At 47.2% G+C, this 144,179-nt stretch overlaps 2 protein-coding genes across 6 annotated transcripts in view; both read right to left on the bottom strand.

Annotated features, from left to right (window-relative positions):
• Positions 1–25,608: 25,608 nt before the first annotated feature.
• LOC119441445 (glutathione synthetase-like) lies at positions 25,609–112,653 on the bottom strand. 3 transcript variants are annotated; one of them, XM_037706062.2, is made up of 12 exons: positions 112,432–112,652; positions 111,697–111,877; positions 108,780–108,855; positions 89,358–89,512; positions 86,818–86,860; positions 83,249–83,322; positions 71,667–71,825; positions 62,014–62,080; positions 51,223–51,414; positions 39,336–39,417; positions 27,459–27,648; positions 25,609–25,864 (listed from the first exon to the last, which is right to left on the bottom strand). In XM_037706062.2, exons 1-12 carry the CDS (start codon positions 112,523–112,525, stop codon positions 25,741–25,743), a joined length of 1,437 nt encoding a protein of 478 aa, XP_037561990.1. In that variant the 5' UTR covers positions 112,526–112,652; the 3' UTR covers positions 25,609–25,740. The 3 variants fall into 3 exon arrangements, with proteins under 3 accessions (XP_037561990.1, XP_049517260.1, XP_049517261.1); XM_049661303.1 differs by lacking the exon at positions 39,336–39,417 and having other exon boundaries at positions 112,432–112,653; XM_049661304.1 differs by lacking the exons at positions 86,818–86,860; positions 89,358–89,512.
• Positions 112,654–143,796: 31,143 nt separating this feature from the next.
• Positions 143,797–144,179, bottom strand: part of LOC119439998 (uncharacterized) — an 82,949-nt gene continuing 82,566 nt past the window's right edge. For all 3 annotated transcript variants that reach the window (XM_049661307.1, XM_049661310.1, XM_049661308.1), the window contains one exon: positions 143,797–144,039. In XM_049661307.1, coding sequence (XP_049517264.1) covers positions 143,915–144,039 — 125 coding nt within the window. In that variant the 3' untranslated portion in view covers positions 143,797–143,914. The remainder of the gene's footprint in view (positions 144,040–144,179) is intronic.

Raw genomic sequence — 144,179 nt, 5'->3', positions numbered from 1 at the left:
AAATGGATCATTAGGAACAAATAAGCAGTTTGTACACAATTAAGGGCTCTTTGGAGCATACGCGGTGATGCATCATCACATAAAGTTTAGAAAGGCAGCCTTGTTGGCCAATTAATATACGCGCATACTTTCGCGACCAAATCAGGAGTACGTGCTGACATAGTGGCATAGATAGCATGGCGAAAGAAAAGCACTTTTTCTCTAGTTCGAATCATCGCAGCCGACGGTGCCACTTATGTTTAAAGTATGTTGCAGTAAAACGTGCTCATATTTAATCCGATGAGAGGACATAGGCGCGGCATATATAAATAGTGCCAAACAATGACCATTGCCGAATGTCATATGTCTAAACAACATTTTATTACGAGTGATTGTGTTAAGCCTCAAAAGTCTGGCTGACGGAGCGACGCAGCATGCTCTAGTACGTATGTCCACTGTGGTTGGGTTGAAAAATATCGCATTCTTGCTTCGATTTCCCGTTTGATCGTGTACAGTCGACGAAGTAAAGTGTTCTAAATCAATTCGAAAAATATTTCGTTTTCTTAATAGTGACTGTTCCGGGGGCTCGGTTAGAGGTCCGAAACGAATATGTCAATATCCTATTCGTTATTCGAAAGTTTCGAAAATTTGCACACCACTAGTTATGATGTTCGCGGGTGTCCGTCACAGGAACCGCTAAATGCCCTACTAATTTATAAATTATAAAGAAATTAAGAAATAAAATGTCACAGTTTCGCCCTAAGGGCGAAGCAATGAATGCGATAGCAACACAGCAATGTCATACGAAGTAAGGTGAGCGGCTTTGGTAGAAATATGAATTGTAGTAAACATGAGCTGATTAAGTAAGCAGGTGTGCTGCGGCGTAAGTAGACCGACATGAAGAGAGACTCGATGACCACGAGAAGGCGCGTGTGAAACGGTGGTGTTGATGAGAAGCGCTTCCCGTGGGCAGCGCGTGCGAAGGGACACACCTGTAGCGCTGCACTGCCGACCCGGGCAGCATTGCATGTGTAGCGTGCGTTGGAAAATGTGGCCCGACTATTACTAACTGATTGAACAAGCGTGGTGTGAGCGCGCACAAACAAACATGAATAGATCACACTGAATGACTGCAGACAACGACTGTCAAAACGCTGGCAGCAAGCGCATACGCCGCACCAACGGGCGAAGGTACGTGCGGTCTATCCCCCGCTCCCTCCGGCGCCGGCTTCCCGCTTCCTTGCTTGCGCGTGGGAGATTGAGTGCGTTCGCTCTCCGTGATAGCGCGCGTCCCCGCACGCTTCCGCTCGGGCATACGGCGCGCGGCGAAGATTTTATCTATAGGGAACCTCACGGCGACGGCGACGACGACGACGGCGACGGCAGAAATCCGGTTGAAGTGTCCATATAATTGCTATCGCAATAAAATATGCTCAGTGCCTCGAGTGGATTCAAGGCCTGATCCCGCAGAGCAGCATTCAGAGGTCTTATGGGTCTTACCTCTCAGATACTCCGCTGGTACAAGAGAAGAATGCTACGCCTGAAGAGCGCGGTCAAGGCACTAGTTGCTATGATGGGCTGACGCCACCTTCTGCTGCTTGCCTATATTGTCATAGTATAAGCCAACACCAATGTGAAAAAGCTTAGATGAGGCCAGAGGTAAAATGCGACAAGCCGGACAGGAAGGGGGACGGGACGAACAGATAGTCGTACCTCTCAGCTTCACCACCCCACTCACAAATAATGCAATTTTTTCCTTCTCGACTGGAAATTGTTCAATGCGCGTTAGCGAATGTTTACTCCACCCAATATCGTTTTATGAACCAACAGTTCATAAAATTTTTCTTCAGCCGATGCTACAGCGGAAAAGAATAATGCACCTGGAGAGCAATGATTGGCTGACGCCGTGCCCCCTCTGCAGCTCATCTATAAACCAGGACAGAGCTGAAAGAACATAAACGAAGACTGCTGTAATAAGTAGGGGCGTTCAATTTCCCGAAAACGAATCGAATAGCATTTGCTATTCGATTCGTTTTCGATTCGAGAATTGACTATTCGAAGTTGTCGAATAATCATTCCGTTCGAATGTAACAACTGTTACAGTGCATGCACAGGGAGAAAGAGTGCTTTAAGTGGAAAGTCTTCCGAATTATTCTGCTGCGAACGAATCGGGATTGTTGCGCTGACAGATAAGTCTTTCAGCGAACGCATGAGGGAGATCACTTATGCACAATAGTTTTCGGTCGTTCAATGAGAATATCTCCCCTTTGGAGGCCTATGAACCAGTTGTGTCAATTTAGGCAAGGCAGTTTATTATTTGGCTAATCAAATCATGCTTAGATTCCCTTAAAAATGATGTGCGGTGCCGTATAATTGCACTTAACTCTCCTACGTGCCGTGTTGTTTTTATATTTTTCAATAAGGTCACTCATGGTGGGCCAGATGCGATCCCTTTTCTTCTGTTTCACGTTTGCAAGCTTCTCGGCTGACTTCATAAGTACAGTTGTTAACGGCATCAGATGCATCAAATAACGTAAATAAGTATTTTATTACAGAATGAACTCGACAGAACTATGACAGTTCTCTTTGTTTAGAAATTGGAAATATTTTATTTCCTAAAGTAGTTTTTCTCGAACATTCGTATTCGACTGGATTCGAATATTGTGCCATTCGAACAGCGAAAGGCACCATAGGAAAGACAGAGAAGAAGCCATGTCTCTCCACTTCTCCTCCACCAGAGGGCGCCACCGTCCACAAAGCTAGACGACGTGGACCAGAGTCGATATTAAATAACATTTTCTTCTTCTCGAAAGCCGATTTCTCGCGCACGTGTTTGAACTGTTTCTACAACGAACGATAGTGCACGATTTACGGCGTATAATATTGCCCCAGCCATTGCGTCACTGCTTCGCATTGTGAGCGAAACAGTAATTTTGCCATTATCATTCATGCCGAGGCATAGCATTGCACGGGCGACGTATGCATGCAGGGAAGGATCGGTGTCATATAGTGGTAATTAATAAAGCATTCTGCGAATAGGTCCGGGTAGCTGATATCGCGGAAATGTGCAGCGTGTATTCTACCTGGTTATCCGTGCGAATGAAGAATGTGGGAGGATGAGACTGGCTGACAGTGATCTTAGGTGGCGAAAGCGTCGGTAATGCTGCAGGCTCCAGTGTGCGTATCGATATATTGATCGTCAAGGACAGCTACTGAAGTTGTCGATGACGTCGTTTCTGTCAGTGGGTCCTTATCATCTGCTGATTTGATTAGTTGTGAGCGGCTAGTTGCATGTTCATGCGGGTGAACATGTCACAGTTCAAGCCATTATGCATGTTTTTGCAGGTCTGTGCGTTGTAATGTGTTTGTCAGTTCTGTTGAAGAGGTCCCCGGAGGCCATTATGCTGGCGACAGATCGCGGTGCAGGTGTGTTTGCAGAGGACTCTAAATTTGGGTAATGTGCTTTTTAAGATAATTATATGAAAGCTCGTGCAGTTCACCGGAAGTAGGCAAGTGCTTCGATAATCATTCGTAGGTATCATGGCTAGCTTGCATTCTTTTTCTATTCAACCACTATTTTCCGTGCAAAGCATGTGGTTAACTTTATTGAGTTACTGGACATTCTGCTTATGCGTTTATCTTTCGTTCGTACTTCCGCTTCGCCATCATCCTGCAGAAGGAAACCTAGCAGTTTTGACGTGTGGGCGCCGGGGTTGCGGGTTACGATCAATGTGAAACTGGATATATTCACGATGCTCTCCTGCCCACGGCATAAGAATATGCTTGTGTATGAGCATCACGCTATCCCTCAGAAAATTCAGCTTGTTTTCAGTTAATCTCGAATTGTATTTGTATAGTTGCGCGAATCCTTTTATTTATCCAATACGGCAGCAAACAGGCATTTTAGGAAGCTCTCTTAGATGCAGGGTCATCACGTCGTCAAAAAAAAAAAAAACAAATCCCCGTCAACATGCTTCTAAGCCCTTCGTCAAAGGAACAGCGTGTATTTCCTCCTTGTTCTTTCGTTTTTCTTTTTTTTTTCATATTACCTCTCATAGCACACAGAGCCAAACGAGGATAAACCTCAAGCCAAACGGGGATAAACCTCACATATACTTTCTCTGTTATCGGGAATGCAGCCTCAATTGACGACCTAGTAGCAACCGCCAGCCCAGCGGGAACACCCCGAAAGTTGCCGGCCATTGCACCCTCACTGTGCCGATCGACTAACCGAATTTTTGTGGGCGCTCTCCCCAAGATCGCAATGTTCTCAACTTCGCCGTCTTCGGCCCTTACCGCCGTTCTTGGCTTCTTCCCGCAGGGTGTATCGCATTAACGCTTCTCCACAAACGCGGGCGGACGCCATTGTGTGCCCGGTGTGTGTCTAGATTATGCAGCCGCGTCTCTCAGCTCGATCGCAGTGTGTCCCCGAGTGGACGACGAACGATGGAACGGCGGCGAACCTCGCAGCGTGTGACCACTCGCCTAATGCACTTCCGCCGTTGGGCGCCGGAGTCTCACCGCGAGGGGGCGCCGCACGACGCCGATAAACACGCCCCGGGGCGGCGACCGCCGGCCGGGCCTTGCGCACGGCACGCCTACGATCATCAGCAACGTTGGGGCACAGTTCCGTGCAGCGCCCTGAACGAGCTGCGCACTTAGTTCAGGCTTTGCGATAGCGTACAGTACGGAGCAAAACGCTACCGTATGCACTAATATCTGTTTAAGCAACATATATATGTGTGTATATATAAAAATTTTATAGACATTTATCAGAAGAGTGTAATATGTCTATATGCTGTTTCTGAATGTCATATACACAGTCCTTAGGCCGCCTGTGTCCTTAATAAGGCCTTGGACGTTTATAATCACCTATTTGCGATTTTGAGTATTCACGAGACATAATAGGCACTATTCAGTTGTCCTATTCGCAGCTTCAACAGCGTAGTTGGAGATAAGCGTATCGAGATAATATGCATTTTTTAAACTGGCTGACTATGTCAGTCAGTTTAAAATGCTATGTCACTATGTCAATACTATGTCACTTACGATAGTATCACTGCATACTCTCTATAATCTTATAGGATGCCAACAGGTCACGTATTGACAAAATTAAGGAAGTCATCATGATAGTAGAATCAATAATGTATTTATTATGAACTTTCAGGACCCGAAGGCACTACAGAAATTAGTGGGATGGTTACAAACACGTGCCGTGAAAAACAACATATAAAGCATTACAAGCCATTTTCCAAGGCGATCTTGAATGGCTGTGCATCTGCAATGGCGGTAACGGAGGAGGGAAAGTAGTTTCATTCGGTGCTTGTTCTTGAAAAGAAAGAATCATGATATAATTTAGTGCGACGACACGATGACAAGCTTACGTTTAAAAATGATCTGTTCTATCTGATAGTAGCAAGTAGGTTGAAAAAGAGCGACTTTCAATGCTTGAGTGTAGTGTTAGATTTTATTAATCTTGAGCCTCTACAGTCACTATCGATATCTATTTTTATAATGGTGACTTGGTGATACGGGTGACTGATGATAACGCATGTGTTATCATCAATCGCCCACATTTAAATACCTGCGACGTGCGCAATAGCGAAAGTATGTGCATGCCAGCTTAAACCGGACTTAAAAGGAAACGTGAAAACGACGCCATGTTGTGCTGTTTGGAGTGGTTGAATTAAAGGCGTGGTAAACCGAAGAGACTGACTAATGCATTTTGTTTTTCTTGTTGCACAGACAGCATATTTCTAAACAATGGCATGGCGAACAGTTTTGCGATCGGATAGATATATTCCTGATTGTGATGCCATAGTCGTCAGAGTTGAGGCAACACCACCACCTCAAAGTATGCGCTTGCATTGACTTATAGCAGCTAACATTTCATCTTACAACAAACCAAAGTGACATCTCTAACATAGCTTATGCGACGCAAGAGCCTTACAGGCAACAACGCTGCGCTGCCCCTCTCACAATTTTCAAGCACATTCCAATAATGACGCCGCATTCATAAAAAAAAACAAAAAAAAACGCACAGCATGCGAGTCAGCACAACTTGGCAATACGCAAGTTTAAACATGGTAAAACTGCCGGGGCCTCTCGTTTGGTAGCAATAGTGTGTTAGCATAGTGTGGTAGCAAATACCTGCGAACGCTCTAGAGCGCAGGAAGACTACGGTCTGAGTCGCATACGCTGGTCTACAAGAAGGCAACCACAACCTTGCAAGGACACGGCGTTTTTATGCTTAATGCAGCTCGTGTTTTGTACGCCTACGTGCCAACGTAGAGTATGTTTCATGGTGACCTTTTCGCGCAACATAATGTTAAGGGCGAGGCAACCACGTAACAATCATTATAGCGCGTACGAACTTGGTGGTATACAGAGGAAGGTAGCTGATATTCAGGTGCCACACGATTCAGCAGACGGGCCCCACAGCGTGGAATTATACCTCGCTTTGTTACGTATCTGGCCGGCGGTCTCGCGCTCTTGCGCTTCGGCGATGCTGCAGCTAACTGAACCTAAGAGCCGGCGCTGAGGGGATCTGCGTTAGTGTTCTTTGCAACAAAGTTCTCTCCAGCGCTGGGCTTTTCTTCATTATGTTTTTACACGCCTATGGCGAACGCAAAACTTTGTAATCCCACTCTCCTAGACTTTATACTGGCCGGCCATCGACATAAGGCACTTGGGAAAAATATTGCCGAGACGTGACGCCTACCACAGGCAGCGCACAGGGATGCAATATGCTGGGCTCGTTGTCTCCCCGTCGCAAGCGGCTCTTGTTTGCAAACGACCGCAGGCTGAGAAAACAAGTTTAGCCTGACCAATGCATTTCTTTTTTCGTGTTTGTCACACATGTCCTAGAGCGTAAGGTGCCTTTGCAAGAACCGACGGTGTACGCTCACGAAGTCCCACAAGGCTGCATGCTACGTCAGAAAACCGAAACTCGGGAGGCTAAACAGGAACTCGGAAGGCCAAGTATGGCCAGAGTTTAATATTATGGCGTACAAGGAGAACTCTGTCAACCCAGGGCGTTTGAACTAGCGTTCCGATTGCAGTGATGTCTTGAAGCGTACGTTGGCGATGATCCAAGGTCTCTTGGAAATCGAAGCGTTGGAATCGAAGTTTTTTAATCTATAATGACTATGACGCGTTAAAGTGACCTGGATTAACTATGACTATTTGCGTTTCTTTAACATGCACCGAAAACTCGGCGCGTGAGTGTTTTTCCTCAACCATATGAAGCTATATCACAACCATATGAAGCCAACAGATAATGAAGCGAATGCAAACATAGGGAAAGTTATTTGTGTCTTTTTCAAGCGAAGCTTGTATTGCCTCACAAGTGTCGGTGCCGTTGTAGGTGTGACCGTAAAATACTCTCACCCTCTAGCCACGCTAAAATAAAAATTGCTTGTCTGGTTGCGAGACCATCACGTTAACTGATGCAGCCACTGTCAGTTTTTTTTTCTTTATTACCATCTTGGCTCAACATACAGTTGTACAAAACATGCACACTGATGCATATACACAAATTAATAAACATTTCTGATAAAAAAAGAAAGGCATCACCTGAATTTGGGTGACGTTATGCGTCTAAAAATCTTTCAGTGCGGCAAGTTCATTCAAAAGGGGAAGCCATTCTGGCTTCTCGTTTTGCAACTCATACACATTTCTAATATATGCAATACATTCAATAAAATGCTCTCATACTGTTGGTATATCAACATGTTCATGTTTAACAGCCATGTGGGTCTTCCACATAATATGTAAACTCAAGACGATAAACATATATGGCGCGCCTATATTGCTAGATAGCGTATCCTGTGCAGATTTAACGGGATATCTTTCTTTATTGTGCGCTGTAGAATGTCCCGTGAAAGATTGCACTCCAACAGTCAAGGAAGGATCGATAGCTTCAAACTTTTTCCGAATAAGGCAGTTGATTGTGCAGGCTACAAAGAATCCCTTTTTTGAAGCCATGGTTTCCTGGAAGCGTGCCGATATGTAATTGAAGAAAAATGTATTTACTGACGGTCGCACAGGCATTCTCTTGACTCTTTTGAGTACATTTCTTGCTGGCCCTAATGTATACACCGACCGGTAAATGGGAACACGTAACATTGAATCCACAAGATCCTTATATAGCCTCTTCTTGGTGACACCAAAAAGATACTCTAAAGAATATCGCACATTTAAAATGTTGAATGCAGTCACGACTTCACGTAGGTAACCACGAATGCCGCCCGTGAGCTGAAAGCCAGAGGACGATACAAGAAATTGTGGTAACGCATTGCTTACTCTCTATTGTATTACAGTGCGCAGAAAGGGATCACGTTGGTCGTGAAGAAACATAAATCTAAACACAATTTGTTTTAGGAACGAGTGCGCGAGTCCCAGCCCTCCGGCTTTCGCTGGTCGAAACAAGTTCGCGTGACTTGTTCGCTCCCAGGGCGAGCCCCACACAAAATTCGCTAGAACTCTGCATTTTCTGCACGTTCACTCTGTTCATGCACATTACTTGGAGTAAGTACCATACTTTGGCTACAAGGAATATGTTGCAAATAGTTACTCTATCAAATGTTGATCGAGTCTTTCCTTGCCATTTGGATGTTTTCTCGCGTAACTGTTCAATTTGGTTTTTCCAAAGCTCCTCTAGCTGTTGGTATTCTCCTAGTGGTACTCCGAGTTGCATAACAGGTAAAGTCAACCATCTCATTTTCTCATATACGTCTGGCATTGTTTCTCATGTGCCGGGCTAGCAGCCCGCGCACTTGTACCAGTTTATCGCACTACCGCACTACTGTCGGTTCATCATACGCTCCCTTAAAAGCGGCGATTAATATGCACAGGTGGTCGGCACGCGCTCGTTCTCGGCACGCACTCGTGCCACTGCTCCCGCATTCGTCGTCGTCGTCTGCTTCCAGACCTGGCTGCGTTGCCACTAATCATTCCAGCGTACAATTTCACTTCGCTTCTGTCGCCGTAATGGAGGGGACGGGTTTACGGAAGTATGAGCCATTCAATCTCTTATGTAACGGGGAGATTTAATATTGAAGAAATTTCATGGAAATCCATCCAGAATGAACGCGCTCGGGAAAGGTCTCTTCGTCGACGTGCCGATTTGAAGGCCTCCAAAGCCCTGGCCAAACGTCAGCGAAGAGCCGCCGACCCTGAGTTGCGGGAACGCGATGCTGAGGCCACATGTCAGCGTCGTCTAGCCCTCCAGGAACCCGACAAAGGTGTTGCACGCATCGGCAAACTAGCGCCAACTTCCCCGGTGCGACGGCCAGGTTGAAGTGAAGTGAAGTTTATTTCCTTCTTACAAAGGAGGAAGCCGGGGCTAAAGGCTGGAAGGCCTGACGAAGGCCTCGGCTCCCCTGAGCAGTTTGACATCATATAACGCATAACTGAAAATGTAACAATGTAAACACAGAATCTCAGATGAACATACAGTTATTACAAAGAAGCAAATAACAAGCAGACATCAATAAAGTGGCGTTATACAAAACACAAGTCAGAGTCAATTAAATATTTTTTGGTTTGTTTTTTAAATACGCTCAAAGAAACACCAAAATTAACATTTGTTGACACCTTATTAAGAGTTGAAATTACCTGAAAATTTAATTTTTGTTTGCCATAGTTAGTACGTGTTTAGGAACCTGGTGGATTTGTGTACGAAAATAGTATGCGTCACTAGACATAGGATAGTTTTGTATGTGTAATTTACTATTTTTGATATATTGCAGCAGACGAAAAGGGTAGACCTGATTCGCTTTAAGCAGATCATACCTGCAAAATAACGGCAACGTGGACAAATATTTTGGTCTGCCATAGTAACCATGGATGTACCGCAGGGCTCTCTTCTGAAGTATTAGTAGTTTCTGATAGTTAGTAGAAGTAGTGGTTCCCCATACTAGAACACAGTAGGTTAACTTAGAGTATACAAGTGCATAATAAATCTGCAGTCTTAGCCACACAGGTACAAGATTAGCTACTTTGTAGAGACAGCCAACACTTTTACTTATTTCAGATGTCAATTTGGATATATGTGTGTTCCAGGAAAGGTTTTGGTGGAACCACACGCCAAGAAATTTAATACAGTCAACCTCATTTATTGTTACGTTACCGAACTGAATGCTGATTTTATATAAATCAGCAGTATTAGTTTGTCTAAAAATAATGTAACATGTTTTAGATAAATTTAAGGAAAACTTATTGCGTTGTAGCCAGGATTGTAAGTTATGTAAGTACCTATTTACCATACCCTCTGCTTGCTTTAGAGATTTGGCAGTAAAACATATGTTTGTATCATCTGCATACAAACATATACAAACAACGCGAGTTTCTCAAACGGAACTTGGGAGCCAGCTGCAGTGCGTGTGACCGGTTGTGTTTCGAGCACAACGTGGTACTCATCAATGGAATTCCTTCGGAAGAACACCGAGGAAACACACGACAAGCTTCCATTTCCTGGACAGGGGAAGGGTTACTAATTTTTAAATTGACATGTATTAAGTGATAAATTAAAATGAAATGAAAGTGGACGAATTACAACCGGCGATAAGTTGATGTTTCGTCCACTTTCAGTCTTTTTTAGTTCATCACTTTATACATATCAACTAAAAGATTCAGCGGCGATTAAGCGGTAAATGCAAGAGAAACGCGTGAGCATTACGACGTTCCTCTGTGATATAAACCGCCTTCCACGCATTGCAAGATGTTGCTCAGGAGCTCACTCTACAGACGTTCTGCTTCTTCGAGGGGCGAAGAACGTATATGAGTATACTATTGACCCTTTTCGTGGAGCAGTTTGTTTTAGAGAAACGAGATGGCGCTCACGGCGGCGCGCCATGCGTCTCCTCAGCGACCGCGCACGAATACGAAACCCTTACCGCTCCTACATTGCTTCGGTGCGATCAGCTGTCGAAAATGCAACTGAGTTTTCGCTAACACACTGTGCTCCAATCATGCTAGATTGAATCATGTGGATTGAAGACGTGTGCAGTAGTTGGCTGCAAAAATAGTGACTGGCATGTTAAGGAATAGAATGAATCTGTGTGGCCGAGTTCGCGGACCACTGCTGCAACTGTCCGAACGTGTTACCGGCACTTCGTGATGTACGGCTTTCCTCGAGGATACAGAAATTTTCTCATCCGACAGCCTTGTATCGCTAACCTTCAAAGAAAGGGCTTCATCCCCAGAACGTCGGCAAGAGTGAGTACCACTCGTTCAATACCAATGACAAAGGGAGTAGCGCCGCTTTCTGTCATGGTAAGTTTCGCGCACTTTATCTATACACATCTGTCCCAAATGGCAGGAAAACTTACGCCCACTCTATCGCCGACGTATCAAGAATAAGTGAATGGGCGCACACTTGAATATATGCGCACTGTATTGCGCACAATAAATGACGGACTACACCTATGGCGCACGAATGGTCGAAGCTGAATGTTCCGTGATGGTCCACAAGAGTAAGCGAGTTACTAGCTGTAATATATACTTGCTACAAGGTACCCAATGTACAAAACAGCTACGTTTCAAGCCTTCTGCGCAGCAAGAGCAAATCTATCGGAACTGAGCACACCCGCGAGCGATTAGGCAGAAAATAATCAGATAGCTGGCCGCACCGAGGAACTCCACTGAGTCAGAAACTCACAAGCCACTGCTTCAAAATGTTTGCCGAATAAAGAACAAAGAGCAAAACACACTAATCCTGACTGAATTCATAATCGGAAAGCTTGGATAGCTTGGAATACATATTTAGCCCCGCTTTTAAAACAAGCACCATATACGCTGCTCGCGCCGTTTGGACATAGCTTAATCAGCTCCGAAATCGCTTTTGCATGTTCTCTGAAACTGCGGCCAAAGCTTCGTGTCATCCACCTAGTGACCGTCTACGATATCTCCGAAAACAGAGGTTTTCTAAGCCGCTCCGGCGTCATACACTTCCATTGTAAACAAGAAGGCAATGGAGGCACTTGAGGCAAGCAATGGACGCGTCACCACGTGATCAAACATGGCTGCGCCCACGGGATCGCCGCGAAAAGGGTCAATAGTATAGGTGACCCGTAAAAGAGCGAGGGATTCTGGGATGCGCCGTCTGCTCGTTGTTTCCGGTTCGAGGAAGCGCAGCCGCCGCCATCGCTTCGCCGCTGAAGCCTATTGATGCGCTTGCAGTCCGGCTTTGTCACGCACCAAGATTACCCGGTTGCAGGCGCCTAGCAAAACCATGATCGGCAGTTCAGGCGTTGGCTGCCCAAATTCAACCGTTAAAGGTAAACTCATGTAACTATGTACGGCCTTGCAACGTCCGTTGCTGAGTCAGCTGTGCACAAGTATCAGAGGCATGGCTGCAACCATCAGTGAACAACCAGAAAATGAACGTACAGTGGCACTTACCAGGCGGCGATGAGCTGTGTATAGGGCCGACACGGAATGCTTCCCCAAGATATTTATTTCTCTAACATTAAAAAATTTAATTATGAGGTTTTACGTGCCAAAACCACGATCTGATTCATGAGGCACGCCGTAGTAGGGGAAATTTGGCCACCTGGGGTTCTTTAACGTGCACCTAAATCTAAGTACACGGGTGTTTTCGCATTTCGTCACCATCGAAATGCGGCCGCCGTGGCAGGGATTCGATCCCAAGTTCTCTAACATTGACTCAAGCAATAATAACTATTTTAGTACACCCATGCACATATAGAGGTAGTATGAAACATGGTTTTACACAGCAAATTTATACGGGACACAGCGAGATACATACATAATACTCATAACCAACTAGCCCACCTTAGTTCCTTGAATACAGATAGAGATAATGCGCAGCCGTAATATGTCGGCGATACGGCCATTTCCCCATCTTGTTGACAAAAAAACGAGAACTTCTAACTACGTACCACTTCAAATGAACCTCGCGTTTTGACCAAGAAATGCCGGCAGTTATCAAACATTTTCAGCACTTCATTTTCTAATTACACTGGCTGCGCCGTTACTGACGATACCAGTTGCAGCCATGATCACAGGGCAGTATTTACCAGGCTGCTATAGCTATCGCTTCCGCACCCGATTTTCTAAGTAATGCTTCTATACGCTTGATAAAATGACTGACCCATAGGCAGAGCACTCAGTGACGGTGTGTCCAAACAGCGGCAAATGTCGTAGAGCTGAACCTGGCAGAAACAAAAAAAGCTGCCGAAACGAAAACCAGAGTTCGTTTATGAATAAAAACGTATCCTTGCCTTTATTGGCTCGTCATTGTCGCGCCCAGAGTGAACTGAAACCTAGAAATCAGCTGCATGAATGGTACGACATTGCTGGTCCACAAAGCGGACGGAAAGCTTCGCACGACTGACAGTTGAAACCGCGTACAAAAACACGTGCGCCGGGTATGCCGCCGATGCCGCCGCGTCGTCCGACGAACCGGAAGCTGCTAGCAGACGGCGCGCCCCACAATTCCCTGACCCGTAGAACGAGCAATCACAGGGAATTGTGGGGCGCGCCGTCTGCTAGCAGCTTCCGGTTCGTCGGACGACGCGGCGGCATCGGCGGCATGCCCGGCGCACGTGTTTTTGTACGCGGTCAACTGTCACTCGTGCGACGCTTTCTGTACGCTTTGTCGACTAGCAATGTCATACCATTCATGCAGATGATTGCTAGGTTTCAGTTCACTCTGGGCGCGACAATGACGAGCCAAGAAACGCAAGGATACGCTTTTATTCATAAACGAACTCTGGTATTCGTTTCGGCAGCCTTTTTATTGCGATAGCAATTATATGGACACTCAAAAGCAGATTTCTGCCGTCGGCGTCGCCGTCGCCGTCGCCGTGAGGTTCCGTACGGAACCTCACGGCGACGCCCCCGGCGCACGCCCCCGCGCGCCGAACGCTGTATGTGCGAATGAAAGGGCGCGAGGGGCGTGCGCTTTCACGGGGAGTGAACGCACGGCGGAGAACAAACGCGCGTTCTGCGCCGTGCTCCCTTAAGGGCTGCAGAAGTAGGCGTCTCTTTCCTCCTTTACAATCACCACATATGTAGAGCAAACGCGCCTTGTTACGATGCGCGAGAGGCTGTGGGGGAGGGGGGGAGGGCGAGGGAAGGGAGGCGACGTTTAGCTGCGGCACCAAGTGCCTATTTATATCAGAGGCTCCGGCAACAGTCACTAACGCCGCACGCATTTTGAGCGAACGCGGGCAAAACGCCGACGGCGTCGACAACAGTTCTGCGTGTTGCCGGTGCTGCTGCATGTCCAAGTTTATACATCTGATAAAGCTAAATCATTACTCCGTATAGCTCTCTACCAATTTGCTATCGCAAGTGATGCTTTGCCTTTCAGGTGAAACTGCGACAACTTTTATTTGTTTCTGCCAGGTTTAGCTCTACGACATTTGCCGCTGCTTGGACGCACCGTCACTGACTGCTCTGCCTGCGGGTCAGTCAGACAGATGGAAAACCTATCTTTATCCGATAATTTATCAACTGATATCGTCAGTAACGGCGCAGCTAGCGTAATTAAAAAATGAAGTGCTGAAAATGTATGAAAACTGCGCGCTGTCAACGGCATTTCTCGGTCGAAACTCGAGGTTCATTTGAAGTGGTACGTAGAAGTTTTCACTTTTATTGCGATAGCAATTATATGGACACTCCAAAGCAGATTTCTGCCGTCGGCGTCGTCGTCGCCGTCGCCGTGAGGTTCCGTATGACGTCAATGGAGATGAAATCGTCGCCGCGCGCCGCCGAACGCTGTATGTGTGAGTGAAAGGGCGCGAGGGACGCGCGCTTTCACGGGGAGCGAACGCACGTCGGAGAGCAAACGCGCGTTCTGCGCCGTGCTCCCTGAAGGGCTGCAGAATTAAGCGTCTCTTTCCTCATTTACAATCATCATATATGTAGAGCAAACGCGACTTCTTCAGACACGCGGAAGGCCGTGAAGGGGGGGGGGGGGGGGAGGGAAGGGAGGCGACGTTTAGCTGCGGCAGAAAATGCCTATTTATATAAAAACGTTGCGAGGCGAGAAGATGGTAAAGACTTCCGACGCTGCTCGACGAGTGTCCCGTTCTGATCTCGTCGAAAACCTCCGAGCCGCCCCCAGAGGCTCCTGCAACAGTCACCAACGCCGCGCGCGTTTTGTGCGAACGCGGGCAAAACGCTGACGTCGTCGACAACAGTTGTGCGTGTTGCCGGTGCTGCTGCATGTCCAAGTTTGTACAGCTGATAAAACTAATATCCTTATTCCGTATAGCTCTCTACAAATTTGCTATCGCAATTGATGCTTCGCCTTTCGGGTGAAACTGCAACAACTTTTATATGATATACGGCATCATAATATATGCACAAAACTTCCTAAAACTACAAAAAAAAGTTGCAGTGGCTTAGCTCGGCTATGCCAGGATATACGTAGCGTTAGCAAAGGTTCAGCTGATTATTCTTAGCTTTCCTGGTTGCCTCCTACGCTCAACCGCTAATTGCCGGGCAACTACTTGGGGATCCGATGAGTCAAGCTTCTCCGTTCTTCTGCGCTGTTGAGCAGCATTTGCGCTCTCCTTCTCCATGGCTATACCACACTGGCAAACGCCAGTCAGAAGCGCAGCGGCTCCAGCGCAGTGTCAGACGGCGACTGCACAGCGAGCGCGCGCCGGCGCGTCTACCACGGCTACGACGTCACTCCTCTGGAATGCGCAGACCGGCGGCGGTGAGTCGCGCGCGGCGGCGGCGGAGTGCGCGAGAGGTGCCGGCTCCGGTGGCTCCGGTGCGCAAGCCGTGTGACATCACTGATCCTTGCGCATGCGCAGCACGGCTCTTGATGTGCCGCGCGAAACGGGCTTGGCTAGGCCAGTGTAGCTAACGCTACAAAATATCTGGAACCAATAGGAATAGCGCACGATCTTTTTTGATGACATGCTCCCGGTACACCACGCAGAGCCTCCGTAGAGGCTCTGAGTATGCGCATATTTCAAGCTGGAAATTTCACCCAGTATTCTTCAAAACAGAAACCTAAGCATTACTGATTGCCAATGTTAATTTAAGCGCGCAAGTTTTAGCCTAACATTTGAATTACACGAAATCTAAGGATACAAGGCAGAAAGAGAGATAGAAAACTTATTTAGACCATCGAGGTCGTTGATCTTGAGGACGAGTGGGTGGTGTCCTCATTCTAGGACTCCACTGGCCATGGCTGCTCGACGCACTCGCTGGACGAGAGCTTCTTGTCCCGCCAGGGTATCGCCGGTCAGCTGTACCTCCCACCGCTCAAATGACGTGTTAGGCGTCTTTAAATGTTCAGGTTTGCCCCCGCACCCCCACGAGATGTGAAAGAGTGTAGGGCGTGTGTCGCCGCACCAGGGGCAGATGCCGCGATATGTTTGTGGGTATATTTTGCTGTATCTGTGTAGGTTTGGGAATGTGTTTGTTTGGATAAGTCTGAGCGCTATTGCGTCTTCAGTGCGGAGCTTTTTGTGAGGGGGAGGATAAATCCTGCGGTTGAGCCGTGCTTGGCGCTGAGCCGTGCTCCCTCAAGGGCTGCAGAAGATAGCGCCAACCTTTCCCTTTCCCTCAAGAACCACTTATCAGTCGCTGGATCTTGAGTCGGTCGCAGTAATTAATATAATTTGATGGCAGGGGCACGAGGGTAAAGGGTGGGGATTGATGAGACGATTGGTTTTTTCCCACTCGGTTAATTAGCGCTCGAGCTAAGGCGTTCGCCCTTTCGTTCCCCTCCAGTCCCGCGTGGCCCGACGTCCACGTGATTGGATAGGATTCTTGCAGCCTCGGGCCTAGAATTTGAGCCGCCAGCACCGGTGTTCGTCCGTTGGTAAAGTTACGGCAGGCCTGTCGTGAGTCGGTTAAAGTACATGAACTTCCCTGCCCACCCTGTCATGTTGCTTTATTACTAGCGCCGCGGCTATGGTCTCAGCAGCAGCTGGGGTCTCTGCCCTGACGGAGGCCGCGAGGGTCAAGGAGTTGTCTCTCCCGTTCACGGCGGCTACCGCGAAGAAGCCCCCTGCAGGGTACCCCGCCACGTCCACGTACGTTAGTTACGTACGGGCCACCCTTGAATTGTCGGCGCTGTCTGTCGACCCGCGCCTTGCGTGGTCCTTCGTGGAGTTCATGACTCATGTGCTTTGGTATGGGGTTCGCCTTGATATTGCTTCTGACCTCGGCCGGGAGTGATCGTTGCCCATCGAGGGCACGAAGCTCTGTTGCCGTTCCGGTCCGGTGGAGGATGGCTCTTCCCGCCGCTGTGTTCTGTAGTCTGGCTTTTTGCGAAGCCATAACCGCGTCCGACAGCTCAGCGAAGGTGTTGTGCATCCCGTGAGCCGCAAACTTCTCGTTTGAGGTGGTAACAGGGAGACCCAGGGCCGTTTTGTACGCGCCTCTAATGATGGCATTAACTTGTTCTTGGTCGCGTTTGTTTAGCGAGTCGTAGTGATACGGCATGCTATACGTTATTCTGCTGATCACCAGAGCCTGGACAAGGCGGAGCGTGTCCTCTTCTCGCGTATCCTCTTCTTCATGATCCTCTTCTTCATTGGGCTACAAGGCAAAACTTTCTCTTAAAGGGCCCCCGAAACACCTGCGAGATTCTTTACACATCTTAAATAGACATGCGCACTATCTATCGCGAACATGGCGGCGCCACGCATTGCGGAAAACTCACAAATGAAAAAAAAAAAGATTATGGTTGATATTTTGTCAACAAGATGGGGAAATTGCCGTATCGCCGACATATTACGACTGTGCATTATCTCTATCTGTGTTCAAGGAACTAAGGTGGGCTAGTTGGTTACGAGTATTATGTATGTATCAATCTCGATGTGTCCCATTAAATTTGGGCCGTAAAACCATGTTTCATAATACCTCTATATGTGCATGCGAGTACTGAAATAGTTATTGTTGCTTGAGTCAATGTTAGAGAAAGAAATATCTTGGGGAATCATTCCGTGTGGCCCTTACACAGCTAGCTCATCGCCGCCTGATAATTAAGTGCCACTGACATACGTTCATTTTCTTTTTGTTCACTGATGGTTCAGTTTTGGAAGTGGCAGCCATGCCTCTGATGCTTGTGCACAGCTGACTCAGCAAGGGACGCTGCAAAGCAGTAGTTACATGAGTCAACGCTTGAATTGAGCAGCCAACGGCTGAACAGCCGACCATGGCTTTGCTAGGCGCCTGCAACCGGGTAATCTTCGAGTGTGACAAAGCCGGACTGCAAGCGCATCAATAGGCTTCAACGGCGAAGCGGTGGCGGCGGCTGCGCTTCCTCGAACCGGAAACAGCGAGCAGACGGCGCATACCAGAAGCCCGCTCTCTTTTACGGGTCACCTTTTGGGGACGAGGACTTACGGAGTCGCCATCTGTCGGAAGTGCTTCGCTTGCGTAGAATGCGGGATAACGCGACGCGCTCCTCATAGGTTTGGCTGTCGGCGCTCAATAAAAACACCACGCGGGAGCCCTCCTGGTCATTTCTGTAAGTACTCCCTAAACGAGGGAAGTTCCTTGTTGTCAAAATAATAATATTGGGCAAACAGAAAGTGCAGAATAGTTTACAGGCGCCAGTAGCGTACCCAGGATCTCTGCCAGGGAGGGGTTGACAGTTTGCCAATACCATATCAATAGCACTAATTCCAATTTCTTCACGGGAAATTGTCAAAAACTGCGCTTTTTGTGAGTGTGCAGACGATTGCGCGACTTATATCGTAGTTGCAGTACTCAAATGCGCAAGGAAAGAAAAGGGGTTAAACAAAAGAGGGGGGTTAAGTCGGCCTCAGGGGGGGGGGGGGTTACAACCCCCGAACCCCCCCGTCGGTGCGCCACTGACAGGTGCTATCTCTTTACCGAATACGTACAGTGAACGCCCATTGCACGCGGTCGCCGCGATGGAGTCCCCTGAACCAGCTTCTTGCGTGAAAGGTAGGCAATCGCTGAGAGCAGACTATGCGACATATGTTCTTATAGTGCGCTGTCTGTATAACCAAATGGAGCTTAACAGAATGAAGCATCAATGCAGCATGGACGCTATCAGAGCTGCTCAAAATAACTTCGTTGTAACCTTCGACGCTATACGGCGACTCGTGATGTGCCATCGTGACGATTGAATCACGTTTTATTTCTTTTCTCCTTAATTCTTGGACGTTTAAGAATCCTTATTTCTCAAGTTGCGTCGCATTGTATGTTTATCGGTCATGTCAGCGAGGAATTTCCCGCTGCTTCTTTTTGTTAATCCAGTACATTCATTGTTTGATGCTAACACAAAGATGAGTATATGCCATGCCTTTTTTTTAAAGTGCTTCTTACCGTTCCCTTTTCACTCCAGTAATCTTGCCAGTATCTAGCATCAACAAGTTCATAGACCAAATCGTCATGACATTAACCAGGCAGCGCGCGCTGGGAAGATTCTTGGTGCGCGCTTTCTGCTACTCACCGAACATCGCAGCTTCAACGCCGTAGTAGAAATCTTCCTCGCGGCAGTGCTTGCTACACGCTCGAGTTATAAGTTATTATAAGTTTCGCAATCCAAGCTACACGCAGCTTCTTGGCCTGCGGGTACGTGTGAAGGCTGACACCGGGTTCCGTTACGTACGCGTCCGGCACTTCGGACGCCTTCAAAGGCAGCCACTACCTATTATAGTGATTTCAAGTGTTGTCAAGCAGACACCCGAAGCAGAAAACATCCCCACTTATTCAGAACCATAGCACCGATGGAACTAAACTTTCGTTTTCAGCTCGCTTCGGCGCTTCCGAAGCAGACGACGCGGCCGCTGTGTCCACGTGATCCCTCATACCGCGTCACGCCGACGGTGGCGCCAGCTTCATTGGTGGAGCTTGCCCCCAATACAAGTATCCCGGGTGTTCAAACAAACCCTTTCATAATTTTTCAAGGCTACCTGTGGCAGATAGCGCAATTCTAGTTCATGAGCTGCTCTACTCGAAGAGGTGTACATTACTTGCACAACAAATTGAAAATCATAATCGACAAATAACGAAAAGTCACTAATTAAGTTTTTAACTAATTACCTTATGGCCCTCATTGCAATTTACACAATCTAGCCGTAGAGTTCACATGGCGGATCCACTTGAAATGAATTCTCAGGATGACACCACTTTCGTGATAATAATTACCGAACTTTGCGGAGGCATTTCTCCGCAAAGTTTGGGAATTATTGTCTCTAAACTGGTGTCATCTCCTAACGCCTAACGCATTAAACATTAGAAATAACTTCTACGATGCTTTCCTTCGCTTCCTTATCTGTTAGCTTCATATGTATGTGATTAACGAAAATCGGGCGTTAGGCGCTTAATAAGCACTTCAACTTGACGTCACGACGCGTAAATTTGATAAATCTTTCGTAATGCAGCCAGCGGGCGGCATATATTGTGTACATCAAATCTAATATCCAAGTACAAATGTCTATGACGTCCCATATCTGATGGAAGAGGATCGAGAAACGACACTGGCAGCTGAAGAAAAGTTTCCATGGGGGGTTAAGCTGGTCACGCCAGCTGGGAAGGGAAACTTCAGTGGCGCAACGACAGAATGGTGGGGCACTGGTACATAGTTTGGAGCGCCTGCTTTTGATATCGGGCCTTTAGGAGCATGTCCTGCGTGCATTTCATCAGAAACAGAATGGAGATGATGTCAGAACAATGTTTTCCAGCGAAGCTGTTAGGCTCTCGGCGGTCGGTATTTCAACGCGATAGCGTTAAGGGCCCCGTTTCGCGGAAAATCAGGTGTCGGTGCCGGCGTCAGTGGCGCTGTCCGTTAGGGAAAAATCATCCCGAACAACGCATCCCGAGTCACGCAGGCCCTCCGCGAGGCGCATAGGCGTTACTGAACTAACTGAATTTTTCACTGTAAAATGCGTCAGAAAATTCGTAGAGTATGACTTACGCACAACCTACAGACATGGTAGCGTCGGATTGTAATTTGAATATACGTGGAGAAGGGAGGAGGAAGAACTTTATTTTCGTCAAATGTTAGAGTTCTTTGAATTACTGGGTTCTAATTTCTTCTGCCAGGCGTCGGGAGGTGGCCGTAAGCCCTTTACTTTCGGTGACCTCGAAGCTGGACCGTGGGATCCGAGCTGGACACCGCTACCTCCCAGTCCGCAGTGCCATTAAGTTGGAGTACCACCCTAGGCTTTAGCCCGGGGCAGTCGCTCAATGTATGTGTCAGGTCCGCTTTATGGGCGTCGCAGTTTTTGCATTTAGGTGAGAAGCATCCTGGATATATTAGTGAATACTTGTAAAGGTTTGCAAATGAGCCAGTCTGAAACTGTCTCCCAGGTAACTTGGTGGAAGCGTTTCTTCGAACAGCGGTTCCTACTCAGTCTCGCATTTACTGCGACTCATGTCGGCGTAATGAGAATTCGTTGAAGAGAGGTACGTATGTGCACACTGGCACATACTCAGTGACCCAAGTTGGTCCGATGGTTGGTTTCTAACCCTGTTAGGCCCAGCAGCCCGATGTGCTACCCATTCGACCACATGACTGCCCGTGACCCAGCTAGGCGATAAAATAGTTATACCCCTGTCACACGGGCACTCGAAAGTCTTTTGAGCAAAAAGACTTCTGAAAAAGAGTTTCGCCCGCAGACACACGACAGGGAGCGATCTCTTTTTCAGAAGCGGTCTTTTCTGGAAGAGGAGTTATGGCCGAAAAGGAGTAGCCTCGAAACCAGTGGGCACCAGGAATTATCATATATTAAAGAAAATAAGCGAATGCGTAATTTTCTGTCACCTAGGCTCATCATAAAAATAATTTTATGTCTCGCTGAGAAGGTGTAGAAAACCCAGTAATGCTTATTTTTTTCCGTACTCTCGTAAGCAGGTCGAACGGGCTGGGGATGCCACGTGATGACGCTCTTTAAATTACATCTTTATATTAACGTTTCTTATACGTTAAATTTATTTGAAAAAGGTGTAAACAAAAAGTTTTCACCTTATATTTCGAGATTCACATTTTTTTTTGGCCAATATTGTTTCGAATGCTAGCGCCACGCTTTCTGTAGCGTGTCCAGAAGGAAACACTAAAAGGAGATCGTCGGCGCTGTGTGTCTGCTGCACAACACCTCTTCATTCAAAAGTCTTTCAACTTGGTAAAAGACCGCTTGCGTAAAAGAGTTTTTGCATGCTCGTGTGACAAAGGTATTAGATATATATAGATATCCCCCAGAAAGTGTGCGAAGTACACTAAGAACGCTAACACGTCAATAAATCAAAGATATCCTTTTGCATAAAGTTGCTACTACGGGTCAATATTGAGCGCCCGTACGTCAGAAAACGTAGCACCCGGCGCTGCTGAAGCAGACGGAGCTTCCCTGAGACCCACGACTGAGATCCAACCTTACTGTCATGTCGTTAGCGGTAGATGGCGTCACGGTATACGTGTTCTCAGGGTGGGACAGCTGAAACAGCTTTTGGAGCAATTTTTGGAGCCGGAAGATCTTGGTTTTGGAGCAGAATGTTTGAATTTGGAGCAAGTTAACGAGGGGAAAATAAATTTTTGGAGCAGCAAATTTTAAATTTAGAGCAGGTTACTTTGTTGTAGAACACTCCAAATATGGGACACATGAATAAAGTAACAGATACCAACTTTTACTCTAATTCTTCCTTTTTGGATTAACGTAATCCTCCAGTACGTGTGAGTGCTTTTTAATTGCCTCGCATTTGCCATAGATACGACTTACGAGGACGCAAAAACTGCTGTTATGCTTTCTACTTCTCAAGTATACACTCAAGTATAGATATTTCAGAATTCCATAATTCAAACTAACGGATAACTCCAACTGCAAATTTGGGTCCTTCCACGGAGGTAGGCATTAAATGAAAAATGCCGTATTCTAGCAAATAAAGGTGCGAGAGTTATTTTCATGTGAAATTACCGTTTCCACCTACCACGTATCACGGGAGTATGTTGTTGAACGCAATGTGCGCGCCACTTTTCTCTCTCCCTCTTTTTTCCAGTGTCATGCCAAAGGTACTCCGGCGCAGGTCCGGAATATGCTAGAGGGATTTCTGCGTATCAAGTATTGGCAGGGAGAATGCGATGCCCGGATGCGGAAGTGCAGCTCTGTTTGTGTTCGGCTATATATGGCTGCTTTGCAACGCCGCAGGTGTTCTTCCAATAATTAAAACCATGATTTATCTAAAAATGCTTTGCAAACCAACGTGTTTTTATCCATCAGCAATGATCTTGCGAATTTACAAGCATACATGTATAGATGCGGCTGACGTGAAGCTCTTACGGCATTCACGCCGTAAATGAATGGGTGCGCTTGGTACTTTAGTGGATATCAGTATATCCGATGCATGCATTACTAACCGCAGCGGACATGGTCACACATGGTATGTTTCAATGCTACATTCAATCTGGCTTCCAGTGCGACTTCATTTGCGCGTGTCAGTCTTTATCTGCATAAACGTGCCTATGCAGTTTACTCCTTTCCGTTTGCGTTTTTGTTACATGTTTATTTTTCATGGCTTAATGACGAACGCCCTGGCCACAATGTGGCGAAGAAAATTTTGAGACTGCTTAAACGTTGCCTTTAAGAGAGAGTGTTTGGTTGTGAAGAGGAAGAACACGATAAAATTCAACGATCCCGGACTGCTTCTCACGTTTCCTGTTTACTGGGAAACGAAGGCGAGCTTTCTGCTAGAAACGCGGCCTCTTGCATGGGCCGATCTTATGTTATTATTTCGCACTTTAATTTTTCCGTCTGAGAAGATTTACAATAAAAGGCATGCGCTGTCGAGGATTTGTTGCATTACATTTGCTTGTGGGCTGTCATTCACGAAATTCCGAGGAATAAGTTTGTAAAGAATGCAAGGCAGGCTACGAGCAACTTTAGTGATATGAGAACTTTAGTGTTGTATGGAATATATACAGCAATTTTCGCTCAGGGGACGCCAATGCTGGCTACGAAGCACTGGATTTTCTGCGACATGGGGCAGTGATGACTACTAGTGTGCTTCAGGTGCCTTTAACAGTTTCGATGCAATAATGCGCAGATTGCAGTCATTGCCTTAAAGGATTCCCATTAGCTATAACTACGCTTTACTTCAACCACTGTATGCTTGTACCTTGATACTAGTACTAGCTAAAAAAAAAAGTATTTCACAAAAGCGGTAATTTTTATTTTTTTTAAATATGGGTGCTTCAAATGACTTTCAAACGAATGTGCTTACACTCAAATACAGCTTGTGCGCTGCAACGGTATTCCTCGCAAGCGATGTGAAACCCATTCAAAGCTTTCGTATTTACATATTAACAACGCGTACTCGCGCTGCCATCATCCACCCAGCCACTGATAAATAAGGTAATCAGATTTAATGATTTGTCATGTGAAAATAAATTTAAAGCCGCGCTGTCTCCCGACGCAGGGTGACTGAGCATGCAGGACTCGTTTGGTCTACCTGGCAAGAATGATTCTGTGCCCACTGTTGTGCGCGTGTTGGCCTCTCAACTCATAAGTTTTCAACAATCAACAAACACAGGCGGGTTCGCGGGCGTGCTATTATGGTCGCCCATTACAGTGCCCATTCGCACAGGGCTCGCATGAGTCTAGATGACTGTGCCGACTCCGGATATCCCGAGAATGAAGTACACAAAACCAAGGCTATTTATCAAGCTTCCCCTGCCCTTTAAATCTGGCCTGAACCCTTGGTGGTGGCACTTAGTGTTTTGGTGCAGTGCGGGCACAATACAAGGCATATTTACGGTTTTGTGGCAGCAACCGCAAATGTAGCGCTTCGGAGTAATCGATCTTTCCAGAAATGAACGCGCACTGCCGTCAGGGGTGGAAGCACCTCTGGTGGTTAGGCGCAAGGCATTGTGGGAGAAGGGAGCACCAGGCTGCGCATGGCTCACACCAGACGAACAGGCCGTTGCCCCGACTTCCCATACTGCCTTGTGGCCACCACTGATGGTGCATGCGTATTTCTGGAAAGGTCCACTGACGCAGCTGTACTCCCTCCCTGCCTCTCGCCCAATGTGAATGGGCTTTCATAGGTTAGCCCTTGACATTAAAAAAGTATGCAGTTCCGTTTGTTGGAATTATTGCACAACCATTCAGGATTTCAGTGCCTGTTTATGAAGTGCGAATCGCATGAAGGCGATCTATGATGCATTTACTGCTTGTCGACACCGTTTCTGCATTACAATGTGCAGTGCTCGTGGTGCAGCTGTGATTAAATGAAACTTATACATATATAATTGTGACTTATGATGGCATCTGCATGAGAGGTGTGCCTTATAGAGCTGCATTTACAGTGTCGGTATCGTGTAATGTGAAATCGGTGCATGTGTTGCTCAAAACAGTGCAGCTGCTGACATGCAATGGTGAGGCTAGTTATTTTGAAAACTATGATATGAGATTTCAGCATGAAGCAATATTACTTTACTTTATCGGAAAAACATGTATAAGGTGATGCACTAGCAAACCATAAGCGCCCTACTATTCTAAAAGTCTTCCCGTCAGATATATATGTACCTATCTGCAATTGGTCGCAAAATACTTAAGCACAAGTTCACAGTAAATGTGCAAATTAGATTCACAGAACATTTTGATAAAACAAAGCACGTAAAAATATGTTTTTATTTCTCATGAGCCTGCATGAAATCGACCAGTGATCTTCCTTTCAAAGGTACAAATATAATCAATCTGTAAAAAAATAGCATTATAGTTATCATCTAAAGATTCGCTACACTTTGTACACAGCAAATTAAATTGCGGCAACATTCTCAGCATAATGCACAATTCAGACTAGAAAAACGCTGTCCAGGGAGGCGAAGCCAGCACTGATGCCACCTTCACTCATGCCAGCTGTTTTTGAACGGACGATGTGCCCTGCCTCGTAATTCTCTATGATGTCGTCTTGGTCCCTGCATTAGAAAAGAAAAGTGAGTGACTGATTGGTTGATCGATAAATGAGGCTTAAAGGGCCACTAAAGATTAAAGTTATTTGAGCAGTGTTAGTAAATAACCCTTCCACAATACCGAAAAAGCCACTCTTAAATTAAGCAGACGCTCAATATGCCAGAAAAGGCGCAAAAGCGAAATATGGGGGACGACGCCACCTTGATGGTGTCAGCTTGGGCCTAGTGAATTGTTCATTATTAAAAATGGAATATATTGTGTTCTAAAAGAGCTAAAGACTGGACTTAGTTTCAAAAATGTTTATTGAGGCACAACGGCCCAAATATGAAAATATTTCGAAAAGGGGACGCCACACTGACTTCTGAGCGTTCGCGTTTCAGTGCGAAATACATAAAATGTAACTTTGACCTTCATTTTCTCTTCCAATAAACAAGCTATAGTCGTGAAATTAACAAACATAGAGTTTTCAAAGAATACTATTTCAGTCTATACTGATTAGCCATCTCTCTTCAAAACAAGGTGTTATAATCATAAGATTTGCCTTAGTGGAAAGTTCTGGATTAATTTTGATCACATGCCTTAGTAGAAAATTCCAGATTAGTTTTGACGACATGGGATTCTTAGTACGCCCAAATGGTGCACGTCATGAGAGTTCTTGCATTCTGTCCCCATCGTGCGTGAAAATTTGTGCGCTAACAAAATTGACCATTCAGCGATGCATAACTTACAGCGAAATACCAAATGATTGCTGTCACAAAAGCAGTACCCCCCCCCCCCCCATGCCACACTGTACCTGCCCCTTTTAAACTCTTCATTTTAGCTTCGATTGTTATATCAATCGTCATCACTGACGATGCCTTCACAAGAGGAACTGCTGCTGTCCATATAGGTGAAACTGTATTGGGAGCAATGTATACAGGCCCAGTTTAACGGGAGAATGAAGAGGGGGAAAAAAAATGAGAGCTCGGCATCAGAACGACCATGTAATGAAAAATGTGCGGGAATTATGAAGCGGATTGCATTATCATTATATATATTTAACTATATAAGTTACATTTAAGAGCAGTCGTGTACATGTTTAGGGTGGCATGGGTGTGAGAAATTGAGACAGCTCTCACAGCACAGGCATGCATTACATGGTAACTGCTGCAGCAGAAGGGGATCGATGATAAGATGCGTGCGCATTGCACCAAATAAATGCAATGCAAGCGGTCGCCTTTCCATCCAAGGACACACTGTCATATGTTCTGAACCCTCTTATTCATACAGGTGACATACCTTTATGTTTTTGTTTAACAAATGTCGCAAAACTGGTGGTGGTTTAACTGGTGCAAAATTAAATAATTAAATAAATAAACAAACAAGCAAATGCATAAATAAGTGAATGAACATGAAATATGTAGCCATGGGATGTGAAACAGCGTCACGTTGACAAGCGTTTGATGAAAGTGCGTCTATTAAGGCACCACTATGAAAAGTGAAACGAGAATTTTGAGTCAGTAAAGCTTAATTCCTGGGCAAGCAAAGGTACAAGAAAAACCTGAGGATGGCTCAAAAGCAAGAGACCATGCCCCTGCTGTGAATGTGGATTGTACTTACCCGAGGATGACACCGAAGATGCCAAGTTCGCTGTTGACGTTGCACACGCTGACCTCACCACCTGGCCGCACAATGTAGTTTTTGGTGATGGGTGGCTGGATAAGGTCCATGAGAATGTAGCCCTCACGCTCCTTTGTGCGGCCCATTGCTTGCAGTTTGTGCCGCACATCATCACCGTACACGTTGTTACCTGCAAACACACATACACATGGACTATGGCTGTAGTCACTTGGTCACCGGATGAGGTACACTGTCATACAGGACGAAGAAGCTCACAAGGAAGCAAAGCATTGAACATCATCACCAGCAGCGTAATCAAGTACGCAACTTTGACAGCCCTATATGTTTAGGAATGTACTGAAGGTTGATTTTGCTGCAGCCGAGTATAATTGGCATCAAAAGATTATGGACAGCACGACCTGAGAAAAATATGAATATATCTGCTCTCTGGAAACGCAGCCAGGTATATTCATATTTCTAGTTTGTACTGGTAATATGCGGATAACATAATGTACGGTTTTACTGGCTGCAGCCGTATACTGCTGAGAAATTCAACGTTTTCTCACAGCCTGTAGTCTACAAACTTTTGATGCCAATGGTACACTTCCCTGGTCCTTGGTGTCCAACTCTGCTATCCTAATACACTAGGGCTACATTGTAGCCAGTGCTTGTACAATGTAGGTAGTGTAGGACTTCGCCTTTCCATTTTTTTAATGGTGCAGAAAAAGTGTACCTGCATCTACCTACACGAAGCCATATCTTATAATTGAAGTGTAGAATGAAAACTACACCTTCTACACCACAGCTGCAATGCGAGTAGGCAACAGATGAACAGGTGGGCATCACAAATGCACAGCAGCATTTCAGCTACGCCCACCTGTGGTTTCGGTATACACACATGGAGACGACAGCGCAGGTTCGCTGCGAGGACAGCAGCAAGGTGTGCCGGTGCGACTTTGTGGGACGGGAGAAAGGTGACCTTATCTTCCAAGATAAAATTATCTACATCACAGATTGCTTCAGACTCAGCGCTGTGTTATATATCCGTAGCAAAGCTTGTCTTCGTGCTCTGCATGTTAACAATATATTTAGATGCAGAGTTTTTGTTACTGAAAGGAAACTAGTACATAAGCTTTCAGTGGTTGGAGTGTTCAGGCAGCCGGTGCATGCAAATACAGAAAAAATGTGACGTCAGGTGCTCTTCGTTTGGAGGAGACGATATGCCATCCGTTTCCATTGGCAACACTCCAGTGAACCAAGTGCAGCAGAAAACATCATAGCCTATTCCCTGCACTACACTCGTCTGCACGAGCCTGCATGAAGTGGAGGTAGAAAAAGAAATGCCTTATTATATCTGATTCAAGCAGCATGCACTGTTGAAGCTTACGTTCCTTTCCTTTTGGCACGAATATAATCTGCTTGCATTTTCTCTTTTATTTATTTACTTATTTCAAGTACCCTCAAGGTCAAATCGCATTACCGTACCTGCCAACATGTGCACTTAAAAATTCGCAACAAACCTCATGGACATGACAGACGGGAGGAGGGGGGAGAGGGGGTTTAGCACCCATTATTTAAGATATTTGCCGTGAGCACAGACAGTTTCTGTGTGTACATTCGTCCTTTATTTACGATGTTTTACCTTTAGACACAGAGCACCAGCAGCAGCAGCAAATTTGGAACAGCAGAACTTACAAGGAACATAAAATATCATGAAGGGCGTTTCAGTGACTTTGCACTGCCCGATTTGGCCTACTTAATGAACTTGCATTGCCTCAATAGACTTCTAAGCAAGTACACCACTGGCATGAGGCTTCTTTCGCTTTCCAACACAAAAGGACAGTACTGATAACATCAGAATTTAGTCTTTGCATGCACTTTTTTTTTATCTTGCCCAGCCTCATCTTTCAAATTTCAAACTTTTCCTGAAAACAAGATTAATTTTTTGTGATGCTTGATGCAACATTCGTAGAGCAACAGAACAGTTTGTAAGCTTTACAAAAAATTCGGAAGAGTTGGCAGATATGCATTACAGACAGTAGTCGTTAATACGAAACAATGCATAAAACCATTCGGTAGTTCCTGCTTATACACTATCAGCTATGAGAAAAATAAACACAAATATTCAATAATGCAGAGAAGCCCACAAATACAGTACAAAATATAAAGCAACTATTTCCTTGCTAAACTATGGCAGCTAGGGCATTCAAGAATGCGTGGTGGTGTAGAATAACTGCAATTGATGTGGGGAGGTGATCCGTCTGATATGATGAGCATGGTAGGTAAAAATTAAAAAATGCAGTATAGTCTAACAATGTGGCACACCGACTTTATAACTGTGATCTAGTCTATTGGAAATCTACTGCAGGGGAGGATTAGCAGCTCACATGAATCAGGGTGAAAGTATAACTTATGAAAAGGGCTTGAATGACATAATTTGCAGTGGTATTGAGGGCGAGCTCCACCACTGGAAAAGCTGGCGCCACCGTTGGCGTGACGTGATATGAGGCATCACGTGGACAGAGCGGCCGCGTCGTCTACTTCGGAAGCACCGAAGCGAGCTGAAAACGAACGTTGAGTCCCATCTGCGCTACGGTTCCGATTAAGTGGGGATGTTTTCCTGCTTCGGGTACCTGCTTGACAACAGTTGAAAGCACTGGAACAGGTAGTGGCTGCCTTTGAAGGCATCCAACATGGTAGGCTATTGCTCGGTACCGCAGTGCCGGACACGTACACAAAGGAGCCCTGTGTCAGCCTTCACAAGTACCCGAAGGCCAAAAAGCTGCATGTAGCTTGGATTGCCAAACTTATAACCGGCAAGCAGCCATCGGCTACAACTCGGGTGTGCAGCAAGCACTTCTGCGAGGATTTCTGCTACGGCGCTGGGGCTGTGATGTTCGGTGAGTAGCAGAAAGTGCGCACTGAGAAGCTCGCCTGCACGCACTGCCCAATTAATGTCATGAAGATTTGGTCTATGAACTTGCTGATACTAGATACTGGCAAGTACACCAGAATGGGAAGAGAACGGCACATTCAAAAAAGGCATGGCCCATGCTCACGTTTATGTTAGCAACAAACAATGAATGTACTGGATTAACAAAATGAAGCAGCAGAAAATTCCTCGCTGAGAAGACCGATAAACAACAGTGCGACGCAACTTGAGAAATAAGGATACTTAAACGTCCAAGAATTTAGAAGAAAAGAAACAGAGCATGATTGAATCGTCACGATGGCACATCATGAGTCGCCGTATAGCGTCGAAGTCCCTAGTTATAATGAAATTATTTTTGAACAGCTCTGATAGCATCCACGCAACAATGGTTGCTTGTGTACTGTCAAATGTTCATATGCTGTGGCCTAAAGTTCACGGCACGGTGCGAAAATGCGCTCGCAGCGAAAGCGAAACATTGTGCGCAGACATGCAGACAGACGTGCATTCAGTCGCTGCATAGAGGCTTCATTCTGTAATGTTCCATTTGGTTGTACACAGAGCAGACTATAAGAACATATTGACACGTATACATGTTCATTATACACTGGTGACCATTTTTCACTGGCTAACAAATGTTAAATGTTATTGCTAGGCACAGGACGCGCCTGCATGTATCGAAAGTTTCTCAAACGTTATCGATTATTCTATCCGTTGTCTCTTGTCACTGACGCCCATTTAATCTGATTTCATGAGCGACGTGAATTGTGTAGTACTTTCTGGAAGGCATGCGGACACCAGGGATTACTGGAACCTCCGATAGCTTATGTATAAAGCCGATGCGTTTCGCCGCTGATCAGACTTCGACGATCGCCGACTGTATTCGCCGCCATCGTTGTGCTTCGATGCAACTTGCTTTTGTCGGCACAGGTTTGCCCAATAAAAAGTCCGTTTCGTCATGCACAGTTTTGCGACTGTTTTCTTCACAGTCACTACTACGTGAAATCTGGTGGAAGTGCTAGTGCGTTCATGCACCGAACGCTCCCGAAAAGCCGAGATCCAAGCCCGAAACCAGAGGACAACACCAGCATCGCCAAGGACCAGCGAGCTAGCCATAGGACGCAAGGACTTCTGCCGGAGTACCACAGCGATGAGAAGGCCACAGTGATCAAGGCCAAGTCAACGAATCCTACGGCAGGCCCTTCAATGACCACCATGCCTTGTGTTGGCTAGCTAACCTGAAGGACCCTTCAAGTCGCCTCGCACGATGGAGTCTGAGACTTCAAGCATTCGACATCACCGTCATTTACAAGTCCGGGCGAAAGCACCCTGATGCCGACTGCTTGTCTCGTGCCCCCGCCGAACCCCCGCCACAGGACGACCAGGATGACGACACTTTCTTGGGACACATCAGTGGCGACGAATTCGCTGAACAACAGCGAGCCGACCCGGAACTAAGGAGCCTTGTAGACTACCTGGAAGGCAAGACTGTCATTGTGCCGAAGGTGTTCAGGGGAGGATTAGCGTCGTTTTTCTTGCAAAACGGCATTCTCCTAAAGAAGAACTTCTCGCCTCTCCGAGCCAACTACTTCCTCGTGGTACCCTCAGCATTGTATCCAGAGGTTCTGCAAGCTCTCCATGACTGACCCAATGGCTGGACACCTCGGTTTTTCCCGCACGCTCGCGAGGATACAAGAAAAATACTACTGGCCTCGCCTCTCTGCCGACGTCACCCATTACGTAAGGACATTCCGAGACTGTCAGCGACGCAAAACACCGCTGACAAGGCCAGCCGGACTTCTACAGCCAATCGAGCCACCTCGCCGACCGTTCCAGCAGATGGCGATGAACTTACTAGGGCCTTTTCGAACGTCGACGTCCGGGAATAAATGGATTGTCATAGCTACGGACTACCTCACCTGCTACGCCGAAATAAAAGCCTTGCCCAAAGGCAGTGCCGCCGAGGTAGCCCGATTCTTCGTTGAGAACATCCTCCTGCGTCACGGTGCCCCAGAAGTCCTCATCACCGACAGAGTTACGGCCTTTATGGCAGAACTAGCTCAAGCCATCCTACGATACAGCCAGACAAGCCATTGCCGGACCATTGCCTACCACCCGCAGACGAATGGCCTTACCGAGCGCCTAAATAAGACCATCGCTGACATGCTGGCAATGTAAGTTGACGTCGAACACAAGACGTGGGATGCCATCCTTCCATACGTTACATTCGCATACAACACGGCCGTGCAAGGAACGACACACATGGCGCCATTCAACCTAGTCTATGGAAGAAACACGGCAACGACGCTTGACACCATGCTACCGGACGTCACCGATGAGGAAAATCTCGACATTATCACCTATTTGCAGCGTGCCAAAGAAGGTTGACAGCTCGCCCGCCTGTGCATCAAGAACTAGTAGAGGACCGACAGCCGATACTACAATCTTCGACGACGCTATGTCGAGTACCAGCCTGGCGACCGTGTTTGGGTCTGGACTCCAATACGCTACTGAGGACTTAGCGAGAAACTGTTATGTCGCTATTTCGGACCATATAAGATCATCCAACGTATTGGCGCACTGGACTATTAGGTCGTACCAGACGGCATTTCGCAGTCACAGCGGTGCCGGGCACGAGCTGAAGTCATCCACGTGGTGCGTCTTAAGCCTTTCTATGCCCGCTGCCGAACTTATGTACTTTGTTGCTTTGTTATTGTTTTTTTTCTCTCTGTACGTGTGGTTTTGTTTTCGCTTTCGTGTTTGTAGCATCGGGACGATGCTTTTTAAGGGGAGGGTATTGACACGTATACATGTTTATCTTTTACCGGTGACCGCTTTTCACCGGCTAACAAATGTTAAACGTTATGGCTAGGCACAGGACGCACCTGCATGTATCAGAAGTTTCTTGAACGTTATCAATGCTTCTATCAGTTGTCTCTTGTCACCACGCTCATGTAATTTGATTGTATGAGTGACGCGAATGTCTAGAACTTTCTGGAAGACTAGCCGGGTACCATGGGTTAATCTGGAACCTTCGATGACTCATATATAAAAGCTGACACATTTCGCCGATCGCCGACTGTGTTCGCCGCTATCGTTGTGCTTCGAGTGCAACTTGCTTTTGTGGACACAGGTTCGCCCAATAAAGTCCATTTCGTCATTCACAGTTTGTTGACTGTTTTCTTCAGCGACACTACTACGTGGTGAAACTTCATTAGAATTATGCTAGCAGAACGATCGTAATTAGACAGTATAAAATGATCAGAATAATTCTGAACCATTTCAAGTGAGTGGAATAAATTAGCGTGCCATGGTACGTACCAAAATTGGCATAGTATGACAAGAGTGTATGACGAACACAAATGATGACATGTGTGTCATGTAGGTCATGAAACAGCCGCCTACGTCTTGGTGCTCTCATGGTCGTTTCGTTCACTTGGTATGTAACTGGAATGGGTTCGGACATGGGTACTAAGTAAAGGAAACACTAAAGAATGATGGTGGAAGTCATAGTCATGAGCATAACTCAACAAAAATGACAATGACTCAGCGAAAATGATTAACACTCAAAAACCACTGGAATGGGTTTGGACGTGGGCACTAAGTGAAGAAAACACTTGTGGCGGCACGGTGTGGCGCCGCTTCTGCGCCTGCGCGCAGCGTCGACGCTACTAAACTGAGCGCCAGCGTGATAAGAACACTCTCGCCCGACAGAAGACAAACTGCGTGCGCTCCCGCAATCAGTGCAGTTGTTGTTACGTCTTTCGTGTGGACGCATTAAAGTTATGTGTACCCATATCTGGTGACCCGGAAAACGAACTTACCGCACTGCCATGGCCGACCAGGATGCCCTCGCCGCCAACAAGTACAACATCTTCAAGAGCAACTTCAGGCCCAACAACAGGTAATCAAGAACCAAGAGCAGCAACTCCACGAACAGCAGCAACGCACCCAAAATGAACCACACTTATCTGACAAATCTGCACAGCCGCGCTCGGGCCATGCCCCCCAAAGCTTTGCTCCAGCGGGCGCCACCACTCCAGCGGCCACCGCCAACACGGACGTCTGTCGCGTCGCCGTCAAGCTCCCACCCGTTTGGGCAGAGTCACCCGAGGTGTGGTTCGCTCAAGTCAAGGCGCAGTTTTCGCTGGCACGTATCACTCGGGACCGGATGCGCCACGACTACGTCGTCGCCCACCTAGGCTCTCGCTACGCAGCTGAGCTCCGCGACGTACTCGCAAGTCCTCCAGCTGACTGCTACCTGCACCTGAAGAGGGAACTAATTCGGCGGCTTTCACCTTCAGAAGACGAGAAAGTACGTCAACTCCTTCAGCACGAAGCGCTCGGTGACCGCAAGCCATCGCAGCTCCTGCGCTTTATGCGTGCCCTCGCGGGCAGCACGCCTGTTGATGACTCCCTCCTCCGAATAATGTGGCTTGACCGTTTACCCTCTCATGCTAAGGCAATCCTCCAGGTTCAGCCGAATCTGCCGCTAGACCAGCTTGCCGAAATCGCTGACCGAGTCGTCGAAGCCTCTCCACCGCCGCCACCCCTTTTCGTCCACGCCGCCGGCGCCCCACAGCCCACCCCCGAGCTCGCTAGCTGTATCGACGAAATCGCCCGTCAGGTGGATTCTATTCAAAGGCATCTGGATCAACTCCTGATGTTGCGTTATGGAAAACGCCCCCAAAGCCGAGGCCGAAACACCGATTAATCGCAAGAAAACGACGACGGCCGCTGCTACTATCATCGTCGCTTCGGTGACAGAGCCCGGAAATGCCAACCACCCAGCTCATTTGGACGTGAGGGAAACTTCAACAGCAGCCCGTAGAGATGGCCGCGAGCTGCCAACTTAGAGGCCGTCGCATTTTTGTCACCGACCAAGTCAGTAAGCGAAGGTTCCTCATCGACTGCGGTTCTGACATCTGCTGCTTTCCCTGAGCATTCCTGCACGACAAGTGCCCTTGCACGTCGTTCGAGCTAAGTGCGACGAACCATTCAAGCATTAAGACCTACGGCGCGCTCCGCCTCAACATCACCCTCAAAAACCTACGCCATGAATTCCCATGGAATTTCGTCATTGCCGACGTCGCAGAGCCAATCATCGGGTCTGACTTCCTGGCATACTACCATCTTTTACCCGACTGCCGGCATGACCGACTTATTGAAGCCACAACAGGCCTCTCCGCGCCGGGCCAACGCACGACCACCCAACAGCCCAGCGTTAAAGCTTTCGCCGTTGCAGATCAATCACCATACCACGCCATCCTCGCAGAATTTCCCGACCTGACACGACCTAGCGGGTGTCCTCGAGAGGTATGCTACTCAGCCGTGCACTACATGCGCACTACTCCAGGCCCCCCCGGTCTCTGGCCGCGCCCGTCGTCTAGATCCGGACCGCCTTCGAATCGCCCAGAGTTTGAAGCGATGATCCGCGAGGGTACCGCCCGCCGCTCGGAGGGGCCTTACACCTCACCGCTTCATTTGGTGTGGAAGAAGACCAATGGCTGGCGCCCCTGTGGAGATTATCGCGCCCTCAATGCTCGTACCATCCCAGACAGGTACCCCGTTCGTCATATACAGGATTTTGCCCACCGCTTACACGGCAGCACCGTATTCTCAACTGTTGACCTGGTAAAGGCCTACACACAAATTTTTGTGAACTCAGATGACGTCCCGAAGACCGCGATCATCACGCCCTTCGGCTTATTCGAATTTCCTTTCATGAGCTTTGGCCTCCGCAATGTAGGAGAAACCTTTCAACGCTTCATCGACGACGTCGTCCGCGGCCTAGACTTCTGCTTCGTCTACCTAAACGACATCCTGGTCTTCTCCCCCAACGAAAAGGATCACCACCAACACCTTCGCCAACTGTTTCAACGCCTCAACGACCACGGCTTACTCATAAACGTCCAGAAGAGCACGCTTGGCACCCCCGTCGTCACGTTTCTCGGCCATCAACTTTCTTCAGAAGGGACTAAACCCTTGCCTGACCGCATCTCGGCCCTTAAGAACTACGCGCGGCCTGTCACAGCGAAAGACCTCCGTCGTTTCCTGGGCATGCTCAACTTTTACAGGCGCTTCGTGCCTAAAGCGGCCACATATCAGGCCCCTCTTCATGACGTGTTGGCTGGCCTATGAGGCAACCATCCTGTCACTTGGACACCACTTTTGACTCAAGCATTCGAAGACTGCAAAACTGCCCTCTGCAACGCCACCCTACTTGCGCATCCCAAGCCAGAGGCTCCCTTGGGCCTTTTCACAGATGCCTCTAGCACCGCCGTCGGAGCCTCCCTGATGCAGCGCGTGGGCCAAAACTGGTGCCCGTTGGCATTTTTTTCGAAGAAACTCTCTAGCCCAAAAACACCCTCGTCTACAGGCATCGCCGATGAAACTTCCGCCCCTGCGGAGACAACACGGCCAGCCTACTACAGAGAACTCCTCGCCATCTACGAAGCGGTCCAACACTTTCGCCATATTCTTGAGGCATAGCACTGCACTATCTACACTGACCACAAACCTATCACTTAAGCCTTCTCCCAATGACGCGAAAAACTTCCACTGGTCCAGCAGAACCAACTGTCCTTTATCACCCAGTTTACCACCGACATCCAACACAGCAGCGGAAAGGATAACGTGGTCGCCGATGCACTCTCACGCGTCTCTGCTGTCGAGCTGCCACCCGTTATGACTGACACCCTCGCCAATGCTCAGAAAACGGACGCCGAACTCCAGCAGCTCCTCGAAAACGGCTCCTCTTCAACTTCAACAAGTCGCCATCCCTAGGTTGACGGACACTCTCTACTGCGACATATCCACTGGACGAGTGAGACCATATGTCCCTTCGCCGCATCGCCGCAGCGTTTTCAACCAGTTACACAACCTCAGCCACCCCGGCATCCGCGCTTCTACACGCCTTGTGACTGACCGCTCTGTTTGGCCCTCAATGCAACGGGACTGCCGCACCTGGGCACACATGTGCATTCTATGTCAGCGCGCCAAAATCACCTGGCACGTCACATCACCGCTCGGGGCATTCCCCCTGCCGTCGGAACGGTTTGAACATGTCCGCACCGACATCATTGGCCCCCTTCCACCGGTCGAGCCTTACCGCTACTGCCTCACCGCCATCGATCGGTACACTCGATAGCCCGAAGTATTGCCGCTCGAAAGGATTACTGCAGAAGACGTCGCCTCGGCCTTCTTCACCGGCGGGATTTCCCGCTTCGGCACTCCTCGTCGCGTCACAACCGATCAAGGACGGCAATTCGAGTCCCAACTGTTCAGGCTCCTCGGGCTTTCCACCGGGTTCGAGTGCTCACGGACTACCAGCTACTACTCCTACGCCAACGGGATGATTGAGTGGTTTCACTGACAGCTCAAGGCAGCCATCACGTGCCACCCTAACTCAACGTGGCTCGAGGCTTTCCCGGCCGTTGCTCTTGGTCTGCGCGCCACTTTCAAACCAGATATCCAGGCAACGCCCGCAGAACTTGTTTACGGGGAGCCGCTTCGCCTACCTGGGCAACTTCTCTCCGCTTCAACTCCCGACAGACTGTCGCCCGGCTGCACTGCACAATGGCCTCACTGCACCCGTCTCCAGCAGCACGTCACACCAAGCCGACCCCATTCGTGTTCAAGGACTTGGCAACGTGCTCGCATGCCTTTCTCCGCGACGACACTGTACGTGCGCTGTTTCAACCACCTTACTCCGGACCCTATAAAGTCATCCGCCGTGACGACAAAACATTCACCCTTCAAATCAGCAGGAGGGACATTTGCGTCTCTATCGACCGACTGAAGCCGTCATACATTCTCTGTGAGGCAACTACCAACTCCTGCGCGCCTCCCGTAAATCACCCACAACAGCCTCCAATGCCTCAGCCCGTGCCCTACATCACGCGCTTTGGGCGCCAGGTGCGCGTCCCCAATGCTCTTCAAACCTGAGGGCACCTCTCTGCGGGGGGGGGGGGGGGGGGTGGCGGCACGGTGCGGCGCCGCTTCTGCTCCTGCGCGCAGCGTCGACGGTACTAAACCGAGCGCCCAGCGTGATAAGAACACTCTCGCCCGAATGGAGACATAAACTCTGTACGCTCCCGCAATCAGTGCAGTTGTTCCTACGTCTTTCGTGTGGACGCATTAAAGTTATGTGTACCCACACACTAAAGGATGATGGTAGAAGTCGGAGACATGAGCATGACTCATCAGAAATGACAATGACTGAGCAAAAAATGATTAAAACACACCAAAAAAACCTGGAATGGGTTCAGACGTGGGCACTAAGTGAAGGAAACACCAAAGGATGATTGAAGTTATAGTCCTGAGCATGACTCAGCAAAAATGGCAATGACTCAGCGAAAATGATTAACACTGAAAAACCACTGGACTGGGTTCGAACGTGGGCACTAAGTGAAGAAAACACTAAAGGATAATGGCAGAAGTTGTAGTCATGAGCATGACTCATCAGAAATGATAATGACTGAGCGAAAAATGATTACACATAAAAAAAACCTGGAATGGGTTCAGACGTGGGCACAAAGGAAACACTAAAGGATGATTGTAGAAGTTATAGTCATAAGCATGACTCAGCAAAAATGATGATGACTATGTGAAAAAAAAATTAACACTCAAACACTACTGAAATGTGTTTGGACAACAATGATAGTTTGTCATGACATGCGTGTCATGTAGGTCATGAAACCGCCGCCTACGCCTTGGTGCTCCCATGGTCGTTTTGTTAACTTGGTAGGCTGCCCGCACACTGCTTCGCATAACATCGATTCCGATTCCCACAGGAAGTGGGATCTACCGGCTTTTTTTCATCAAGGGCATTGAAGATTAAAAAAAGGCCCTGTACATTAATCACAGGCTAGTGCTATGAACAATGTGAAAATTCGACATGTAAACTGAATTCAGTCTGAACACGATGACGGAATATGATCACTTACCTCCGCCTTCTCTTTGTGGCTTCAGCACATAGTTGTGAGGTTTTGCGATAGCTTCCTCAGCTGCCTTGTGCCCTTTTGGAGTCTGTCAAAGTCGGCGATGATATCACAGTGTAAAACATCTCTTGCAAATGGATTCACAAGTAGCTTTCAAATTTCACAAGTAGCTTTCAAACTGGCAGCTGTTAAACTGGCAACTAAAATCTGGTTGTTGCCAGAATGGCAAAATTCTGACAATGCAGTGAAGAACCCCTCAAAGTTTCAATGCTACACAAGAAGCTACTGCAAGATAAATACAGAGATCACTAGACATACTGTATGCTTTCGCACCCAATGTTCTGAATTTATTTTCTTTTAATGTTTGCTGTTTTTGTCCAATCCGTAATCAATAGACAGTTTTAGCAGAGCGTTCACGGTCTGCTCCACTGATACCAGCGTATCCCAATGATTTGCACACAGCTGCTCCGTGGAAATCTATAGCGTGAATGCTAATGCGCGTGCGCACAACACTCATATCGGCGGCGGAACGAAGAATGCTGCCCTAGCTTCGCTACGAAGCAGTTTGAGCGGAGCGCGTCTACTGCTCGATTTGTCGTCTTACAGCCACGCTGATAGCGCGTGGCTGGCGTCTATGGAAGACGAGCTTGTCAAATAGGCGAAATCAACGCAGTTCATGCAGCCAGCGGAGTGCGTGAAACGTAAGCGGAGCGGAGCGTGAGCAACGCTCTGCTAAAACTGTCTAATAAAGAAATATTAAAAATAGGATTACATGACAGCTCTGCAGACAAAGGAGTGGAACAGACACATAATAAATGCCACTGCCCTGTTGACACTTTGGTTACACAGCTGCCCTATCCAAATGGAGGATAATGCCAACAATCAAGTACAGTCAACTTGTATTCATTCAAACTAATTACCTATCTGAAGATTAATAAAATTGAATATGAATGATAAAATGTCAGACATTGAGCAGCTGACTCGATGTTTTTTAGAGCACCCACATGACACAGACCCAATGCAAAAGGCAATAAGTGATAAGTACAGTAGAACCTCGGTGATACGATCCCGTTACGTATGATTTCCCTGCGCCAACATTCGGGATCGAGAACAAAAGAAATACTGCAACAGAACCCTTCTCACAATGACTGTCAACGGTAATGTGTTAGCACTGAATCAATACAACAACACAACGTACTTAAACTGTTGAAATGAGTTATGTATGAGGCGTGTACTGCAGCGGGACTCCCCTTTTGTGCTTCCCTAAGAACACTCGGCGCCATCTAGCGCCACCACTGTGAAGCCTGCACATGACCACCGAAATGCATGGCACGCTGGTGCATGCGAATGCTGAGAAGGGCATCATGCTGCAACCGGGCTCCTCTCTCGCGCTTCTTTCTGGACACACTGCATCATCTAGGGGCACTGCTGAGAAGTCTGCGTGTGGCCTTCGAGAGAGAAGCGTGGGGTGCCTGTGCCTGCGAACTCTGAGAATTGTTTCCTCGCTTGCCGCACACTCAGTGGCACATACTCAGAGACCCAAGTTGGCGAGAGGTTCATGGAAGAGCGGCACATACCCAGTGCATTTGTGGCACAGCCTGCTAATGTGTTGGATTGCTGTCCTCAAGGAATCCGTGTGACGTGCGTTTGATTCCGCTCAGCACCGGAGAATATAAAGGGATCTTTTTGGTCTTTTTAGAGCAGCACGTTTCAAGTGGCCCATACCTAGTCATCCAACTTGGTGTCAACGACGTTCATTGAAGAGCGGCACACATGCGCTACCCATTCCACCACTGACTACCCAGTGACCCTGGTAGTTGGGAAAACGGTGAGATATAAACATACATAGATGGATACATAGATACAAACATAGATAGATAACCCCCGAAAAGTGCGTGAGGAACCCTAAGACTGCTAACATATTAAAACGATCAAATACAGGTATGCTTCTTACGTGTTTTTACATTCCTGGAAAACATGATCTTTCAGCTTCAACATTCAGTAAATCGCCAAACTGCGATCGTATGATATGTTTGCTGGCTGCTAGATCCCATGTAACCAAGAAAAGGTGTGAAGTGTGCAATTGAGAACAGTAGCTGCCACCGCAGCAGCTTCTCCGCAATACTTGCCTGCCCGTCTGACGTGAAAACGCCGGCATGCACTCAGTTTTCTGGTTGGCTCACAATTATCGCTAAAATGCAGACAATGGAATAGCGGATGATTTACAACTGCTTCTTTGAATTTCTTATATTTCTTATGATTCGGCTTAACCAGGGTCACCGGTTCTCAAGCATGTTTGTTCCAGGGAAACCTGCTAAGCTCCATGAAACGCCAAAGAAACCCCCCTCCCCCCGAATTAACTGAATTAAAATGTCCCAATTAACCAAATGTCGAATTATCGAGGGTATCAAGACAACAATAAACACATGCTTAACTACATCAACATGCTTTTAGTTACTCAATGAATCAGCAAATCCTGTTTGTATTGTTATGAGCCAGTTGTCCGGCGGACAAAGAAGATGCTGAAGCATAGAGCCGACGAGACGAGGCACAGTTTCACCATCTTTGTTGTTGCTGGCCAACATTTAGTCTCCTTGTACATAGTGTAAATAAACCCTCTTTTCTGTAAATCTCCCCGTAACAATATTTAGCACAAGACCAGTGCGGAAGCTGAAATTCCCGTCACCTCATGACTGATTAGCGCTAGCAGCGGCGAAGGCCTCGTGCGCGTACATCCTGATTATTTTTTAGCCAGTCAGCTGCTCGCTAACAAATTGTTCGTCCATCGCGATGTAGCCGGTGCTCTTAATCTTCGACAGCTTTGCAATGAGTCAAAGCAAAACTACTGCTTGCCGCAACCACTGCGGCAAAACCGCGGCCGCTATCGACGCGATCATGGACGGCGACCTTGCGGTTCAGAAGGCAGGCGGCTGACGTTCGCACCAAGTCAAAACAAAACTACTGTTCACTGTAAGAAGTGCGGACGAAACCGCCGTCGCTATCAACGCTACCACGGTTCGAGACTACGCAGTGGTGAAGGCATGCAGCCGACGCGTGCACCGAGTGAAAACGAAATTACTGTTTGCCGCAACCGCTGCGGACGAAACTGCAGTGGTTATTGACGCGATCATGCATGGCAACTACGCACTTATGAAGGCACGCGGCATGCCGCCAACGCAGTGTTACGCGCGGCGATAAACACAATAATAAAGTCTTTAAGGGCACAATAGGTGACCCGTAAAATGAGAAATCACAGGGAATTGTGGGGCGCGCCGTCTGCTAGCAGCTTCCAGTTCGATGGACGATGCGGCGGCATTGGCGGCACGCCCGGCGCACATGTTTTTCTACATGGTTTCAACTGTCAGTCGTGTGAAGCTTTCTGTCCACTTTGTCGACCAGTAATGTCGTACCATTCATGCAGCTGATTTCTAGGTTTCAGTTGACTCTGGGCGCGACAATGACGAGCCAAGAAAGGCAAGGATACGCTTGTATTCATAAACGAACTCTCGTTTTTGTTTCGGCGGCCTTTTTTGTTTCTGCCAGGTTTAGCTCTATGACATTTGCCGCTGCTTGGACGAACCGTCACTGACTGCTCTGCCTGTGGGTCAGCAGCCTGGTAAATACTGCTCTGTGATCGTCGCTGCAACCGATATCGTCAGTAACGGCGCAGCTAGCGTAATTAGAAAATTAAGTGCTCACAATGTTTGAAAACTGCGCACTGTCAACGGCATTTCTTGGTCGAAACTCGAGGTTCACTTGAAGTGGTGCGTATTTAGAAGTTTTCGCTTTTTTGTCAACAAGATGGGGAAATGGCCGTATCGCCGACATATTACGGCTGCGCATTACCTCTATCTGTGTTCAAGAAACTAAAGTGGGCTAGCTGGTTAGGAGTATTATGTATGTATCTCGCTGAGTCCCGTTTAAACTTGCACCGTAAAACCATGTTTCATACTAGTACCTCTATATGTACGGATGTACATATGTAAGGATGCTGCAAAGCAGTAGTTACATGAGTTTACCTTTAACGCTTGAATTTGAGCAGCGTTGAACAGCCGACCATGGTTTTGCTAGGCGCCTGCAACAAAGCCAGACTGCAAGCGCATCAATAGGCTTCAACGGCGAAGCGGTGGCTGCGCTTCCTCGAACTGGAAACAGCGAGCAGACGGCGCATCCCAGAATCCCTCGCTCTTTTACAGGTCACCTATTAGGCACGAAGCGCTCCGGCGTTGCTGTCAATCACGTGCCACGCACGATTGCCGCTGAAGACCATGGCGATGTGGACTGCGCCGCTTCATTTCGGTTGGACGCTAGCGCCATTCTTGCTCTTCTGAGGTGCATATTTGCGATGCTCTGGGCATTTCTTTTCCTTCATTTTTTCTTATTCCTTTAGTGCGCACGCAATCGGCACCTACGCTATCTACAAATGGGAGAAATGCACATGTTGGTAAATTACGGCCTCCGAGATTTAATGCGAAAGCTTAGGCGCGCGCGCTGCCCGTTTTCGGAGGTTGGGTGGCTACAAGCTGCTTTCGAATTTATTGTGCAGTTCGCGCGTTGCCGTTACGCGCTGTGATGTGCTTTTTGACACTTGGGCATGAGTAATGGAGCTTCTGTGGATCGAGCACACCTTGTTTTCGCTGTTTTAGCCACTTGGTGAGCGCGGGACCACGGAAAATTTATCAGTGGCTCGTGGAACTATGAGCAGGGGCTTGCGGAACCCCAGGGTTCCGCGGAAACCACTTTGAGAACCCATGCGCTACACCATTCTTGGGCTATAGGGTATGAGCCTAATATTGGCCAATTTCTCAGAGTGGGTATGTGCCGCTGTGATACAGTAATCCCTCATTATAACGAAGTCAGCGGGATGGCGAAAAAATTTGTTATAAGCAGTAATTCGATATAAGCGACCACTCGAGAAAAGCTAAAGCAGTCAAGCTTTAATTGCACCGCAACTGTGAGGAAGTCAAAATACAATTTTATTCAGAGAGCTTTGGCTGTTTCAAGTTCTTACCGGGCGCGAGCAACCCCTGCTCTAATTTGATCAAGCATTGCATGAGGCCGTGGTCACCGCCCATCCATTCAGCCTTATTTCACAGCAGGCGTAGGTACTCCCGCGTCTGCACTATAGTTGGCACTTCACGTGGCTCTTCGTCCACCGGCTCTTTCTCCTCGTCGGGGCCCCACCAACAATGCCAGTTATTTCCAAATTCGTCGCTGGGGCGACCACGGGAGCAGCAGCGTCAGCCAAGGTGAATGTCTCAAAGTCACCTTCTACCTCTTGGCCACCAATTTTTATGAACCGCCTCGTACAGATCGCTGCAAGTCCAGTCATCGTTAGGCTGGTCATTGTCAAGGTCGCTGACGACGGCGCGGGAAAAGCCGGTGTGAGCAAAGCAGTTGGTGACCTTCGAAGGTGCGAGTTCTTTCTATGAAAAGTTCAGAAAATGGATCGCACCAAGCAAATCAATGTTGTACCTCTTGCTAGCGTCATACACTGTGAGCATGTGCTGCAAAAGAGCCTTGCGGTACAGCTTCCGGGTGGTCTCAATGATGCCCTGACCCATCGGTTGCAGTACCGCGGTTGTGTTTGCAGGCAAAAATTCCACAGCGATTGCCTTGAGGTTGTCGATCTTCCCGTGTCTTGAACAATGGTCAATTATGAAAAACACTTGCCGATTCATTGCGTCGAACCATCTATCCAGAAGGCGCACGTAGTCTTCAAACGTAGCAGCAGTCATCTATGCTCGCTTGTTACTTCTGTAGATGCATTCCTTGGGAATACAGTAAAAGCTCGATGATACGATCACGGCTAATACGAATTTCCGGATGATACGAATTTTTCTGTGGTCCCGGCCGAGCCCCATTACTTTGCAACGTGCTAGAGAACGGTTGTTACGAATCGATTTTCAGCCTGCGTCGGTTGATACGAATAAACGCCGCCCCACCGACGGCCGCGAAAGAGAACAGCGCGCAGTCACGCGCTTTCTCTCCTCTTTTGGTGCGGAGGCGCGGCGGCGAACAGCGCGGACTCCGCAACTGGGCGCGAAGAGTTTGAAGCGGTGGCGCTTCAAGAAATAAATACTTTTTACGTACACGTGCCTGAGTGAGTTCACCTCTGACTCTTTAATTTAGCTACAGTCGAATCTCGTTAATTCGAACACGCTTATTTCGAACATACCGCGCACCGACAATGCTCTTAGCAGCGCGCCAAATAACGCAGCGGCGCCTCCGACCGGCAATGCTCCGACACCACCATAGAGCAAAAGCTCAGGAGAGACCCCTCAATGCCGCGCGCGAAGGAACGGGAAAAAAAAAGAACCCGCGGCGGAAATTTCCCCCTCTCTCAAATTGCAAGGTCGCCGTTTCTGCATCGCGCTGGAACAAGCGTGTACGTGCCGACTAGAGTGTTCTAGACAACCGTATTCTAGCACACACTAGTGCCGACGTATCAGCCACGCGGATAAAATGGCAGTGAACCCTTCTCCTCTATTTTCTAGTCACATGTTGACCTTGCACGCTGCGGCAGCAGCGCAGAGGAAAGCAGCGGCGGAGGCACAGTCGGGCCAACAAAACTGCCACGCCCGGAAACGCTCGCTTCCCGATAACGGCAGAAAACGAAACTTCAGGGGGTGGCTAAAATAAGCTGGCGCCAGCACGGCGGCGGGCGCGCACGGAGTCGAAGGTGAGAGAGCTACGAGGGAGTTGAGAGGGAGGGCGAGGGGAGCCATCGAAGCGGCGGAGTTGACGCGGCCAAATCCGCTGCCCTCCTCCCTCACCTTCGACGGTCTCCGCACGCACCCGTGTGCCGGCGCCGCCCGCTCGCTCCCTGAAGCTTCGTTTTCTGTCGTTATCGGGAAGCGACCGTTAGCCGGCGTGGGCAGTTTCGTGGCCCGCGCTTGCTATGCGCTTGCGCGCCGCGATATTTCACGACTCGCACCGTTCGTGCATCGTGCTACGGTGCACGAATACTTCAAAAATACGTCCTTTTAATTCGAACAAATTTTCGGGCCCCTTCGAGTTCGAATTATCGAGATTCGACAGTAGTTTTAATTGTGTTTCGATGATACGAATTTCGGCTAATACGAATATTTTTCGTGACCCCGTGAGATTCATATCATCGAGCTTTTACTGTAGTTGAATTTCAGAAGCACGGTGGCTTCTCCGCCTTCCCCAGTATCAACAAGGGAAGCTTGTCCTCGCCTGTTTCATTGGCACCAAACAGCACTGTGTCATGCTCCTTGCTCTGTTTATCTCTGGATGAGGATTCGCCAGCGGTATTGAGCGTGCGATTCGGTAGCATCTTGTAGAAAAATGCAGCCTCATCTAGGTTGTAGATATTTCTGTCTTCATACTTTTCAAGTAGAGCTTGGAGTCGATGTTGGCGCCATACGTCTACAGTGTCACGGTTTATGGCTGTGCTTTCGCCAACGATCGACTTTGAGGTCACGCCGTAACGTTTTTTGAACCGCTCAAGCCAGCCATTGGTGCACTTGAAATCTTTACGGCCCATTTGAAGGGCGAAAGCTTCGGCGTTTGCAGTAAGTGCAGGTCCATGTGCGGGAAGATTTGCACTCCTGGCGTTCTTCAGCCACCATAGAAGTGCACCTTCCACTTCGGGGTATTTCGAATCTTGATTCCTCTTTCTCTTCGCCGAGAAGCTTTTTTCAAAGCCACCCAGCAAAGCTTCCTTGTTTTTCAATACAGTTAATAAAGTAGACGGCACTATGCCAAATTCCTTTGCGATATCAGTTTTCTGCCAGCCGCCTTTTTCCACTTCTTTTATCACCCGAACTTACTGCTCCAAAGTCAGACACTTTCGCCCGGAGACGGACGGAGAAATTTATCACTGCAGACTGAAAAAGCACACGCGAGGCACGCCTAACGAAGCACTCCTAATAACACACAATCACATGGCCTGCAGTACGGATCCAAATGCACACACCGTCGGCACCAAAGTGACTGAACGCGGCGGGTGAAGCAGAAGGCAGAAGCTTCAAAATGTCGTCAGGGCATCTCACTTTCCTCGTCAGTGCCCACTGGTGACGGCGACGGTTGCAATGGCGGGCTTGGCATCGGCTTCCCATGTAGTGCAAGGCGATCGGAGTCATGGCGACCAAGAAGCAGGAACCGCGGAAGGGCACCCATTGGTGGAAGATTGTGCTCGGGAGGGCAGGCTGTAAGAGGGCAGCTTTGGAGGAGCAACGACGTCAAAACTAGCAGCGAGAAGTTGACATGAAGGTGAGTGAGAGGCATGACTGGCATCCAAATGGCTTGCAGACTGGAGAGCGAATGAGGAGGAGAAGGCAGTCGCTGCTTTTATAGGAGGAATGCGGAGGTCACGGAAGACTACGAGAGTATCGCACTGGAAAGCGCCACAAATACCGTGGCTAGAGTCTGAGGTTGTGTTGTGCTCAAAAAGCAATTAGCCGCTCGTTGTGGGTACGCAGCATGATCGTGAAAACTGAACTGTTTTGGGGCTTTGCATGATTACAGGGCAATATTTTCCACAGGTGTGCAGCCATGAAGTTTGCAAAACGAGTTTTTCTGTGCATCGTTGTCGATGACACTGTGCTAATTCCATGGTTCGAGTGTTGGTGTTTGTGCACCGTTGTGTCCGTGAAATTGACAAATGTGAAGGAACAAAATTCAATGACCCTACCATGCATTGAGACCGCATCCGACCTAAAGTCGGATGGTGCGAATCGAGCATGACCGGCTCGAGAAAATTGCTGGGCAAACCCCAGCTTGCATTGACCCGCCATGTTGACAGCCTGACTCGCCGCTGGCCATGCTTTCATTTTTTGTGTTTTCAGGAAGTTATCGTTCGATTTGCACCGTCAAAAATGCAACGGAGCTAGGGGTGGTGTTTTATTGCAATGCAGGCTGATTATGGCGAGCGGCGAGCAAATTTCTAGACCAGCTTCCCCAAAGTCGTCTTCTCAATTTGTTAATGTAGCTCCTCGCATCGAACATGGCACTTATAGTCGGAGGGACACTTCCCTTGTGTTTTTCAGCACGTTTCAGCGCCACAAGTGCTCTTTAAAGAGGTATACCTTTGCTCATCGAGTGCACCCCAAGGAATGCTATGGCGCAAGTCTGCCTGCGGTCTTTTGGCAACATTTCGGCATCCAAGAGACCGCGCTTTTCTGGCATCGCAAGGCGTCAGAAAAACTTTATTTTCGTGAGGATTCTATCACGGGGGCCACCAGCGATGCGATTGCGACCGAGATTAATGGTTTGGGTGCGCTGCAATATGGAATATGACAGATTCCGCTCGCTCCGCAGTAATACAGCTAGGAGCATTCGGCCCTCACTTGATACCTCTTACTAGGTGGTCATCGGTTGTGGGTTCGGTATTTTTGTGGCCTTTTCTATGCCTGCATGAAACTAATTCGTCAGCGGTATTAATTTGACACTGCATGCACAAAAGCGTCGCCACTTTGCTCTAAGCGGGTCAAGCGGGTGTGCTTCGAGTAATGCAGCTTAAAATGCATGCGTTTGGGTCAAGACTGGAAGAAATTTTGACTCGTGACATTGCTGTGGCGACATCTCGTAGTGTGTATCCGCATGAACAGCTGTTTGCACTTCGGCACAGTTTGTGAACGGTGCAGAACATTAACATAAACTTCGCACAATATTACCAATGCACTGGGTTGAAATAAAGTATGCATCGCATTTAGTTTTACAGTATTTAGTTACCCCTTGGATTGCCTCACATAGATTCAAACACGTATGTTTGACAGGCAGAATTTTTCTTTTTGGCCAGGTTGACGAAGTGGCATGGTGATGACAGCAGCATGACAATGACACAAACCATAGAAACACTGAACAGACAGACAGGGCCAATCCAGTTTCGAGCTCTTGACTGTCATCACAGTAAGGGCTCACTCACACCTTTGAAGGGCAGATGTCGCACGAAGTTGGTTGCAAAGTAACTGCATGATACATAGTCGCAAATACATAGTCGTAAATGCTCATTCTGGTCGAAAAGCAACTCTTTTGGATCAGTCATTTGCTGCTAGATTTTCCAGTCACGCAACTGCAGTCGCAAACCATCTGAACGAATCATCAGCGCGCAGAAGCAGGTCGTCTAGACACGCTGACAATTATTTTATTTGGCGATGGCGGAGTGAGTAGATGGAGCAGAGCTATGGCGGCTAGAAGCGGGAGGCGAGAGCAATGGTGGCGGCAGAGTGTTGCAAGCAATCATGACAGCAGCGGCGGCGCTGCAGTCGCCAGCAAGATCGCTCCCCGGGCGCGAAGGCACGGCGGTTGGTGCCGTGGGTTTCGAAGCGGGCGTTTTTGTTCGCAATTAACGGTCGCATATTTGACATAACTCACGTTAAGCTAATGCATATCATATGTTGTTAGTAGAGGAGACAATAAATGACTAGCAGCTATCCTCTGATGAGTGCTTAAGTGTTAAAGATGCATTCGCTTGGGGCCCGTCATGGCCGGCATAAAGATTTTGCACTGGTCTCGGTCGCACACATGCTACGTGCTTTCCGAATCGTGAAAAAATAAAAAATGATTTCAGCTAATGCGAAGAATATTATGCTGGTGGTGTTAGTAAAGAAAGCTGCACCGATTTCTAGGCGAAGAGCTCCTTAGGTCATATTACTGCGATCGACGCACTGCATCCTGCTGGTCAAATTGATTAATATCAATACATGATGCTCTAGAAATCATTCCACATACGAATTAAGTAAACAAACTTAGTTTAGTCGCCAGTGTGAAGAAATAGAATGGTGGTGACCATGAAGAATACTCAAGAGGACGACAGACAGCACTTGATTATATATGATTCAATATACAGGGTGTCCTAACTATCGTGCACCAAGATTTAAAAATATGCAAATGCCATGTAGCTGGACAGAACTAAGGTAATATTGGTTGCCGTCGCTTGGAGACACTGAGATTATGTTTTTGAATTCCACCTGATTACATAATCACTCTTAATAATTTATAAACTTCTCAAATATTATAATTAGATGAAAAGTGTCAATGAGAAAATTGTAGAGCAACATGGAACACTCCCGATACAGCTTTCTGTTACTCAACACATGCTACATAAAAGTGTTTTTCCGAGCGTGAAAGAAGCCCGTGAATTGCCGAAACATTGCCGCGTGACCTGCCGCTCGAGGCACCTTGCGCGTACGCGTGTAGCAATATTGAGCAATAGAAAGCTGTATCGGGAGTTTCTCATGTTACTCTACAATTTTGTCATTTACACTTTTCATCTAATTAAAATATTTGAGAAGTTGAATAATTATTTATGACTAATTATGTAATTAGGCAGAACACAAAAAAATAATCTCAGTATCTCCAAGCGACGGCAAGCAACATTATATTGGTTCTGTCACGCTGCCACGCTTGAAGTGCCTCATCGTCATCAGGCACCAAGAAAAGGGATGGTTTTTTCTTCTGCTTTTCTAGCAGAAACATAGCCTGTTGTGCAGCCCGGCGCAGAACAGTGCGTCTGTCGTTTCATGCGAGTTGCCATTGCTTCTTAGGGCATGGCAACGTGTAAAAATATTGTCACCACAAGGAGGCAACACTGCACAGCGTGAATGCGAACAGAAACGAGCGTGGATCAAAAAGAACCGAACAGAAGCATGCCGACCGAGCGCACTCGCTAGCTCCGTCAGCAGCCAAGCTACAGCGGAGGCATCTTACCGTCGACGCGCGCCACCACTCGGCTTCATGAATCACTGGAACACGCGCGGCGCTCTCCGACGGCCGCGTTGCTCCAACCTCCCCCTTCTAGCCACTGTAGCAGAGCATTGGTTGCCGTGAGTTGCTCCTTGGTTGCCAGCCACAACCTCTGTCAATCACCAGCGTGAATGTGCCTTAAAGGTTACACAGAAGGCTAATGTGAATGAAGGGTGCTCACCAGGTCGAGGGAGTACAGCCCCGTGAAGGTAGCACTTATGCGGTCGGCGGTCACCTTGTTGGTGAAGAAGCGCTCGAGGACGTCTGGCTGTGCCAGCACCTGCTGAACCTTTTTGGTGCCTGCCAAGTGGTACTGCACCGAGGGACACTTGATGGCACGAGACAGCTCCACCCGAAGGCGTGTCTCCCAGCTCTGCAGACACAAAGGAAATGGTGCCAAGAAGTAAGCCTTCAGGAGCAGGGCTCTTTTCAAGCAGCTGACAGTTTGACAAGAAACTGTGTCTGGTTCAGCACTATGACATGTGAATATGTCAGTGAGACTGGAACAGTTACAAAATGCTAGCAGTACCACTTTAAGTGCAAAGCATTGACAGCAAGATATAGCGTTGCACTCGAGCTCCTCTGACGGTGTTCTAATAATATGCGAGGGTGACGTGGTAATGCAGTGGGCAAGGCAACTGCTGATGCCCAGCAGAAACATTACCCTGGTAGCTACCAGGCACCTCACAATGCTGGTGTGATGAGGAGCGACACCAGCAGCAATGCAGGTGTCGCGCCTTGTTGGTGGATGAGATGAGACCTCTGAAAAACTGTCGGATTTGTCAGTGCCCAATGAAAGTATTAGAAAGCTTTAGTTTGACACTTACTGTCTGTTCCACACGAACCAGCATTTTCCCACAGCTGCTTAGAAGGAACGCTGGTTTGTGTTTGTGCACAACGGCGATGCCGAAACGGCATGGCCGTTGTGGAAGGCAGAATGCTGCCCTGGCTCTGCTGTCAAACTGATTGATTGGAATGTGACTGTGTGTCCGTTTGGCTTTGTTTTTTGCAGCCAAACAGACTGCATGTTGCTCGCACTTTTATAAAACTTCTAACATGCTTATTAAAAGAGGCAGCAACTGTCTCGCCTTAACCTTTTCAGAGTCGGATCTTTTTGAAGGTGAGGTGACGCACCACAAGACTGATTCTTTCTTGGGTAAAACAAAAATGAACACAACGGTTTATTTTAGGGGTGAAGCTCCTTAGGGTGTGGGTCTGACCCTCCTCTGTAGTATGTAGTAGTAGTAGTAGTAGTAGTAGTAGTAGTAGTAGTAGTAGTAGTAGTAGTAGTCGTCGTCGTCGTTGTAGGTAGCCACGTCTACTTTTATGAGAAAAAAAATTCCGAAAGTTGTGTCCGTAGTGCGGAATCGAATCAGGGACCCCTCGCTTCCGAACGCGCTGCGCTAACCACTACGCCACGAAGCGCACATGGACACACGCACCACGATGACAATACCCAACATTAACGAAAGAATGCGCGTTTCTAACGCGTTTGTGCTAGCGCGTTACGGCCCGTGTAAGAAGCTGGTGTAAGACGCCGTGGCCTCGCCACCTTACCCCCGTATTCATAAACGCTGATGGCGTCGGCAAACGCGGTGCACGTTCCGGCATGTGTAAACGGCTGCGTAAGACGCTGTTGCCTCTCCCCTTTACTAGAGAGTACTGCACGTTTCTAACGCGTTTTTGCTAGCGTCCCCTTAAGCGGGAGATGGTGCAATTATAATGAAGGGCGCTGTTATAAAATAGGAATGACGTCACATATGGCGCGTGTCGTTGGTGGAAGTCAATCGTTCGATTTAGTGCGGCGAGACTGGGCGAATTACACGGAAGATTCACGGTTTACCGATGATTCCCTCCGGAGGTTCGCCCACTCATCATCATTCACCCCGTGGATATGCGGTGTTTTTTTTTTGGTTATGCAAAACGCAAGAAATGACACGAATAATGGCAAGTGTACCCTTGGTATGGCCTCACATTACTATCTTTGTTTCCTATCCCCTACCTAGTTTCATTTTTTATGCGCACGTGGTAACATGCCAGTATATCAGCGACACTGAAACAGTTTACGTCTCATTCTTGCCCTGAGAAGGGCAAGATGAGAAATTATTCAATCATCATTCACCCCGTGGATATGCGGTGTTTTTTTTTGGTTATGCAAAACGCAAGAAATGACACGAATAATGGCAAGTGTACCCTTGGTATGGCCTCACATTACTATCTTTGTTTCCTATCCCCTACCTAGTTTCATTTTTTATGCGCACGTGGTAACATGCCAGTATATCAGCGACACTGAAACAGTTTACGTCTCATTCTTGCCCTGAGAAGGGCAAGATGAGAAATTATGTAACCTTCAACTCCACGCGTGTGATCCACACATGTGCCGTCGTTATTGGGACATCTTGGTGCCTCGACTGTCCACGTTACAGCTATTTCAATAAAAGTAAAGCTGTCGAATGAAAATTGCTATCAAAAGCGAAGTTGCATTCGCCAAGTCTGGCATCTATCAGAACATGTGTGAGTTCCTGATCCTGTCCATTTTGAAATGTGAAAAGCAATTATGAAATGCACAAACTAATGGCGTAATGGGCATGGAAAACTTCTTCTTTCTGGGGTTTTACGTGCCAAAACCAGTTCTGATTATGAAGCACGCCGTAGTTTTAAGGTTTGTTTATTTTATCACATCAATTCGGGTAGGTCTACTGTCCTCTTGATAGAAGCAAGTGTGTAGCCCTTCTGCATCTAAGCAATCACAGCTTTCGTGTTGCTTTGCTGGTTTCTTTAAATATGTGCTTCTTTTATAGAAAACACGGCCAAACTCTATCATGGCAAGAAATGACACATCTCACAAAACAGCACATAAGATGCACAAACTGGCATGCCCGACAACAGAGGAATAGTGAAAGCTTGCATAAAAATAAATGGGATTAGTGAGATTGCATAAAAGATTTGTACGGCCTATAGTTCGTTAATTAAAGTGGAGCCCGCTGACACAATATGCTAAGTGTTTACAAGTAAACTTATCTATTTGTTATAAAGTCCGGGTATTATGTATTACCATGTATATTATGTATCTATGTATTACCACCTCCAGGTGTTTGCATGTGAGTTACGGTATCGGATGAGTTGAGCTAAGTTGAGCTAATGTTGGTGAGCTAAGGTAGCAGCTATAAATTTCATTTCTAATTTAAAAAAAGAAAAAGGAACAGAAGTAACTCATGCAGATGGTGGTCTATATTTCAAGCAACGAGAATTCGACAATCCTGCTTGCAAGCAGCATAGCGAACTTGTCAAATGGAGAACGGCACTAAATTTTCCGCAATTTGATCCACAATACTTCAGAAAATTGGGTAATTGCGACTTGCCATTTGCACCTAGCAAACCCTTGCAATATTCCATGGCATCAAACACTCATCAGAGGCTGTACCCTGGTTAACTTGCACATGCCTTGCACAATGCGCCGCAAGTATGCAATGCAAACTAGCATCCAAATGAAATGCAGCATCACAGTACATTAGAATTAAGCATGTTATGCATAATTTAGTGCTCTTTTTTCGTGCTTTGCGCTGGATTTGACAATGCCAGTCGCAGGGGCAAAGCGAGGGGAAGGAGGAAGGGGGGGCAGTCAGGTCACCTTTCTCCACCCCTTCTTCCTTGATGTTTCTGTGTATTATGATACCTAGCATAAAACAATGTGCAACAGCCTTCACTTCCTCAATCAGGTGCATGCCCCCCTCCCCAGAAATAATTTCTGGCTACACCATACACTGGTCAGTCGGGCCTCGATGTAACGAACATTGGTATAATGAATTATTGGACATAAAAAAATAAACCTACAATGTTTCTCGCCAATATCAGCAAGCAACAAATACTATAGGATAGTGGATACAATGAAGGTATCTTCTTGTGGCTTTGTTATAGTGACACTTGACTGCATCGTCGCAACCACGGACCAATTTTTCTACTGTAGTCAGAATGGCTGGTTTGGCAAGTAGGTTTGTTACAATTCAGTGAAAAAGGTGCGATGTTAAGAACATGGTGGAAGCTGTCAGCAAACTGCGTGAATGACACTTCGACTATGACCGGCCAGCTATAGTCATACTCGCTGACTACAGTCGCCAACAGATAAGGACTTCATGGGGACCACTTAAAAGTTAAAAGTCTTAAAGAACCAAGTTAAAAGTCTGAATGAGTCCAAAAAAAAAAGCCAGCAGTTTCGCCCGAAAGGCGAAGCATTGATTGCGATAGCAAATTAGTAGACAGCTACACAAAGTAAGGATAGTAGTTTTATTGGCCGTATAAACTTGGAAATATTCGCTTACTAACTATGTTAACAAGCATGGTGTCTGCACCCACAGGCAAACATGAACACATCACACTTGCTGACTGCGGACACTCGCTGTTGAAACGGTGGCATGAAGTGCGGGCAGCAGCAGCAAGCGAAGTGACCTTTGTGCTGTCTATTGCTTCAACGCAAACTGAGCGACGAGAACACCACATGCACAAAGGTATGAGAGCCTGGAGATCGCTTTAAAGATAAGGCACACACGACCACGCAAAGTACGAAGTTGATGACAGAGTAGACACCCCCTCCTCCCACGCTGCCTCCCCGCTTCCCTCCTTGTGCACGTGAGATTGAGCTATGATCGTCAGTTCCCCATGCTCGCGGTCGCGAAATACGCAGTTGCTGTCAGAAACAACGCACCCCCCCCCCCTCCCTTCTGACATTCCCCCACAGCCTTTTGCGGGACGGAAGACAGCGCCTTTCCTGTCAGCTTCCCTCTCTTGCGCCGGCCAGGTTGAGCGGCGATCGTCGGCTCACCTTGCGCAGTTTCGCTCGCACATACAGCATATGGTGACGGTGTTATCGCCCTTGGGCTTTAAACGGAACATCACGGCAACGGCGCCGACGATGCAAGAAATGCGCTTGGAGTGTCCATATAATTGCTATCGCAATAATAACAGATCTGCAATACAAGAGTGTCTTTATTCCACAAATGGCCAGGAAAACTTGTCAGTGCATTGCTGCACATACATATGCTTGCATGTGATGTTGTCATTTTGTATTTCAACATGTAATTATCGACAGGGCAGCGTGCAATAACACTGACAAAGAAGGAACATGCAAAAAGGAGTCATGCTCGAGTGCAGCGTAAACAGGACAAGCACGCTACCCTACCTATACTTACATAATGAACCAACTATGTCAAACCAGTTTTATTGTATTTCAGGCATTGTCATGCTGTCGCCACAGATAGATAAAGGTACGATCGGTGCATGACGAAATCTGTATTGCTTGGCAAAATCAACAAAGGTTTGCCTTGCTTTGATGGCGAAATGATCGCAGGATTCTTTGCAACAGTTATGTCTGGCACTTCTCTCACTTTATCGCCGCACTTGTCAGCACCAACATAGAGGACGGAGCTGGTGCAATTTATATCGACCACATTTTCACTGATTGCTGCTCCATGCCGAGTCCCTGCCAGTGCATTTCACCTAACGGCTACACAATCACTTTTCGTGCCGGTGGAAATGTCTAATATAGATGATTTTGAAACGGAAGAGTTTTGGCAGATGCTGTCAAACAAGAGATTGAATTTGAAGGGCAGTACATACCATGGAGGAAAAATTAGTAAGGCGCGTCTCAGTTTCGCTCGCAGTGTGTGTGTATGGCTCGTGCAAACTGCGGCCGTTCCTCATTCTCAAGAGCAGATGGCCTCTCTGCTTCAAGAACGTGAAAGGTGTTCCAGTCCAGTACGCGTCCCACAAGAAAGCGTTGATGACACTTGCATCTTTTGACTGAGTGGATACAGGCATGGGAGATGCCCGTACATGGGAGATGCCGAAGTGGAGATGCCGGTCGGTTGGGTTTGTCTTCTTGTAGACGAGGGCTTTCTGCAAACAGCATTTCAGGGCTCCGCAAGCAGCCAAAATGAATACAGCCCCAACCACTTAGATTAATCTTTAGAAAATTCTAGGATTTTACAGATGACAACCACAATATGATTATGAGGCATGTTGTAGTGGGGGACTTCAAATAATTTTGACCACCTGGGGTTCCTAACTCGCACCCAATTCAGGACTGATCTTTACATTCCAGTTTGGATTTAACAAAACCACTGCACTCCCCATCTGCACTTCGCAGGAAGACCATCGTGACAGTGCGAAGTTCAAGACTCATTGCTGTGCGAATTGTGGGTCTGCGCTGAAGAGAGAGAGAAACAACTTTATTTAAATAAAGATCGTGCTTGGTCACTGTGGGTAGAGCCCCTCTTCCACGGCCCCGCTGGCTATTGCGGCGCGCCGGGCCTGGTCGAGGGTCGCCAATCCGCCTTTTTCATTTTCCTGTGCTGCCCTCTGCCGCACGCCACCGGAAACGTTTTGGTAGGGTGCCGGGGCTTTCGCCGGTTGATTTGTGAACCTGCGCCCTTGTTGAGTGCGCATCGGTTGTGCATTTCGTGGATTGCGAATAATTATTAATGGCTTCTGAGGGGCAGCATGTCGTTCCTGGAAGCCATGTAGCACTCACCAACTATATATATATAAGGTGAGCAGGCGTGATAGCGCTGTTTTGTTACGCTGAGGTACGCTGAGTACCCTCTGCCGGCGCGGCTGCTTTGGAGTTTGTTGTCGCTGACTCCTGCACTTGCACCTCGCTTTTCTTACAATTCTTCTTGCACATTCTTTAGACATTTTGCATAAATAAGAAGTTCTCGAGCGCGCAGCCTTCCGCGTCAGATTTAGCAAAGCGGTGCGCTTGTTTCCATCGACATCTACAGCCACAGATCGTTGTTAGCGTCCAAAATTGGGAAAAGGTGCATCGCTGATATGAAAAAAAAAATGTCAAAACGTCGAACAAAGCACACATACCGGCTCATATGAGCCGCGTTATTCCACCGTGAGATGAGTCAGTATGAGGGCCTGAGCTACTCAACGGTGACTGTGATCCAGTTACAAATATTGGGCTGTTAATTTATTACTGATTCTCGCTTTTCTTTAACTTCATCATACTTAGTTTGCGCTTGTCATAAAGCATTATTATAGACAAATGTGCTGACATAAGCGCTCATTTAAAGGCCGTGTTGTTCTCCCGCAAAAACGCGGATGCCATCGCTGACACCGTTGGTATATAAATGAGCGAGGCGGCTGTTTATGCTGCTGTACCGAATATACCGTCTCATGTTTCGCGTTTGACGCAGAGATAAACAGTACATCTCAGGAATTAAGAAGTGCGCGAGCATACCAACACGTAGAAACCGACCCATCTACGTTGCGAATACGAGCGGCAGCCTACGGGAACGGTGACCTATACAGATGTTGGCACAGCCGTTGGGCACAGCGCTGTGTCGCCGCTTGCAGATTATTGTGTACGCGCCGTGTGAAGCGAAGAGTAGTTTATTTCAAATCGCTAAGGCCAGAACTGAACTATAAAAGCAGTTTCATTCGTCCTAACTTGCTTACTTTTCAGTACAGGTCCGCCGGTAGCGGGTGGAAGAACTCGACGGAGCCAGGCCTAAGCTTCGCTGAAATCAACATTGGCTCAAATTTCATGTGCACGGCTTGCGCATTTCAACCTTTCAACTTCGTAGGCATGTTTTGACTTACCTTGAGCGCGATTATTTATATATACCAACGAAGGCGTTGCGGCTATCGCGTTATCGGTTCGACGGCCTATCGCGCGGGTTTAGGTCGAACGATGGTATACAGGCACGATGATTTTATCGGTGCCGTGGACATGAAAGCCCGTCACAGTACCAAAGCCAGTCTTACGCTACGCACACTTTCAGTACTGCACTGACGTCGAGCTACCAGTGGAATTTCAACGCGGTACACGGCACGAGTTGTCAGTAGCGCGCGTCCGAGCGCTTTTTTTTTTTTTTTTCGGGGTACGTTTCCCCGAGATGGGGCCGCACGGCCGCGCGAGCGACCCTTCCAAAACGTTTCGCGACTAATCCGCCAGGGCAGGGCGCATGCGCCGTCGGGCCGTGAAAAAGGCGGATTGGCTTCCCAAGTCCAGTTCGGAGAGTCGCGCCTCCCACGACCCATTGTTAAGTGTATCGTTAAGTAGCGGCGAGATGGCATTTGCCAGACGCTGCATGCATTCGTAAGTGATGTGTCCTAGTGTCGGGGTGAAGTCGCACCATGGACATCTGTCACTGTGTTTGTTGGGAAATATTTTGTGGAGTCTATGAAAGTGTGGGTAGGTGTTTGTCTGTATTCGGCGCCAGTCCCTCGCCTGTCGCCTGTTGAGCTTGGGGTGAGGTGGAGCTTTGGTTCGTCTTCCTAGTCGTTGTACCTCAAGTGTGTCTCTCAGTGTGCTGCCGGGTGTCGGAGAGGCCTCCGTTCGAGCGGTATGTATCGCGGCTCGACCTGTTATACCTTGAGCCAGACAATCCGCTCGATCGTTGCCTTCCAGTCCGGTATGCACGGAGGAAACCAGCTTATCCGTGGTCCATTTGGAGGCTTGGTCCTAGTATGCGAAGAACCAAGCCATAGCCACCGTGGCAAAAGCGCGCCAGGTTGTCCGCCTTCACCTCTTTATGTTGTAGGCACGGAAAAAGTCCGTTTATGACACCCGCCATCAAGACTTTGACTTCAGTGCAGGTGACCTAGTTCTTCTATGGACTCCTTCACGGCGTGGGGATCTATCAGAAAAATTGCTCTCCCGATACTCCGAACTCTACCGCATCCTCCGGCAAGTCAGCAACGCCACTTACGAAATCGCCCCACTCAATGCTACAACATCGTCCCTTTCATTCTACGTCACGCACGTTGCCTGCCTCAAGCCATGCCATTCGGCCATTTTCTGGCAAGCACTGGGTTGGCGGTTTTGTTACCAGAGGCACTGTCACGGTGCTACAAGCAGAACGACCGACGAAGACACAATTATCAATGGGACAAGGAAGACGACACAGTGCTGCTAGGCTAGACTATCCACCATACGGGTGTGCCCTAACTAGCTTGTAAATAGCGAATACATTTTCATTAATCGCCATCTCTACGCGTATCATTTTCAAACTATTTCGTGATCCCCTTTGAGTACATTATAGAGCAGAGTTCCATTATTTCGACACCAGTTAAATTAAATTTTCAGTTAATTCGACTCCGAATGAAGCATTTCTGAGGGCACTAACTTTCGACATTTTGATCCTAAAATTGGTCTTTGCCAGATAAATTGAACTTGACCAGTCAGCATGCATGCACCTGACCCCTATGGTGACCCCTTTAAAGGCAGTGTCTGTCTGGGTGGAGCTTAGCGGGACAGTGAATGCATTGAACACACCTTATCTTCCATCGAAAATGCCTATTTTAGGCTTGCCCTAGGAATATTTTCAAACAATATACGTAGGTCAGAATGTCTGATTACAGAATTTACTCGACTGTCACGCCTTTATTTTTTTCTTTTAACCGTAAAATACCGAGCAAGCGCCCCTACCCGTGCAAGAGCCCCCCCCCCCCCCTAACTTCACTGCTAATTTCAAATTTCCGCGCTGTTCCGGGAAAGTGCCCCCCCCCCCCTCCCGCTCCGCACCAACACTGGCCTGCCACATCCAGTCCACGAAAATGATGGCAAATTCGGCAAATCGACCGGTGCGCATCGGGGTGCCCCGATGAGCCATTTCATCGAATCATGGTCGTACCCGGGTGCCCCAGTGGGCACACGAGTGCATCGGGGCGAACTGCGGCTGGCGGTCTGTAGTTCACGGACCGCCGGCCAATGGCAAGATCTGCCTCTCGCACGGCACAAAGGAGTTCCCTGCGGCACAGCGACGTGACCACTCGGTGACAGAGGAGTTGTCGCGGCTACGCTCTGGCATCGCCGGCAGCTTCACCGCTGCTAATCACTCGCCACCGATATCGTCGCTAGGCCTTTTTCAGTTCACTTCGAATATGTAGCAGACGGCGCTTCAGCACGAACCGCCGACGCTCCCAAGCAGCAATGTTTTGTTACCGTCGTTGCCGCTTTACCCTCTTCTCGCAATAATTTCACACGATGAAGAAAACATGCTGATATTTGCGGCGCCACCAGCTGCGATGCGAGCATGGCCGAGCCGCGGTTCGCTGTCCGCCGTCGGTAGCCATGCACTGCAGCTGAGCTTCACTTGTATCGGAACTCTCATTAGTGCTAAATGTTTCACCGTGAACATGTTTTTTAATAAAGTGAACATTACGCGTCACTTTACTCCTGCAGACATAATTTTGCCTGAAATAGAAGCTGCATAACCAATGTTCGACCGGCGACGTGCGGTGCAGCATCGATGCGCTTTCTGTAGTTCTTTTGGTGGTTTTGAGTAATGGTGGTGTTGAGAGTGATAAACACCACTAACAAATATTTGGCTTAATAAAGTTCATGTTCATTAAATTTTAATACTATTCCCACAGCGCTTTTTTTTTTGCGGGAAAATTTTGTCGTGGCCATATTGAATTTTGGAGCCGTTTCGGGATAGCGCCCCCCCCCCCCTAACTTACCGGTAATTTTGACTTGCTCGAGGGGGGGGCGCTTGCTCGGAATTTTACGGTAAGAAGATTAAACTGAAAACAGCCTGCGCTGCATTTTTATGCTTTACCGCAACACACAGATGTAAGGCAGTGAAGCTGACTTTAGGAAGTCTGCCACCATTGTGAAACGCACATTAAACCCTTACCCATTTTTCTTGCTAGGAAATCGGCTGCACGTAAGATTTCTACTTTGTTTATGAGCTTTAATGTCATTTCTTCGTTAGTTTTTTTACTTTGGACACACAGAAGGTGGGCGCCCGTTTCATTCGGGGGCATGTTAGAAGAATCTGGCAAATACTGGCAAATAAATCAATGGTGTGTTCTGGCGTTAGTTCTGCATCTTAATTTGTTTAATACGGCCCGCTGGATAATTCGATCAATTCCGTCGCTCACGTCAGGTGCGAATTACGGAAGTCGACTGTATCTCCAACGATATGTATGCATGTTAGCAATAAGTATTCAGGATATAGGTTACCTTGGCATCCATTTGTTGCGGAGTATAGGCCGTCCGGTAGTAGACCACAGCAATTTCCACACCATCACTGCAAAGAAAACAGTTTTTCAGACAGGGCTTGTGCTCCATACCAATGCAACAATGACATGCCGCAAGTACTCCATGAAGCACAGCATGCTCTTATACGTAGCCAATGCTATATCATTCGGAATGAATTAATTGTGGGGTTTTACTGTAGTATTCGAAGTCAAAAACAATGTCTGACTAACAAACTAGGCAATTCATCTACAAATAACAGCTTGAACGCTTGTCAACATAAACAGCATAACAGCACCCACACTGTTATGATTGTCTCATATGTTCCTTTAACTCCTCACTGCTGCTACACCACAGCCTAGGTGAACTACAGGGCAAATGCTGCAATAAGGGTACATTTGAATGTGTATAAATATGCAACTTATCTCCGAGGATGATTGTAGGTTGAAACACGCGATCATGTATTGCACTAGGTACTCAATCCACCTCAACAACAGCAGCATAAACTCCGATCATGTCAAGTTAAATCACTTTGGCGCGTATCACAGAACCGTTTACAATTTAGAAGGTGCCACATCATATCAACTTGACCTTGCAGACGCCAAAACAACTACAGTGGAACCCCGCTGTTAGGTTCCCGGGTGCTGCGTTTTCCCGGCTGTTACGTTGTTTTTGGCCGGTCCCGGTACAGCTCCCATAGAACCCAATGCATTGGTAACCCCCCTGTTACGTCGCAACTGTGGGACCGTTCTCGCATCATACGTTGCAAACTGCCACCCCGTGCGGGCCCGAGCGGCCATCATGCCTTTTCATGTCGCTTGGCTTGGTGGCTTGACGATGGCACTGGCCACTTAAAGTTCCGGGGGTGACACCTATGACGTATTTTCAGTTCCCGCTACCAAAAGTATGGCCCTTCAGATCCCCATTTACTATCTAAAGATGGTGTCTATGACACGTTGTGGCCCTAAAATTGGTTTTGGCTCCATAGATGTTCCGTATAAAGTCCAAGGGCAATATTGCCGTCACCTCGCACTGTATGCTGTATGTGCGAGTGAAAGCGTGCGAGGGGAGCCGACGACTGCGTCTAAATCTTGCGCACGAATAAAAAAAAAGCAGGGAGGAAGCGCGCCTTCTTCCGCTGCGCTCGAGGCACCAGCGAGGAAGCGAGGGGGGAGGGATAGCAGGCGACGTTGTACTCTGGCATCAACGGCGTACGGCGTGGCGGTGTGCGGTCGTGCGGGCCGTATCTTGAAGCCGATCTACGTTGGGGGCAGAGTCTAGGCTGTGTAGGTGTGTCGGCGGCTCATAGCTTTGTGCGTGCTGTGTGTTCTTGGTGCTCAGTTTGCGTTGAAGTGGTAGACAACAGCACGAAGGTCACTTTGCTCGCTACTGCAGCGGCGCTTCCTCCCGCCAGCATTTGACAGCGCCTGTCCGCGCTCATCAAGTGTGATGTGTTCATGTTTGCCTGTGGGCGTTGACACCATGCTTGTTAATATAGTTAATAAGTGAATGTTTACAAGTTTATACGGATGATAAAACTACAATCCTTTGTATAGCTGTCTACTAATTTGCTATCGCAATCAATGCTTCGGCTTTCGGGCGAAATTACGACTTTTTTTCACAAATAAGAATTTATATAATATTGTGTGCAGTGCAGCACTACTCCTATTTCTCAATTTTTCCTGTTTCTCGGCTCTTGCGTTTCCTGGCTTTTGCGTTTTTTTTACGGTCCCGTGAAAAACGTATCAGCGGGGTTCTACTGCATCAGCAACTGCCACCGAGCGTATACCTGGCATACAACATGACGCATTTGCCCAAGCCAACATGGTGGCGAAGTCTAACAGCTCATAGATGGCCCCACTGTGTATGCAACATGACGACGCACTGGATAAAATGGTCTATATAGATGGCTCATGCACAGTGCGGCCATTCGTTATCATCGAGAGCAGATCACTACACTGATTCAAGAATGCAGAAGGCCTTCTGATGATAATCAATATTTTTACTAAGTGGCAATGGGAATGGGAGGCTGAACTGATGGTGTTGGCTGTGCTGCTAAGTTGTCTTCTAATGGACCAGGAGTTCCTGCGATACACATTTTATGGCTCCGTGAGTGGCTAAAATTAACACCCACTTGGATAGATTTTTACATTGCAGTTTAGATTTAGCAAAACCAATATTCGCCACATCTGCACTTTGTGGAAAAAGCATTGTGACAGCAGCATGCGAAACTCCTTAGTGTGCAATTTGCAGGCCCACAGTCCATGCTGAACGTGTTTATTCATGTCCGAGTCCATTCCCCCATGGACTCATATGTTTTGTAAACTGAAAGTCCCTTTTGAATCTAACAGAGCCTGCCTGGTTGACTCAATCGCAGAATTGTGATGATTTTATTGTAATGGAGATGCAGCCTAGGCACGTTCATACACAATTCGCAGTACAATTGTGCTTATGATGGCACAGTGACTGTCCATACAGGGTGGTTTCTGCAGTGCTGTGTCAATTTCTATCTTGATTAACCTGAATACAAATGTGCTACAAGCACTTTGACGCATGCAAGACACATTATAGTCTCGTGGCTGGCTGACACCGGTTGGGGTTAGCATTGCATTCAGTATCAAAGGCCATTTCATAGTACAACTGACTGCAACATTCTTGTGCAAAAAATTGTGTGTTAATTAAGCTTTTGTGTGTTCGACACAGCCTTGAAAAAACAAATTGGTAAATTTCAGCTTTTCATGATCTCAAGAAACTGTCCAAGACATACGACTTTTCAGATAAGTTTCAGACAGGCATATTTTACATTTTGAATTAATCATACATTGAAATATTTCGCGATCCCTTTAGAATTCAATATTGGGAGTGAGGACTTATGGAGTCGCCATCTATCGGAAGCATCTTGCTTCTGTAGTATGATGGATAACGCGGCATGCTCCTCATAGATTTGGCTGTTGGCGCTGAATAAAAACATCACGCGGGAGCCCTCCTGAACATTTCTGTAAGTACTCCCGAAACGAGGGAAGCTTCTTACTGTCGAAATAATAACCCTGGGCAAACAGAAAGCACAGAATGGTTTACAGATGCTATCTCTTTACTGAACATATACAGTGCGTGCCCACTGCGTGCGGTCGCCGCGATGGAGTTCCCCGAACCGGCTTCTTGCGTGAAAGGTAGGCAATCACTGCGAGCAAACTATGTGAAATATGTTCTTATAGTGGGCTGGCTGTATAACCAAATGGAGCATAACAGAATGAAGCTTCAATGCAGCCATCTCACGGGTTCGCAGCGACCGACTGCCTGTCTGCATACATGTCCGCACACAATGTTTTGCCTTCACTGCGAGCACGTTTTCGCACCGTGCTGCGAGCTTTAGGCTGCAGCATATGAGCATTTGACAGTACACAAGCAACCATTGTTGCGTGGACGCTATCACAACTATTCAAAAATAATTTTGTTATAACTGGGATTTCGACGCCTATGGCGACTTGTGATATGCTGTCGCAGCGATTCAATTTTTTTTCTAAATTCTTGGACGTTTCAATATCATTCTTTCTCAAGTTGCATTGCACTGTATGTTTATCGATCTTCTCAACAAGCAATTTCCCGCTGCTTCCTTTTTATTAATCCAGTAGATTTATAGTTTGGTGCTAACACAAACATGAGCATATGCCATGCCTTTTTTCAAGGTGCTTCTTGCCGTTTCCTTTCCACTCTAGTGAACTTGCCAGTTTCTAGCATGAACAAGTTCACAGACCAAAGCTTTGTGACACAAGCATGGCAGCGCACGCGGGTGAGCGTCCCAGTGCACACTTTCTGCTACTCGCCGTGAACATCGCAGCCCGGACGCTACAGCAGCAATCTTCCTCGCGGAAGTGCTTGCTGTACGCCCGAGTTGCAGCCGATGGCTGCTTGCTGGTGTTAAGTTTCGCAATCCAAGCTTCATGCAGCTTCTTGTGCTGCGGGTACAGTGAAACCTCGTTAATACGATCTTCACGGGAAATGGGAAATAAGGCGTATCATCCAACGTATTATCCAACCAAATCATATAACGGGAAAAAAAAAATAAGATAACGTATCATCCAGAAAAACGTATTACGCAGAGGCATATCAATGAGGTTCCACTGTACGTGCGAAGGCTGACACTGGGCTCCGTTTCGTACGACCCGCACTGCGGCACCGAGCAGTAGCCTGCTATGTTGGACACCTTCAAAGGCAGCCACATACCTATTATAGTGCTTTCAAGTGTTGTCAAGCAGCCACCCGAATCGGGAAAACCTCCCTACTTAAGCAGAACTGGAAAGCAGGTGGAACTTTAACACTTTTGTTTTCAGCTCGCTTCAGCGCTTTCGAAGCCGACGACGCGGTCCCTGTGTCCACGTGATCCCTCATACCACGTTACGCCGACGGCGGCACCAGCTTTTCCAGTGGCAGAACTCACCCCCATATCCGGGATCAACTGTATTTTGAATTATCAATATGTTGAGGTATTCGCAATATCCTTAGGGATATATATATATCTGGGATAGACTTTGTAATGATGAAATGAGTGCTAAGGAAAAAAAAAAGCACATTCGTGGGTGACAAAGAATTGGATGGAGATTTGAGACAAGGAGATTTGTGGGTGCATGAGGGCTCAGCTTAAGAACAGTAAAAATAGGAGATATTCGGTCGACTATCATGTTTACTCGAATCTAGGCCGATACTTTTGTTGAAAAAAATGAAGTAGGAAAGCAGGGGTCAACTCAGATTTGAGCATGTGGTGTGGCCGCAACCGCCACATACGTAATACCACCTCATGGTCACAGACTTGCAGCGGCATACGCGTGCACTATTTTGTTTTCTGTAAACGATTGTTTGGAGCAGTTGTCTCAATTGTTGCAAGTGTCGCGCTGTAGCCTCGTGCCAACCACTGCGATGGCACCCACCAAGCGGTGCCACTACATCGCAGCCTTTAAGCGAAAGGCCATTTTACACACTCAGAAAACGTCCAACCTCCAAGCCCAGCATGAATTCGGTGTGGATGAAAAGAATGTGTGATGATGGCGGTAACAACGAAAAGAGTTTTTCAACTGCGCAGCAGCCCGCATGGGTTTCACTGGACCACAGAGGGGCCAACACCAGGAGGTGGAATATGTGGCCAAATTCATTAGGGCAGAGAGAGAAGCGAGAACGCCTGTGAAGACAAAGATTATGCAGGCAAAGGCGAGGGAGGTCACCAGCGTTAGGGTTGTCACATGAACCAATTTCAAGGCCAGCAGGGGCTGGATAACGCGTTTCACGAAACGTTTCAGTTTCAGCCTCAGAAGACGGACTTCTTAATTATGGGGTTTTACGTGCTAAAACCACGATCTGATTATGAGGCACGCCGTAGTGGGGGGCTCTGGAAATTTGGACCACCTGGGGTTCTTTAACGTGCACCTAAATCTAAGTACACGGGTGTTTTCGCATTTCGTCCCCATCGAAATGCGGCCACCGTGGCCGGGATTCGATCCCGCGACCTCGTGCTCAGCAGCCCAATACCATAGCCACTGAGCAACCATGGCGAGTGACGGACTTCTGCGTGCCATAACTACCCAGCGACTTCAAGGAGAAGCTCCTCCCATTTCAGTGCTATGTCATCAAAAAATGGCTGCAAAAGAGCTATCAACTGGTGTAGATTGTGAACGCCTACCAGACACCGGTGTTCTTCAACATGCCCATGGCATACACGGTAAACGAAAAGGATGCCAGAGAGATCAAGCTTAGGATGGTGGGTTATGAGAAGCAGTGAACAACAGTAATGTTGTCCTGCTTTGCCGATGGACGGAAGCTGCTGCCATACATCATCTTCAAATGCAAGAAACTACCGGCTGGAGAAAAGTTCCCCAGGAATGTTGTTGTGCGTTCACAAGAAAGGTTGGATGAACAGCGCCATGATAGAGGACTGGGTGAAGACGATTTGGTAACGCCATGCAGGTACCGCGTTGTGCAAGGAATCACTCCTGGTGCTCGATTCTTACTGCGGGCACCTGACTGATGCTGTGAAGACCAACCATTCTCAAGGTGGTACATACATCGCCATCATTTCTAGCGACATGACAAGCCAAACCCAACCACTTGATGTCTCCATTAACAAGCCTTTCAAGGATAGGCTTCGCAAGCATTGCACCGACTGGCTTACGTTGGAAGAGCATCAGCTCACTCCAACTGGGCACATCAAGCATGCTTCATTTAGCCAGCTGACAAACTGGATCGTGGCGGCATGGGAAGAAATTCCAGCTGAAATGATCATCAGAGCATTCTGACAATGCAGCATTTCTAATGCGCTCGACAGAAGCGAGGATGATGCCCTTTATGAAGACGTGAGTGAAAAAGAGAACAGTGATGTTGTGAATGACGACGATGAGTGAACTTTGGACGTACCTATGATATGCACACTTGCGTAATAAAATGCATGCTTTTCTGTCAATCAAGAGGCCTTTTTTTCATCCGGCTTGCATTCGAGGTATTTTTCTGTCCTTGTGAATTTTGGGGTTCAGCCTACAATCGAGGCCGGCCTAGATTCAAGTGAATACGGTACTTTGTACCACAGTGGACATAATTACACTAATGATGATGATGATGATGATGACTGTGCAACAGGAACTAGGACAAGTATGAATCTTCAACTTCTGACAAATTGACTTATTCAGACCAAATACAAGATAGACCTTGACACAGAGCTATCATTTGTTGGACACTGTCAGAATACTGCTGAAGGCTGGGATGGGACTACAGTGTAGACCGCTTATAACACAAGTCGCCAGCCCCGCGAATATCTGCACTATAAGCGGTACCACACTGTAACCAAAACGATTTTCAAGCACTGCACGTATGCAAAACATGTAGACCAAGCATATAGACACGTTTTGTACTATCACGCGCACATCGCGATTACGTTTTCGCCAGTGAGCTGGCGAAAACATAATCACGATGTAGCCGGTGCTCTTCAAGCTCGACAGCTCTGCACCGAGTCAAAACGAAACCACTGTTTGCCGCAACTTCTGCGGAAAAAACCGTGACTGCGATCGACACGATTATGAACGGCGACTTTGCGGTGCTGAAGGCACAAGCCTGACGCACGCACTGAATCTGGACGAATTACCTACCATTCGCTGCAACAACTGCAGTTGAAACCGCGGTCGCTATCTATGCGATCATCGATGGCGACTACGCAGTTATTTAGGCATGCGACCGACGCACGTACCGAGTAAAAACGAAACTACTGTTTGCCGCAACCGCTGCGGAGAAAACCGCGGCCGCTATCGACGCGATCGTGGATGACGACTACGCAGCTACAAAAGCCCGCAGCCAACGCGGTGTTATGCGCGGCGGTAAATGCAAGAATACAGGCTTTAAAGACACAAACAGGCTCAAAGCATGGATCCAGCGTTGCTGTCATTCACATACGATTTCAACTGATGGCTGTGGCGATGCGGACTCCACCGCTTCGTTTCGGGTGGACGCTAGCGCCGTTCTTGCTCTTTTGCGTCGCACATTTGCGGCGCTCCTCTCTCACCGAGCTCCGAAAGTAGTCCGGATTAACCGATGTGCGGCCAAATAAGTACGAATTAATGAGTTTGATTGCGATGAATAATGCATACGCCGGCCGGCAGCGCGCATCTTGTTGAGAAGCGTGCTCGCTGCTGCCCTTGTCGGCGAGATTTTCCTGCGGAAGCCGCATTATAACCGGTATTTCGTCTCACGCGGCTGCACTGTAAGCGGTATGCATATACATGGAGTTCTATGGGAGGGTAAACGGGAGTCGGAAAAAGCCGCATTGTAGCCAGTTCTGCACTATAAACGGTTACGTTATAAGTGGTCTATACTGTACTACCAACTTGCTGTTTTAAAGAGAGCTTCATGTTGTCTGGTGTACAAAGATAGCAATGCATGTCAGCACATACAGATGACTCGTGCATGCATTAGCAAAAGTGCGTGTACAATATGTGTCTGTTTATGGGACACTGTGAAATTTCAAAGTTCACCCGAGTTAATGGTCTTGGCGGTATGGATTGTCATACATACCTACCAAGTTTATGATTTTAGCATAATGCATCCGATTTTCTGCACATTTTTACGAGTATCGTATTGAAACCGATACTTTTAAGATTTTCTGCGTTATGTGTTCAAAACTCACAAACGCAATGAGCGTTGGTTAATGGCGTTGCAATTGTGGTGAAAAACGACGACGATGGCAGCTACATATGTGACACGACACGGCAAATAAGAGAGCACAAGGGTTGGTGGCAGAAGAAAAGGAAGAAGACATGAGCGAACGGGCAGCTGCGGCCACGAGGGCCGATCGAACAAGGGCCGAGCAAGCTTTGTGAAAGCAGTCCCGAGAGGGCTACCCGGGTGTATCGCTGGGTAGCCTCGTGACGGGTCGCAAGCCACCGAACCGAGGTCCTGCCCGTGTCCCGTGCCTGGCCCGTTCCTGAGATCTGGCAGTTCCTGTGCTCTAGGGAGCCTGGTGCGTTCGTAGTTCCGTTCGCTTCATCTTGCCCATTCGTGGTGCCAAGTTGGCAACACTGAATATGTTGGCTTGTATACAAATCCAAAGCCAACAATCATTTGCGGAAACAACATAGGTGATTGCCTTTGCTAGCCCTATCGTTCTTGTATCGTGTGTATTGCTGCCAAAGCTGTGGTACATGATCCCGTGAAAGCAGCTTAAGCGATGTCGGGAAAGAAGGGCTTTATTCAAGTATTTATCCCCAGTTATTCAGCTGACTTTCCATTCATCAAGAAGTGGAACCGAAAGGTACGTATGCTGCATTATGTGCTGCTGCAATGTCACCATTTTGCACACTGGTCACTGGGACATCCTACTGCGTCTAGGTATAAAAAAAACAAAAAAAAACAAAAAAAAACACAAGGACTCAGCAAAACTAGCAGACTCAAACGAGAAGCTTGGAGGGTTCAGCAGCCAATCAATGGATCTCGATACTATTTGAGCTGAATGCCTCTGCTGTACAACTGGACCAGTCTTCAACATACAAGGCGTAATGAGTTCGTTGTGCCAATATTGTGACAGGTTTGTTGTGCATTTCCCCTGACTAAAACTTTCTGAGCAATAAAACGGTATTTTAGTATTTCTTTATGCCATAGTAGTATTTTTTGGCATCTTGTGTAGTATCTTAAGCAGTGTGGAGTTGGTAGGTATGGTCATGCATCTGTATCCGTGCGTCTGCATCGCAGGGGCCTTGTATCAGAGCTTGTGCGCACAATGTGGTGCAAAATTCACAAGTAAAGATTGACTGCTTCAATAAGCAGCAAAACAAACAAAGGCCAGGGGTTAGCCAATACCAACTTCACACAGGGAGCAAACAGTGGCTACCTTTTTTGTGAAACCTGGCGGTGTTTTCTGAAAATGCAGCCCCAAAACACGGGACACAGTAGAGAAGACATGAAGACACAAGCGCTCGTGTCTCCGTGTGTCTTCTGTTGTGTCCCGTGCCACAGCGCTACATTATCGCCATGCATCCACCACCATCTGGTCGAGCAAACAATATTTCTACAGGCAGGTTTCCCAAATGCCATGAAACTCGGGATCCCCTGAAATTAAACAAATGATAGTAAAATGGCACTATCATCCTGCCACCTGATGTTGCACTCACACGAAGAGGTTTCCCTCCTTGATGACGCAGTCGTGCAGTTCAGAGAACTTCCGGCGCATCACCTTGACGGACATCTTCCCCTTAGAGAGGCCGTACTCCAGGTTGCGCTGGTCACACACATTGTACGTCTCCTCTTCCACCACAAACAAGATTGCTGCCCTGAAATCAGTGGTGCAACCATATTATTTTACCGCACAACTACGTTCAACTGCCGTCAGCTGACTTCAAACTTCGTACTGTTTTGAGTTCAAACACAGCAGCAAAAGACCACCAGCCAGTTGGGAAACTGATACCTCACTAAACTGACAAGGACTGACATGGAATACAAAACACAGCAATAATTTCCAAGTGTTCATAGTGAGAAAGTATGCAATTTTATGTGGATCGCATTGCAAATAGCAAACATGCATGACATCATATCAAGCACACATAAATGATCCTTAAAAACAAAACAATTCCTCAACAAATAGCAACAGGGGTGTAATGCTCGCACATTTGTCTGCCAAATTATGCATACTCGGTGCTTCACGCACAATTGTGAATTTGGTCTGTTACCATAATACGAGAGGCCAAATATATAGTCTGAATTTCAGCCTTCCCTTGTCAGTAACATTGTTATATCAAGCTGGTTAGAAGTGCAACACTGTCTACAATGAATTAAACAACAGGCACGAAGGAACACCGAGTGTATGTTCGTCATCATCATAATAAGGTCCCTGGCAGGACGAAGGCGTCTTCCAGTGATCTCCAGTTGCTCCTACATACCTGCCAAGTTCGGAGAAACTAAACCCGGGAGCTCTTCTGACCGGAGGGGGGGGGGGGGGGGTAAGCGGTTACACAACCCCCTCCCCCAACATCGATATTTTCAAGTACTGCCACGGGCACATCATTACAATTTTATTTACAGATATATACAAATGACCACATTAACATCAAAGTCTCACTTTTGCAAGCATTTCGTTGTTGCTAATTTTGCCTTCAAGAATTCTTTAAATTTAATGAAATTCTCGGGTCTCATGTGCCACAACCCCCATCTGATTATAAGGCCCGCCGTAGTGGCAGACTCCGGAATAATTTCAACCACCTGGGGTTCTTTAACGTGCACCTAATGGACGGCACAAGGGCGTTTTTGCATTTTGCCGCCAACGAAATGCGGCCGCTGCGGCCGAGATTTGTTCCCGCGAACTCGTACTTAGCAGCGCAATGCCAAAGCCACCAAGCAACCACGGCGGGTGTTCAAAAATTCTTCAGATAATGCTTGATTGTAAGAAATTCCATTTCTTTCACATTTTGCGAGGTTCCCATTTCCCAGTGTCTTGAACGAGCGGCGCTGCGTTCTCGTATTTTTCACGATGTTAAATTGCCGCTCGCACTCTGCATTGCTCCGTGATGTAAACATAATGCCCAGCGTCCCTTCGGAAGAGCACTACATTAAAAATACTTGAAGTTATTTTTTGCGCTCGCACTCCTTGCTTTTAAAGTCATGATGACCGTAGGCCTACGCAATGCCAGAGCGGCTGATGCCGAGAAGAACGAGGGAGAGTCTAGTGTTGCTAGATGCGGAAGGTGGCATTCACTGGCTAGCTTAATGGCACTAGGGCCACTATGGCACCCAACAACACTGTCAGTGGAAGGAGCGGCTCTGCGGTTAACAAAATAGTGCATATGAACAGTATACACCACTTACAACGTAACCGCTTATAGTGCAGGACCGGATATAGTACAGTCTTTTCAGACTCCCATGAATTTTCCCATATCACTCCATGTATATACGCATACCGCTTACAGTGCAGCCGTGTGAGATGAAATACCGGTTATAATGCGGCTTCCACAGGAAAATCTCGCCGACAAAAGCGGCAGCGAGCATGCTTCTCAACGAGGTACACCCACCGATGGGACAGGAGATCAACGAGGGCAATGTGGAGGAGGAGCATGAGACGTGGAGCATGAGTCCAAGGGCGATAAAATCGTTGCCGCGCGCTGTATGTGCGAGTGAAAGCTCGCGGGGGGCCCGAGCCTTAACAGAAAGCGAACGCACAGTGGAGAGCAAACGCGACTTCCACCGCGCGAAAGGCAGTGGGAGTATGAGAGGGAGGGAGGGGGGGTGACGCAGTGCTGCGGCACCAATGCATATCTTGCAAGCGGGCGCAAAGGCAACTGGTGACGCAATCTTCCACGCGAAAGGAGCAAAACGGGAAGGCAGCACGGAAGGGAGGGAGGGGGGGGGGGGGGCTTCTACTCTGCCAACAAATGCGTTTGCGCCTGTGCCGGCTGTCGGTGCTGTCGCGCGCACCGTATCTTGAAAGCTATCTCCACACGGCTCTGACCTTTGTATGCGCTGTGCTTACGCCGCTCAGTTTCTGTTGAAGCAATAGACCGCACGAACCTTTGCTCGCTGCGGCGGCCGCATTTCCCCACGCCCGCATTTTGACAGTGGTTGTCTGCGGTCATCGAGTCTATTCATGTTTGCTCGTGCGCGTTGACACCACCCTTGTTAATTCAGTTAGTAAGCGAATGTGTCAAGTTTATGCAGCCGATAAAACTACTATCCCTACTCCTTATAGCTCTCTACTAATTTGCAATCAGAATTGATGCTTCGCCTTTCGGCAAAACTGAGACACTTTTTTTTATTACTTTGTCTGCTTCATGCGAAGATCGTGGATACTTGGACATTAACATTTCTACGTTCGTAAATTTAAACGGATGCAAAACTCCCAGTCGCACGCTTCGATTCTCGGATATGTGTGGCTGCTTGGTCTACATGTTTTGCATACGTGCAGGGCTTGAAAATCGTTGTTTCGGTTATAGTGCGGTACAGATATTCACGACTCCGGCGACTTACGTTATAAGCAGTCTACACTGTATAGGGTTTCCCTACTACTTTCTTAACAATGTTTTGTGCGATGCACTTCTAAATCGATTAAAGTGGGTTCGATTTTTTTTGCCAATGTGGCCTGACAATGCAACTGGATGCAGGAAAGGGACACAACTGCAATTTCCGGGAGATTTTCCTGTCAACCGTACAACCGGAAGAAATGGTCCAAATCCGGGAGTCTCGCGGGCAATCCGGGAGACTTGGCAAGTATGCTCCTATCTTTAGTCAGCCAACTGCAACCTATGCCTGCAAATTTTTGTGCTCTCATCACCTGTTGCATGCCCACCTCAATTAATCTCACCACACACTCTCAACAAAGATTACTCAGAAGGGTTTTGGTGCGAGCTAGTTGGTATGAATCATTCATTTTAAACCAGCACCTAAAAAACATGGACAAGGAAGAACACGGGACGAGCGCTGCCATCAGAGCGCAAAGATATCAGAGTGGTGAGCATGAGACTGGGTCATTCGCCCATTTTGTATCAGCCGTACCTGTCAAGGGGTGCAGCAATGTGAATACAGTGGAATCCCGATGATACGATCACGGCCAATACGAATTTCCGGATGATACGAATTTTTCTGAGGTCCCGGCCAAGCCCCATTACTTTGCAATGTGCTAGAGAACGGTTGTTACGAATCGATTTTCGACCCGTGTTGATTGATACGAATAAACGCCACCCCATCGACGGCCGCGAAAGAGAACAGAGCGCAGTCACGTGCGTTTTCGCTTTCCGTTTTGGTGCGGAGGCGCGGACGCGGCACTGGACAGCGCGGAAGCCGCGACTGGACGCGAAGCGGTGGCGCTTTTGTTGCTTTTGTGCTTTTCTTTTGGTCTCTTCGCTCGCTGCGGCAGCCGCGCTTCCCCACGTGCGGCAGCCGCAGCAAGCGAAGGTTCGTGCGGTCTATCGCTTCAATGGAAACTGAGCGGCGTAAGCACAGCGCATACAAAGGTCAGAGCCGCGTGGAGATCGCTTTCAAGATACGGTGCTCGCGACAACACCGACAGCCGGCACAGGCACAAAGTACAAGAATGCATTTGTTGGCAGAGTAGGAGCACCCCCCCCCACTCCCTCTCTCCCGCGCTACCTTCCCGCTTTGCTCCTTTCGCGTGGGGAGATTGCGTCGCCAGTTACTCTTGCGCTCGGTTGCAAGATACGCATGTGGCGCCGCAGGCACAGCGTTGCCCCCCCCCCCTCCCATACCCCCACGGCCTTTCGTGCAACGGAAGTCATGTTTGCTCTCCGCTGTGTGTTCGCTGTCCGTGAAGGCGCGAGTCCCCCGCGCGCTTTCACTCGCACATACGGCGCGTGGTGGTGACGCCCTTGGACTCGTGCTCCACGTCTCATGCTCCTCCTCCGCATCGCCCTCGTTGATCTCCTCTCCCATCGGTGGGCGCACCTCGTGCTTGCTACCGCCCTTGTCGGCGAGATTTTCCAGTGTAAGCCGCAATTTCGTCTCACGCGGCTGCACTGTAAGCCGTATGCGTATACATGGAGTTCTATGGGAGGGTAAATGGGAGTCGGAAAAGGCGCTTCCCCACTTGTGGCAGCCGCAGCAAGCAAAGGTTCGTGCGGTCTATCGCTTCAATGGAAACTGAGCGGCGTAAGCACAGCGCAAACAAAGGTCAGAGCCGCGTGGAGATCGCTTTCAAGATACGGTGCTCGCGACAACACCGACAGCCGGCACAGGCGCAAAGTACAAGAACGCATTTGTTGGCAGAGTAGGAGCACCCCCCCCCCACTCCCTCTCTCCCGCGCTACCTTCCCGCTTTGCTCCTTTCGCGTGGGGAGATTGCGTCGCCAGTTACTCTTGCACTCGGTTGCAAGATACGCATGTGGCGCCGCAGGCACAGCGTTGCCCCCCCGCCCTCCCATACCCCCACGGCCTTTCGTGCAACGGAAGTCATGTTTGCTCTCCGCTGTGTGTTCGCTGTCCGTGAAGGCGCGAGTCCCCCGCGCACTTTCACTCGCACATACGGTGCGTGGTGGTGACGCCCTTGGACTCGTGCTCCACGTCTCATGCTCCTCCTCCGCATCGCCCTCGTTGATCTCCTCTCCCATCGGTGGGCGCACCTCGTGCTTGCTACCGCCCTTGTCGGCGAGATTTTCCAGTGTAAGCCGCAATTTCGTCTCACGCGGCTGCACTGTAAACCGTATGCGTATACATGGAGTTCTATGGGAGGGTAAATGGGAGTCGGAAAAGGCCGCGTTGTAGCCAGTTCTGCACTATAAATGGTTACGTTATAGGTGGTCTATACTGTAAATGCTTTTTACGTACGTGTGCCTGAGTGAGTTCATCTCTTGACTCTTTAATTTAGCTAGTTTTTTTGTGTTTCGATGATACGAATTTCGGCTAATACAAATTTTTTTCGTGACCCCGTAAGATTCGTATCATCGAGATTCCACTGTATTGAAAATGGGCATGTTTAGCCTTATTCATGCCTTATGGATGTCCTCTTATCAGCTGCTTTTGGTTGTATTGCTATGACCTGAAAAGCCGGCAAGTTTGAATAAAGCTGAAATTAGCTGAAAGCTAATACTGCTCACTAATACTGTTGCTCACTAATACTGCTGCACTAATACTGCTCGGCATTGTGAACAGTAGTTGTGATGTTGAGAGGACATTTTCCTGAATAATGTATGTTGAAAGTCCTGACTGTTCTAGGATGGGCACAGAAATGACCAAATGGAAATGATAACGTACGTCAACAGGAACTCATAATTACGAGCGTCACACCCCTCGCGGAACACGCCTATTTGCACAGCTGGTCTCACTTTTTTTTTTCCTTTGTTAAAAAGAAGTGTGGGGAACGAATTAAGCAAAGGATCACCATGCCCGCCTTTATTTGTTTATGTGGTTTGTCTAAAATGTGGTACAGTCGATCCCAGATATATCAAACTCAGATATATCACATTATTCCATATACCGAACAGTTGCAAGATCCCCTTGAAAATCCCATGCAAAAGTATACCGACATACTATGCGTACACCGAACTTACGTTCACTGCCACATTCCACATATCGAACGCTGCGTGGCGCCGCACCCCTGCAAGAGTGTTTCTTCTGACGGGGATGCGATCACTTCTTGCGTCGCTGGAAATATTTAATGGCGACAGATTTGAAACAGCACTGTTTTGCCAGATGCTGTCAAACAGGAGGTTTAATCTGAAGGGCTGTACACGCCAAGAAGGAAAAACGAGTAGGGTGCTCTCAGTCTTGAAAAAAAATTAAATTAAGGGGTTTTACGTGCCAAAACCACGATCTGATTATGAGGCATGCCGTAGTGGGGGAATCCGGAAATTTGGACCAGCTGGGGTTCTTTAACGTGCACCTAAATCTAAGTACACGGGTGTTTTCGCATTTCACCCCCATCGAAATGCGCATATGTATGGCTCATGGAAACTATGGCCGTTCATTATCGGCGAGAGCAGTTCGCCACTCTGCTTCAAGAACGCAAAAGGCCTCCTGGTCTGATACGCGTTCCATAAGAAAGCGTGGAGGACACTCGATCTTTTCACTCAGTGGCGCTGGGCCTGGGATGCTGAACTTGAGATGCTGTGCCACCAGATTTGTCTTCTTGCAGACGAGGGTCTTCTGCACAACGCCACCTTAGGATTCTGCGAGTGGCCAAAACGAATCGGACTCCAACCTCCACTTGGGAGAATCTTTACATTACAGTTTGAATTTAACAGAACCACTACACGCCACATCCGCACTTCGCTGGAATAGTGGAAATGGACTCAGATGTTTTGCAAACTGAAAACCACTTCTGAAACTAAGTGTGTGTTTATACTGGCACTAACCGATGCGGGGGCCAGAGGGGAAGGGCCGAGAACAAAGGGACATACTGGCTGCGAAACTTCGGAATGCTGAGCGGTACACAAGAGACGCGCAAACTTTTTAGGGAAGTTGTGAAGTGAGTACGACTGGTTCTGATAGAAAGACAGTTCCGAACCGGCACAACATTTTACCTGTCTTGTTGCCCATCATGTATGGCAATCGGCAAAACTATTGGTATTGTATGGACATGCGCGGCCGGGCACGCTCACGTGCAATTTGCAGTGCATGAGTGCTGATGGAGGCATGGTGTGTATCCATACAGGCTAGTCTGCTTTTGTGGGGTGTCCATTTCTACCTTATCAATTTAACAAAACTGCGCAACAAGTACTTCCGATGCATGCAAGGAGCACTGTGATCTCGCGTCCAGGCTTTTAGGCTTAGTGTTGCGATCAGTATATCAAAAACCATTCCGCAGCGTGGGCAACTTGTAACGTTCATGAGCAAAAAATAACTCGCCTTTCGTGCATTAGACATGGCCTTTGGAAAAGAAAATATGCGTGTTCCCGCTTTCACAATCTTGGGAAATTGTCCGAGACATGCGGAGATCTCAGATAAGCTTAACATAGACATAATTTGTATTTCAAATTATCGACATATCAAACTATTTCACGATCCTCTTCAAGTTTGACATATCCGGGATCGACTGTAATAATGCCTGCAAACTAATATTTGCATAAATAAGTATGTCACATGACTTGCGAGCAGCTCTCTTTGTCAGTGTGTGTTCCTGTGAGTTCCTAGTTTAAATAACATGTGTATGTCCAAAAGAAGACCGTTGCCTGCATTAATCATTTGTGAAAGTACTGTATTTACTCGCATAATGAATGCACTTTTTTCCTGAAAAATATGCGCAAGGTTTGGGCGTGTGTTCATTATGTGGGGTAAAATTTTAAGCAATTTTTTTTATGCGGCCACCTCTAAAACAATCGCAGTTTCGGCCAATAAGTGAACCATCGATTGTGATAGCAAACGTGCACACAGCTACACGAAGTAAGGATAATAGATTTATCAGCCGTATAAACTTGCAAACATTTCCTCACTATGTGAATTAACAAGCATGGTGTCAGCGCGCACAGGCAAACATGAACACATCACACTCGATGACCGCAGACACTCGCTGTCAAAATGTTGGGATGAGGAAGTGAGGCAGCAACAGCGAGCTAAGTTACCTTCGTGCTGTGTATCGCTTCAACGCAAACTGAGCGGCGAGAACGGCGTACACACAAAGGTATAAGCTGCCGTCGCACCTAGACTGAGCCCCCGACGCAAATCGCTTTCAAGATAAGGTGCACAGCCGCGCAATGCGCAGTTGCTGTGCCACCCTGCCTCCCTCCTTTCCCCCAGCATCATGCGCGCGCCGGAATACAGTGCATTTCCTCCCTCGAATGCGGGAGATTGAGGCGCGATTGTCGGCACCAAAGGCAAAAATGCGCCTGGAGTGTCCATAGAATTGCTATCGCTATAAGCAGGAGACAGAGTACGATTCAACGTCAGATTTGGTGTCTGATATGGCATCCGATACAATCGTACTTGCCGGACGCCATATCAGACACCGAATCATACCGTATCTTTCCTACTCCACGGCAGCAAGTTCACGGTGCGTTCATTAGGCGAGGAAAAGAAAAAAACCACACTTCTTGATTGGAAAAATGGGGAGTGCATTCATTATGCGAGTAAATACGGCATATATAATAAAAAACCCAAATATGAAGGACCCTATTCATACCTGACGGAATAATTTTACATTTCTACTGACCTGTAAACACTGAAGTAAAATCTCGCAGACACAACACCGAGCAGAAAGAGATAACAGGCATTTTAACTTTGCCCTGAGCATGCACCTCTTTTCACGGATACACAAACCTATTGTTAATGACATTTTACCTTCAGGCGCGCCACACAAGTAGCCACAAACTTCACAGAGCAAATACTGACAAGCAACAGATAGTTTTAAAGCTAAGCTTTATATGGCTAGGCAAACCGAAAAAGCGTCTGTCCATCGCCTGTGTACAGAAAACTATCATCATCAGCATTCGCTCGAGCGTCGTCGTCTTCTTCCACAGCTGGCTCGTTGGTGCCCCTCAGGTTGCGCTCGTGCTCGGCATACGCTCGTGCCACTGCTCCCACATTCGTCATCGTCTGCTTCCACAGCTGGCTCCATTGCCGCTAATCATTCCAGCGCAGAATTTCACTTCTCTTCTGTCGTCGTAATGGGGAGGCCGCGTTTACGGAGGTACGAGCCATTGCTTAAGGGGGTATGAGCCATTCATTGTCTTACGCGATGGACAGATTTAATTTTGAAGCAATTTACTTCCGAAGAATCGCAATTGGCAATGGCAGGCGAATGCTGCTAACCACGCCACAGAGAAAGCTCGAGACATTGAGCGGAAGCGACAACGGCGGATTGCAGGCATATACCATCAGTGATGTCGTTCTCTCCGTTGCAGCCGAACGTGTGTGCAACCTCATTAAGGGGGGACGCGGCTTTCGGTACCAACTTTCTTGTTTCTTGGTGGATGTCAATGAAAATTGGTACATAGAATAAGAATGGCTCTATGATGCTTTCATAAAAATTTCAAAGCGCTACCATGAAAACTTTTTGCTAGACAAATTATTTCTTTCTTGAACCTCGCGGAGGGACTGGAGGATTTACGAAATCAAGTGAAAAGTTTGTTACATACTGTATGCACAGCAAAATGTATGCAGAAGGGAATAGCGTTCTCGAAATAATTTTTTTTTCAACACTAAAATTTGTAGTTTATGTTTTCTCCAGTCCCAGTGCAGTGAGCACGCTTACACTGCAAACAAGGAACCCTACTACGAATTCTTAAAACACTAGGATAAAAAAAGAAGAGCGCTATCCCCTAAAGTACAGTTCAGTGAGTCTGACAAAACAAACGCAATCAAAATGTGTAAAGTGGTTACCAAGATATCTGCTCCACGAGCTGAGCAACATGCCAAAAAAACTGTACTGAGAAAACAAGGTTCAAAGTTGTCAAAATTTAATAGGCACCAGGGTTATAGTCCTTTGTGTCCTTTGCGATGCGGCATCGCTTGACCATCTGACCTGATGGTCTGATGAGCTTTTGCAGCTTTCTTTTTCCGCATTGCATCTTTTTCGGCTGGGTTCCTGAACAGTTTCGCCAATACGCGCGGACGATGTTCCATCCGTGCTTGAGGTGCTCAGCTGCACGTCCGCGTCGCGCTGCATGCCACCGTCATTGTCACTGCTGAAGTCGCCGGAGCAAACTTTGTTTTAGACATCGGTGGCTTCGACTTACGAGCACCAAATTGATGCGCAGTCTTGCGTTTCTTCTTGAACAATCGCCGGCCCATGATAACAGACGAGAGCCATTCTCCAAGCTAAGAAGGGCTGAGCTTGACAACGTTTTTCGTTTCTCTAACAAGCGAGCGCCGGTCCGTTATCATAAGTGAGATACAATCTCTAAACCACGCCGCGACGACTTGAAAAGACGCGAAATCGGCTCCTCAGCGCCGTCAGCGCGGCGATTCTAGCCACCGTAGCGGCGAGCAGACGACCTTTCCGCCGGTTGCTAAGGGCAACCGCCCGGGAGACCAATCCGGAGCCGCGTACAGTCACGTGGCGTGCGCTGCCGATCAGAAACCGCCGCGAGACCTTGTAACTTTTGCTTGCTGTGCGCTTGCTCTTGCCTGGTGCAGCTGGCCGAGGCGCCAGATTTGAAGACGGAGAATCGCGCTATCCATAGAGACCAAGATGGCGGCGCTAGGTTACGCGGTTGCGGAGATATCGCGGCTTGAAAAATGCCGTTTTTTCGCTATTTTCGAGAAACTCCTCGCCACCTTAGCTTCGATAAAGATTTTTTACATCATTTCCGTGCGATTTTCCGTGACGAAATTTTGAAATAAAATAGAAAAGAAGTCATACAAACTGAAAATGTGATTTTCAAAAAATCGGTTTTTTGGCCAAATATCGCGATGCGAAAGCCGCGTCCCGCCTTAAGAAACACAAAGACGTAACCAATAATTGAGAAATACTTTAATGAACCGTCCGGATTAACTCAGTCATAACACCTGGGCCGCACATTTCAGCTTCGCTGGTTAACCATCTGTACGGAGGGCTTGGGCGTTTATTTTTTTATATCTCCATGACTTTTTCAGTGATTTTGGCGTCGCCAATTTCGCCTGCTTCAGGAACTTGTCTATATAACCTTTCTTAAAAGCAAGCACCCCCTCTTTCACCCTTTCACTATCAGAATGCTTCCAAAGAGAGGTTTGGGAACCGATGAGCAAAACTTTTTTGCCAACATAATTTATTTTTCGTAAAAGTCAACGCAACATTCATAAAATCATAAACCCAGCCCAAATTCATAAATTTTACAGAAAATCGGGAGAGTTGGCAGGTACATTTTTGTCTTGCATTCCTGCATTCCATGAGCACAGTAGTCTTTTTTTTTGCTAGCTGTGAAATTATAGTTATTACCAGAAGTTCTGCACATGTGCGCATGGGTTAGTAAGTCAGCCGTGTATCAACGTTGTCAGAAATGCCTAGTGAGGTAATTTCGTATCAAATGACCACAGCATGCGGTAAAAATACTGGTGGCCCAATAATGCCTCAAACGTGCCTGCCAGTAGTTTTGGACAATGCAGAGGACACTGGACACTTGTAATCTCACAAAATTTTATGGCACAGCTGGATGGCTGACCCCTTTAATTAAGATTTCTCTGCTTCAAGCGTAACCTATAGTTCCTCTTAAGCTGCAAGCGGCCATCTGTTATGGGCAGGAAGAAAGCTTGAGAATTGTGTCCATCAATTCAGAGAAAATGGTGGGGCCCCCAATGGTCTGACCATGAGATTCCATAGGCAAAACTGACACTCGGGACTCACTTGTCGTTCTTGTAAGCCTTCCAGGCTGCCAGCAGGCCGTTGCAGAGGAGTTTGTCGGTCTTGCACTCAGGCATCTGCAAGGATGCAACGACAAGAAATGCTTTGTAATTTGGGAATGCTGTTTACTCCCTTACTCACTCCAATCTGAAACCACTGCAATAACATAACTAAAACTGTTGTTGAGAGAGTGTATATAGGTCTGCGGGGACCATTCTTGAGACAAGCCTTTGTTGAGCACTGTCTATCAGAGAGAGCATGTGAGGCGTTTTGGGAAGCATTTGTGATCACCTACTAAGTGGAGCTGCATTCTCTGTGGCTGTTCATACAACCGCAAAAAGGGCCCCGAACCACATTTTGAACATGGTAGAAAATATTGCCAATCTGTGCAAGAAGCTCCTGTGAACATGTGAGAAAGATATTATGGCGCTGCATGCAGCTGGGAATTTACAATCTCGTGTCGAAAACAATGAGAAATCACTCACTTTCACTTCCATCATGCAACGTCACTGCAAGCAGCTGGACCCACGAACAGCTATTGGCTGATTTTGTGATCGCGAGAACATTCTCAGTAATACATAACTGCTACTTTATAGTTAAATGAACAAAATATGTCTGCGATCGTGAAAAGATTGAAAAATCATTTCATCTTTGCACTGCTGTTCTATGTACGACAGTTATACACAGCTGCATCTGCTGTTCGTGGCCTCCGAGATAGCAGCAGCGTGCTTTGCAACGTAGCCTAATGTGGCTGCCACAGGTGCTGCAACGAGCGTTTTCGCTGCCAAGACACTGAACTTTTGGGCGGAGATTGGCCCCCATGGCTTTTCCACTGATTAGCTTCCAGCATGAGACAAGAAATGCCATGTATTGTTGCCATAGCTCCCCTTACACTTGAAGGAATTGAAAAATTTGTGCAGCATGAGATCTGTGAGATGACGGCCTTCAATACTGACGCCATTCCATGAATACCATATTTTCCGGTCTATGAGTCGCACCCCCTTCAAAACACGTATATAAGTCGCAGCGGTGTATAAGACGCACCTGTTCATTCGGTAAGCGATTAAAAAGAATTACAGTGACGTTTCACTTCGTGAACATGGGTCACGCACTAGCGTATGGGTGCCATTCCTATATAATTCAATGATATGGACACTTCAGGCACATCTCTACCATTGTGGTCACTGCGATGTACCGTATAAAGTCCAAGGGGGATAACACTGTCCCCGCACACCGCATGCTATACGTGCGAGTGAAAGCATGCGACGGTGAGCCGAATTGCGCACAAGGGAGGAAAGCGGGAAGGCAGTGAGGGAGAGATGGAGTGAAAAATTCAGAAAAAACTATGACTTATACACCAGAAAATATTGTAGCTAAAAAATTTTTCAGGGCCCCTTGAATACAGGAAATTTGGCAGTTGTTTTACCTGATATGTGACTTTCATCTATGTCAATGACAGCACTCTTCTCACAAGTCATAGACTGTAAGTGACATAAAAGTGCCTAAAACATAATACTGGCAGTTCTGAGTAGGACTTATCTTTTGTCGTTGCAGTGCCTTGACTTAATTCTTTTTTTTTTTTTCGTAGATGCCTTCAAAGGTAAGCGATAATAGAGAAACCCACTTGTTGGGACTTCTGAAAGCCCAGTGAGCAGGTCAAAAAACTCCTTGAGAGTCAACAAGCTAGAAAACCATCATACTAGTGTGCTCTGGTATGTTGGTGTCAAAGTACACTCCGTTAGAGGTTCAGTCAAAAGAAAAACGATGCCCCGCTTTTGTGTAAACAAAAAGATGCTCACATCACCAGTGTTATTTCAGTGTCACACACAAAAAAAAAGAGGGGAAAGCCCCAAAGATCATAGTAAAAGTACTAGAAGCCCGCTATTTATGTCAGACACAAATGTCTCATAACATACAAGGTGTGTTAAAAAAGAAACTGAACTTTTGAAATAACGCGCCAACCAGCAGAGGGAGCGCGCTGTGGCTACTGAGCGCATGTAGTGGCAGGTTTAGACAACAAACTGCCATTTGCCGCATTTCGCTCTGACCGTTAGTTGGCGAGCTACAACGCTGAAGTGAGCACATGAACAAGCTGTTCTTCGGATTAGTGCCAAAATGACAATGAAGGAATTGGAAGAACAGTGTGTGTGTGTGAAGTTCTGCTACAAACTTGGGAAAACTTTCACAGACATTTCAGTTGCTTAGCCAAGCATACGGGGAGGACTGTATGAGTAGCACGCAGTGCTATGAATGGTTCAAGCGTTTTGAAGATGAAAGAATGTCGGTCGGTGACAATCCCAAGCCTGAACGACCTTCCACATCCACAGATGATGACCACGTTGAGAGAGTTCGAACTGTGATTCGTGGAAATCGTCGTTTGACTGTTCGTGAAGTCGCTGACGAAGTGCTATCAGCGTAGGATCATGTCATGAAATTTTGAGTGACAAACTTGGGATGCGTCGTGTCAGTGCAAAATTTGTGCCGCGTTTGTTGACTGACGAACAGAAGCAGACCCGTGTTGAAATCAGCCAGGAACTGCTCGCCGCTGCCAATGACGATGAAAACTTTCATAACAGGCAATGAGACATGGGTTTATGGCTATGATGTTGAAACGAAAGTGCAGTCATCGCAGTGGGTGGCCAAAGGTTCTCCTCGTCCAAAAAAAGCACGCATGAGTCGGTCAAAAATGAAGGTGATGTTGGTTGTGTTTTTTACTGCAAAGGCATTGTCCATCAGGAATCTGTGCTACATGGTCACACGGTAAACAAAGAAGTTTACCAGGGAATCCTAGCATGTTTGAGAGATTCTGTGTGCAATAAGAGGCCTGAATTGTGGGAAAATCTGGCTTGGATGTTGCATCATGACAATGCCCCGGCTCACGCGTAGCTCCTTGTCCGCAGCTACTTAGCGAAACACCACACTCCTGTTGTACCCCACCCAACGTATTCCCCGGACCTAGCCCCAGCAGACTTTTTTCTATTCCGCAAGCTGAAAACCACCTTGAAAGGGCATCGTTTCCAAACCGTAGAGGAGATCCAGGACAATGCGAGAAGAGACCTGCACGCCATTCCAGTGAGTGTGTTCCAGGAGGCTTTCCAAAAATGGAAGAAAAGATGAGAAGAGTGCATTGCCAGTAGAGGGGACTACTTTGAAGGGAACAGCACTTAAAATGTTGTACCATAAGCAGTAAAAGTGTTATAGCAAAAGTTCGTATTTTTTAGCACACCTCGTATAATGTCTCTTTTTCACTTGGCCATGGTGTGACTGAGTTTAGGCAGAATGCTAGAGGAACACAATTTTCACAATTACAGTTAACGACTCACATAGAATAGACTCCCTCTAGGAAGAACTCTGATGAGCTAAATTATTGTTAAAGCTAAACGCAGCCTGGGGACCTTTGTTTAGTTTGCCCAAGACTTCCTGCACTAGCATTAAGCTTATGCCCAGATATCATGAACAGATTTGCAAGGTCGTTCCAAGTTACATCCTAAAGGTGGTTTAACAAATCTGTCAGAAGTAAATTACTGGCTTGATCTCCTCATTTCCTGGTGACAGTTGTTGGAAATTCTCACCTGTGCTTCTGTAGCCACAACACCCAGGTTTCTCAATATGTGCCTGTAAAAAAATAAAGAGTGAATAAAGGCACATAAAGAACAAAACAACTACATTAGGCTCACGAATGAAAAATTTGTCAGTTTCAGCCAAAGGAAAAAGCACTGACAGCGATAGCCAAGTTTAGCATTGTGCTTGGACTCCTTGGATGCTGTTCAAAGTATATGCGGGTGTGACATATTGGTGCAACAACACATGCATGGTAACTGCTGCTGGTAAAAGGAACAGCACCCTGGCAGCTACCAGGTGTCCACAATGAGGAGGGCCACCAGTGGTGTTGCAGGCGTCACACCTTGATTGTTGACAGGAATGTTCAAGATGCTTCCCCCTTTTTTTTGTCCTTTAGGCAGCGAAAACTTACTACACATCTCTGAAGACTCTTTCATGTAATTATGGTATGAAGCCTGACTTCTTCAAGTGTGCAACAAATCAGTATTTGGTCAGCTTTTAATGCGATTGTTTCAAAATTGGTGTAAAGTACAGTGTAGCTTAGTGCATTAAAGAAGATGGAGACTTGTTTTTGGCGTTGCATCCCAACAAGTTGTGTATATAAGCGACTGGCAGCTAGAGCCTTGCAATTGTGTGCTAAACTGCCTTCATATCGCACCCACATTTTCCAGTCCTTTTCTCGTAGAAGTTAAAGCTACGTACCTATGTGCTCTGTGACATTAGAGTCTTAATATAGCTCACGTTAGCTTCTGCCACAATGCCAGTGCTATTCTAAGCTACAGAGCGCAGCGGAAACTGTCTTTTAGAATGGAGGAATCAAGCGAAATGCAATGTAAATGCAAATGTTTGTGGCGCCACCACACACCACACACACACAGTTACTTGGCTAGGTATTCTCATGCCGAGTGCCGTCAGCAATTAATTATTCATTCGTGTAAAATGGTCTTGTATGGTTTTGTTTGTCACATAGCGCGCATAGCACTAACAGCACTTTGCTTTTTCGTGGATATTAATGATCATCATAATCAAGCAGCAGTTAAGGTGCCATCCATAGGAAGGGAAAGAAGCAAATATTCCTAGTCTCTGACATCTGAAATCAGGCGGCCTGCGCTCCTGTTACGACTTGAGCCAATTTGAGGTGGCTCAAGTTAACTAAGCTGCACATCGCACCACAAACCAAACATGCTTGCGCTAGTCAACTCAGAGAGATATTTGAAGGTCACATCACAACAGCATTGCAGAAAGCGCGGTGCTCATCACCAAATCGACTCTTTCATGATCTTTGACTCCATGCTTCGTCACATATAACAAAGGACTCTGTCCACTGATGCCAATTCTCTTGGAATGCAAAGCATCCCTCTCACTTTCTTGCACCTGTTAGCCCGTTGAGTGTTCAATGCATCTAGCTTTCAGCAGCACAGTCATGGAGTGGGTTTTGAACAGTGCACCAGAAACTTGCATATGCGTTGGTTTGTGACACGACATGAACATCGGCTCCGATATCCGTGACATAACCTGCTGCCTGCTTCATGCGTAAAGCTGTGCTGCACTTGGCACAAATATTGAACTGTCTGTACTAAGAAATTAAGGGTTCGCACCATAGTTACTGGGTCAAGAGTATGCCACTAAACACAGAAAGAATGAAAGCATGGCAGAAGAAAAAGAACTTGTCAAAAAAGTGCCTATATTCATATTTCTTTGGAAAAGAAAGCAGGGCTATCTATCATATGGAGATGATTAATGTCATACTTGGAACTGAAGGCAATGCAAAAACAAGACATATTCACAAAGGAGGGTACATAGACAAGCATAGGACTCTGCGCTTGCCCTGCATACCCTCCCTTGTGAATGTGTCTTCTTTCTTTGCACTACCTTCAGTTCCAAATATGTTTAGCACACAGGCCATGAAAAAGTTTTATTTGATTAATTTCATGATGAGCTAATCAGACACGTGGTAGTGATGGCACTACCAAAAGGTATTGCACGGTGTAATTACACAGTGATTATACACACATTTCCTGCATTATTTTAATGCGCAGCTCTTAGGCGCCTGTTCCTGCGTTGAGCAATGGCCTCGGTTTAACCATCAGAACAAACGAGTGGAGGATGAAAGACGGCGATAGCGAAGAGAGCATGAGGAGGACAGCGGAGTGCTGCACGACACATGCTCCACGGCAGTGACCCGCTACGAGATGGCGCCACAGTGGCGAGCACCGACACCCAGTCACCGATGGTGTCATTACTAAGGCATGCGGTGAGAACGTTCACCGATACTATATATGGAAACAAAGCATTGGTGTGGGCTTCGGATCCACTACGCATGTGGCTACTTTGGTTGTGCCGCCAAGCCACATGTTCCCGTATTCACGCTTTCTTTCTGAACAATGAGCAACACAAGCAGTGGAATTCACATTAGGGAGTATTGCAATCGTCGGTGAATTTTTTACTCCTGTAGCTTATTTCAGACATGCAAAATGTAAAAACGATGCATGCCAACCTAATACACTGCCACTAGACTGCCATGGAGAAAAAGATAAATATAAGAGCGTACTTCTGCTGCTTGTAAAGTGGAGGCGAGATTCCGCCAAATGAGGAGGCGATGGTGTTGACCTCCACCTGTTTGGGGCAGGCCTTGTGCAGCCCCTTGTTGTCGCCTGATTTTAGGTCAAGCATGTAGTCGCTCCTCAGTAGGCCCAGGCTCAGTGGCTGCAAGTATGGAGAACTTAATTAAATTCCTGGGTTTTACATTCTAAAACCCCAATCTGATTATGAGACACGCCATAGTGGGAGAGTCCAGATTAAATTTGACCCCCTAGGATTTTTTAATGTGCACCCCGTGAGCGACACATGAGCATTCTTGGATTCCGCCTCCATCGGAACGTAGTCGCCATGGCTGGGATCAAATTTGTGACCTCGTTGCCCTCAGCAGTGCAACACTATAGCCATTGAGCTACCGCAGCAGGTCATCAAGAAATCATTCCTTCTGGTATCTTTTCCCTGTAATGCCCAATATATCATATATTTTGCAGAATTTAGTGCCTAAAAATGCTGATTTAATTATGGGCTACTTAACGTGAAGACCACATTTGCGTTTGTGATATGCTGGGGTGAATTCTAAGCTGTTGATAGTTCAATAGGTCAATAAATAATTATTTAATTACTGTACTAATCAAGGTATATTTCAAATAACATTAAATTTTTTTTGTTGTACCGATGTACTCTCAACGGCAAAAATAAAGGTGAACAATTTGTTCAAATTTTCTTTGATGAGGAACTGTGTCTAGGAATTACAGAGTTAAAGGATTACTGACATCTTTTTGCTTGTATTCCTTTTTGCATTGAATAAAAGTCCAAGCCTCTAAAACTTTATATATACATATTGTTACAAGCGCGAAAGCCTTGTATGATTTGGGTATGTGCCACAAGCAGTAGTGGGACACGGAGTACGAGGGGGGCAGAAGAAGAAGACGTTCTCCTAGCGATAGCAGAACCTTGGCTGGCGCCCAAGACCGTCGGTTGCGTCCGAATAAACCCTCTTTTCACGGAGAGTTACCTGTAACAGAGTGGTGGAGGTGCTGGGTACACGACGTCGCCGTACTACGGAGTCGCAACCGCTTGAACTTCGCCGGAGCCGCCGTCTAGCCGGTCTCTCGCCGACAACATTCATCATGCCACAGAACGGAGGACCAGACCCGGAGCCAGTTGCAACCACGCAAAGGTCAACGCCAGTTGCCCTTGCCCACCATTACATGGAACCACGCTCGTTCGCGGGAAGAGCGGGAGAAGACGTGGACGAGTGGCTTACGCACTACAATCGGGTGAGCCGATATAACCACTGGAACTCGCTCACGAAGCTTGACAACGTAGTCTTATTTTTGAGAGAAACCGCATTGATGTGGTTCGAGAACCACGAAGAGTCCTTAACAACATGGGAACTCTTTGTTGAAGAAATAGGGAAGTGTTTTGGCGACACTGATGCCAAAAAGAAACGCGCCGAGAGAACACTTGCCCAAAGAGCTCAAACTCCAACAGAGACATGCACAACCTATATAGAAGAAGTACTCAAGTTGTGCAAGATCATAAACCCACGGATGTCTGAGGACGACCGAGTCGGACATCTTCTGAAAGGCATCGCAGAAGACGTCTATAATTTTCTGATAGGGAGAGAAGACCTCACGTCCGTCTCAGATGTCTTGCGTCACTGCCGTACATTTGAGACGTTGAAGACCCGTCGCATTGCACCCAAATTTGGACGACTGGCAAACGTGACAACTGTCGCCAGCGTCGATACCAGTCCATCCACCGACCTTGCCTCTACAATCCGGGAAATAGTACGCGAAGAACTGCGGCGACACAATGAACTAGTGTGCAACACAGCTCAACCGCCGGCTACGTACCCAGTGTATCACACGGCGCCCACAGCACCATGCGCTACTTTGCCACCGTCTGTGTGTGTCACGGACGTCGATGTGGCTGGAACGACGTGGCCACATCTGGAGACGTTTCCGTCAGAGCAGCGGTATGGGCAACGCTTTCACTCCAGCCGTGATGCACAGAGGCGAACGGCTCCTGTTCAACGTACTGGGGTGCTGTACCCTGTCCGACAACCTCTGCCGGCTGAGCGCTTGGAGCGGCATTTCGTCGAACGTCCTCTGCCCTTGTGCTACAACTGTGGTATCGAGGGCCACATCGCCAGGTACTGCAACGTGGCCCCACAACGCCGCCAGCCGCCAAGGTACGACCGATCAACAACATCTGGCCAGCAACGTGTTGGCGGTGCGTACACATATCCACGCGGGATGTCCAATGAGAACCTGGAAACACTGCGAAACCGTTCACCGGCTTCCGATCGGAGCTTGACACCACCTTCTGCTCCTCGCGTAAGCCGGTCACCGTCTCCCCGGCGCCGCTACCCGTCGCCTTCGCCGGAAAACTAGTCAGCGCGGCCGTTGGAGGTGAGGCCGCTGGACAGTCTTCGATTATGACAGAAATACCTCCGCCAATTTGCATGCTTAAAAATAAGATTTGTGTACGTGTAGACGGCGTCTCAACGATGGCCTTAGTAGACACTGGAGCGACCGTTTCCGTAATGAGCCACGCATTCAAACGCCTGCTAGGACGAAAAGTGCTGTTTTCGTGGGACCGTGCCGATGTGTTTCGTGGAGTGAGTGGAGAACTATTGTACCCTGTAGGTGTGTGCAGTGCAACAGTTAGCTTGGGTTGTGAAACGTTTAACGCGGAGTTTGTAGTTTTACCTCATGCTACGCATGACGTAATTCTGGGCCTCGATTTTCTTAAGCTGTGTGGTGCCAATGTCGATTGCCGAACGGGAGAAATTACTGTAGATCCGAGCCTTCCGACCGTCTTGGTGGAGCACCCGCCGTGTTACGAATGTGCCCTTTGTGTGTCCGCAGATACCATCGTACCGCCGCTGTCTGCCAAATGTGTCCCAGTCGCCTGTTCTCCTGCAACCGACAGAACATTTGAAGCTACCGTAGAGCCCATTCACCTTAGTTGCCTGAAGAAGAATGTTCTGGTGCCCTATTGTACGCTGTCGGTTATCGGCGGGCGTACTGTATTATGGACGATAAATTGCTCTAACGAACCCACAATACTACCGGAGGGTCTGAAACTTGCGGCTATTCGTGAACATCAAGTATTGGCGCTCACCATCCTTGCAGAAGCCCCCGATGCCACGGATGAGTCCCAGTCGGATGCATGCGCCACGGACACTTCGATGATGGCTATGATAAACAAATCGCTCAGCACTAACAAACGTCAGGAACTGGCAAATATTCTACGAAAACACTTCGCGGTATTCGACTTTTCCCAGCAAGAGGCTCCACCATCCATTCCCCCTTCTCGTGTACAGCATCGCATAGACACGGGATCTCACCAGCCTCTGCGACAAAAGCCATACCGGGTGTCACCTTCGGAGCGCAAGGTGATCAATGACCAAGTCCGTGACATGCTGAAGAAAAACGTTATCCAAGAATCGAGTAGTCCGTGGGCAGCCCCAGTAATTCTAGTTAAAAAGAAAGATGGCACATGGCGATTTTGCGTTGATTACCGCCGCCTCAACGCCGTTACTAAGAAAGACGTATACCCTTTGCCACGGATTGATGATGCTTTAGATTGCCTTTCTTCGGCCTCGTACTTTTCGAGTGTAGACTTGCGGTCCGGATACTGGCAGATTCCGATGCACAAGGCAGACAAGGAAAAAAACGGCATTCGTGACACCCGACGGACTTTTCGAATTTAATGTGATGCCGTTTGGGCTGTGTAACGCACCTGCAACTTTTGAGCGCTTCATGGACAACATTCTGCGTGGTTTGAAGTGGGAAGTCTGCATGTGTTATTTGGATGATGTCGTGATTTTCGGACGCACGTTTAGTGAACACAACGCTCGCCTCAATCTTGTACTAGAGTGCCTAGGCAAAGCACGCTTGGTACTAAACTCCAAGAAATGTCGCTTTGGAGAACGCCAAACACTAGTTCTAGGCCACCTAGTGGACAAAGAGGGCATAAGACCTGATCCAGCAAAAACTGCTGCGGTCGAAGCCTTTCAGCAACCTCGCTCAGTAAAAGAGCTACGAAGCTTCTTGGGCCTGTGCTCATACTTCCGTCGGTTTATTCCCGGATTTGCTCACATCGCGCATCCATTGACGTGTCTGCTTCAGAAAGGCGTTCAATTTGACTGGACCCCAGAATGTGCGTGTGCTTTTCGTGAATTGAAGTTCCGTTTGACGTCCCATCCAGTTCTCAAACACTTCGATCCCTTGGCTCCCACTGAACTGCACACGGATGCTAGCGGTATTGGTGTCGGCGCAGTTCTTATTCAACGCTTCGACACCAAAGAACACGTCGTAGCGTACGCCAGTCGCTCTCTGAGCAAGCCCGAGCGCAATTACACCGTCACAGAACAAGAATGTCTCGCGGTGATTTTCGCAGTACAGCGCTTTCGGTCATACTTGTACGGACGCCCTTTCACCATCGTCACAGACCATCACTCGCTGTGCTGGCTCGTCAATCTGCGCGATCCATCCGGTAGGCTTGCACGTTGGACACTCCGTCTACAGGAGTACGACTTCACCGTTTCCTATAAAAGCGGTCGACGGCACTCCGACGCCGACTGCCTGTCGCGGCTACCGCTTCCCACGACGGACTGTGACGCGGACAACTTTGACCACTACATCGTAGCCTTGGAGCCAGCATTTCCTGATCTCAATACCTTTAAGACTGAGCAGCAAAACGACGACACTTTAAAACTGCTTGCTGCCAAACAGAAATCAGCAGCCAATCGTTATTGCACACGTGATGGGCTTCTGTACAAGAAGAACTATTCTCCCACAGGCTCACGATATCTCCTGGTGGTCCCGAAAAGTCTACGCACTTCCATCTTGCGGGCTATGCATGACGAACCAACCTCCGGTCATTTGGGAGCAGCTAGAACGCTTTGCCGTCTTCAAGAACGATTTTACTGGCCTAATATGCGTCAGACGACGCAACAGTACGTGTCTAGCTGCAACGAATGTCAACGTCGCAAACGTCCCACAAGTACTCCTCCTGGTAGATTACACCCTGTGCCACCCCCAAGGACTCCATTCGAGCAAGTCGGGATCGACCTTCTCGGCCCGTTTCCACGGTCCTCCAGTGGAAATCGTTGGATCGTAGTGTGCACTGACCACCTGACACGCTACTGTGAGACGGCCGCAATACCATCGGCTACTGCAGCCGACGTGTGCGTTTTCTTACTACGTTTTATCATCCTTCGACACGGGCCTCCTAAAGTTGTTATTAGCGATCGCGGGCGCCAGTTTACTGCAGATGTGGTTGAAGAGATGCTTCGCCTGTGTTGTTCAAGTTTTCGACACTCTACGCCGTACCATCCACAAACAAACGGCCTTACGGAACGCACCAACAGAACTCTCACGAACATGTTGTCCATGTACGTGTCGACGGATCATAAGAACTGGGACAGCGTTCTACCTTTCGTAACTTATGCATTTAACACCGCCCAGCACGAAACTACCGGCTACAGCCCCTTCTTTCTTCTTTACGCTCGGCCGCCACGTTATACCCTCGATACGATCTTCCCATTTCTGAACCACGATGATGCCTGCATATCGGAGACAATCTGTCGTGCAGAAGAAGCCCGCCGCCTTGCTTATTTGCGCACTCTTGCTTCACAAGATCGCTCGAAGGCACGTTACGACCGCCGACACCGACACGTCACATATGATCCCGGTGACTTAGTGTGGATGTGGACGCCTACCAGAAAACGTGGGTTGTGCGAAAAACTACTGGCGCACTATGTTGGACCTTACGTTGTGTTAGATCGTATAAGCGAATTGACATACCGCATAGCACGTCTCCTTTCAAATGGTCGACGGTCTTCAAAGACTGAAGTGACTCATGTTGCCCGCTTGAAGCCCTGCACCACTCGAGATGCTGTTTGACTTGCCCGGTGGGCTTCGTCTACGTGGGGGGATGTGTTACAAGCGCGAAAGCCTTGTATGATTTGGGTATGTGCCACAAGCAGTAGTGGGACACGGAGTACGAGGGGGGCAGAAGAAGAAGACGTTCTCCTAGCGATAGCAGAACCTTGGCTGGCGCCCAAGACCGTCGGTTGCGTCCGAATAAACCCTCTTTTCACGGAGAGTTACCTGTAACAATATATATTCAGGGAAGTGTCAGTGCACCCTAAATAATTAATACTATAAAACTTGTGGAGAAAGTGGATGCGTCATGACATTGTGATAAATTCACTTGCTCTGTTTCTGCAATCGCTGCAGCTGTTACTCGCGAGTGTTGCCAGATGTAAGGCACACAGGATTCCTTGCTTGCTCTTTTTTTTTTTTAGAGCAATGCCGTCACACCTAGCTTTAGCTCTATGTAATGACAGCAAATGTGCTGTGTCATGACATTGCAATAAAGTTGACAATTCAACTTCAATATTAGAATCGGGCAGATTAGAATCGGGCAGGTGCCCGATTCAAGATTGGATTAACTTCAAGAGTACTACCTAAGCTTTTTTTCATGTATATGAATTCAACATACATCGACTGTGCAGAAAAATTGTTTGCTGAGAGGTCCAACATAAGCATAATGAAGCATTTTTCTAGTTATACCTAGAAAGTGGAGTTTAAACAGCGTAACAAGGCAGACAGATATTCAGATACGTTTCTAATTCCCCTGTCTGTCAGTAATAAACTGCAGGGATCTAACACTAGATATGATATTGTTACGACGCGCGACAAACGGTGTTTATTGAACAGGCCTCAGGGCGAGCCTCCGACGAGCAAGAAGAGTTCTCTTCTTCGTCTTCTCCGCTAACACTCCTCCTCTTCTACTAATGCGGCTACATTGACTGTAATATTCCTCCCCTCCTAGACGAAGCCCGCCGGGCAAGTCAGCTAAGTTCTCGGTGTGAAGGGCTTGAGATGAGCGACATGCACAACCTCAGTCTTGGCGGAGCGCCGTCCAGTTGCGGTGAGACGCGCCAGTCGATAATTCACTTCACTGAGTTGGTCAACAATAACGTACGGGCCAGTATAGTTGGCAAGAAGTTTCTGACACAGGCCACGTTTGTGCACCGGACACCATAGCCAGACTAGATCCCCTGGAGAATAGGTGACATCCCGATGGTGCCTGTCATACCGTGCTTTTGACCGCTCTTGCGAAGCCAGAGTACGTATGCGGGCCAAGCGTCGAGCTTCTTCAGCGAGACACAGAGTCTCGGCGATGGTGAGATCGTCGTGGGTGGAGAAAGAAAATATGGTGTCCAGTGTGTGACGTGGCAGACGAGCGTAGAGTAGAAAAAACGGGCTGCAGCCAGTAGTCTCGTGCTTTGCTGTGTTAAAAGCGTATGTAATGAATGGCAAAATGTCGTCCCAGTTTTTATGGTCCGATTCGACGTACATGGACAACATGTTCACCAGTGTGCGGTTGGTACGCTCGGTCAGCCCATTTGTTTGCGGGTGATACTGTGTCGAGTGGCGAAAGCTGGAAGCGCATAATCGAAGAAGCTCTTCCACGACATCTGCAGTAAACTGGCGGACGCAGTCACTGATGATTACTCGAGGAGGGCCGTGACGGAGAATGATCGAATGCAGGAGGAAAAAGGAAACTTGGCTGGCGGTGGCAGATGGCAAAGCAGCCGTCTCGCATTACCGGGTCAGATGGTCGGCACATACGATGATCCAACGGTTCCCTTTCGATGAGCGGGGAAAGGGACCCATGAGATCAATTTCAACTTGCTCGAAAGGAGAGCTCAGAGGCGTCAGTGGTTGTAGGAGGCCGGCTGGCGTCGTAGTTAGGTGTTTGTGGGCCTGACACTGAGCGCAACTGGCCACATACATTTCAGTCGACCGACGCATTCGGGGCCAGTAAAACCGTTCTTGGGCACGATGAAATGTACGCGCTGCTCCGAGATGTCCGGAGGTAGGATCGTCGTGCTTAACCTGCAGAATAGAGGAGCGTAGCTTCTCCGGAACTACAAGAAGGAAGCGGGCACCAGTGGTTGCGAAATTCCTCTTGTAGAGGAGGCCATCACGAACACAAAATCCTCGGCTTGTTGTGGAGTCATGTGCGTTGAAAAGTGGCTCTAAGCTGAAGTCTTCTCGCTGCTCCTTCTCGAAGCTCTCTTTATCAGGGAATGCAGGTGCCAAAGAAGCAATCAAGTGATCAAAGTTATCGACATCACAAAGAGTGGTGTTTAGCGGCATTCGCGAAAGGCAGTCAGCATCAGCGTGTCGGCGACCACTCTTATATGAAACTGTGAAGTTGTACTCCTGAAGACGTAGAGCCCAGCGCGCGAGTCGACCAGAGGGATCACGAAGATTGACAAGCCAACACAACGAATGATGATCTGTGACGATTGTGAATGGGCGTCGATACACGTACGAGCGAAAACGCACAGCAAAAATTACTGCTAGGCATTCCTGCTCCGTAACGGTGTAATTGCGTTCAGGCTTACTTAACGTACGACTCGCATAAGCAATGACATGCTCGTTCCGGCCGCATTGCTGAACGAGGACTCCCCCGACCCCCACGCCACTCGCATCGGTGTGGATCTCTGTTGCTGCAGCTGGGTCGAAATGCCGAAAGATGGGACCCGTTGTCAGTAAGAACTTCAGTTGACGAAAAGATGCGTCGCACTCGTGAGTCCACTCAAGAACGGCGTCCTTATGCAGAAGACAAGTCAGGGGATAGGCGACATCGGCAAAAGCAGGTATAAATCGGCGGAAATAAGAGCAGAGGCCTAGGAAACTACAAAGCTCTTTAACAGACCGAGGAGGCTTAAACGCTTCAACAGCTGCTGTATTTTGTGGATCAGGCCTGATACCATCCTTGTCTACAAGATGGCCAAGCACCAATGTCTGCCGCTCACCGAAGTGACATTTCTTATAATTGAGTACTAGGCCGGCGTTTTCGATGCAGTCTAAGACGACTTCCAGGTGCCTGTTGTGCTCTTCAAAAGTGCTTCCAAAGATGACAACGTCGTCTAGGTAACACATGCAAATATGCCATTTGAGGCCTCGAAGAATGGTGTCCATAAATCTTTCGAAAGTCGCGGGTGCATTGCAAAGCCCAAACAGCATGACGTTGAACTCAAAAAGGCCATCCGGGGTTATAAAGGCCGTTTTTTCTTTATCCGCCGGGTGCATTGGGATTTGCCAGTAACCCGATCGCAAATCTACAGAAGAAAAGTAGGATGCTGAATGAAGGCAATCCAATGCGTCATCAATCCTTGGAAGAGGGTAAACGTCTTTCTTGGTAATGGAATTGAGACGGCGGTAGTCCACACAAAATCTCCAAGTATCGTCTTTCTTTTTCACCAGTATAACTGGAGCAGCCCACGGACTAGATGACTCCTGGATTACTCCTTTCTGTAGCATTTCGTGAACCTGCTCGTCGATAACCTGGCGCTCTGACGGTGACACTCTATAGGGTTTCTGTCGAACAGGCTGCGCCAACCCCGTGTTAATTCTGTGCTTGGTTCGAGACGCAGGAATAGACGGCGCGTTATCGCCCTGGGCGAAGTCGAAGATGCTTAAGTGTTTGGTCAGGACGTTCACTAATGTACGGCGCTCGACCATGCTGATCGACTTGCTGATCATTGGCAGAATCTTCGAGTCTTCCGAGCAGATGTCAACTCGTGTATGTGGAGCATCTGTGAGCACGGCGACTGGCGTCGATCTGTGCTCTTTGAAGGAAGCAAGCTTCATGCCAGCAGGTACCACTGCGTTTTCGCCTGAAGGGTTGACAACCCATAATTTGGAGCGCCGCTGAGCAACAGACACAAGACAATGTGGCAGAAAAATGTTCTTCTTCATGCACGGTAAATACGCCGGCTCTACTGTGGCGTCAAAGGCCCGATGGAATGGTAGTAGCGCAGCCCACCGGCACACACACAGCTGACAAAGCAGGCACGAGAGTGTCCTCACAGGCATGAAATGTGCCATCCTCGTTTGGAGCATCCTGCATGAGCTCGTAAGAAATGTCACCACTCACAAACATCTCCCCTGTTCGGCAATCAACGGTGGCACCGCATATCTGCAGAAAATCAATACCTAATATAACATCATGTGAGGAACGGGGGAGGATTGTAAATTCAGTCGTGAAAACTCTACCACCCAGTGACACTTGTGCAGTGCAAAAACCAACAGGCCGCAACGAATCCCCGCTCACGCCACAAAATGTTGCCACTTGGTTCCATTGAAATACCACTTTGCGTCCTAATAACCTTTGGAAAGCGAGACTCATCATAGAGACAACAGCGCCGGTGTCCACTAACGCCAATGTAGACACACCATCAATGAGGACTTTCACTTTGTTCTTCAACATAAACACAGGCGGAGGCATATCTTTCAGCAGCGAATCTCCAGCGACCTCACCTCCATTGGCCGCGCTCTCTAGTTTTCCAGCGGTGGTGATCTTGAACGACTGCCGTGGTGAAGGAGACCGGTGCAATCGAGGAACAGGAGGTGGCGTCACGCTACGATCGGAGGCAGGTGAGCGGTTCCGTAAGCTTCCTTGCCAAAAGTTGCTGCTAGAAGGCGATTGCGCCATAGAAGGCCATTGGGCGTTCGGGGCTGGGGCAGCAAGTTGATCGTACGGATACCTTTGGCGTTGAGGACAAAAAAGCGATATATGGCCAAGGACGCCGCAGACGTAGCATGTCGGAAGCAGACGGCTTCTGCGGTAGTCTGCAGAGCTGTCAGACACGTCTGCACCCCTAGGACGAATGACTGGGTCGGAATGCGGAGCATTGCCAGTGGTGGGGCGTCCAGAGGAATGTGCGTAACGAGGGTGAGGTTCAAATCGGGTATCCGAAGAGTAGTGGCCTCTCGATGCCGGTGCGTGTCGGTACTCTGACACATTCGCGACGCTGACCGACGGTTGCCATCCATTCAAAGGTGGTGAAGTCGCCGGGGCTTGCGAAAAGGAGGCATCAGAGACATCAGGCAGGCGACGTGTCGTCTCGGTGTGCCTGTCTAGCTCTTCGCAGACGATCTGTCGTATGGTCGACGCCAAGTCAAATGATAAGCTCATATCGATGCTGGCCACAGTGGTAACATTGGCCAATCAGCCAAACTTGGCGTTATTCGGCGCATCTTCAGAGCCTCGAATGTACGGCAGTACTTCATGACATCAGACACTGAAGCGAGACTGTCCTTGCCGATCAGAAAATTGTAGACATCCTCTGCTATGCCCTTGAGCAGGTGCCCGACCTTGTCTTCCTCGGACATTCTTGCATTGGCTTGCTTGCACAATTTCAAGATCTCTTCGATGTAGGCAGTGCAAGTCTCCCCTGGTAGCTGTTCTCTCTGTGCCAGGGTATGCTCTGCGCGTTTCTTTTTTGCGTCCGAGTCACTAAAACATTCCTTTAGGTCATGAACGAAACGTTCCCACGTTGTTAATAATTCTTCGTGGTTCTCAAACCACATCAGGGCAGTGTCAGTGAGAGCGAAGATAACGTTGGTTAGTTGGTCGGTGGTGTTCCAGCCGTTGGACTTGCTTACCCGTTGGTAATGTCTGAGCCATTCTTCTACATCTTCACCTGCTCTCCCGGCGAAAACCCGAGGTTCTCGGTAGTAGTGCCACGTACCAGCAGGCATTGATCCCGGAGCGGCAGGTATCGTTCCCCGAGCGTCTCCTTCGTTGGTCATGTTAACAGGCGCAGGGGGTAGTCCGGCGAGGCGACGACTCCGGCGAAGAATAAATGGCTCCGGGTCCGTCGTTACTTGAAGTACCCAGCACCTCCACCAAAAACTGTTACGACGCGCGACAAACCTTGTTTATTGAACAGGCCTCAGGGCGAGCCTCCGACGAGCAAGAAGAGTTCTCTTCTTCGTCTTCTCCGCTAACACTCCTCCTCTTCTACTAATGCGGCTACATTGACTGTAATAATATCAATAGATTTACTGAAGGTATCTGACACGGTATCCAGCAAAAAGCTTTAGTAAAAAATGAATGCCCTGGGTGGGTTGCAGCCTATTCATGAAATAAGCAACAGTTTGATGAAATTTTGGGTGAGCGCTCAACCAACTCACTGGTCACACCCGGAGTGCTGCAAAGATTGGTAATGGGTATTTTTCAGTTATGTCAATGACATGCCACTTGATATTTCCTCTTCAGTTGAAGTAAAGCTATATGCCTATAACTGTTTTCTCTTTTGGTGCATTAAAAGCCTTCCAGACCAAGTGCTCTGGAGCGAAACCTCGACAGCACTTGAAAAGTGGTGTAATGTCAACTATGGCAATTAATATTAATAAAACCATGTGCATGACTATTACTAACAAAACAACACCTTTAAGTTACAATTATTCTTTAATCAAATTTAGCATTAGGTGCTCTACTGAAGCAAAGTACCTTAGAGTAACAATTACTAGCAATTTTAATTGGACCAAGCACATAGCAAACATATCTGGATTCGCTCAGAAGGTATAGGTGTAAGCTAGAAGACCTGATGGTAAACTTCTTGGGTATAAAACAATTGTCCAGACAACTTTGGAGTATGCTTGTGCAATCTGGGGCCCTTGAGCCAAGAACATATTAAATTACCAGAGGGATTCAAGAATTAGCCGTTAGATACAGTTTTTCTTGTTCTAGCAGAACACACTCAGTCATGGAACTGCTTCAAAGTGCTGGACTTCAGCCATTGGCTGCTTGAAGAAAGATAGCACAACTAAAAACTTTTTACCAACTTTGCAACAAGCAGCTAAACTTGGATCCTGGACTCTACCTGCAGCCTCATGGACAAGCCTCAGCTTGAACAAACCACCTGTATGCTCTTCTCCTCTATGCACCTAGAGTTGATGTATTTAAATTTCATTTTTGACCCGAACCATTGTCAACTGGAACAGTCGTAATCCTGTTGTGTTCGCAAACTGTGATTCTGTTGAAGTATTTCAAAAAAGATTGGAACTTCATTTTGTTGCAGTTCTTTTCCTTCTCTATAACAGCCTGAAAAGACGAAAAGTACCCAAATTAAATAAATAAATAAATAAATAAATAAATAAATAAATAAAGTTCAGTGAATGCAGCTGGTAAGCAGTCGATAAACTCTAGATATTCAAAGAGAAGAGTCCAGGATAATCTGTCTGCATACACATTCAATGAGGAACCATATTCTTTCGAGTATTCAACTGTTACATGTATGAGGCCCAAGGTAGGTATTTGCGAATTTTTTTTAATTCCGGGAATAGTGAGACGTATCTGTATTTCATACATTACCCATGGGGGCATATGTGGAAGGTCAGCAGGGGCAAAGTATGATGGTATGGCGGATACTTGGCATTTAACGGCTACTGAAAAAGTAGAGTCTAACCATATGTCGAGTATTGATAAGGGGTGGCGTTGGTGACGGCACAGCAGCCGCAGGAATACTTGAAGAGGTTCGCATCGTAGGTAGACAGGTGAAGGGGTGACGCGAGCTTCCTCAATTGTACCATAAATTGAGGTGCAACATGGAACCCGTAGACATGTTCCCAGCATCTGTGTCTGGGCCCTTTCCAGCGTACGCGAACATGACGGGCTCATACTTGATAAAACTGGCAGCCTGATACAGCCGGAGTAGCAAATGCTCAGATAGGCCCCATTTCATACTGGCTAGAAAGCGATAAACTTGAGCAAGTCCAGTTAATTTTTTCTTTAAGATTGCCACATGCTTCGACACCAACACCGCGGTCAATGACAATGGTGAGGTATCTGTGGTGGGTCACGTATGGGATGACATTGCCAATGATAATAATCAGATACCGACACATAAGCTTCCAGGTGAATGCTATTACAGTGCACTTATCTGTGGCCAGTTACAGTCATTAGCACTGCAGGTACTGAGACGCTAAAGAAACAGCTCACTGCAATCTTGCATGAACTTGCGGTCGCGTGACTGCGGACGTCCATATGCATACGTTGTCGGCGTAGGTACCCATGCGTACTCTATGAGGAATTACTTCTGCAAGGCCAATAAGAGAAACATTGAAAAGAGTCAAGTTGAGCACACCTCCTTGAGGCACTCCATGGACAATGTGTCTTCTCGTTTCGCCATCATTCGTGGGTACGAAGACTGTGCGACCCTCTAGGTGATTTAGAATCTACATGTAGAGACGGCCACCGATGCCCAAATTACTGAGGACATCAAGAATGACTTCATGCAGTACATTGTGATAGGCCCCTTTTATGTCTTGGAGAACTGCTCCTACAAGTCGGCGCCTCCTTTTTTCGTGCTCGATCATGGACACTAGATCAATGACCCCATTTACAGCAGACCGCCCACATCTAAATCCGGTCATCATTTCAGGATAAAGCTCATTCTTTTCCATGAGCCATTCTAATCTAGTGAGCACAACCCATTCCATCACCTTTCCGACACAGCTAGCTAAAGCTACTGGCCGGTAAGATGACAGTTTGTAATGCGCTTTTCCTGGTTTTTGGAGTGCCACTAAACGGCTGGTTTTCCACTGCTTTGGGACTGTACTGGACAACTAGGTGGCATTATAGTACAACAACAGGACTTTCCGACCTTCCACGTTGAGGTGGCACAGAGCAGTAGTATATGAAATACTGTCAGGCATTCCGAGGATTCAGAGGAGTCAGAGGATCGTCTTGAAGCAGCAAGTGCAACGTCGATTCAGGCATTGTGAAAGGAAGGTCAAGCCAAGCATCTTTAGGAGGTGGTGCAGGTCGATCCAATGTGATACATGTTGAAACATTTGTAGTGATAACTCTCTTACAAAAGTCTTCGGCGGCCTGCACTTCCATCAGAGATTGGTCAAGTGCTTGAGCACGAAAAGGATAGTTTTGCTGAGGAGGGGCACAAAGACTTCGTACTATCTGCCAGATCCTAGAAAGTGGCTTTCGAGAATCCAGCGACGAACAAAAGGTCCTCCACCGTTGCCTTCCCATTTTTTGAAGGTGATGCCATATTTTTCGTTGAGCTCGTTGACATAGAACAAGGTGTAATAAAGATTTAGTTCGCCTACACTTCCTTTCTGCTTAACGACGGAGCACGCGGAGTCGTTTATACTCAATATCTACCACATTTACTCTCATAATGAATGCACCCCCCCCCCCACTTTTCCAATCAAGAAGTGTTTTTTCTTTTCCTCACATAATGAACGCACCCTAAACTTGCTGCCGTGAAGTAGGAGAGACATGGTACGATTATATCAGATGCCGAATTGTACCGCGTGTCTCCTACTTTTATTGCGATAGCATTTATGTGGACATTCCAGACTAATTTTTCCTGTCGAGGCTGACGATCGTGCCTCAATCTTGCTCGTTCGAGGGAGCAAACGCGCCGTATTCCGTCGTGCATATGGTGCTGGGGGGAAGGAGGGGGGGGGGGGCGCAGCAACTGCACATGGTGCGGTCGCATACGCCTTATCTTGAAAGTGATCTGCGTCGGGGGCTGAGTCTAGCAGTGCGATGGCAGCTTATACCTTTGTGCGTGCTCCATTCTCGCCGCTCAGTTTGCATTGAAGCACAGCATGAAGGTCACTTCACTCGCTGTTGCTGCCACGCTTCCTCACGCCAACGTTTTGACAGTTAGTGTTCGCGGTCATCGAGTGTGATGTGTTCAGGTTTGCCTGTGTGCACTGACACCATGCTTGTTAAATTACATCGTTAGCAGATGTTCGTAAGTTTATACGGCCGATAAAACTATTATCCTTACTTCGGATAGCTGTCCACGAATTTGCTATTGCAATCGATGATTCGAGGCGAAACTACGTCTTTAGAGGTGGGGTGGCTGCAAAAAAAAAAATTGCTCAAAATTTTTACCTCGCATAATGAACGCTCTCTCCAACTTTGCGCATATTTTTCGGGGGAAAAAAAAGTATGTTCATTATGCGAGTAAATAAGGTATTATTATTCTGGATGTAGGTGCGCTCATAAACTTTATTGTCTTCTGCACTGACGGTGCAATAATGTCTGCTATATCAGATGGTGAAGTGATGTTGTTACAATACTCTTCGACATATGTAGAGAATGAGGATCAATCAGTGCAGTGTACAGCAGACGCAGTTGATTGCACAAACCATCGCACATATGTTGGTGTATGATCGCTCCCATGCATTTCTATGTCTAAGCACCAGCTGACAGATGGCAGGAGGCTCTGTGATACAATAGTGAGGTCTAAGCAACTGCCACAGGAAGTGCCACGGATGTAGGTGGGAGACCCATCACTAATGACAGTCACCCCTTCAGTGTCTATGAAATCCACAAGTTCCTACCACGACAGTTCATTGCAACACTTCCTCAGTAAGGATGGTGAGCATTCAAGTCTCCAATAACAACATGAAGGCATGTTAAACCTTGAGCAGTCGATAGGTAGGAGAGGTCAAGTCTTTGTCTAGGAGGTATGTAGAAGCCGATGGTCGAAAACACATTTAGCTTAAGTTAAAGTGTCACACACGCATATTCAATGCTGTCATGTGGATTGACCGTATGCCGAACAAACGTCATGTCAATGCATATACACATCAACACTTTGCTTTGTGTCCATCTTCACGTGACCATAGCTTAATGTGACCAGAAAGGCTAAATTCCGATGGGAGATCTGGCTCACATATCACGATCGCTGGGAAATGGTATTTAAACACCCGTTGCCTAAATTCAGACATGCGACCGCTTAGACCTCGAGCATTCCATTGCATTATAGCACAATGATGCATCTTCTGTTCTAATGTACAGTGTTTTATCATGAGAGCCATGATTGCCACTCTTTTTTTGGAGCTGCTAATAGCGGCTCCATAGCATCTAATGCCTTCATGACTGATATTGCAGTTGGCATTGCCAATTTGGAGAACAATATACGCGTAGTGTTTACTAGCTAGTTAAGCATGTCTATCACCTTTGCATTTCCAAGCCTTTCATTACATTTCAGGCTCTTGGTGAACACCCAAGAAGTATCTCCACCTGAAGTCCTTTGTGGTAGCGAAGGCCACTCAACAGCCAAAAAGCTTGAACACATGTTGGAGGACACTTCATTCCTTGATGGGCGCGGAGGCACTGGGGAAGGTGCATCTTGTGTGTGCGGGCCTTGCTCTCTCTGTGGCATGTTTTGCAGTCAAGAATGCAAAAAAAAAAAAGTGCTGCTTTCACCTGGGACTTAAACTGGAAGCAGTGACGCCACTGCCGTAATCGGCGCCTTTTCTTGCAGACGAAATCGGCAGCCACCTTGTGCGTGGAGTTCAGACCATTTTTCTCAGAATTTGTCTCTCCTCTCCCACTTTGGGGCAGTCTTTGGATCTCGCTGCATGGGCTCCAGAGCAATTTGCACATTTCATGGCGTCAGCCTCAGAGGAGTCTCTACCTGATGAGTACCACCACATATTTGGCATGGCGCAGGGTTCTTACACACAGCACCCATGTGGCTCAGTTTGTGACACTGTAACACATGTGACACTGTAACGGTCGTGGCACATATGGTCTCACTGAGTGCTTCACACAACCTACTTTGATCAATGCTGGCAAAGAGTCTGACTCGAAGATCAACTTGATGCACCGGGAGCGGCCGAATCGGTGGCTGTCGAGGATTCACACTGTCAATGATAGAAGAGATCGCAGGTCTTCATCCGTGATGTCAATGTCCACGTCTGATACAACACAAGTGCAGGTATACTTCCCGTACGCTAGGAATGAGTGAACTGGGACTGGAACAGGCCAACTGCCTCAATGGCTTTCAAAGCCTCCAATACTGTTTGAGAACTGACGTTCACCGTCAGAATGTTCTTCCCAGCATTAATGCGGATCTCTCTCACATGTCCTGAGGCTATTCGATCGAAATATTTGGCCAGCAATCGGCTGTTCAACGAATTCAAATTCGCTCCTGCTGTGGTTGGTGTGTAGCCCACGCAGAAGACTCGCTCACAACATCAGCTTTGATGAATAGAATCACTGCCTGTTGATATCCGCCAAAGCTGGCGCATCAAGTGGTATGATTGGACTAGCGTGTAATCACTGTCCGAGTCCATCTCTGCCACTGCTGAGCTGTCAGATGAATTGGGAAACCTATAGTCCGTGATATCGCGGTTTTCCACGGACTCGCCTTGCCTTTTCCGCAGGACTCGCCTTGTCAGGAGGGTGCAGAGGTCCTCCGTCCCCCATCCTGAAGGACGACGTCTTCGGGGAAATTCCTGATAGCCAAAAGTTGCACAACTACGAAGAACCACAGAACAAGGACGTTTGTTCCACACTTCTTCGTCTTCTTCATCCATCCAATGCAGAACTTACAATACCGCCACTGGAAGTGCACAGTGCAGCAAGAAAGGTAGACAAAAAAAAAAACGAGGAGGCGAGGCTCATGACGTAAATGCAACACAGTTCCTCAGTCACTGTATGAGAGAAGGCAGAGTAGAAATTTTGCTTGCGGACACTAGGCAAGGAGACGGAGGAGAGTGTTTATGCTGGCTCTTATGCTTGCCTCGTGGTGACATGGTGATTCAAAACTTAAACTTCTTCTATCTCCTCTAATAATGAAACCACTTGAAAAATTATTGTGGTAAAACACTCCGCAGTTGGCACCTTACAACTTCCTGTGTATAAACAACATTTCCAATGGGGCCTGGTGAGGGGCCCTTTAATATTACATTGAAATATACAACATGTTCTTATTTCTTTATTGGGAGAAGGCAACCAAGCCTATGTAGCATTGCCTGCTTTATACGAAATGGAGTTATATTATTTGCAATTAGCCCGTAGTCCACAGGGTTCAAAACTTTTGCTGCTCTGGAAGAAATTGCTGCAACATCCAACATAGTTAGAATATTTATGATCATTTTTTGTCAGATGATGCCATCATCATGAAACTTACATTTTGCTTCATAATATTTTTCAGTGTATTCAGTATATTTTGGTTCATTTGAAAATAAAGCAAGTAATCACTGTGGCTAAAAACAGTGGCTACACTCCTATTGTCACTTGCATTTCAATCAACTACATACAAGCAAGAACATGGCCCAGTGAAGTGTGCCATGAGCTTTCTGGTAATTAATAACAGAAACACATCAGCCCAAGCAGATTCCGCAGTCCTTACGCAGAGTTCAAAGGTGCAAAAAGCACCGTGGAATAGAAACCTTCGGTAAGGTTGTAGAGACGGCAAGGAAGGAAAAGATATCTGACTTGTTTGGTTGTTCAAAACTGTTTTGCCGGCTGTTATGTGCTTATGTGCATGTAACTAACTGAATCCATTTACTTTCGTAATCTTCTAATGCTGGTAGATCTGTGCACTTTCTTGAGCTTTTGTAGGAGGATGCTGTGAGGTCTAAAATAAACACAAGGTTTTGTGCTTCAAAAAACTGTCGCATGAATATGTATTTACATGCTCGCAGCAGGGAGCACACATCAATAAAATTTTAATTGTAATAGCACACAAAGCATGCGTAATGATGTCTGGCAACAATAATGGAATTACTTAGCAGTGTGTCCCCAAAAAATACAATAGTAAGTGAAGATACATTACCTGTGGAAACCCAGCATTCCGAACCTTGTCGTAGATGTCAAAAATGGAGGCTGTGAACTCGTCACTCTCGATGGTACTGCAAAAAGAACAGTATTATCATGGTCTACCTGGAAGAGGTGTTTGGCCATGACACTTGGCCTTGGGAAGCAAAAATCTGAATGGGGGAAAAAAAAAGGTATTCAAAATAATGGGGCACTAATGACGGATATTCAGTTGAGTGAAATTGGATGATTGGACCTATGGAATACCAAAGAGGCTGGTGATAAGTTAAGCTAAGGCTTAGCAAAATAGTAGCTAAAAAAAGAGGAAAAAAACCAAAAAACAAAGAAAGGTGGGTGACTTCCTGTGATGTCATGAGACTTCATCAGCATTTTGTCATCACTCTTAGATTTTTAAGTGAAAACAAAATGATCACATTGCATTCTCTAGTAAACTATGACTGAATCAAATAACTCTCAGGAGCTTTGCCCTTGCATGAAAACTGCTCAAATACGTAAGGTCTGTGATATTAGATTGATTTTGCTGGGGTAGTGGCTTAGGCATAAAATCACAGGAAGATGAGTTTGATGGTCCTTTTTGCAATTGATAATTATTCCTAATCAAACACCAAAAGCAAACACTTTCACCACTCCCACCATCTCTGACTGCTCTTGTGCTTAAGTTGACAACACCGTTTGCTGCCCAAAATGTTATGTTAAAGGAGCAGAGGGCACTGAATGTTTTTCAGCTATTGCCGTAGGTGATCCGTGAACTGTACGGGGTTTTGCTGAATTTTAACTTTGGCTGTAGCCAAGGCTATCAACATCCTACAAAAATAACACTTGCAACATGCTTAACACTTGCAGCACTAAAGCATTTTCCTTTGTGTCAGACAAGGCATTTAGATTTATTGAAGCTTAGACTGAAACAAACCATGCACACTTGTCCTTTCACAATGTAGTGATCCAATATCAATTTAAATGGCAAGAATGTCTAGGGAAACGAAGTGAAAAGAACTCCTCACTTAATATAGTCACATACAGCTTCACAGCTGCCTGTTCTGGCATCCCCTGTTAAGGTGCTTCTACTCAAACAAGTGCAATATACGAGTTATTAAAATACTAGCTGTTTGATTCATAAACTGAATTGAATGCAAGAATTATTGATGCATTGTACATAAGCACAGAATAATTGTATCTGTGGAACTTACACTTAGTCTAAAAGATGACATAAGCAAGAAGAGATTGGTTTCGGCAAATTGGTGTGTCTTTCTTCTTTCTTCTTTCTGGGGTTTTACGGGCCAAAACCAGTTCCGATTATGAGGCACTCCGTAGTGGAGGGCTCCGGATTAATTTTGACCACCTAGGGTTTTTTAACGTGCACAACAACACAAGCACATGGGTTTTTGCATTTCGCCTCCATCAAAATGTAGCTGCCGCAGCCGGGAATCGATCCCACGACCTCGTGCTCGGCAGTGCAACACCTTGGTAACTGAGCCACCGTGGCGGGAGAAATTGATGTCTAGTTAAGCTCTTATTACTAACACATCAATTTGAAAGAACAAGGAAACTAATGTTAAGCCATTTTTACTGCTCATTTTTCTACTGTATTTGTCAATTAGACATGGAAGTAATGCTAATAGGGTCAACACAGCTAGTGGGGTGAGTTGGTTGAGTATAATGAAATGTGTTGCACTGGCTGCACGTGTCATCTTTCTATTCTATTGCCCATGTCTTAAACATAACACAGGTAATTGGTGCATGCCTACCAGCAAAAAGACTTAAGATCATCAGTACACAATGAAGTGCACCCAGAACTGGCTGAATAACACAGTCCCAGCTCTTCTCATTCCACAATGACCATGATATAACAATATCAAGAAGTTAGTTAGTTATCACCGAGAAGCTGAAAAATTCTATAATTTATACTGATTCGTTAAGTGCACTGAGAGCTTTAAATTTAAATTCCGCCTGCGAACCCCTACTTGGTGATATCTTAAACATGGTCTTTTGTAACAAATATGGAAGAACCATACGATTCTGCTGGGTTCCAAGCCATGTTGGGATACCAGGGAATGAAGCAGCAGACAGATATGCGTCCATGGCAGCTCTCAAAAACATAACTCGCACAACACTTCCATACAAAGACAGTATCCAAGCGATTCGTAAGGCCCTTGCGTCAAAATGGCAACAGGAATGGAACGTGCATAAACAACAAGTTACATGTGACTAAACCCCTGCTTGGCGAGTGGAAATCATGCAGTCACCAAGAGCGGTTCTATGAAGTAATCTTATGTCGACTTCGAATTGGGCACACACATCTAACACACAATTTTCTACTTCGAAAAGAAAACCCACCAACTTGCGAGAAGTGCCATGAACCACTTACTGTAATGCACATTATTATGACATGTCCACATATCGAAACACAGAGACGGAAACTTTTACAAAATCTAGATAACTTGCACATACCTCTACACCCCTCCTTACTATTAAGAGACAACCCGCTAATGCCATTCACGGAGTTGTTCAACTTTTTAGATGAAACTGGTTATTTACATCAACTATAAAGTAACACAGCTTTTACTGCCCTAACATTGTTTTTGTATTGTCTTGTGACTGGCGCAGCATGGCCTTAGTCGCTTTTGCGCCATTAAACCAGGATTAACTAACTAATATCAATAAGAATTAAGTTATGACACACGGTGACCTATAGGAACGACACAATACTATGCAATCTAAACTACATTCCTGATACATGCTTGGACTTTGCTGCATTATTCAACGCTTTCAGGCAACCCCCCCAGCAGGTAATTCCAGTGGTTACAATTAAGCTTTTGACTTTTCAGAGAAAGCGCGCGCGCCAGCAGTTAACGCCACAGCTGTAGCTGTTGTTTACATTGCAACCATGGAGAGTCGGCTCGCCGCTGTTAACTTACCTTTGGAGGCAATCGCGAAGAAACTCGTAGTCATGCGCCACGCGATGGATGAGTAGGTTGATATCTTCCTGCAATGCCTTCACTTGCTGGAAGGCCTCGCGCGGGTACGGCGACGGCAGCAGGCAGAATGGCACGAACGTGTAGCTATCTGGCTCATGCGACTTCGACTTCATGCATACACCTGCAAATAATGTTATAGAGAAAATTATAATGGATAGGAACGGGCGCTCATGCAAGAACTCTGCAATCTTATCTACACTATACTGCTGCTGCTGGGCCGCAGAGCTACATTTGGCTACTTCTATCTGATGCGCAGGTCGAGAACACCTGATTGCTTTTCCAAGGAGCGCTCCAAGATATGCCGGGCTTACATGCAAGATATACATTAAGGGTACGCTACTGTTGAAGCTTGTGCGATCAAAACTATGTTTGCTTAGGCGACCAATTAACGTACCTGCGTAATATATTTTTCTTCAGTGTACAAGTAGTGCAGAAAACATGGACACTGCCATCACAAAAGTGGTAGAACTTAGACCTAAACGAACGTTTAAAATGCCTTTAGGACTGTTTAAACATCGTACACTGCTTACATTAAAGGGATCGCAGTTCGCTTTTCGTGCGATCTGAAATCTTGCTAGCACAACAGTGATGAAATATCTGTGTAGTGAGCTTCATATATTGCTTTTTCTGTTTCTTTTGACGCGCTGCTCACACACGCGAACGATGATCGCTCACCGTGAGAGATCGCATATTCCTTTGCATCCTGAACAGCTCGCTTCCGAACGCTCTCGTCCTGCAGCGCTGCAAGACAAGACTCTAAGGGCTCCATAGTGGGTGCGGGTTGATGCTCCACGTTCAGAAAAAGGCACGTTGTCGGGTTTGGAATCGACGGCAATCACATATCAAACATTCACAAACCCACAACCGGCCACTTCTTCGAGGGTCACGCGATCACATCAAGCGGTTACACCGCGCTTTCAGCTGGGGAAAGCGGAAGTAGACACACAGTTTCGGTTTCGTAATGCCAAAGAAGCCGTTTTCTTCATGCCAAGGTGCATACGATTAGGCTGTCAGAAAAAATTACCGTTTATCGGCGCAGTCAGTGTAAATAAAAAAAATAATAATAAAAAAAGCCCTTCTGTTGGTGTGGTTGGTGTTATCGCGAACCTAACTAGAAGAGCAACATCCTCACCAGGATGGTCTCAGGACCCTCAGGACGCTGCTTCTGCTTGTCCGAACAAAATTGAGTACTTATTACCAAAAACTAAATACAAATGGCACGCTTAAAAAATTAATTTGGGGGCTATGTTGTTTTAAACATTATTATTATTATTATTATTATTATTATTATTATTATTATTATTATTATTATTATTATTATTATTATTATTATTATTATTATTATTATTATTACGTTATTGTTATTGGTCGCGGTGTCCAAAGCACACTTTCAACCAACGGTTCTCTTGAAGTAACAAAAGCAGATCTCGAAGGCTATGATTGTAAGTGCATAGGTGCTGCATCTCAGGATAGTTCGTTTGATACCGCATACTTTTTGATCGTGGCAAGAATAAAAGACGCAAAATTTCTGAAATTTCAGAGCACGTAAAAATGCACAAATATCAAAATGGCCGCGCGACTGGCCGCTCGAGGCACTTTGCGTGTATTCGCGGGCTTCTTTCATGCTCGGAAGAACACTTTTATGTAGGACGTATTGAGCAACGGAAAGCTGTGTCGGGAGTTTTTCATGTTGCTGTACAACTTTCTCATTGGCACTTTGTTAATTAGGACAGTACTTCTCGAGATAGATAATTAATTATAATTAATTAATTAATTAAATGTCAGTAACGAAAAAAATACTGGCGGCTACTCCAGTGTACTGGAAACAATACGCACTATATATAGGTTGGCTTCGCGTAACGCCGTTCCTCTTTTTTTAAATCGTGCTGCGTGATAGCTGGGACACCCTGTATATATATATATATATATATATATATATATATATATATATATATATATACCCTCTGCTAACAATTTTCTATTTCTAGCTTTATGGCTCATGCAATTATATCGACACTTCAGGCAAATTGTCGCGGTTGTCATCGCCGTGATGTTCCGCATTAAATCCAAAAGCCATATACATGAGCGACCGATACCCTGTGGGTGCGGGAAAAAGCACGTAACAGTGAGCCGAAAAGGATGGCGGCTTGATGGCATTATTTCCCATGCGCTCAATATTCTGTTTAGTTGTAGGTCACGTAATTAAACGCTAATGGGAAGGAGAGCACGCGTCTTCTCCTCTAGCCCTGCCGTAGCTGTGAATGACTGTGCGCGGCTGACGCTTCATGCGCGCTGTCTTCCTTGCCGGGCTGTTTTTCTGCGCCCCTAGTGTTGCAGAGTTAAGAGACAGATGTCATCGCAGATCACTCACAGAGGCCGTCAGTAGTGGACATAAAAATAGGCAGATAATGATGATGAATATAATTTTCAGAGTTGCGGTGAACCGCGTGGCTGTACGAACCGTTCGCCTCCGCTGCCGGCGTTCTCCACAATGCTTGCGTTGTGAAAGCGATTGCTCGAGGTCATCCAGTGAGGTACTTAATGGTTTACATGGTCCGTGCTTACTATGTCCACTATGTCCACTATGCTTACTATTTTAATTTTATGTGAATGTTTACTACAATTTATATGGCCACTATAACTAACGTTTAGACTCGTGTAAGGGCCACACTTTTCTGTCGCGATTTTGACGAGCCTTTCATGGGACCGGGCCATTTGACTTCATTTTTCCAACTACGAGTATGAAATCCGTCGTAAACCTCCGCGATCGCCTCCTCTCGACATCCAGTAGCGAAGCGCGAAAGTACGCTGCGCGCGACAATTCGCTGTTGAGCCCGATCAGAATCAGCGCCTGGAATGCGATTGCTTCTAAGTTGGATGACTTTTTTTTTTAATATTGGCTGTCAAGTTATGGGTGCGGCCCTTACACGGGTGCGATCCTTACACGGATTTACACGGTAAGAATCTTCCTTCGTGTAATTGCATGTCTTCTACTTCGCTCTCATTAATACTGCTTCGCCTCCGGCCAAACTGCACCCTTGTTTATTTTTTTAGTACTTTGACTCCCAGTATAAGCGCTGCTGCGCATGACTTCTAGACTTCTATTTATTCTGATTTTGAGTGAATCTGGCTTGGCATCATTTCGGTTACTGAGTGAATTTTATATACAAGGTGTTTCAGCGAACAGTTTTCAATATTTTTAAAGGTGGCCAGTGGCAGATAGTACAATTCTTGTTCATGAGCTCGTCTACTCGAAGAGGCGGGCATTACTTGCACAAAAATTGAAATGCATAATTGACTAATTAACAAAATTAACCAATTAAGTTTTTAGCTTATGGCCCATGGCCTTATGCCTTATGGCCCATTTTGGCCCATGTTGGCCCACCTTATGGCCCATGTTGCAATTCACAAATTCTAGCCGTGGAGTGCGGATCCACTTTGGACTGAAATCTCAGGCTGACACCAGTGGCGGCTGTAATTCTCTAATTTTGTGGAGAAATACATTGGCATGCCAGTCACTTTCTCAACAAAACGTCGTTTTATATGCATCAAAGCACAAAAGTATGCAAAATAACAAATTATGGGATTTTACGTGCCAAAACCACGATCCGATTATGAGGCACGCCGTAGTGGAGGACTCTGGAATAATTTAGACCACCTGGGCTTCTTTAACGTGCACCTAAATCTAAGTATACGGGTGTTCTAGTATTTCGCCCCATCGAAATGCAGCCGCCATGGCTGTGATTTGATCCCGCGACCTCATCCTTAGCAGTCCAACACCATAGCCACTAAACAACCACGGCGGGTAAGCGCAAAAGTAACTGGAACGCCAATGCATTTCTCCGCAATGTTCGGGAATTAACATGTTGAAACTGGTGCCACCCTGAGAATTAGTTCCTAGTGTATCGACCTTGCAAATTCCACGGCTAGAATTTGTAAATTGCAACACTGGTCATAAGTTATAAGTTAAAAACCTAGTGGTGATTTTTTTAATTAGTCGATTATGCATTTCAATTTTTTGAGAAAGTAATGTCCACCTCTTCGAGTAGACCAACTCATGGACTAGAATTGTGCTATCTGCCGTAGGCAACCTTTAAAAAAAATTTTTTTTGAAAGTGTTTGCTTAAACACCCCGTATTTATGGCCTCTGCATGTAAGATGCGATGTTTCCATACCTATAATGCGTAAATGTTGTAAATAATTAGAAGACCTTTTTTTCCCTTTTATTTTGTCGCCAGTCGTTAGCATTGCCTACTGGGAAGAGAATCAATATATAGACACATATCACTCACGTGCTTTTCACACGCCGTTGACAGAAGACTCTGCCGAAGGGGTCACTGAAGTCTGCCGTTTTTTTTTTTTTTTTTTTCCAGGGTCAGAAAAGCACGCAAAGTAATTTGAAGTGAGGTGAACATACATCAACATATTCATTCTCTAGGTATAGCCTATCCATTGAGTTGACTGCCTCCTTCTCTTTAAAAGATATAATTAACTTTGTCCTTTGTACGTATTTAAATATAGTGTGTCTGTGCTAGAGCACTGCATGGGCTCGGGCTTACCCTAAAGCCCGGGCCGGGTAGGGCACTTTTTTCACGGGCTCGGGCCGGGCTCGGGTATTTTGACGCGGGCCCGGGCCGGGCTCGGGCTTTCTGGTGGTGTGCATGTAACGTGCAGCGAGTCATCCTCGCGCGTCTCGACTCTGAAAAACCTGTTGCCCCGGCGCAGCTCGAAGCTATAGCAGTGCTACTCATGTGTACCTCCCTTTTCTTCTTCCGTCGTATTTTGCGCTGTTTGAACAGTATGTAAATGTCCAGAAAGACGGAAGGCGCCTCAAACCAAAGGATGCCATTGTATTCCTTACCTAAATCAATGTAATTAATGCTTTCAGCGCGGTGCAAGCGCGTTCGGGACTTGTTGATTCTTCAAAGGAAAATTGGTGAAACGATGACTGGTAAGATAAGATAATTCGTCACGCGGCTGAAATATGGCACTGCGTCCATCCATGATTGCACGCATGTTCTCAACCGGCCGCCTAGCAGCAGCGCATTACGCTGCACCATGGAGGAACGAGAAGCTTTCTTTCTCATTTACTCCATCCATGCGCTGCGCTCAGGACCTGTCGTGGCGTGGAGATCAGTGGTCGTGGCTGCGCTTCGGCTAGAGTGTACTAGAATACGGTTGAACCCGCCGTGGTTGCTCAGTGGCTGTGGTGTTGGGCTGCTGAGCACGAGGTCGCGGGATCGAATCCCGGTCACGGCGGCCGCATTTCGATGGGGGCGAAATGCGAAAACACCCGTGTACTTAGATTTAGGTGCACGTTAAAGAACCCCAGGTGGTCCAAATTTCCGGAGTTCCCAACTACGGTGTGCCTCATAATCAAAACTGGTTTTGGCACGTAAAACCCCATAAAAAAAAAAAAAAAATACGGTTCAGTGGGACGAGCGGCTGGGGCGGCGCATGCTTTGCAGTGAGGCGCCCGACGCGCTGCGATAGAAGTGGATTGGGCCGCATCAAGGTTGGAAACTGCTGGCGATACTGCGCGGCAGGGTCATTCATACTACTTCGCGCGCTGGTATTTGCGTTCAGGACGCTCAAATGGTGTTCATAATTGCATATGGCATGCATTTATGCCTTAACAATAAATTCCTTTCATTCTCTTCTTTATTAGATTTAGGTGCACGTTAAAGAACCCCAGGTGGACCAAATTTCCAGAGTCCCCCACTACGGCGTGCCTCATAATCAGAACTGGTTTTGGCACGTAAAACCCCATAATTTAATTTTTTTTCTCTTCTTTATTATTTTTAATGCCGCTCGGTGATCTTTTTCGGTTTCGGGCCGGGCCCGGGTCTCGCCATAAAACTTTTGGTCGGGCTCCGGCGGGCAGCCCAACGTAAAAACGGGCCCGGGCCAGGCTCGGGCTGAAAAAATCGGCCCGTGCAGTGCTCTAGTCTGTGCATGGTGTTCTCAGCGGTAATTTAAGAAAAAAATTATGTTAAAGCGAGGAAATACGGATGAGCTAGCCGCTACTGGTGCTTCTGATGCGATTGTCCTCCTATTGTCAGGATTTGCCGAAATAAAGCGAAAGTATAAATTAAAAGCCGAGCACGGCCGCGCCAACAATGGTGCCGTAAGCTGTTTAGCCACAACAAAAGTGAAAATGTGGAGACAACGCAAGAGAATCCTAAAATTATCTGGGTAACAGAACTCCGGTAATGACATTTTAGGAGTGGGGGAGGGGGGGGATGAGAAAATTCCGGAGGGGGCTCGAGCCCCGGAGCCCCCCCCGTAGTCGGCGCCTATAAACTGATGATTTCTAAGTAGCGTCAGAAATTGTGTAAAGTACGACGTACGTGTTGATCATTGCCGACAGGCGGCGACGAGGAGGAGAAGAGAAGGAAGAGGGTGCGGGAAAATAGAATGAATATAGATGGAGTGCCCAACACTCACGCATGAAACATTAGATAATTTCCTCATTGTCTGTCAGAGATATGCAGAATTGCGAAAAAGAACCTTAGAAACACCGTTCCGACTTCTTTGATTAGAATTAAATGTTCAACATTTACTATCTTTGGGGGCCTCGACCCTTGGGCACAGTGACAGGAAGGTTGGCGATGCCATCCAGGATTTCATTGCAGGGTCAGAAAGATTTAGACTGTAAAATCAGAGCTTAAGGTTCCGTTATATTTTTACAAAATATATGTTTACCTGTTTACTTATTTTTAATTTTCATTTATTTATTTATCCTACTGAAATCATGTTTTATAATCTACCTCTTAATTCTCATATACGTACCTATTCCCAAATTTACGTTTGCAGTATTTTATAATTCTCCGTTCTTATTGTTATGTCGAACTACCCCGTTCTTGGCTAATCCCTCAGAGTGGGTATGCGCCACTACCATCTAGGCTCTACATCTACATCTACATATTTACGCCTCATCCATCTGGCATGGCTGCCAGGGCACGTGGGTCTCACTTTAAACGAGTCAGCAGACGTACTAGCAGCGGTATCTCTTAAATGCCCGGTACTCAGGATCCTAAGGCATTCGGTATACGTCACTTCTACAAGATTATATATATATATATATATATATATATTTCAAGACATGTCCAAAAGACATGTCAAGTCATGTGTGTTAAAGAACACCGATTTTCAGCCCCTTTGATTTCCTTGGCACAGCAAATGGTGTTCAACAAGAAAATTTGAAGTTTCATTTACGCGAATGTGTTGCCGAATACCAAGGCTTAATTTTTATTCCAATAGGTCTAGTTTGGCTCCCTTCCTTCATTCTTTTTTTTGTCAATTAACCCAAAACTATGGATAATTTCTTTATGGAAGGCCCCTTCCGCCAACTTGGATTAGCCATTACGCTACCTGTTACTGTCTCTGGGGGCGTCGGCACTAGGACACTGCAATAGGAACGTATGTGATGCCATATTAAATTTTGTAAGGGAAACAAAGAGACTGCCATGTTAATTTTATTGTTTTACTTTCCACAACAAGAAAACAAAAATACTAACTTCAAATTTTAAGATAATATAGCATGAAAATTGATGTTAACTATTACAATTCACTTAATATCTCATTCTTAAATAAGAAAATCCTATTTAAGTATAATTCCCTTTGCTACCCACTGCCTCCCGATTCATGGCCAATCCCCCGTTGTGGGCTGTGCCACGGCCGCTGGATAAAAAAAAGGTGCCTTTTTTTATCCAGCGGCCGTGGCTGTGCTATACATAGAGGCACCAAACCAAAATCAAACTTGGGCTAAGGCTCGGGTCTTTATTATGCGGCATTTCCTTTGGTGACGAAATCCCCCGGTCATCGCCCTTCCAAGTCTTCTTCCAGTGAACCACCGATATCCTATCAACATACAGGTATGATCCATTCGTGCACGTACGTCTCGACATATTATCTAAAGGATGCTCTACTAACAAGTACTTTGTAAATATCAAGTATCCGATGTCTTATTGACGTTCATTCTACTTTAGAATTGGGCTGTTTTTTTTATTTTATTTTTTTATTTCGTACATACTGCAGTCCGAAGACCAAGCAGGAGGGGCAAAAAAGGTACACAGTGAAAGAAAAGCACAAGTTAAACAGGTTATAATAAACATTGCTACTGAAAGGCAAGCATACACTAACAAAGATGATTAAATATACACGTGTAGAAAAAAAATGCACAACTCTGTATCAACAGTTTTATGTACACAAGGGTAAAGCAAACACATCAACAGTTTATGGACATTACACACTGATGTCGTAGAGACGTACGCGCTACGTCATCAGGTGGCTGCATTTTATGTTTCCTTGAAGATTTATTTAAGATGCCGTATCGGTTGGTGGTGTAATTTAAGTTTTGTATGCCACATCATGTTTGAAAATACTAAATTCCCCGAGCTTTACTGTGCATAAAATGCCATTCACAATGCACATCGACTGTGGTAGCTAAATTTTGCAGAAGTAAAAGGTGGAACGGTAGGCTCAGGTTAGACATTGAAAATTCATAGAAAATTTTCAGATAATTTTTATTCCGAAAGGTGATAGACCGTGGCTATAGCGCGTCGCGCTGCTGATCACATGACATCAAACGTATGTTGTAACAACATGACAAAAATACTGACAAAAAAAAGCTGTTTATGAGGACTCTGTGCCTTCGTTGTCGGACTTGGCTAAAAGAGGAGCCACGTGACCTAGCGGGAGAGGAGAGGAAAAGAAGAGCTCAACAGGGGAAAGGGTTTGGAGGGGGAGAGCGTGAGGCGCGCCAACCAATGGCGGTGTAGGAAAAAAATCATCAGTCCTTCCCCCACCGGAAAATGGGGGTAAGCGAAGCTTGTCCTGGGCGCACTTACACTAACCATGGTGCGACGGCGGCGACAGAGAGAACGACGTCACTGACGGTTTACCCGCAGTCCGCCGTTATCGCTTGCGTTCGATGTCTCGAGTTTGCTCGGGGGCGCGGTGAGCAGTATTCGCCCGCCCATTTCCACTTGCGATTCTTAGAAATTAAATTGCTTCATAATTAAATCTGTCCGTTACGTAAGACGATGGATGGCTCATACCCCCTTAAGCAATGGCTCATACCCGCGTAAACGCGACCTCCCCATTACGATGCAGAATTGAAGTGAAATTCTACGCTGGAATGACTAGCGGCAATGGAGCCAGCTGTGGAAGCAGACGACGACGAATGTGGGAGCAGTGGCACAAGCGTGTGCCGAGCACAAGCGCAACCTGAGGAGCACCAACGAGCCAGCTGTAGAAGAAGACGACGATGCTCGAGCCAATGCTGATGATGATAGTTTTCTGTACACAGGCGACGGACAGATGCTCGTCGGCCCGTGCAGTGCTCTAGTCAGCGTACCTTTATTCTAGCGGATCTATTTCTTGTTACCTTCGGCCACTCGAAGCCCCGCCAAGTCATGCACAGTGGTCGGGTTGCTTTGACTTTGCGAGGCCAACACAGTGACATCGCGGTAACCGTTGAGGTTCTGGAGGTACCTGAAGTGCGTACCGTCACAAGCCCGCCGCTCAGCAGTATACAGTCCTGCAGCTTCTGTGCGAGAGCGAATATGACATTGCGGACAATTTTCCCCCCGACACATGGCAGCCACAAGAAATAAGCGTTTCACTTGGTTCCGACGTGTGCTGTAAGGTAGCCACTTGAACGATTGATCGTTTGACCAGCGATCTAACAGCCGTGGAAACCAAGGTTCGGATGGACCGTTCAGAGAACCGTGAAACTCAAATAAGGCTGGACACGTACGAGGGCTCTGTTCCTGACTTGCAGCACGACTTCTCTTCCGGACTGCAATCCTTCTATGATGTGGCGTCTCGACGTCATTGGAATTAACCCATCTACAGCAGAAAATGGCACGGCTCATCCAAAACTTGAGATATTTGAAGAGAGCAGAACCAAGTTTGATGGGCACTACCAGGTATATACAAGCTCCAGGTATACCAGGTATATCATATCTGGTATACCTGGGCGCTACCAGGTATACCAGGTATAATACAAGCTCCAGGGATACCTTCAGGTAGTGATAATGGATGGCTAGCTGAGCACTCTCCGCAAGCCCAACTCAATAGGCTTCGACAACATTTCTAACTCCTGAAACAGTATGACACGACATTCAGAGCGTATTTCAACGAAGAGCGAGTTGAAGAAGAGCTACTGCCAAGGGAAAATGTGTATTATATGCCTCATCATGCATTTGTCCGCCGAGATGCTGTCACGACAAAGCTTCGTGTTGTGTTTGACGCTTCCTAGCACGCTCTTGCTCATCCCTGCCTGAATGATTTCCTCTTCAAGGGTATGAAATTCGGCGTTGGAATTGTGCAGCTGTTACTCCTCTTGAGATGTCACCCATTTGTCCTAATTGCTGATATCAAAAAGGCATACTTGCAGATGCTTATTCGCCCGGAAGACCGCGACGTTCTGCGATTCCTCAGGATTGACCGGTTGAACTCAGATGCTGACCCATCGCCACCTGTGTTGACTTGGAGGATGGCGCGGGTCCCATTCGGAGCCTCACCCAGTCCTTTTTACAGCGAAAGCTGTAAATGGCTAGGCGAAATGAAAACCGTTCGTCCCGTGTTTCGCTAAACGTCTCCATTGGCTGCGCCGTCAGTTACGTCGTTCTCTACGTCGCACCCAAGCGCGCGCGCCATTGGCAGCGCCGTTAGTGACGTCGTTCTCTGCGTCGTACTACAGTGCCTAGAAGTCGTGCCCAAGCACGCGCGTCTGCTCTGCCCGCAACGCCGCCTCCTTGGGTCGCCGTTGTCGCATGCGTTCGATATCTCGAGTTAGCTCGGCGTCGAGGTTAGCAGCATCCGCCCGCCATTGGCGCTTGCGTTCCACTTCGCGATTTCAACGTGGACGTTTCGTCGCAGCCGAAGCCAAAGTGCCGCTCGAGAAACTCCCGTCGAAAGCGGGCGTTGGCCCCCGCGAACGCGTTCCCGCCATTGCCACGTTGACGCTGCTCTCCCCGCAACGCCACCTCCTCGGCCCGCCGTTGTCACATGCGTTCAATATCTCGAATTAGCTCGACGTCGTGGTTAGCAGCATCCAACCGTCATTGGCGCTTGCGTTCCACTAGAAACACAAATATGTAACCAATAATTGAGAAACGCTTCAATACAGCGTCGGGATTAACCCACCGCTAAACATCGGGGCCGCACGTTTGAGTTTCGCTGGGTAACCATCTGTACGGAGTGCTTGGGCGGTGATCTTGTTGTTTTATTTTTTTTTTGTTGCTAGAAGCCACCATTCGCCATCACCTAACGGTTTGTCGAGAGCGATATCCGGAGACTGCGGCTTTGCCGGATAAGGCTTTTTACGTCGACGACCTCATCGTGGGACTTCCGAATGTGGATAAACGTGCAACAGTGTACAGTGAAAGCGCGAAATATTCTCTGATGCAAGCATGGAACTGCGCAAGTGGGCCTCCAGTTCAAAAGCTTTGCGGAAACGCTTCCTGTGCGACGAGGTTTCAAGTGAAGGCGAAACTGGGAGATAGGGGGGGGGGGGGGGGGTCCCGTAATACAAAGCTCCTAGGCGTACCCTGAGAACGTGAAGGTGACCATATTATACTCATTGTACGCGAAGCTTCTGACTTCGCAGCGAACAAGCCTTCTACCAAGCGCATGGTGCGTCAGACATTAGCAAGGATGTACGATCCTTTGGGGTATTTGGCGCCATTTACGCTCAGATCACACCTGCTTTTTTAAAGATCTGTGGAAGTAGAAATATACATGGGGCGATGCCCTTCCACAAGAAGAACAAGTGAGCTGGTACAGTTGGCGAACTGAATTGGCCAGCATGAAGCCCTGTGGCATTGACCGTTACGTCTTCCTGCGAGCAAATGATGCAGCCTTTTCAATCGAGCGACACGTATTCCCCGACGCAAGCACCAGAGCGTACGGTGCCTATATCTAGGTACGTGCGTGCTCAACAAACGGCACCTACAACAGACAGCTCCTGATAAGCAAGAGCCATGTTGCACCACTAAAAGCCGTGTTGCACCACTGTGACAGTTCACTTTTGTACTGAGTCACTCAGCGCCTTGCATTGGATTCGGAGTACACCGACAAAAAGAGAACTGTTCGTACGTCATCGAGTCTTCGAGATTCATGGCCTCACATCGCCGATCCAGTGGCATCATTGCGCCGGAAAAAACAATCTAGATGACTTGGTAACAATAAAGTTATTTCACTCACTCACTTGGTAACACGAGGAGTGTCGTCCCCTTGACTTCTTGCGCCGACGTTATGGTGGCACGGTCCAACCTGGCTTCATGATCTGCAACAGTCCATTCCTGATGAGTATGCTGAATAGCCAGACTGATTTGAAGTCTTGGTGAAAATTTCAGCAGGGACGTCAGTGTGTCCTTCTGTAGCCTTTGTTTCGAACACTAATTCCTGTTAACACGTACATTAGCCTGAAGAAACTGTTAAGAATCATGTGTTGGGTCTACGGTTTTGCTTAAACGCATTGTCGAATCAATCAATCTCCGACTGCTGCCCCACTAACCACAGCATAGCTTTACAAGGAAGATCACTACTGGTTGCCAAACGTCCAAGAAGAGATGTTCTCCGAAGAAGTGAAAGCACTGCGCGTAAGGAAGGGCCTTCCATCCACAACTCCAGTTCTTCGACTATAACCTTTCCTGGACGCAAGTGGTTTACTTCGTGTGGGTGGTCGTCTGCAGCAGCTTGCAGCTTCCTTGGACGTCAGACGCCCGGTCCTGTTACCAGCAATTGGCAGGCATTCACCTCTCTACTTTTTAGTTGCGCATGACGCGTACTACATGGTGGAGTCGAGGCCACGCTTTGCGAGCTTTGAGGGAGGTTTTAGATTGTAAAAGAACGGCAGACCATTAAAAGGGTGCTAAGTAGTTGTCGATCTTGCAAACGCCATAAGCCTGTCGCCGAGACAGCGCCGTTTGCTCCGTTGTCACGAGACAGAAACACCGAAGCATGTCCGTTCTATGTCGTTGGTTTGGATTACTGCGGGTCCTTCTACACGCGTGACACGGGCTGCTAGTAGTAAAATGGCATACATCCTGATCTTCTCATGTGCCGTCATTCGCGTCATCCACTTAGAACTGACGACCAGTATGACAACGACGACCACACTGTTGGTCTTCCGTCGTTTTGTCTCGCGTCGTGGAATCCACGACACCGTGTACTCGGATAACGCACTGTCTTTCCACAGCTGTGCGCGAAGACCATTCTGCCGGCTCTCCAAGAATACGCTGCTGATGTCAAGACCAAATGGAAGTTCATTGCAGATAGAGTTGCCTGGTGGGGAGGCTGGTAGGAGCGCCTCATCAGATCGACAAAAAAAAAAAAACGCATTGAGACGTTCACTTGGGCGTAGCAGTCTCAAAGCCGAGGCCCTCTCTATCATCCTCTGCGAAGTTGAGGCGGTCATAAACAGGAGACCTCTTACTTGTCTGGACAGCAACCCGGATGAACTGCAACCGCTGACTCTGTTGCACTTCTTGCTCGGAAGACGCGCCGTATGCTTTCCGCAAGAAGCCAGCATTTCCGATGGCACGCCATCGGCAAGAGCGGACCTGCCCCGCCGCGCGTGCTATCGTGAGCGTCTCACAGTTGAGCTATGGATCAGATGGAAGTGGCCGTTCCTGCTCTTACTTCGGTCCGCGCAACACAGCCCCGTTCGTTAACTACCTCGGCTATGCGAAGGTGATGTGGTGCTTGTGCATGACGACAGCGCACGTCCGCTACTATGGAAGCTTGGCCGAGTTCACCAGTGCATCCTGGAAAGGACGGTATTGCACGCATTTGCACACTTGGACTAGCTTCTGGACAGACGATTAAACGACCCGTTCAGATGGTGTACGTTCTTGAAGCAAGCTACCAAGAACCAGCTTGACCCCTTGGGAATATGTTGATCAAGATCATTGCCGACAGGTGGCGACGGGAAGGAGAAGAGAAGGAAAAAAAGGAGGGTCACGAGCAATAATAATAAAAAAAAACAGAGTGCATGGGCTAGGGCGACAGTACGCACGAGCTGTAATTCGAATATGCGAGAAAACATAATTCTGTAAAGAGGAAACTCAAAGACAAAGCCTCAGTCGGAGGGCCAATATTCACCTGTATGTCGAGGAAGGTTCTAATGGGATAACCTTGGGACATCCGTAGTAGGATATCCGGAACAGGTACATGTGAGATATCCTTGGGACATCCGTGGTAGATTATCCAAAACTGGACGTCCGGCGTATGTCCTATTTATCTCCGAAAGGGTATGGAGATTGGGACATGATTAGGATGTCCTATAGACGAATTAAGTGTTTTCACTGGGTTGTAACTGATGAGCGCTTAAATGATAACTTCTCTCAATAATCTTCTCAATTGACCGGCATCTCAGTGTCCATGACTCTGTTTCCTTGCCAGTACTCGGGCGCTATAATGTGAAATGATTCCAAACTGTTTTGATTCCAAACTCCTGACGTCAAATTTACGTAACCAGCCGATGCAAGCATCGTGCGGTTACCCGCAGCGTTGACTGAACAACCGAATCAAACACTCTCCTCGTTTATGGGAGGTCACCTTTGTTCGTTTTCAAAACCAATAACATTGTCCACACTCAGTGGTTTTTCTGATCTAATTGGCTGACAAGAGGCGAGGAGCGCACTCTAGTGGAAAGGGTTTCGATGGGGCCGAGCCAGCACAGTGAAAATAGATAACCGCATGAAGAGGGTGGTGCCAGCGAGTAGCGAGGGCCTGAGTGATCGGCGGGCTGCCATCTTTTATTCCTTTCGGAATGGAGCAGTCAATCTTTGGCTATTCAGAAAAATTTTCATTTTTTCGGCATAATAATGATTTTTTTCGCGTAATGTCACTTTGACGTGATGAGTTTTCGCGGTTTTTTGAGGTCGCGTGACAGACAGGCGAAGTGGGCGTAGCCAGAAAACATTGGGCTAATGGTGAAAAGGCGTCGAATCAGGAATGATTATATTTCTCTTGCGCTATTTCGTCATGCCTAATCAGTGTGTACAGGTTATATCAGATGGGGAACTATCGCGGTTTTCGTGACGTCGCGTGACAGACAGGCGAAGTTGGGAGTGGCCCGAAAATGTTTTGACCAATCGTGGAGGCTGATTGCAGAAATTGGAATCAAAACAGTTTGGAATCTTTTTCCGTTATAGCGACCCAAGTCACGCTACAGGGAACCACCGATTTTTCTACGTTACACGAAACGCACGTGTCATATTCAAATAATTTCTTTATCGGTGAGGGCAGTTGATGGAACACTTGCACATTACCGCTCCTTGCCATCTCATCTACCTGAATTATTTCCTTTGTTGTCCTTGTGCCATATTCCTGCGTGCAATAACGCGCAGCCATCAAAATTTTGTGTGCAGACACTCTCTGCAGTACATGCAGTACAATGCCCTTTCTATCCCGAGCTTCGCATTGTTGTCATGTTCACACAGACAGTCATTCACTCTGTATGCCCTCTGCCCAACAGAAATCGCCGAACAAAAGCGGGACCTTGTATGTGATGCCTTGCGTGGATCTCACGTACTGTATACCTTTTAAGTTTTTAATGCGTAGCAATCTTTGGCTGAGGGCCCGAGGTCAATGTCTGCTCCAATCCGTTCGGTCCTTCCGGTTTCGTGTCCCAAAGACCCCCTGCTCCATCTAGTCTTGAATATATGAGTACGCAAAGTTCTGTAAACTTACCGCCGCCTACTTGTGGGCCCAGGTGCCTCCAACGCGATATTTTGTCAGGAAGCGGCCAGGGGCTGACACACATCCGCCCAAACCCCAAACCATAGAGTTTCGTAAAATAATTACTAGCTGGAGCCCTGGCGCTTGTGTCTACAGGAGCTGCAGGCGGAGTGGTTCATCGAGCCATGGTTAGTACATATATTATCAAAGTTCATCCTGCTAGCTTCAAACGGCTTCGTGACTTTGTAAATTCATCATTTTAAACAAAGTACCGTTTTATAACTATTTAAAAATATCACAGTTTCGCCATAAGGGCGAAGCAATGAATGCGACAGCAACTTATTACAATATTACTAAACAGGCTAAAGAAAGCCGAAAAGAATTTAAGCAGAACCCCCGACCTCATTCAACAACTTCAAGTTCAACTTTTTTGCGCACTATCAGCATCTTGAAATGAATTTCGTAGACTTAAAACAAAACTAAAGGAAATGCCCGGGTGCTGCGCTTTCGGGTGCAGCAATCACCGGGAGTCCGGAAAAGCGCTTTTCGCAATACTAATGAAGCGGAAAGAGCGACAGCAAGCGCCGGGCTATCTGGCTGCACCGAATAAAGCGCAACCAGTTCACTCCCACTTGGTGAATTTGTTGATATCGCAAAGCTCTTTGCAGTATTATCGAACCGCCTAAATGTCATAATGTGATCGAAAAGCTTCTTCACGCGTTTGCTTTGAAGACTGCGGTTTGACTTGAGCAAACAAAGGGAGGAGATGCTCAGAAATATGCAGAAACGAGCAAAATGTGACTCGATGAGCGTCGGAATGCAGGCGGCTGTTTCAAAAATAACGAAATGTAGTGAGAAAACTACTGCAAGAAATATCTATGCACCTGTCAATGGCGAATATTAAAATACAGATTTTCTCGTGTGTTGTTTATTACTGCTTAAAACAACGCGAACGTGGCCTGGATAACTGTTTTAGCATCCCTTTTCTTGTAGTGCAGTCAGGTACCGTTTATTTTCGTAGAAGTCGATCTGTATGAAACGTTTCGAGCATGGTTAAATCAGTAGCCACGTTAGAAAGCGATTATATCCACACTTATAAACGATGCGTGGCAGCGTTTTATACCTACTCATCCTAAAAAAAATAAAAAATTGTGTGACACACAAGCATCGGGCTCGTTTTACATTTAGAACGGGGGGCGCGCAGTTGAATGCTTCACTTTCCGAGTACATGTAATTTATATCGTATCTAGCTAAGCGAAATACGGTTTTGTGTGTAGATTTCATAGAGCGCACTGCGACAACCATATTGCCGTTCTTCACTGTTGCAAGCCTAGATAACCCGAGGAAGAGCTGCTCGCGTTTTCCGCAACGCGTCGAATAGCTACGAGTTAACTACGAGGGTAAAACAGTCAATGTAAACAAACCCCAAGTTCACGTTGGCCTGCGACGCATAAAATACTTAAAACACGATTAATGTTGCTTAATTATGCAATTAAGCAGTTTAGTATACTCTTTGGATAGCTTCCCAACGAGCACAAAACTTATCGGGAAGGAGAACAAACGAAAGGACGGCCGCTCGAGCGCGCGTCCTGTCGCTGGTGTCACTTCATGCAATTTGGCGCTGTAAAAATCTTCCGATCGTACTTAATTATCTGTACTACTTCGCACGCACAGTAGATGTACCATCTCATCTTCTATGTAAAGGACGATGAAATGTGTCGATTTGCGATAATATAAACAGCTGAGAGAGAGAGAGAGACAGAAGAAAGGGAAAAGGCAGGGAGGTTAACCAGAGGTAGAGTGTACTAGAACTATTCAGTGGCGCGACCGAAGCCTTGCATACCGCGTCCCCTTTTTTGGAGAAAGTAGCGGTGGCGTTGGCGTCGCCCACTCTTGAAGCAAGTTGGCGCGCTCCGGCCTGTGATGGGTGTGTGCGTGCGCGCGTGCGAGCTCTGCCGCACATTTGTGACTCAAAAAAAAAAAAAAAAGGGGGGGGGGGTAGGGGAAGTAGCGTTTAAATCTCTGTTATACACCTGGGTGCAAGGCTGGGTACGCTCGCACGGGCCCAGGCCGCAAGGTATCGCTTTTTAAAGCTCCCAGAGATGAAGAGCGACGACTTGCATGGGAGAGAAATGAGTGCAGACTTAATAAGCTCGTCGGCACTGATTGCACTGTGTCCGAGCTTCACTTTTAGCCTCATTTCACCGTGAGAGAGTACGGACACATAATGGAACAGAAGTTCGAGTGCCAAGGATGAAACCAATTCTCCTACCTGACGCGGTGCCGACTATTTTGCTGAAGGTACGTGCCTTGATATCTAACCAATAAAACGCCGACACCGCGGTTACGGTGGCTAGATGGGTAGGTGTGCCGACTGAGCGTAGTTCACCACTTCTCCGCATCATGACGCAGAAGTGGCGCTGCGGACAGTAGAACGGCTGAGCTGCGCGCAACGTCGGCTGCGCTGTGTAGACGAGCAGCGTGTTTGATAGTATCGCTGCCTCTGCTCTAGCTTTGAAGTACGCGTTATACAATGACGTTTCGAGCAGAGTAAGCAAAGCCAGAATGGGGAATTTGTTACTGTCGTCTTCTCAGAAGACACGATATGCTGAAGTAAATTTTCTAGCTTGGCGATTGGTTACATATATTTATTGGTACAAATGCGGCGCTCCAGCTCATTGCATTAAATACGTAGATGCATTTTTTTCCATGCATAAAACAATATTGCAGTGGTTTTATACGGTATATGGAAACGTGTTTACGTGATATTTAGTGAGTTTATTATAATGTTTCAATTTCGAGAAATCCAACTATTGTTTTTACTGCTGCCTCAGTTGCGGTATTTAAATTGTTACTAGACGAATTGTATTGATAAGTGCATATGGTTCACTGTTTTATTGCAATAAAATAAAGCAATACGTCTTGGGCTAGATTCATGAATATATTTAAAATACAAGAAACGCTCTCATAACTTGACGCACCATAATAAATAGCCTAGCGCCAGCAAGGTCGCAACGTTGGTCCACCACATCATAACATTATTCACAGCACATGCTTCAGCTTCATGTGCTTCCTCCTCTCCCTGTTGCTTTCTCGCGTCATGTTCTTGCCCTTGACGAGAAAGTAAAGGCGTGTAATTTAATAGAACTTCACAACATCGTTTGTGAGCTCTTTCTTGTGCCTCTCACAGCCGATCAAATTCGGAAGATTCAGCTGCAGAAAGAATGTAAAGTTGGCGATGTTCCTTCGTAACTCATTTAAACTGAAGCACAGCTTGAAGGCGTCTTCAAGCGATGCTACCAGATTTTTTTTTTTAGTGCTTCAAAAGGGAGCAACAGCCCCGGGCCTACTCATTCTGTTGAATTCAGTAATGTCCCTGAGCAATCGGAGCACTTGGTTCTTTGCAGGAACTTCCACTGCATAGCCTGCTATATAGAATATAAGCCTAGAGTCACTTTTCTTTTCCCTGTAGCAGCGCAGCGGTGCTCGATGTCGCAGGCGCTGAGCACTTCATGTGCGGCTTGCAAATTCCCAATGTCGAGGAGCTCATAGACGGACGCTTTTCGGTGTACGGCTTGCTCATTAACGTCGCCGATACTGAGCAAGCTACTGAGCAGCCCGGGGCGAACATTTCCGCTGTCAGACAGCGGAACATTTTCGCTGTCTTTCTCACAAATTTAGAGCCCGACTTGCAGTTCGGAGTGAAGCAGCAAGTCTCCTTGGTGGTCTTCTTTGGTGGAGCAATGCCGCCGCTAATCTCGCTGGTCTTATTTCCGACCTGGAAGATTCCACATCGCTTAGGAACTTGCAAACAGTACGAGAGACGCGGAGCTCTTCACCTTTGAAACTGACACGAACAGACGACATACAACTATTAAAATACGAGCTTTATTTTTTTGCTCGCCGCCAGCCCCCTGTAGCAGACGACGCGCGCTGCGGAACCGTTCTAATGACCGCAGCGCCAATTTTGCGTCATGACGCGGAGAAGTGGTGAACTACGCTTCAGACGCGCCGGTCGGCACACCTACTCATCTAGCCACCGTACCGCGGTCACTGACGAAACGGCGTCAGTTCGCGTCTGATAATGACGTCGAAATTTGTTGCATTGAAGAGAGAATGCTTATTTAAAGCAACCATGTGCAGCAGAATTATGATTTCAGACACTCTTTACGGAGACCCACGAAGGAGAGCACGTTAAAAAAATAAAAAAAAAAAAATAAAAAATAAAAACGGAACAAAGCTCAGAAATCTTTAAATCTGCTTTAAAAACAGATATCCCAGTTGTGTGAACTGCATCTGTTAGAGCATCTCGAGTGGAAAAATGTTATATATCAATGCATAGCTTAGAAGAAATATTTACAATGTTTACGAACATTTTGGAAAATTCCTGCTAAGAAATTATGGGTGTCTTTCAGAGCAGTGTATAATACATCAATTTTGCGCACTGCGGATATCCAAGTATACAGGTGATTGCAGTATAAAAATCTGTGACATTTTTGTTTAGTACTTAGTTAAATTTGATGCTTGCCTTTTGTTTTAGTTTAACAATATTTGTATAAAAAAGGTTGACAGCTTTAATAAACATTCTGCTTCCTACACTTTGATCATTTGAAGGTTTTATTTCAAAAGACAACAAACCCCATCAAGAACGGTGCAGTGGATGCCGAGCAAATTGATATTTTTTTTCGCATGCATTTAGGTATAGGAGGTAGGTGTAAGCTTCTTGCAGTTCGAATAAGGATTCCGATTACAGACAATATCTATACCTTCGGCAGAATTGCGACTAAATGAAAAAAAAATTATACTAAAAACGTGTGCTCGTTTATTTTTCTCGGGTGAATATACGTTTCACTGTCTAACAAATGTTATCGCTCCGTGTAGGACGCATGTATCGGAAGTTTCTCGAATATTATCGATGGTTGTATCGGCTGTCTGTTAATTGTCACCGAACCTTGCGTAATCTGATTGCATGCATGCGCGACGCGAATTGTGTAGTATGTTCTGGAAGACACGCTGGCACCAGCGATTACTCTGGAACCTTCGATGACTCATACGTAGAGAAAGAGTCAAGTATAAAAGCCGACGCGCTCGACCTGCTGATCAGATTTTCAAATGTGTTCGCCGCTATCATTGTACTTTGAGTGTAGCCGGTTTTCCTGGGCACAGGTTCTCCCACTGAAGAGTTAGTTTTGCCATTCACGGTTTTGCTACTGTATTCTCGACCGTCACTACCACTTGACAATACAGTTATTGAATACTGCTCACGCACTCCGCTGTGCTCATTAGAATGCGTCTTGTACAGGAAAATTTATAATTAAGCAGGCAATAAATTGAATAACGCGCATTGATCGCTCCAATAGCGACGTTTGATCCAATTTCCAAGCAGCAGGTTAATAATACGTTTTCTATAATAAGGTTATTGTCGTGCTTCCACCAATCATCTTACAATCATTTTGCGCGTCATAAAAAAAAAAAAACCCTTTCCGATCATGCCAGGTGCTCGCCCGGCGCAGATTAATTGTAGCCAGGACAGTAATGTAGTTCAGTTGCAATGAAACATTAATTTCTACGTTCCTTTCGTGGAAACTCTCCGTTTCTGCAAACGCACCGGCAAGCTGCCGCCTGCGAGGCCGGACGACGCTTTCAAGAGTGGTCGACTACAGCGCCGCCGCTACTTTTCCGCACGAAAAGGCCCTCTCCACGGCCGCCGGTCGCGCCACTCAAAATATTCTAGTACACTCTACCAGAGGGGAAGGTCCGGTTTGCTACCCTACGCTGGGGAGAGAGGGGAGGGGGAGGTAAAGTGACAGGAAAGTAGAGATAGAGAAAGAAAGGAGCACACATACACAATCGGTCACAGGTGGCACAGCACAGTTGCACTTGCAGCACTATAAACATCTGTCCGGGCTACAGCCGCTTGTCCAAGTCTGTTGCCCTTAAAAACTACAGCAGCGCCCTCGTCGCCCTCGTCGCCCTCCGTTGCGATGGCTTGTGATGTCGGCATTCTAAAATAAGTTCCTCTGCTAGATGTCTTTGGTCAAAACGCGCTATCGCGTGTACGAGCGATCGTCTCTGTAAAGTGTAGCGAGGACAGTCACAGAGAAGGTGCTGAACAGTCTCCTCGCTACCACAGTCATCACACACGGCGTCGTCGGCCCATCCGATTCGGAATGCAAAAGACTTAGTAAAAGCCACGCCTAGCCATATTCGAAAAAGTAGGGTAGCTTCTCGACGGCAGAGTCCAGCTGGGATGCAAAGGCGTAGAGAGGAGTCTAAGTTGTGCAGCCGGTTGCTTTGAATACTTCCTGCGTGCCACAGGGAGAACGTGATATCCCGGGTGAGCATTCGAAGTTTTCTAGCGGCATCTGTCCTTGATAGCGGTATTGGTTCCTCTTCGTCGCCTTGAAGCCGACCGAGCAGCGTTATCGGCGTGTTCGTTTCCTGTGACAACTTGGAAGCCACTGAAATGTCACGTGGTGTCCTTCTTCAGTCAAGGTATGGATTAGTTCTCTAATCTCGAATACCAGTTGTTCGTGTGGTCCACGTCACAGGGCTGATAGCAAAGACTGCAGTGCTGCCTTCGAGTCACTAAATATTGACCATCTTCGAGGTTGTGCTTGACTGACGAGACGAATGGCAGCGCGAAGAGCTGCAAGTTCCGCAGCCGTCGATGTTGTTGGGTGACACGTCTTGAAACTGATGGGGGTGGCTTTCGCTGGGAATACCACGGCTCCAGAGGAACACTGGAGAGTTGCCGATCCGTCAGTATAGATATGTACGTGGTCGGCGTAGCGGTCGTGCAAAAGGAGCAGAGTGAGTTGTTTAAGAGCAGGTGATGGATGGATGGATGGATGAATAACTTTATTAGTGTCCTTTAGGGCGCGTGCTAGCGCGCAGCGGGCCGCTCCCACGTCGGGACAGAAAGGCCGAGCCTCTCCGCCGCGTCGCGGGCCCGTTGGACAGCCCATAACTGTTCTTCGAGGTTGGGGCTGTGTAGAACCGCATCCCAACGTGAAGAACTGTTGCTTTCATCGCCGCGTAACGCGGGACACCGCCAGAGCATGTGAGGTAAGCTCGCTAAGTCATTGCATAGTGCACATGTGTTTGTTGTCTGAATTTCGGGGTACATTTTGTGAAGAAGCAGGGGGTTCGGGTATGCCCGCGTCTGTAGAAGCCTTAGTGTTAAAGCCTTAGGTGATGACTGCTCCGATTTCTTTCCGATTCCTGGTACGGTGAGGTGCACTGATAAACAGCTGAAAGCGAAGCTACATAGCTGAGCTGCTGTCGCCAGAGAGACGCGTTGGACCAAATCTGGCAACAACAGCACAGTGTTGCCTGCGCGCCCTCCGGCGGTTGCGGTACTTTCCAGGTTGTGACTTTAGTTCATGTAAATTTGCCTTGCGATCGGTATTCACCAGGATCTGTGCCCTGTCCTTATTGTCTTGCCGAATGCACAGTTGTACTTTGTTTCGTAGTGTCAATTCTGGTGCGCACACGTAGTGGTGTAAGACGACGTTGCTCGACGTGGAACATCAGTAGCTGGCACATAGTATTCTGTGGTTGCTGCTTGATCTTCCTTGAAACAGTGTGAACGTCAAGAGATGTGCAGCGTCGGCAAAGCACTCGGTGAAGTGGTGACCTTGTTTTGTCTGTGCACCTGCTTTGATTTTGCGCAGCTGATATCCGGTCTCTGATGTCCTTGCTGTCCTTACTGTCCTTGCTTTACTGGATATTTGCGGCAGTAGTAGTCATAATGGTCAGACGTTGGTTGTTTGTGTCACGTAGGATTAGTTAAGCAGTTAGGGCAGAGGCCAGACGCTCTTCCAGGTTGATTGCGCAGTGACGATCAGCCTCCTTTTGTCGACACCTGTACTGGCTGGAATTCATTTCGCTTCGGTTCACACGTGCGCCTTCGTGGTCATCAATACGATGAGCATGCGTTCCCTTTCCTGGACGGGACGATGACTCGTCGGTGAAAATGAAGTATTCATGTACTCAGATACGTTGTGGAACCGCGTGTTGCTATTTGAACCGTTCGCATGTCCGGCACACTGTACAAATGCTATTTCGGGATCCCTGCGGCTACAGCAGCTACTTCTTGTTCATATTAACATGATACTTATTAGCGCAAAAACTCGAATTAAAGATAACAGTGAGAAGCGAGACGAAAGGAAAGACGAGCGCTCCTTTCCTCTCGCCTCTCACTGCTATCTTTTATTTCGAGTTTTTGAGCTAATAAGTATCATGTTAAGTAAACACCAAATAGCCCAAGAAGAAGTTATTCTGAAGTACATTTCTAGTTCATCCCTTGTGCTTTCGAAGCGTTTCTTAAGTTCAGAATGATATCAGTTAATAGCTGTTTTCGGTTCCGTCATAGCCGTCACCAACCATGTTACTACCGGTTTTAGACACGACAATATTGTCTTCAGTAGGTACTTCCACGTCATTTAAGATTTCTGTCTTTATGCCGTTCTTTCGTTTACCTTCTTCAATGTAGCCGTGGCTTGTAGCTTTGGTCTTACAATCTTTTACCGGTTGTGTTTTAACAGCGAAGCTGGTTAAGCCAGCCGTAAAAAGTGCGCGTTTCACGAAACTATCATCATCAGCATTGGCTCGAGCGTAATCGTCTGCTTCCGCAGCTGGCTCGTTGACCCCTTTCGGTTAGCGCTCGTACTCATGCGTGGCACGCGCTCGTGCCACTGCTCCGGCGTTCGTCATCGTCGTCTTCTTCCACAGCTTTCTGCGTGGCCGCTAATCATTCCAGCTTGCAATTTCACTTCTCTTGTGTCGTTGTAATGAGGAGGCAAAGCTTGCACTAGGCCCCACAAAGCTCGAGACACAACGAAGCTGGCCGATCGAATGCGTCTCCTGGTAGAAGCTAGGTTGAACCTCGCTATGTCGAGGTTGAACTTGGTCGTATCTAGGTTGAACTTGGTAGCAGCTAGGTTCGGCCTTGGCTATGCCTGAGTTGAGCTTGGTTATGCCAGGTATCTCTTAGGTTATGACGCAATCGATCGGCTAGCTTCGCTGTGTCTCGAGCTTTGCGTGGCCTAGTGCAAGCTGTGCCGTTTTTTTTTTCTGCAATGCTTCAAGGCAAAAAAAGTAATATCATGGTCATTCCCCTTCGAGAGATCTGTGACTCGTCTTCACTGTTTACACCCTATCTCATCTCAATAGCAAGGCTGAGTTCAGATTTCAGCGTAACCAATTTATCCATGTAGTCTACCTGAATTCTTCATTTATGTCATTGTCAGCAATCAGTACCTTGATCTTTTTGTCTAAAAAACGAAGCTTCTCCTGCAGCATTTTGAGCTTGCTGCTCATGAGGTGAAGTTGAGCCGTTGTGGCTTCACGGAGCCCCTTGTCAATATCGTAGAAGATTAGGCTTACCGTCGTTCTGATAAGTGCCCTATTCAAAGTCACCTCGGCCTCCTTGTAGCAGACGACTGTTGGTGGGTGGATGAGGGCCGTCGGTAGCGTTGACTCCGCTCGTCCCGTCGAATCGATACTTGGGCTCGTCGTCAGTCGATCATGGGGGCTGTTTGGTCGTTGACTAATACAGCTGTGTCACATATTTAATACCTGACTGGTCCTTCCAGGGTTTTGGCACCATTTCGTAGAAACCCGCGAAGGGCCACAGAAAAAGAGCAGTCGAAGAACAAACATGGCGTTTTAATGAACCAACAATGACGATGACGATGATGATAGCAGGTGAGTGAAGAAGAAATGTCTACAGTCATGCTGCTGACTACCCATCGGCAGTGATGCAGTGATGTCTCGACGCTAGCCGACATGTCTACTCGATGCCTGTACACGGACTCAGGCAAGGAACACGAAGACCTCTCGGCGTTTACCGCCGTATAAGACTGGCAACTTTGCTGTAGCTCGACGCGTGGTTACCTCCTTGGGGCGTGCTGCAATGTTTATTCCACAATTTGGAGTACCAGACAGCGTCGTCTGTGTTTGGGCTCGGTGGTCCACAGGCTTGAGGACTTGCCTGAACATCGACAGCAAGGTTCGCATGATGTGTTCTATGAACACTCGTCGAACATAAAAGGTTTTATCAGCTGACGCACCAATCAACACTCTGCCTTATCCGTTCCTTTCTGTCACTTTCAAGTACCCAGGACTGGCGACAGCTTATCTACCATACCAGCCGATCCACTTTACATATGTACTTCATCGCCAACTTTCGTCTATAGTGCGACTTGTGGCGTTAGGACTCGGCATGTTCAGTATCGCGCAAGACCGAGGCTAAGCACTGCTCTCCAGCTGTCCCTGAAGTTCCCAAAAGAAGGTCAAATGCCCGACAACGCTGCTTTAGCTAAGTTCCTGAGAGTCGAGCCCTGACATCCAGACATCCCGATCAAGAAAGATTCTGGTTTACCCTACTTTCCCTCCCTTCCCTTCTACCTTCGCGATACCTAGAAAAACGCATACACAAACCAGTATGAGAAAATAAATGCAGCACGGTGCTGATAGAAATGTTGATGAAAAGTGGAGTTGTTAGCCTAGTGAAAGGCATTTTTTTATTATAGCAATTATATGGACACTCCAGGCGAACTTCCGCCATGGACGTCGCGTGATGTTCCGTATAAAACTCAAGTGCGATAAGATCACTGCCGGGCACCGTATGGTGTAGGTGCGAGGGAAACAATGGGAATGTGAGTGAAGAAGGATGGTGGCTTCGTACGGCGGCGTCTTCTCAGGCATGCAGGGTAGTGCGCGTTTCTGCTTTTACTCCGGCCGCGGCGGCGCATGGCGCGGTCGAGTGCGGTCGCGCGCGTCCTATTTTGGAGGTAATTTGCAGTGGGTTTCAACTCTAGCCAGCCCAAAATAACTGATAGTTTCGTATGCGCTATGTTTTCGCGCGCCCAGTTAAAGCTGAAGTGAGAGGCAGCACGAAAAAGAATTCGCTAGCCGCTGCAACCGCTCTTCATCACGCCAGCGTTCTGACAGCGAGTATCCGCGGTCATCGAGTGAAATGTGTTCATGTTTGCCTGCGCACGCATCACACCATGCATTCATACATATACAGAAAACGTTTTTGACTATGTGACTGTATTACAGGCAACTTAATTTCTTATTTCGCCTGCTCTAAAGAAACAGTATCGCTGGAAATTAGGTTTTGATTCTGTAAGATCGCACAAGTCTGCTGTCATTTTTGTGTTCTTGTAAACAGGTTGTTGCAATTAGCATTGCTTGGGAACTTCACCCAGTTTGCGGTATGTTTGCTTGTCTGTCCGTATCGGACCTCTTTCTCACCAACTCGGGCCACTGGGTAGTCCATAATCTAACGGGTAGAACATCGGGCTGCTGTTCAGAGGGAACCAGACTCGAAACCAACCATCGGCTATATTTGAACGCGATTAGCATTATTTGGGAACTTCACAAAGTTTGCGGTATGTATGTTGGTCTGTATCTAACCTCCTTCCCGCCAACTTGGGTCACTGGTTATGTGCCGCTCATCAAAGAACCGCTTTGACACCAACCCAATAAACATTCACATCAATTTAGGTATTTTGAATGCTTTTGCATCTAAATAAATAAATAAATAAATAAATAATTAAGACACCTAAGCTCACAGGGCATGTGTCACTTGGTATGTGCTGCATTTCAATGACAAGGAATCTTTTAAAATTTGTTCGCTGCAATGAGGAAACCAAGTCGCGCCATTCAGACAATATTGTCTGAACATGTATTGAGACGCGCGTAATGCGCGCCCTTTACAGTGGCGGCGCCTGGTGGCGGGGCGTTTCCAGAGGCCAGCAAAAGTCAGGAGCCCGGCCGGAGTACAAGTATTATTCACGACGCGTTCACGTCGACTGTCATCCGGAGATGGTGCCTGCGAATTTTTTTTTTCATGCACGTTTTTTTTTCTTTTTGTTTCGAAAATGTACCGAGCGCATAGCGCAATTCAGTCTATTCAACTGGAGTACCTGAATAAATTGATATTACTTGGATGGGAAGTCGCAATGTCCATTCTGGTAAATACGAATACTTCATAATGAAATTTTTATCTGTCGATATCAGGACACATGATGAATGCGGGAAGTTGAAGCCGAACAGTAGTGACGTTATGACTGCCTAACAGAAATTCTAATGCTAGCACCAGTTTTCAGATATCAGACCTTAAGATCTGCAACCAAATACTTCGGCATTCTAGTAACAACTAGTCATATACGTCCCTTTATAGCAGGTTAGGGCGATTTTAAACGCTTGGAACGCAAATGGATTTTTTGGTAGGTTTTATCTCGAAAGATGTGATATGCCACGTACACACTAGCGGCAAAACGCGCGCGGCGCGCCGGCGGCGGCAAGACGCGTGCCGCGAAAATAGCCGCGACACAGGTTTTTCTTGCCGCGGCAGGGATCGCTCCTGGACCGATTTTTTGCGGTTTGCCGCGTGCCGCGGATGAAGGAGACCAATGAGAGCGGCCCGCTTCCGTGACGTGCGCGCGGGAAACTGGTGACATGCGGACCCGCCCGACCGCTCGTTTCGTACTCGCGTCCGCTGTTAGCAGGAAACTCGTTTCGCACTATCATCTGCACGCATCAGCTCCCGGACCGAGCTGACGGATAGTTCGAGAAGGGGGGAGAGAGTCTAGTCTGTCACGTGATTGCCGCAGCCGCGCGCCGCCGGTTGGTGTGGCTACAGTGTACTAGAAGGGGGCAGTGGGCTTACTCAGCGGCTCCTTTGACGCAGTCAGCGTCGCATCCAAGAGGTGGCGCCACTGGCAACTTCAATGGAAGCTTTGCTTGCAGAAGCTTTGATTTTCCTTGCGTTTCTGTCGGTTTCAGTTCGAAGCAGTTCACACTCTTATTTGTTTTTAATTTTGGCATACTTGACAGTATTTACGTATCTTTAGCAAGCACTATATTTGTTTAGGCCACATGATATTTGCCATAATAGTACCTTGTGGAAAAGCAAGACGGCAACTCTTGGTCAATTTGCTGCCTATCCTAGCTCTAGACCTTTTGTGCAAAGAGGTCGTCGCTGACGGATGTTGCTTAAGCGGAAGGGGCCTTCGAATTTTCCGAATTATCGGACAATCGTAAAAAAATTTGAAAACGGTTTCATGCCGTGTCGACCTAATGTAAAATTTTGTCAGACAGAAAACAGCGCGTGCATACTTTCCAGCTGGGCTCAAAAAAAAAAAGAAAGAAAAAAAAATCAGGCATGCTGGCCAGGTTTGTGTCTTTGCTTAGCCAAAATGAATATGTATATATGACTTAAATATTTCATTGTTCCACTTCAGTTGTTGCACGCTTCACAGTAGCCTTCTGCGTTTATTATTAACCATTATTACGCCGGCACACATTTGTTAAATCAAATCAGGTTTGTTTTTTCCATAAAGAAATGGGGGAGGCCTGAACAAAAAGTGAAAACTAGTTCACTTGACAAAGGCTCCAGCCTATGCTTATGTACAGTTATATAAGGGTAAGCAAAATGAAGTTAACAGGCCTGTGGCTGACACAAAGCTTTTATTTGCAAGAAGTACAGCGAGCCATTGTACAAGTACAACGGCTCAACTTCAGCTGCTTGGCCCTCTGCCGCTTTCCTGCCTTGTCACAGTTAATTCCTTTCACATAAAAATGCAGACGTGTGACAATGTAAAAGCTAATTATTTTAGCTATGAGGCTAAGAGCGTGCACATTGCAGCCAACTTCGAGGGAATTAAAGCTTAATTACTCTTAACAACTTCCAGCATATCCATAAGGATGCCAGAGTGTAGCTCACTCTGAGAGAAGCATTCTGTGAAAAGATCCTCTAGAATTTTCACAAAGCCGTACAGCTGACTGGAGGGATAAAGGAGGCCTCCTTGGTCACAGAAGTTTGTTAGCAGGGCAAGTTGAAAACTTTCGCCTGGTGGCGTCATGGTGAGCATCTTTATGCATTCTTGGCATTTTCGGCTGGAATTGACGATACACTTCCGCGCAACATAGTCCGCAATGTGGTAAGTGAGCCTCGAGTCGCTTCTGGCCACGTGCTGGTTATGGTCGTTTGAAACCCGCAGGCCCGTGCAATGCAATGCTGGGGTACCACGTTTGTGTGGCTTCTGTGGCAGTAGCGCTAGCAGCAGTTTGACTGCACTCATTTCTGTCACCTGATGCTTCGAGAGAGTCAACTTCCAGTAAGGAGGCCAGTGTACCTTCCTCGCAGTTTCCTTCGCTAACTGACCTAACTAGACCATAAAAAGAAAAAACAATTTACAGTGATCAGGAACTGCGTTCGAGTTGAGCACAAAACGTGGCTCGAAATGGAGCTCGCATACTGCGCACGTGTCGTCCAGGGGAGGTTCTTTTCCCACTCTTTCCGCCTATTTTTATCCTTCGGGACGCCAAACAAGGACAACTTCGGCCCATCCTTCACATATAAACATAGCTTGTTTGGCACCCAGGCGCGTAACAGTGGTTTTGTCGATGCCGCGGCATGGCTCAGTTACTGCAAGGCATACTCTTGCAAGGCATAGCTCTTGCAGGCTATATGCGAAAAAACACTGAAGGAAAAGAGAAAAAAAGCCCAGGCGACGACGTCCACAGAAAAAAACAACGCAGCTCAGCAACTCCAACTAATATGATCGGGCACTGGGCGGGCACTGGGCAGCTGCGCCGTCGCACCCACGTTCCATTGAAACCGACGCCAGCGCCGCCGCTCGGGCTATCGGGGAAGCTCATGTTTGCGACATTCGGGGAGCCGCCGCATCGCATAGCCCCCGCCGGAGAGTAAGCCCACTGCCCCCTTCTAGTACACTGTAGTGTGGCCGCCCTGCCGCTGCTGCGTTTTGCCGGCGGCGGCGCGCCGCGCGCGTTTTGCCGCTAGTGTGTACGTGCCAATAGTCTAACAATTTCTGTTAAACAGTTTTGGATTTATGTACTGCTCCACTTCAACTTCGCAACTGCAACATGCGCCCTAAATAACTAATTAGAAAGTTAATTAGTAAAAAAGGATTTGCTATATGGACGTTGCGAGTTCTGATTCAAGTAATTTAAGTCGCTTCCTTAACTACACTTGGGCACCCGCCGTGGTTGCTCAGTGGCTATGGTGTTGGGCTGCTGAGCACGAGGTCGCGGGATCGAATCCCGGCCACGGCGGCCGCATTTCGATGGGGCGAAATGCGAAAACACCCGTGTTCTTAGATTTAGGTGCACGTTAAAGAACCCCAGGTGGTCCAAATTTCCGGAGTCCCTCACTACGGCGTGCTTCACAATCAGAACTGGTTTTGGCGCGTAAAACCCCATAATTTAATTTTTTAACTACACTTGGCCAGTCATTCACAAAACGCTTTACGCTAGAATTGTTCATAACAGCATATGCGAGCCAACCCTGATCGTTGAAATGCTATAGCGAAGGCGGCCAGACAATGGCGAAGAGCACTTACGGTTGAAAAGCGCTGTGAAATTGGCCTCTGGGAAGAGGTGAAAAAAGAAAACACTCTAACGCACACGAATAAATATAGATTATCGGCAAAGCAAAAAAAAAAGTAACACACGTGGTGTCAACCGCATGATAATTTTAGAGCGCAGCCCTTAGGCGCCCGTCACTGCGTTGAGCGTCGGCGTACCTCGGCGTCCTTCGGCATTGCCCCTCGGAGTGACCGAGCGAACGAGCACAGCGAAGGATGATAGAGCGAACGTGGGGCGCAACGGGGAATAAAAGACTACGAGAGCGAAGAGAGTGAGAGGAGGAAAGCGGAGAAGGAGGGTGCAGCGGAAGCATTATGCAGAAAAACACCCGTGTGTTTAGATTTAGGGGCACGTTAAAGAACCCCAGGTAGTCCAAATAATCCGGAGTCCCTCACTACGGCGTGCCTCACAATCAGATGGTGGTTTTGGCACGTAAAACCGCACAATTTAATAAATTTAAGCATGAGGAGGAAAACGGAGGAGAGTATGGCGATAGGAGGATGAGGAAAGCGGAGTGCCCACGGCGATCAGACATGTGGCGAGCGCGGAATCAGCGCTGGCGTGGACATCGGACCCACTGCGCATGCGCTACTTCGCCTGCGCCGCCACCGCTGCGCTCCGTGCGAGCCACGCGTTCCCGTGTTCACGCTCTCGTTCTGAACAACGAGTGACGCAACCGGTGGAAAGGCTTCGTCTGCCGCTGTTGCTGGACGAGTTGCCCGAGGAGAGGCTCGAGCACCGCCGCCAAGAGGACCCAGTCGTTATGAATCAAATTCTTTGTCCCAGTATATCGCGAATTCAAAACACCTAAACAGCTGCGCTCAAATTTCGCATTAGGACGCATCGTAATCGTCGGTCAATTTTTGTCACTGACAACGATACACGCTCCGGGCGTGCATCGGAAGGAGGCGATGCAGTGAAGACACCACTTTCAGAGGCCGTTCAAATTATTAAGACAACACATATGCGGTAAATAAGGGAAATTTATACGGCTAGTACACATTTAGTCGAGAACGCCAAAATCGTTTTATGTTAGATTAAAGCAGTCATGTCAGTCGTCCCTGCAAAGGTCTCTGCTGTGCTTTGGAACGCCAACGCCGCAAGTGTCAGCGAAGTGATTGATGCAGATCTGAGGCACCGAGTTCTTCAACTCTTTCCTGACCCAAAGGACACACTCTGAAAAAAAAAAAACAATCACAAAGAGAAGTAAGAAGACTGTCGGGAGAGCATATTAAAAGAAATGCAATGACGACACATGCTTTGTTAATGCTGCATTTATAAATGTCTTGCGGTATTCGAAAATGGTAGATAGTAAT

Source organism: Dermacentor silvarum, chromosome 2 (assembly GCF_013339745.2).
Source record: "Dermacentor silvarum isolate Dsil-2018 chromosome 2, BIME_Dsil_1.4, whole genome shotgun sequence".
NCBI lineage: Eukaryota > Metazoa > Arthropoda > Arachnida > Ixodida > Ixodidae > Dermacentor > Dermacentor silvarum.
This window is presented reverse-complemented; position numbering and strand designations above follow the sequence as displayed.

Coding starts and splice junctions, on each gene's coding strand:
- LOC119441445 (XM_037706062.2), bottom strand. CDS start 112,525: ATGGAGCCCTTAGAGTCTTGTCTTGCAGCGCTGCAGGACGAGAGCGTT. Junction 86,861..89,357: donor CCACTTTACAAGCAGCAGAA/GTACGCTCTTAT, acceptor ATTTTTTTACAG/GCACATATTGAGAAACCTGG. Junction 27,649..39,335: donor GCCACAAAGAGAAGGCGGAG/GTAAGTGATCAT, acceptor GTGTGTTTGCAG/GTAACAACGTGTACGGTGAT.